Raw genomic sequence first — 119,824 nt, 5'->3', positions numbered from 1 at the left:
ATCGCTACCCCAGCCCCTATCACTACCCCTATCACTACCTCTATCGCTACCCCAGCCCCTATCACTACCTCTATCGCTACCCCAGCCCCTATCACTACCCCTATCACTACCTCTATCAATACCCCAACCCCTATCACTACCCCTATCACTACCTATATCACTACCCCAGCCCCTATCACTACCCCTATCACTACCTCTATCACTACCCCAGCCCCTATCACTACCCCTATCACTACCTCTATCACTACCCCAGCCCCTATCACTACCCCTACCCCAGTCACTACCCCACCCCTCTCACTACCCCAACCCCTATCACTAACCCCGACTTCTACTCCCTGTCCTGGCCCCCCAGCTATAACCAGGCCTACCCTAAACCCGATCACTTCCCCTATCACTACCCCTACCTCTAATGCTAACCCCTACTGCTGCTCCCTGTCCTAGCCCCCCTGCTATGACCAGGCCAACCCCAGCCCCTCCTTCACCACTCCCACCTGCTTCTCCTGCCAGCAACAACGACACCGCCAGCACCAGCAACACACTTTAACTCGACCGCCCTCGTCGTCTCACGCACAATAATTAGCACAATTGTCGGAAAAGGGCGCCGTGGGGTGAGGCTGCTCTGCGAACCGACGTGAGATAAGGACGCGGAATGGGCACCACTGGGACACCCCCCCCCACCCCCCCCCACCCCCCCCCTCTCCGCGATTCTCATTTCGAGCAGCAGATCGATCTTGGGCACCTTTTGTGCTCCCGCCGATCGAGTCGTCGAGAAACGGCGCAGCTTCGAGACAACGTTGCCATGGCCTCAGGGGCCGTCCATAAATGACGTCACACGGCGTCACAAAGAGTCAGACCCCCCCCCTCAAATATGACGTCACAAAGGTCTGCCCCTCCCCCCCCCCCCAAAAAAAACCTGCTTCAAATCGCTTTAAACTATTGTCATTGTAGTGCGTATTTAATGTGGCGCTGCACTCTGATGTTGTAGGAGAAAACATTTATTAAAAAGTCTATTTAATTAAGTAGAACGTGTTGTCTATATTTATTTAAAGTTGCGCATTTTGATGTGACGTCACATTTCTCAACCCCCCCCCCTCGTCACACATCGTCACAAATGTCTGACCCCCCCCCCCCCTCCAGGTGCGTGACGTCATTTATGGACGGCCCCTCACCGAATTTACGTGAATGAGTGCGGAGTTGACCCTGGGGGAGTGGGATGTAATAATAGTGATAATAATGGAACTATTTCCAAGGACGGACTGTTTCTCCTATAACACCGCATGTTTTCGCGACGCGAATTGGACGCAACGCCATGGAGTGAACGGAGGTGGGTCGCGCGAGTAGGAATAGGCGGTCGCGCGGCTCCCTCAGCGTAGCAACATTCTCATACAGGCCGTTGGGATGCTGCTGGATGCTTCCGTACCTGTCAACCCCTTATCAGTGCTGCCTACCTCATTACAGACCAATTCAGACCTTATTGGTCACCCCGTGCCCCTTATACATCTCAACGTTCATCCTACAAAGTATTCATCAGGACCAGCTATGATCGATCCACTGCTGGATGAAGGCCTGCATGTAAAAAAAAATCAAGGGAGTCACTCCACAATACTCCATCCACTGCAGTCGTTTTATTATTGTCTCGGTTCTATTAGCCTTGGCAAAACATACATATACCCATAAACTTGCAACAAGTTATCGATTATTACCAGTAGGATGCAATCGTGATCGGAATCGTCGATGTTTGTTCATGGCCACTCAGAGTACACACGCGTTCTTCACTAAAAGCAAGGGCTTGGAACCCAAGGCCCTGTGTACCCGTAACGTCGCGTTAACCTTAATTATTACCCTGCTCAATTTTAAGGATGGTAACAAACACGCACGCCTGTCAACCCCTTATCAGTGCCTACCTTACTGCAGACCAATTAAGACCTTATTGGTCACCCCGTGCCCCTTATAAATATCAACGTTCATCCCTACAAAGTCCCATCACAAACAAAATAGACAAACACAAAAAATGTTTGCCCGTATTGAAACGGCTGTGCACCGTATGGACCTGAAAACTCAATTTCCCTGTACAAGAATACGGGTTTAAACCGTATGGGTTGACATTGTGTATGCTTCTAGATGCTACCCACGCGCCTCAGTCTTCACTCGGCCTGCGTACGCATGCATCTTTGCGCGCTATCGCGGACTCTGCCTTTTCCCGCTATCATTTATTGCCACGCAATTTTCCCATAACGGCGGTGATCTTCGATGAACGCGACCACTGCGCAATGGGAGAGCAGACTGGACTTGTGTCGCTAGTGTTGAGCCAATGTGGCTCAATCTTGGCCGCCACAGCTCTCCCTGGATCCTGTTGTTGTTGTTGTCGTTGTTGTTGTTGATGGGCCCTGGTAGTCTGGTCCCAGGGCTGTTTCGTGGCGTCTCTCTCTCGGCTCTACTACGTCTCCCTGACTGACCACCCTCCCCTCTGCTCCCCACCCTTCTACCCTCACGTAATGGGTTTTATGTTTGTAAAGCGTCTTGAGATGTGATTGCATTTAGAGGTTGTGTGTGTGTATATATATGTAATGACGACTTGGACGCACTTGTCTTGAGATGGGTTTCTTTATTTAAGGAGCCGCGTGCTCACTCTCGGACAGGCGGAGACCCGCAACTGCAACAGCCCCGAGTCTCCCGCGCATCTCCCTTATATACGGTCCGAGGCCACGCCCCCATTCCCGAAACGTCTCGCTGGTTCTAGACCGCTCGATCTACTGGCAGACTCCACCGTCCTCTTACAACACCTGGCCACGCTCCTATTCTCGATCATTCCCGTAGCCACCAGTCCCTAGGTACTGCAGGATGACTACCCTGTCATTACCTCCCGTGGCCACCAGTCCACTCGCACTGCAGGCTGACTCCCCTGTCATTACCTCCCGTGCCACCAATCCACTCGCACTGCAGGCTGACTCCCCTGTCATTACCTCCCGTAGCCACGAGTCCATTCGCATTGCAAGCTGACTCCTCTGTCATTACCTCCCGTAGCCACCAGTCTACTCGCACTGCAAGCTGACTCCCTTGTCATTACCTCCCGTGGCCACCAGTCGACTCGCACTGCAAGCTGACTCCGCTGTCATTACCTCCCATGGCCACCAGTCCACTCGCACTGCAGGCTGACTGCCCTGTCATTACCTCCCGTAGCCACCAGTCCACTCGCACTGCAGGCTGACTCCCCTGTCATTACCTCCCGTGGCCACCAGTCCACTCGCACTGCAGGCTGACTCCCCTGTCATTACCTCCCGTGACCACCAGTCCACTCACACTGCAGGCTGATTCCCCTGTCATTACCTCCCGTAGCCACCAGTCCACCCACACTGCAAGCTGACTCCCCTGTCATTAACTCCCGTAGCCACCAGTCCACTCACACTCCAGGATGACTACCCTGTCATTACCTCCCGTAGCCACCAGTCCACCCACACTGCAAGCTGACTCCCCTGTCATTAACTCCCGTATCCACCAGTCCACTCGCACTCCAGGCTGACTCCCCTGTCACTACCTCCCGTGGCCACCAGTCCACTCACACTGTAGGCTGACTCCCGCTGTCATTACCTCCCGTGGCCACCAGTCCACTCGCACTGCAGGCTGACTCCCCTATCATTACCTCCCGTAGCCACCAGTCCACTCCCACTGCAGGCTGACTCCCCTGTCATTACCTCCCGTGGCCACCAGTCCACTCGCACTGCAGGCTGACTCCCCTGTCATTACCTCCCATAGCCACCAGTCCACTCCCACTGCAGGCTGACTCCCCTGCCATTACCTCCCGTAGCCACGAGTCCACTCGCACTGCAAGCTGACTGCCCTGTCATTACCTCCCGTAGCCACCAGTCCACTCACACTGCAGGCTGACTCCCCTGTCATTACTTCCCGTAGCCACCAGTCCACCCACACTGCAAGCTGACTCCCCTGTCATTACCTCCCGTAGCCACCAGTCCACTCGCACTGCAGGATGACTCCCCTGTCATTACCTCCCGTGGCCACCAGTCCACTTGCACTGCAGGCTGACTCCCCTGTCATTACCTCCCGTGGCCACCAGTCCACTCGCACTGCAGGCTGACTCCCCTGTCATTACCTCCCGTAGCCACCAGTCCACTCGCACTGCAAGATAACTTCTCTGTCATTACCTCCCGTGGCCACCAGTCCACTCGCACTGCAAGCTGACTGCCCTGTCATTACCTCCCGTGGCCACCAGTCCACTAACACTGCAGGCTGACTCCCCTGTCATTACCTCCCGTGGCCACCAGTCCACTCGCACTGCAGGCTGACTCCCCTGTCATTACCTCCCGTAGCCACCAGTCCACTCGCACTGCAAGCTAACTCCTCTGTCATTACCTCCCGTGGCCACCAGTCCACTCGCACTGCAGGCTGACTCCCCTGTCATTACCTCCCGTAGCCACCAGTCCACTCACACTGCAGGCTGACTCCCCTGTCATTACTTCCCGTAGCCACCAGTCCACCCACACTGCAGGATGACTCCCCTGTCATTACCTCCCGTGGCCACCAGTCCACTTGCACTGCAGGCTGACTCCCCTGTCATTACCTCCCGTGGCCACCAGTCCACTCGCACTGCAGGCTGACTCCCCTGTCATTACCTCCCGTAGCCACCAGTCCACTCGCACTGCAAGCTAACTCCTCTGTCATTACCTCCCGTGGCCACCAGTCCACTCGCACTGCAAGCTGACTGCCCTGTCATTACCTCCCGTGGCCACCAGTCCACTCACACTGCAAGCTGACTCCCCTGTCATTACCTCTCGTAGCCACCAGTCCACTCACACTGCAGGCTGACTCCCCTGTCATTACCTCCCGTAGCCACCAGTCCACTCACACTGCAGGCTGACTCCCCTGTCATAACCTCCCGTAGCCACCAGTCCACTCACACTGCAGGCTGACTCCCCTGTCATAACCTCCCGTGACCACCAGTCCTTGCGCACTGTAGGCTGACTCCCCTGTCATTACCTCCCGTAGCCACCAGTCCACTTGCACTGCAAGCTGACTCTCCTGTCATTACCTCCCGTGGCCACCAGTCCACTCGCACTGCAGGCTGACTCCCCTGTCATTACCTCCCATAGCCTCCAGTCCACTCACACTGCAGGCTGACTCCCCTGTCATTACCTCCTGTGGCCACCAGTCCACTCACACTGCAGGCTGACTCTACTGTCATTACATATACATTCAACCCGTTGTTGTTGTTGTGTATTATGTTTCACAAGAAATCACAGTACCTGGAGAATGTTCTGCACCGGTAAGCCAATCAGAACCCATTTGTTGTACTGCTCCCCTATGTGTCACCCACTTGTTGTACTGCTGCTCTATGTCACCCACTTGTTGTACTGCTCCCCTATGTGTCACCCACTTGTTGTACTGCTCCTCTATGTCACCCACTTGTTGTACTGCTGCTCTATGTGTCACCCACTTGTTGTACTGCTGCTCTATGTCACCCACTTGTTGTACTGCTGCTCTATGTCACCCACGTGTTGTACTGCTGCTCTATGTCACCCACTTGTTGTACTGCTGCTCTATGTCACCCACTTGTTGTACTGCTGCTCTATGTCACCCACTTGTTGTACTGCTCCCCTATGTGTCACCCACTTGTTGTACTGCTGCTCTATGTCACCCACTTGTTGTACTGCTGCTCTATGTCACCCACTTGTTGTAGTGCTCCTCTATGTCACCCACTTGTTGTACTGCTCCTCTATGTCACCCACTTGTTGTACTGCTCCCCTATGTGTCACCCACTTGTTGTACTGCTGCTCTATGTGTCACCCACTTGTTGTACTGCTGCTCTATGTCACCCACTTGTTGTACTGCTCCCCTATGTGTCACCCACTTGTTGTACTGCTGCTCTATGTGACCCACTTGTTGTACTGCTCCTCTATGTCACCCACTTGTTGTACTGCTCCTCTATGTGCCACCCACTTGTTGTACTGCTGCTCTATGTCACCCACTTGTTGTACTGCTGCTCTATGTCACCCACTTGTTGTACTGCTCCTCTATGTGTCACCCACTTGTTGTACTGCTCCCCTATGTGCCACCCACTTGTTGTACTGCTGCTCTATGCCACCCACTTGTTGTACTGCTGCTCTATGTGCCACCTCATTTCCTCGAATGCGGATGCCTCAATAAAGCCTCGACAACTCCAAGTCTCCACGATGCACCAACCCAATCGCCTCCATCTTTGCGCGATCCACCAACCCCACCACCTCCATCTTCATATGATCTAACAATTCCACTACAGCACCTCCCATCTCTTTGTAATCCACATTACCCCGCCACCTCAATCTCCCCGTGATCCACCGACCCCACCACCTCCAAGTCCCTGCATGATGGGATAAGAGAGCATGAATGGTGTGTTACATTCACAGGGTTTCCCGTAAAAAGCAGGATCGTTAACCGGACTTGTTTTGAATATTTCAAACCCTTTGCCAGTCCGCTGCCGGGCCATGCTGGCTTCCACACACCGTGTCTGGGGATCGGCGGTCGTGTTGTCTGAACCGACCTCGCCACGCATGGTTATTGTTGGGTCAGGGTTCCGGAGTTCACCCAGTACCCGTTTAGATTTTAACTCACCGCTGGCGTTAAGCCGTTGACCTGTAACTTGAACTCGGGGTCACGGAGTTCGTGGGCACAGCGCGTGCTAACCGCCGCGCCACTACTCCTCCCCCCCCCCCCCCCCCCCCCGGTTCAGCTTACTCGGATGACAATCTGCGTCAGTTGAATCTTTGTTTTTTTCCAACGCGGACTTCTCTTCTGCCGGTGGTCACGTGCTGTGATGGAGGCAATGATTTTGTTGTTGCTGCAGCAGCAGCAGCATGGGGCGCCACGGTGCCTGGGAGATGTTAACTGCCTCACCTTGTATTCTTGGTCCTTTCGGTAAAGTCACGTTGAAGGGAAACAGGTCGACAGGAGGGCCTGGGTTCGATCCCGACCCTGACGCCTGCGGGCAGAGGCAGAGCCAGGATTTTCAGGTAGGGGGGGGCGGGCAACCCCTCCAGCAATAAAAAATGATAGAGGAGTTGTTAGTAAGTAAGAAGTTGTTAGTAAGTAAGGACTTGTTAGTAAGGAGTTGTTAGTAAGTAAGGACTTGTCCCTTGCTTTTTATTCGACGCGTGTGCGGCGATGGCGCAGCCATCGATCGAGGGTCGAATTCGAACCGCGTTGTGTGACGGGCATCGCGTTCGCTGAAGGTATTTGCCTTCAGGGAAATCGTGGCCTGTATACGCAACTGCGCATAATTCCGTGAGTCATTTAGAACTGCTTTGCCCTTACTTATTGCCGATTATGGACTCAGACTATTGTCCTATTATCTCATGGAGTCCCTGGCACGTAATAATATGCTACACAGTAGCAGTGGGGGTCGCAAAATGCCGATTTATTACTAATAAACCCCATGATCCGATCGAAATTAGGGATTTCGACCGGATCATTGGGGGGGCACGTGCCACCCCCCACTGGCTCCGCCAGTGCCTGCAGGACATTTGGAGTTTGCGCGGTCTCTCTCTCTCTCCTCGTGATCGCGTGGATTTTTCTCCGGGTCCTCCGATTTCCCCCTCCACATTTAGGCTGTTATACATTTCCACGTCATAAGCCACTTCGTTGAGCTATCATTTGTGACCATTTCGCTTTTGCAAAAAAGAGCTATACCGTAAAGCCCAGTGGGCCTTACCTGGTAAAATCAAAATCGTAGTAGTCGTAGTGAAAACTATTGTCTTGAATGTAACTGTGAGTGAATGGAATCAGTCAGGCATAGTTTTGTTTTTTGAGCAAACACAAATTCACTGCACCCAAAATACATTTATTTGACAAAGCTATAAAGGGCCGGACTGTTTTTTTTTAACCCGTCGCTTCTCCTTTCGTATGGGAAGGTGAAATGTGCAACATTATATTCGTGTGCATCGCAGTTACGAAGCCATCAAATATCATCTGCAGAGGTTGAGTGGATGCCGGCGATGTTATCCTGTTTGCCCGTAGGATAGATGTTCGGGAGGGCATAAGGCCACACAGTACACGTTGTGGTCAGCAGAGGGGAGTTCAGAAAAGAAAACTCTGTTGTACTCTACTATGCTTCAACTCCCTGTCTTTACCAATCCACACTACCCAGCTTGGTGAATTATGGTCAAATAACCCTCGCGGTGGCATTGGATGGCCCCTCATACATCATCGGGATGAACAAACGGCACCTAAACACACATTCGTTGGCATTCATCCTCTCGAAATCTCCGAGGTAACTCGTTCTAAACGAACGAAAATGCGGCACTTATTCGACCAACAAACGAGCTGCGCGTGACCACAGCGTATCGGCGAGTGAGCCTCTCACCTGCGCCGTGGCATCAAATGTCCAATGTCTCTTCTAGCCAAAGTCCCCTCCCCAAACGGACAACTTGATCACCAGTGAGCCATAAAGCGAATCGGAGGGCAACATCCTCCTGAACACAATCCAAGCGAACGTGGCCCCCTCGTCGCCGCCGCTGACGCAAATGGACCGATGCTTTGAGATTCTGTGGCGTTTAAGCAACCGCTCCCCTGCCCGCCCGCACTCCAATGAAGCAAATCCTTATCTGCAGCACAATATAAAGGTCACGTCCACTGTGCAGCAAGCTCGTGTACAGTCGCTCTGTGTAGGAGGTAGGAGGATGAGGAGGGCTTCTGAGCTCACGACACCCGGAGGGCGAAAACGCGTAAGTGATTTCCCACGCCACTAATGCGTGGGAACGAACCTGCTCTGAGCCGCGAGGTCTGGCAATTCCACATTCCTATGGCAGTCTAAACTCTGCGAGACGCCAGTAGTCGTGTATGGAGACGGAGTCGTAGTAGGAAGCAACACGTTTTATTTATATCTTGAACAACACTCACTTGGACTTAACATGAAGGGGTAATGGGCCCCTTCCACCCACAACCTGTGGAGGTACAGCCTCCGGGCTATCTATCCTAGCCACTGACCTACTCCTATAGCCCTCCGGCTGGCTGGAGCTAAGGAGGCTGACCCACCGCTGGCACTGGTGGGTCTCTGACCACTGGCCCGTCCAGACCCGGCCCTCAGAAGGACGTCGGGCTGAGGGAACCTCAGGGTCCTAGCCTCTCGACCTCTTGCACCGCACTGAGCCCCGGCCCTTAGAAGGACGTCGGGGCTTGGGGTCCAGGGTCTCGTCTCCAGGTGGCTCCTCGACTTCGGCTTGAGGCGAACTGAGCTCTGCTCTCAATAGCCCGCCTTTCATACGATTCCCCACCGAGGGGCGGGGTTCTGAGGGATCACAGATCCCCCACAGCCCCCTCCCCTCAGGAGGGGTTCTGGCCACAGGAAGCCCAATCGATCTGTGTTTGTTTATCCCGCTTTCTGCCTAGGGGCAGGGTTCTGGGGGATCACCCACACACACTCCACAGCCTCTACCCCTCAGGCGGGGTCTTGGTCGGGGTTATCAATGACCCCGCTTTGGTAGGTACTGTGTAGCGTGTGTGTGTTTACAGAGTGACCACCACACAGGTAAGGCCCACTGAACTATATACAGTGAGGGAAAAAAGTATTTGATCCCGTGCTGATTTTGTACGTTTGCCCACTGACAAAGAAATGATCCGTCTATAATTTTAATGGTAGGTTTATTTGAACAGTAAGAGACAGAACAACAACAAGAAAATCCAGAAAAACGCATGTCAAACATGTTATAAATTGATTTGCATTTTAACGAGGGAAATAAGTATTTGCCCCCCTCTCAATCAGAAAGATTTCTGGCTCCCAGGTGTGTTTTATACAGGTAACGAGCTGAGATTAGGAGCACACTCTTAAAGGGAGTGCTCCTAATCTCAGCTTGTTACCTGTATAAAATACACCTGTCCACAGAAGCAATCAATCAGATTCCAAACTCTCCACCATGGCCAAGACCAAAGAGCTCTCCACGGATATCAGGGACAAGATTGTAGACCTACACAAGGCTGGAATGGGCTACAAGACCATTGCCAAGCAGCTTGGTGAGAAGGTGACAACATTTGGTGCGATTATTCGCAAATGGAAGAAACACAAAAGAACTGTCAATCTGGGACTCCATGCAAGATCTCACCTCGTGGAGTTGCAGTGATCATGAGATCGGTGAGGAATCAGCCCAGAACTACACGGGAGGATCTTGTCAATGATCTCAAGGCAGCTGGGACCATAGTCACCAAGAAAACAATTGGTAACACACTACGCCGTGAAGGACTGAAATCCTGCAGCGCCCGCAAGGTCCCCCTGCTCAAGAAAGCACATATACATGCCTGTCTGAAGTTTGCCAATGAACATCTGAATGATTCAGAGGACAACTGGGTGAAAGTGTTGTGGTCAAATGAGACCAAAACGGAGCTCTTTGGCATCAATTCAACTCGCCGTGTTTGAAGGAGGAGGAGGAATGCTGCCTATGACACCAAGAACACCATCCCCACCGTCAAACATGGAGGTGGAAACATTATGCTTTGGAGGTGTGTTTCTGCTAAGGGGACAGGACAACTTCACCGCATCAAAGGGACGATGGACGGGGCCATGTACCGTCAAATCTTGGGTGAGAACCCCCTTCCCTCAGCCAGGGCATTGAAAACGGGTCGTGGATGGGTATTCCAGCATGACAATGACCCAAAATACACGGCCAAGGCAACACAGGAGTGGCTCAAGAAGAAGCACATTAAGGTCCTGGAGTGGCCTCGCCAGTCTCCAAACCTTAATCCCATAGCAAATCTGTGGAGGGAGCTGAAGGTTCGAGTTGCCAAACGTCAGCCTCGAAACCTTAATGACTTGGAGAAGATCTGCACAGAGGAGTGGGACAAAATCCCTCCTGAGATGCATGCAAACCTGGTGGCCAACTACAAGAAACGTCTGACCTCTGTGATTGCCAACAAGGGTTTTGCCACCAAGTACTAAGTCATCTTTTGCAGAGGGGTCAAATACTTATTTCCCTCATTAAAATGCAAATCAATTTAAAACATTTTTGACATGCGTTTTTCTGGATTTTCTTGTTGTTATTCTGTCTCTCACTGCTCAAATAAACCTACCATTAAAATTATAGACTAATCATTTATTTGTCAGTGGGCAAACGTACAAAATCACCAGGGGATCAAATGCTTTTTTCCCTCACTGTATAGCTCTTTTTCAGAAGCGACCTGGCCACAAATGATAGCTCGACAAATTAAACCCATCACGTGGAATTTATAGCAGCCAAACACTCTGAACGCGCTTTTTCTAAATATGGAGGGAAAAACCAAATGGACCCGGAGAAAAATCTACGCTAACCTTGAGGAGAACGTTCAACCTCCAAATAAACATCAGGCGTTAGTGTCGGAGTCGAACCCATAGCCTCCTGCATACCAAGTAAGATAGTTAACATCTGGCCACCGTGGCGCATATTCACCATCTCTTATCGCCATCTCTTTCCATCTAAGACAAGAGGACCCCAATGCACTTCTTGAGGAAATTATGATGGGGGGGGTTACAAAAGGCACAAACGGCATTTTTTTTACATATTGCTGTCTGCTGGTTGAAACTCATGGGTCACCCAATCAAGGATTCACTTCTAACTCGATACTTTCCAGACTGCTGCTAGGTTGGCTTGCAGTAGAGATGATCGGAGTAAGGCACTACCACTAGAGTACAAAGTACAGCCATACTAATAATTAATCCAGCACAGTGGAGGCAATGGTTGGTGGATCATCACACATTTTGTGAAACTTCCAGCCCGTGTTCATCGAGGAGATGCAGTACCCTGGATCGCCAGGCGAAGGCAGTACAGCAAGTGGACTAACCGCCCATATGTTTCCATCTGAACAGGGATAGAGCGTTGTCCCCTCGCACAAGGCGTTGGCTTTCTCCCGGCGCTCCAGTTTCCTCCCACACGCATATAATATTAATAATAAACAAAAATCATCATTAATTGGCTGAAAACATCTTAAAATAAAAAAACACAATTGTAGCCGCAGGGCCCTCCTGCACAAAGAGCCATACGACTCAGTGTTGACTCTCCTGGATCAATAAGTAAAATATTATTATGATCTGATGGTACCACAGTATCATGAGGACAATGTAGAGCGACATGCTTGCTGCGTTCATCCCACAACAGCTCTCCGAACCGCACAGCTGGAACCAAGCCACTGCAGTGCAACGCACGCCAGGCATTTGAAACACATAGGTGACGTCGGAGCGGTGATTTGTGACCGTGACATGTATAAGTGGATTGCAAGTGCACGGGCACGTTCGCCCTGTGGGGCTTGGACGCGGAGTACGAGAGAGAGAGAGAGAGCGAGGGGGAAATATTTTCCAGGTCATCAACGTGACCTTTAGCTTGTTACTGCTCAGTAGCCCCGTGTGACCTCATTGGCAGCCAGCGACGCCACGCAGGGGCACAGCTGCCAGATGGGCGGTCAGCGGTGGCCACAGAGCGGCGTGCGATTGACCGGTGGCGTGAGACCCGAGCGGAAGGGGGGAAAGGGCGTCTTGATTAACCATACAACTCGAGGCTGCCACCCGTGAGGCACAACCGGGTCACGTGCCATGTGACGCATGAGAATATCTGACAACGGCCGCAAGAGAGGACGACTGCCCTGCAACTGTGTCGTTGTCTTCGGGTCGCGAATTGTTTCGCAGCGGACAAAAGCCACGGGAACTTTTAAGTGTCCCGGGAAGACTTTAACGATAGCCCTGGGCACCAGCCATCTCGACGAGATAACGATCCTTGGTGGCAACTAGAGCAAGTGGCAACTCGAGTTACAACGTGGCGATTTTTCACTTGAGTGGAAAGTTGAGTTGGTGTCGAGTTGGTTGGCGGCAATAAGTCCGTGGTGGCGTTGGGGTTTCTGGACAGTTTTAGATTTTATGCACCGCGTTATTGGTTCGGATTAAAGTTGACCACCAAGCAGATGGTACGAAAGGGTAAAAAATATATCCTGTAATCTGCTGAAAGCAAACTGAGCAACGGTTTCACGAATATGGTTGGAAAGTGCAATTTCAGTCAAGGGTTTAGTTGAAAATACAGGGATATAGAATTACATGCAGAGGAAGGTTACCTTGTTACCCAAAAAACCCCCATGAGGGCGTTCGAATGTCCAGAAGGGGTGGGGGGGGGGGGACCGATATTCCTAAATATTGGTTCTGAGTTGTGCCGGGTGCATGATCGCATCGCAGACCCATGACGGTTGGCGACGACTTGGTGAGGCTTTCCCCCCAGGAGTGGATTGAGCATGGCTGCTGCTGCTGCTGCTAATACAATACAAATCACAACACGAAATATAAATATATCTCGCCTTGGTTGTTTTACTTTGACGAAGAATTACATTTTTCTGAACGAGGCAGCCCAGACAGGCATGGCGCCTTCACGAAAGTTATCTCTCGTCGATTAGGAGATGGAGGGGGCGGCGAGTGGTGACTTTGAAGTTGAAAACAATTCGGCCTGGCACACATCAAAAAGAGAACCGACCCCGGGCGAATCCGGAATGGCAACACCAGAGGATTTATTTTTTGCTCAGACAAAGCCAAATGCACATTGGCTCACCACCGCTGCACCGCATACCATCTCGGCCAGACTGCCCCCCCCCCCCCCCCGTAGGCTGCCGTGGGCTACGTCGTGGGCAGCAGAGGGAGGGCATCGCGGCAATCCCATCGCTGCGCGCGTGCGCGATGCTCGCCGTCTTTACGCTGCCCGGTTGCACGAAGCCCGCGCTGACCAGAGTGCTGAAGTGTGGCCAAACGAGGCGCCCGACGGCCTGCACGGGTGTGGGGAGGCCCTCATCGTCGCGCAAGTGGATTGATAAAAAAAGAAAACAGAGCTGCACAGGACGTGTCCTGCCCATATTGGGGGTGGCCAACCTGTAACGGACCAAGAGCCAAACACTATCCCAGAGTTTTTGCAAAGAGCCAAGTGTATGCACATATAAATGGGTGTGTGTGTATATATATATTGGCAGTTGTTGGCACAGCACGGGAGACATTCATTATCTCTTTGCTACGACCGCGAGTGTACGATCTACGTTATGCCCCTTCGATAGAGCCGCGCGCGGTGAATTAAAGAGCCGCGCGTGCTGCTCGGGAGACGTCGGTTGGCCACCGTTGGGCTCCCGTCTCCTCGGCAATCCCTCAAAAGTCGAGGACGATCATGTTCAGCCCGCGTCTTGCCCGAAGCCGATGAGGCCGACGATCCGGGATCGACAGACGTCGCAGCAGCTCGGGCGCCGCGTGGTTGTTTGTTGTTGTTGCGAGCGGGACGGCTGGCCCCGCGGGTCGCTCGTTCGGCCCCGCGACCACGCTGCCGTCTCTGCCACTCTCGCACTGCCCTCCGTAGGTATCGCCATCGTCAGGATAGAACAATAAGTGTCCCCGTAGCGATGGAGAGCTTCGTCCGAGGGAGACGGCGGCGGGCGTCGCCGGGTCCCGACGCGCAAACTCCCGGTGGCGACGTTCAAAGCGGGGACCGCGACCCTCAATGGAATGGCGTCACCCACGTGGTCGCCCCCCCCACCTCCCACGATCAAACAAATCGCTCGAGACGCCCGGTGTACGGCAGCAAGAGCGGTTTACGCGAAACGCCGCCGCCGCGAGAGGTCACACGTTGGGCGCAACGGTCCTTCGCTGGTTATGCCTGTGACGAATTCATGAATTGTCATCATCGCAGCAGCAGGCCGAGGGGCGAGTCTCCCACCAGTCGGTGTCGGCGTCCTTGCAGCGCTTCCTGTGCACTCCCGTTGAGCGCGCGGACGCCTTGACCGAGCTGCCAGAATGAAACTTTGCTTCGAGAGTCTATTGGAGTCGGACGTCCGGGCGACGTGGCCGGTTCGAGTCGACGCTGATGTCGGAATGGAGCATCGTCCCTCGATGCTCGTGGCTTTTGCCTCGACCCAAAAACCCCGAGGGGACGCGCTCACGTCGGTGCGTTCATCTCCTTCCGACCGACGGGATTCGAACGATCTGACGCAGGCCGCCGTCGAAGGCGCTTTCCTTCTCCAGCGCGCCCGCGGTGTCTCCTGCGCCGGAGTCAACGTCGCAGCCCTGTGCGCTAAGGGGGGGGAGGGGGGGTTGGAGGTCACGAACCGCTCGGCAAAAAAAACGCGAGTGCGGTTTTCTAATCCGAGGTCGCGATCTTCGAACACGCTTGTTCCCCAGGCGCCCCTGGGGCTGCGCTTGCAAGTTTAAAGAAGGAGATGTTTTGGATTTTTTCGTCGATGTCAGCATTCCGTGCGAGGTGACCTCCGAGGTTCAGTCTCGCCATAAATCTTAAACAATACAACGGTGGGGTTTTTTGTTGTTGTTGTTGGTGTTGTTGTTGTATTACTTCGCTAGTACGATTAGTGGAGTCATGGTGATTTATTTTCATATTTTTATGATGCCTGTTACAGGATTTGGCCAATTCCTAGAGGAGAGGTATTTGAGCTTCGTACACGAGGAAAATCCCGGAACGCCAGGAGAAACCCGACGTGCACAAGGGGGTAACACCACCGCACGGGTAGCCGGTTGGAAACCCACTTGCCACACTGCCTATCTACGTGATACTTATTTTCCTATGGCCGTTATGCCATCTCAGGCTGCATATCGTGGCCACTATGACCACTCCACGCACAACGGGGCTTTCCATAATACATGTCAACGTTGGCATGTAGTTGGCATGTGGTTGGCATGAGGTTGGACCAACGTCGACCCAACCAAAGTTCCATGTTTACCAGATTATTATGATTATGAATAACCAGCAAAAGCTTGTGAAATGTCACGATTTACATGCACGCCGAAGACTGCATTTGCTTCTAACATGTCGCCTGGATGTTTCATCATGTAACAAATCTATTCTTAAAACCACAACTTAGAGAGAGGAATGGGAAGATAGTCCAGCCACTTTAGCACCTCCGATTAACACGGTTGGCTACGTACGGTGCGAAAGAAGTTAAACATACATACACGAGTACGGCTGGCTACGTATGGTGCAAAAGAAGTTCAACATACATACGCTGGCGCCCGTCTGGGTGACCTGTGAACCAAGCGATCGCGACCCCGGGAGGGGGGGGGGAGGGGGGGGGAGACAGCGCCTCTCGAGCACGCAAGGTGACAGTCGTTGTTGTTGTCCGCACACGGAAGGGGGGCCCACTCCCCACAACGGTTCCCTCGACCCAATAAAGAAACATCGATCCGGACGCGCCGGGGCTCACGAACTCGAGTGACCGTGAGCTCAACAAAGGGCCGGGCGGCGGTCGACGCCTCTCCACCTTGATTTTGCCCAGAAGCGTCCTCGTTTCGAGGTCGCGGCAAGACGTCGCAGGACGTTTCGACGCCCCCTTTTTTACTTTTTTGCACTTTAGTTCTGCAGTCAAAGGTGCAAAGCGGGACAATGCAATTTCACACTTAATTCCCAAAACAACGTGGGATCACTGGGAGGTGGGGTTCACTGCGTGCCGTTGCTTTGCTCAATAAGAGGTGGCAATCCCAGCCATGGCGCCGGGCTACGGAGAGGGGGAGAGAATTGTCCAGGGGGCCCTATTTCATTCTTGCCCCCTAGGTCTCCGTGCCGGCAACGCTACAACATTGCGTTTGCATATCAGCGGGTGGGTGATGAAGGTCGCATTGGGCTCAAAGGAAAGTCCACTACATCCTCCAGCGTCTCTGGGTTTGCCATCACTCTGCCCCCCCCCCCCCCAACATAACCCATAACCATAACCCCATAGGTATTTATTATCCCATTGTGGGTGACAGCCAATCAGGCACAGATACTCCCTTGGGTCTCGATTGCAAGCCTGGAGCCTAAACCACAACAGGACGAGCGATTGGGAAGGGTTGAGGCTGGAAGGTTTTAGTTGTGGGATCACTGGGAGGTGGGGTTTAGGATTTATGATTAAACTGGCCTTTTGCCTGTCCAAGGACGGGTGTATTGCAGTAAATATGAAACTTGCAAGCGAAAATCAGACCGCGACGTGATATATTCATTGCCTAAATGCGTGTGCAATTTGTAAGGGCGCGGTGACACAGACCTATTACATTTTAAGGTTATAATCCCTTGTTCATCACGACGTCCATTTTACTTTGATGTCTCAACAACAGCGTCACGGAGATCACGTGATGACGTGAGGGTTCTGCCTTTGTAGTGAGATCACGTGATGACGTGGGGGTTCTGCCTTTGTAGTGAGGGTTGTGAGTTGACGCCGAGGAGGGGGGAGGAGGCGCCTCCCCCCCCCCCCCCATGTGGGGTGACGTCAGCCGCTAATTATTATTAATGGACGAGGGGTGTCCATTTGGAGGACGTCACCTTATAATGATTATGTATGAGGGGCCTGTTCGATATTGAGTGACGTCACCTGCTCATGATTATTTATGAGGGGGGAGGGTGCTCTATGTGGAGTGACGTCACCTTTTCATGATTATTCATGAGGGGGGAGGGTCCATGTGGAGGACGTAACCTGTTCATGATTATTAATGAGGGGGGCTGGTCGATGTGGAGTGATGTCACGAGCGTTAAGCACAGACATTCCTGGGTGATTATAGTAGGTATATATGTGTGTTACAGGTACACCGCACCAGGTACTCAAATTATCAACCTATTTATTAATAATCTGATAGCCATGTGGGCCCTCTGCAGCAATGTTTTCCAACAAAATTCATTTCCAGCACTTTATTTGTTCAGATTAAACAACCGTGGCGTTTAAAGCATTAGTCCATCAGCACAGGCTGCTGTTATTTCATGGAATTATTATGCAGACACATGTCTGGATGATGGGCGAGGCACTTGTCTGGACGATGAGCCAGGCACTTGTCTAGATGATGGGCCAGGCACTTGTCTGGACTATGGGCCAGGCACTTGATTGAACGATGGGCCAGGCACTTGTCTGGACGATGGGCCAGGCACGTGTCTGGACGATGGGCCAGGCACTTGTCTGGACGATGGGCCAGGCACTTGTCTAAATGATGGGCCAGGCACTTGTCTGGACGATGGGCCAGGCACGTGTCTGGACGATGGGCCAGGCACTTGTCTGGACGATGGGCCAGGCACTTGTCTGGATGATGGGCCAGGCACTTGTCTGGACGATGGGCCAGGCACTTGTCTGGACGATGGGCCAGGCACTTGATTGAACGATGGGCCAGGCACTTGTCTGAATGATGGGCCAGGCACTTGTCTAGATGATGGGCCAGGCACTTGTCTGGACGATGGCCAGGCACGTGTCTGGATGATGGGCCAGGCACTTGTCTGGACGATGGACCATGCACTTGTCTGGACGATGGGCCAGGCACTTGGTTGGACGATGGGCCAGGCACTTGTCTAGATGATGGGCCAGGCACTTGTCTAGATGATGGGCCAGGCACTTGTCTAGATGATGGGCCAGGCACTTGTCTAGATGATGGGCCAGGCACTTGTCTAGATGATGGGCCAGGCACTTGTCTGGATGATGGGCCAGGCACTTTTCTGGACGATGGGCGAGGCACTTGTCTGGACGATGGGCCAGGCACTTGATTGAACGATGGGCCAGGCACTTGTCTGAATGATGGGCCAGGCACTTGTCTGGACGATGGGCCAGGCACTTATCTGGACGATGGGCCAGGCACTTGTCTGGATGATGGGCCAGGCACTTGTTTGGACGATGGGCCAGGCACTTGATTGAACGATGGGCCAGGCACTTGTCTGAATGGTGGGCCAGGCACTTGTCTGAATGATGGGCCAGGCACTTGTCTGGACGATGGGCCAAGCACTTTATTGAACGATGGGCCAGGCACTTGTCTGAATGATGGGCCAGGCACTTGTCTGGACGATGGGCCAGGCACTTATCTGGATGATGGGCCAGGCACTTGTCTAGATGATGAGCCAGGCGCTTGTCTGGACGATGGGCCAGGCGCTTGTCTGGACGATGGGCCAGGCGCTTGTCTGGACGATAGGCCAGGCACTTGTCTGGACGATAGGCCAGGCGCTTGTCTGGACGATGGGCCAGGCACTTGTCTGGATGATGGGCCAGGCACTTGTCTGGACGATGAGCCAGGCGCTTGTCTGGACGATGGCCCAGGCACTTGTCTGGACGATGGGCCAGGCACGTGTCTAGATGATGGGCCAGGCACTTGTCGCCAGGCCACTGCAATTAAAATAAAAAATGGACCAATGACAATGGCCACAAATTCACGATTTGTTGTTGCTGTTACTGCTGGTCGCGATAAGGCCGAGAGTTATGGCACACGCAGTGCACATCTCTTGTGTGCACTTAAATCTAGACACTCCCCTGTTTACCTGTGAATTCATTATCATCAATGTCATCGCAGTATCATCCCCTTCACCTGCTCTAACCCTAAATAAACACTATCACGATGAATGCCGCTGTACTGTGCATACCCATAGCACTCAAGCCGTGTGTACGTACACACAACCCTTTGTCAATCCACTGCTGGATGAGGGCCTCTCCACGCCACTGCTGATTGCCCACTGTTACTTTGACCATACTTCACCGCGCTGGTTGGTGAAGGTGCATGGGGGAGCAAAAAACGGGGAGCATAGAACGGAACACAACCATGGATTTCACTTCACCGCCCTCCGCTGTCCAACACATCGGCCCCGCCGCCTTTAGCAGCCCCACTGTGCATTTCCGGTGGCCCATCTGGGAAGCCCTGTTCAGACTTTAACCCTCCCTTAGCTTCCAATATCGGCCGGGGTCGCGCGCATTCTCGTGATCGGCCAATAAACTACAGCGAGCAATTGCCACCCTTTTGCTTGCTCAAGTTGTTCACTCCTTGTGTGTGTGTGTGGGGGGGGGGGGTCAGGGCAGCTTGTCGAGCTGGGGGTCAGAGTCTTGCAGACACGAAAGTCTAAATGGTTGGTGGTGGTGGGCGCTGTGTGGGCGGTGGGTGGTGTCGATGTGACAGCGTGCCGACTTTCCCGTCAATGACGTCGATTCCCGCACCTGGCTTACCTGAAGCCAATGGCAGTGGGCGTGCCGATGATGGAAGGGTGGCGTGGGGTGGGGAGGGAGGGTGGGTGGGGGGCTAGAGGGGCTGGAGGGAGGCAGGGGGGGAGATAGGGGGTGGGGAGGCGGAACTCACCTGTACGGCGGTGACATCGCTATGCAAATTATCGAGTTGGGCCACGGCAGCCCACACATTTGGCGAGCGTGACGGCGGACCAATCCCATTGACCCGCCGGGCAGAGAAGGGATTTTCCCCTCCTCTGTGTTTGTGAGCGAAGCAGCCACCAAAGCGTACCGGTGGGTGGCGGCGTGGGGGGGAGGGCATGTATTGCTTGGGGCGGGGCGAAGGCCCCTATATTACAACCGGCACACGCGCGCGCCAAGACACATAAGACTAATATCTCTCGTAGTTCACGGGCAGCCGAGCAAGCGACAGATCAATATTGACGAGTGAAGCGTCAGTCAGCGAGTAGGTAACACGCTAAGGTCACCTGTCCGGGAAAAAAAAAACAAAAAACCCCAAGGGAGGCGATTGTCTTGTGGTCCGCTCCCCACCCACCCCGACTGCCACCTCTGCTACTACCATCTGATGTTTGGTGCTGAGCACACCTGGACATCACCTGTGTTGGGCACCACTTGTGCTGAGCGAGGAGTCAACCCAAGCAGGTACGTGCCGGGGCTGGGAGCGAGCGCATTGCACACAGCGGCAATGATACGGCAGCAATAATACAATGTTAACAATAATACAATGTTAACAATAATGCAATCTTAACAATAATATAATCTTGACAATAATGCAATCTTAACAATAATGCAATCTTAACAATAATAATGATTTTCAGCCCATGGTCAATCCACCGCCGAGTGAAGTTCTCCCCCACCTGTTGTCCCTCGTGGGAATTGTTTGACCATACTTCACCTCGCTGGTCGGTGATAGTAATCGGGTCACTATATCCTTTCACCCTCTGATCGGCCATAGGGAGGGAATAGAACTCAGGGTAGCCAGCTTTTCGGGCACTGCGCTCACCACTGCAGTATTGTTAACAGTCTTGGTCAAATGTAGATCACTACACGTGAATTGTAAGTGTTGTGATGATCGTCGTCGTTATGATTATGTTGGACAATTCACAATACACACGTGCCAGAAATGCATCTGTAGGTATAGACAGTGTCTGTTGTACATTTGAGACATGGATGTGTATGCGTAATACAAACAATAATTATGGTATTTATTTTACCATAGTTTGTAAATATTGTGTATCTGCTCTCCAACACACCGGTGTGCTGTACTATTAACGAATTGGCCACGTTCTGTTTACGACAAATCTTACTAATTGGCTGTGTACCTCCCCAAAGCAACCTCTATTGTGGTTGTATCTTACAATGCCGTCGTGATTACCACAGCGCTGTTGTAATGTATTATTATAATCGTCGTTCAGCGTTGCACTCAATACTTTGTGAACTTTATTCAATTTCACGACGTGCAACTTGGCAAGTTGCCGCCACGCTTTTTGGACAATCATCCTACATCACATGCAGAGGATAAAGTATGTAACAGACTGTCGAGGCAAGTGCTGTTAGCGAGCACCTATGAAGGGCGGGCACGGAACACGAGGGGGTGGGTGACCAGCACAACGCCCGGCCGCCTTTGTCTCCCCAGTGGCAATGTTTACACATCGCACCAGGTACTCATTTGAGGCTGAGTCGACCTAGGGTAGGCCGATGACCGGTTCAGATAATCGTCACCGGCGTTGGCCGTGAGCGGGAATCGAACCCGGGTCGTCAGGTTCATAGCCAAGCATGCTAACCTCTGAACTACCGTTCTGCACACACACACATTGATACAGATTCCCCGTATAGCCTTCACAGACTGTTGGGGCAAGTGCTGTTAGCGAGCGCACGTGAACACACGCACGCACGCATCCACCGCCACAGAAACGTGAGAATTCCACACCAACTCAGGGCCGCCGACAGAGAGCAACAAGCCCCCGTGCTCGTGTGAGTTGTAAGGAATGCAAACGATCTTGTCAGATCTCAAAAAGCTAAGCGGGGGGGGGGGGGGGGGGGTGAGCCCGGACAGTGCTCGGATCGTCGAATCGGACCACCACCACTACCAACCAGGCATTGAACAAGTGCTATAGGTTGCGGCAGGTGACTGCGTCGTGGGGAGCAGAGGGCGGTTGTGGCCACACACAAAAACACTTTGTTGGACTGCACTTGGCACCTTCTGTTTACGTGACAATCCTGACAAATTGGCTGTTGTCGGGTGGTGGCGGGTTGAACGACACATTTATATATTTACGCGATCTAACCCCCCCCCCCCCCCCCCCCGTATCATGGATGATATTAGTCGCGAACGCCTACTGCGTTGTTAAATTGTTGAACTACACTCCCGTGTTCCAAACCCGCACTGACCAGGCGCGGTGAAGGACGGTCATATAACCCCCACGACGCGCACGGCATGGGGAGAGCCCCTCGGCCAGCAGTGGATTGGCAAAAGGGTTGCACATGCACACAGTCACACAAAGATACAAAAACAATATCCCCCGTATAGCCTCAACAGACTCTTGGGGCAAGTGCTGTTAGCGAGCACCTATGAAGGCCGGCACGGCACACATAGGGATGGGTGGCCAACACCACGCCCGGCCGCCTTTGTCTCCCTAGTGGCGATGTTTACACATAGCACCAGATACTCATTTGAGGCTGAGTCGACCTAGGGGAGGCCGAGGACCGGTTCAGATAATCGTCGCTGGTGTTGGCCGTGCGCGGGAATCGAACCCGGGTAGCCAGGTCCGTAGCGCAGCGTAGCGCTAACCACTGCACTGGCACACACACACGGACACACACACACAGAGTCTCACACACACGCACGGACACACACACACACACACCGTTCTGAAACGAATGTGCGCCCGCCGATTTGCTAAATGGAAGTGCGTGTGTCTCGGCGTGTGCAGCATGGACCAGTGCATCAAGATGTGGAATCAGTGGACCAAAGACATATACCCCGAAGTGCCGCAGACTCTCCTGGATAGCGGGGAAAGCATATACCAGCATCTGACGCCCGCAGCTTACGTAGAGCAAATGGGTAAGCGGAAGCTCATGGCACACCGCTGCCTTCAGCCTCAACTACCGTCACACCGCCACTACTGCCACACCACCACCAACACTACCATCGTCACACCACCACTGCTAAACCACTACCACCAACACCACACCACCATCACACCACCGCCACTACCGCCACCACCGCTACCACCGCCACCACTACTACCGCCAAACCACCATCACTACTACCGCCACACACCACTACCACCACCGCCACACCACCACCATCACACCGCCGCCACCACTACTACCGCCACACCACCACCGCCACCACTACTACTGCCACACCACCACCATCACACCACCACTATTACTGCCACACCACCACCATCACACCACTACTACTGCCACACCACCATCACACCACCACTACTACCGCTACACCACCACCACCGCCACCACTACAACTGCCACACCACCACCATCACACCACCACCACCACTACTGCCACACTGTCGCCACTATCTGCCATATGCCACCACTGCTACTGCCACACCACCATCATCACACCACCACTACCGCCACACTGTCGCCACTACCTGCCATATGCCACCACTGCTACACCAACAAGACCACGCAACCACTTTGGCACATCCTTACCTCTCAGCCTCAACCATAACCCGGCCACACCACTCCAGCGCACCCTTTACGGGCACATAATCTCGGCTGCCTGTCAGCGTCAGTCACCACAACCACACCACCACCACCAACCCCAGCATTGGTCATCAATGCTGGTCCACTGCCACCTTCACTGCCACCACAGTGAGCATCGCGGCACCCACTGGCATATATCGCCATGGTTATCACATCACATCATCATTGGTCGTTGCTGAGCGTGTGGCGGTCAGTCTGGTGACCGTGTCTCTCAACTCCAGCCCTCACAAACGTCCACCTTTAAGCTTGACCCACCCCGTGGTTACAGCCTTCCACGATCAAAACTATTGAGGTGTGTGCAGTGTGTTCGTGGGCTTGGTGGGAGTTGTGAGGAGTGGAGTTGAGAAACACTGGCATGGTGGAGCACGTGGTGGAGTGGATATTGACCTGGAATGGCAGCGGTAGGCCTAACTTTGATTATTCCGCTGGTTCAGTGCCTGTATTGTACAATCAGAATATGTATTTACACTGAAGGAATCCCATGAGCTATGAAGATCTTTTTCACAGTTGTCCAGTAGGGGCAGGTCAGAACGTTACAACAACAGACAGTAACAAAAACACGATAGGAGTGCAAAGTATAGGGAAGGTAAACAAGTCACTTCAAAATTTGCAAATAAAACTAAACTATTTCTACCAGGTAAAGCCCACTGAGCTATCAGCTTAATTTTCACAAGTGACCTGGCCACAAATGATAGCTCAACGAAGTGGCTTATCGTGTGGAAATTTGTAGCGGCCAAATACGCTGAATCATCTAAACGTGTACAATGAAAACTTGAACGTGCATTTTTTCATACAGTACTTTTTTTATGCCATTATTTAAGACAATTCACATTCTTACACACCAGAGTATGGCAACCTCAATATCTCAGTGGCCACGCAAAGTACAGTCCATTTTCTCTTCTCAGCCAACAAACAGAAACAAGCCGGGCCCCGATCCAGCAACTTTTAATGAGGAACTTCAAGTTTTCGAAGTAGATTATGATTTTATTTTTGTCAAACGAGGCGACCAGCGACACACGCAGTCTCATTGGCAAGAGCGAGCGAGCGAGCAAGTGACTGGGAAGTTACCGTTGAAAGGTTTTTTTTTTCTTTACAAACCGGAGCAGGCTCACGATTATGAAACCGAGACGGTGACTATTTGTAAGCGATAACCATAAACGGCGATGATTTAGAAGGGGGCGAAGATAATGACAATCCCAAGAGCGCACATTTGCCGAAAACCTCGCCAAATTGCACAAGCGCACGACCTACATTTGTTAAACCAATGGAATAATAATAAACGAAAGGGCAGTAAATTTGAGGTTACCCCCCCCCACAAACCCGCCCGCCTTTCCACCTCCCACATCCCACCCCCTATACGGGCGTTGGTGGTGGTGCAGCAGCAGCAGCAGTCGTAGCAGCGACTCAGCCGCCTGTCGCTCGCGATAACGCCGTGCGCACGCCTCCTGCGGCCGTTGTGGCTTCCCACCGACTCTGGGTTCACACGCACGGGAGAGCCACTCATCCTGCACCCCCCTCCCCTCCACCCACGCAGCCACCCGCCCCACTACACCAACTTGGCCCCAACTCCCCCCTTAACCATCCTCCTCGGGTGGCGGTGGCGGGTGCAAACGCTCAAAACGAAGAGGAACTTAACTCGTTTCCAGAAGAAAGAAAAAAAGTCTAAACCGGAGGGGACATTTTGCATAACCAGTTTTGGGGGTCCTGCTGCGTACTTGAACGTTTCGGCTCGCGCACGGCTCTCTTTGATCGACGGCTTGGGAAAACGCGAAGGTGTGCCGTGGGAATATTTATACCACATTCACTTCAGCATTTTGTCCTCGTCCTCGCCGCTGCGAGTGGAATTGATATCTCAGAAAGTCCAAAAGATGTTTGATTGACATCAAAATGTCACACTGCCAGCCACTCGCGTGTCCTGGGAGATATTTTACACCGCTTGCAGTTAAGTGTGTTGCTAATTCGCTCACTTGCTCCCCATGAACGCGCCACAACGCTGAGCTCGATATCCCCGGCCAGGGGCTCACGCATCGGTGGCGAGTGATATCTGAACCGGCCACACACCACATCCCGCTCCCCCGCCCCCTGTCCTCCCCTCCCACGCCCTTCGCCAACCCGAGCACACGAGCCAGCGTGGTGAAGTATGGTCGAACGAACCTCCATGACCACCGTTGCACGGGGAAGGGCCCCGTCAACCGGCAGTGAATTAACAAAAAGGTTTTAAAGGAGCGCGTGGTTCCAATGTCGCTGTGAGCTGTACGCCCGGTTGAAAACCTACAACGTGGAAATGTTTAACGCTTCAAAGACCGGAACATGCTGCGGCTGACACGCTTACTCTCGCCAGGGCCAGTTCTGGCGTCAGACGACCTGCTTGAACCCTTGCCGTCGACGAGCGACACCGACAGTAAGTGTTCCTCCCTGACGCACCCCCCCCCCATCCCCACCCCACGGTTCACGTCTCTCGAATCACCGAATCGCGCGCTGACGGTGTCGCGAGCGACGCGGGGATCTCGGCTCGACGGGCGATTATGGATTCCTCGATCGGCGCGTCGCGACCCCACCCCCCCTTGATCATGGTGACTCATCGATTCGCGATGTCAACCAAATTGTGACGTGCTTCGCGGTCACTTGAAATGTTCATTTTTAAAATAGCTAACAACAACAACCACCACCACCACTAACAACAACAACCACTTCTGCACCAGAAACAGTAACTACACGAAGTCACCCCGGGCAACACGACGCCCTCGCCCCGTCACGGTCTCGCACCATCAGCGGGAGTCCATCCCTCCCCGCTGTTTGGTTCCAGCGCATCGGCGGTTGTCTTACGTTCGCCATTTCCTGGGACTCACGTGAAGGCCCCCCTCATCCAGCAGTGGATTGACAAACGGGCTGTGGACGAAGGCCTTGCCGTGCCCTTCTCTCCGCCGCCGTGCGCCACGCGTGGCCCAACCAGCCCAGGTGGCGTCCCATGACAACCGTCGTGATTGACGGGCAATTGGTCCATCGACGCGACCCAACGCACATAACCGCGTCCGCCCACGACGCGCATGCAATTGCTCACTTCAACCATCGATGGTGGGCAGCATCTAACCTTTTGGCCTTATTCCATAAGCAATGCCCCACCAGGTCCCAGCTCCATCAAGTAGCGGCGGGTACCCAGTAAACACGGAACATCGGGCCAACGTTGGGGAATATTGGGCCAAAGTTCGGCTCACGTTGTTGACCCGGCGTTCCACGCTCTCCGCGCGTCACGATAGGCCCAGTGTTAACGCGGCGTTCGACCGTCGGCAACTCCCGTACACCGACGAGTCGGGAGAGGCGGCAAGCATTTTGGACGGCGACTTTAAACGTGCTCTCTTCGTCAATTCCGTCAGGCTGGCACCTGCTCATTGGGGACATGGCGGAGATGGCGGACATCGGGTACGTGTCGGAGTCTCCGAGCCCCACCCCGGGCTCAGAGGACAACGTTGACCCGGGATACAGCATGCACAGCCCAGGTACCAGAGGCACTGCCCAAGCCACTTGAATTCACACTTTTCTTCTTCTTCTCATTCAATCACACGCTCTGTTTAGATGTCTACAGGCAGTGCGAACACTGTCCGGGATTCAGAGGACGCCGCCGCCGTTGTCCGTCCGTTTGTCCGCGCTCGATTTTGCAGCCCAGAGCTCGATAGCTCCCGGCACGGCGGTTGAAACGGCGGCGCAAGCCTCTTAAAAAAAAAACCCCCACGCTACCGCCCCCGCCTCCGCTCAGCCAGCGGCGTAGACGGCGACTCCCACCGCTTCCAAAACGTCTGGCCGGCGTGGAAGAGTAGGCCAAATACCCTCCACAGGGGGGCCTTCCTGAGCCGCCTCGAGTGGAGGCCCTTCCGCCCGCAGCGGGGTGGGCGAGCAATCGCAGGGCTGCGCATTTTTACCTCCTCCAAATCCCCCGGTCTGCGACGACGTCAAGCTGCACGCGGCGTCGGCGTCGCCTAAGCAAGGCGACCGAGGATGGCGGTAGAGCCGTCTCCGCTGTGCCGCGCGTGTGAAAGGAGCTCCTCCGGCTCAATCCCCGAGTAAGCTCTCGGCACGCGGAGAAAAACGCCGGAGCAAAGCGCGCGGTAGCAACCCGAGAGCACATCGGAGGGGCCGCGCGGCGGCGGCAGCACGACCCCAGCGAGGGAGAGATCCGTGCACGTCGAGGCGGCGTGACGACCCACGGACGAGAAGGGAGGGAGGGGGGGATGGGGGCGAGCAGGCGAGGTGCGTTGAAGCGCTTTGCTCTCTCCGCGATCTGACCACTAACCACGGCGGTGCTCTCTCTGCGTTGCCGCCGCAGTCACCGTGGACCGGGGCCTCTTCCCCGTGATGACGCCTTACACGGACAGCGACTCGGACTACGACCACCTGGAGCTTCACAGCAGCACGCCGTCGCCCCCGCAGACAGGTGCGTCGAGGGCGGTCTCCAACCGCCGCTCATCGTAACCCCCAAGCCCACCCCCGAGGCCAGCTGCTCGCCGCTTGCGGCGTGTCGCTGCGCCCTGGGCGAAGGGAATAAAATGGTTGCTACCCTCTCCCTCCGCAACCCCCCCCCCACCCCCCCCCCCGCCGCCTGCCTTCCTCTGGCTCTCCGTGTTCCGTCGCCTGCAGCCCGTGGGGCCCCCGGTGCGGTTGCACCGCCTGCACACTCGATAGCTACGGCACTGCCTCGCGCAACGCCCCCCAAGCAATCTCCTGTAGGCGCAGATGTTTTCTGCTTTCTATTCGTTTCTTTTGGTACTAATTTGTATTTCGCTTCATGGCCGTACTTTTACTTGATTGTTTTTTGTTGCTTTGGTGAACCGGGTCACTCTTGCACAATGAGTTCTCGCCTGGTTCAACAACATTAATTTGAACCTAATGCTGGGGACATTAAAACGTTTTCATTGGACCCCGAACTCCGAAACACCAAGCACGTCAAACACAAACAGAGAATCCTCGTGATGGAGCTCACCTTGGTGCCGCTCAGACACACACCAATTCAACAATGATCAGCTCACACATTCAACATTCATTCTCAAGCACAGCCATTGACGATCTCAGCAAGGTGCTTAAACCATCACACGAACTCCGGCCAAAAGCCGCTGAGCGAATGACCGCATTGCGCTTGCAGGTGCGCTTCTGCGGCCGTTTGGAGCGCTCTTCCTTCCAATATTAGGACGCCACTGGAGCTACGCACTTTTAAATATCGATTGGAAAAAAAATAATTTCTTTAGAACTTATTTTTGAACTTATTTTTGTGTTGAGTTTGTTGCCCTTCCCCCCGCACCTCCAATCAGCACGGTTGGCTACGTACGGTGTGAAAGAAGTTCAACATAACATACGTATTAATATTTTTTTCCGAGGATCGTAAGTAAAGACTTTCCGTTGCGGGTCAATTGAATGAAAAAGACTAACGGTAGAAACAGAACACACGAGAGAGATGACACAAACGAGACAACCACAACAATAACAACAAGAATAATATCCGCGTGAGTGGAATCCTCACCCCGCATCGTGACACGTTGTTAGATCACTCGGGCAGATGGCAAATCATCACGCGACGACCAATCACCGCCCAACCATTCCCACACCACTCAGTGCGACACCCAAATGGCTCGGTGGAAGAGCAAACGGCTCGCAATCTGAAGTTTGTGAGTTTAAATCCTGATTTGGGGGGGGGGGGGGGTTCCTCAGCCAACCATCCCTCCAGGGTGGCATAAAACTAGCACCGCTTTGTGTAGGATGCAAACAATCCTTGTCTTATGGATATCCTCGCCCCGTCATAGGAATGTGCAATTTCCATCAATATCTCAGGGCTGTAAATAGGAGGTGAGCACCGCATTGATTGCTCAATTGAGCGGCAATCACTTTGACACAAACAGTCACTTTAGTATTAACAGTTATTTTGACTTGAAAAGTCACTTTTGGCTTGAACGGTCACTGACTTAAATAGTCACTTTGGCTTGAACAGTCACTTCGGCTTGAACAGTCACTTTGGCTTTAACGTTCACTTTGGCTTTAACGTTCACTTTGGCTTGAACAGTTACTTTTGGCTTGAACGGTCACTTTGGCTTGAACAGTCATTTTTGGCTTTAATGGTCACTTGGGCTTGAACAGTTACTTTGGCTTTAACGTTCACTCTGGCTTTAACGTTCACTTTGGCTTGAACAGTCACTTTGAATGAAACAGTCACTTTGGTCTGAACGGTCACTTTGGCCAGGAACGGCCGTCACTTTGGCCATTCCGATTAGAGCGCCATCCGCGTCGATTCTGATCCGCGTCACCCGCCCCAAAGCTGTGGCGACCAAGCGAATCCCGCGCCTTGTCGTCAAGTAGTCGCACACGAACACCAACGCGCATCTCAGCCCCCGTGCCGCCAGAAACAAAACAAAAGGCGCACGGGCCCGTGTTTGACGACCGCTCACAATCGCAGCGGCCACAACAATCGCAGCGGCGGTTTATCTTCGCGCAGGCTCTGCGAACACGTGGCCTATTTTCTCGTGAGATTTGTCCACAGAGAGGGTCCGTGCGTGACCCAGGTGGCACGGCCGCCCCGGGTTTCATTTATGTTCTCAACAATTGGGGCTTAAAAAAAATAACTATGCAGGAGCATGGGAAGTGGAGATGCTCTTTCTTAGCGGTCTGCGCGAGAGTGCCGATGTGCCGCTCTATTGTGCGGCGATGTTGACTCCCAACTGCCTGCTTTGTTGCCCCGCAGACACCGACGACGGTTTCGCGGCTGCCAGGAGGAAGGCCGGGCGGCCTGGCCGTCCGCGCAGCGCCAACAGCCTGCAGTCAACGAAAAAGCACGGTGAGGATTCGACGACTCCAGAAAAATATATGTGACAATATACAAAGCGAAAGAGCACAAGGAGAACTGAATGGGTATCTTATTCCGCTGATTGTTCAGTTTTTCTTATCTGTGCATCGGCATTTCGCCTCGCAGTACAGTGTTTTAGCCAGCAAGCACAATTATACGAGGAAGTAATTTTTTTTTTTGAAACCAAAGTTAAATACAAATGTTAGCATTAAGCCCCACATGGAGCTGGTAAACAGGGTCTATGGAAAAAGTGTCCAGTGGTAATACCAGAAAAATAATTCAGTTCACTTTATTCAACCCGGAATGTTAAATGCAAATGGAGGTGTTGGCCGTGGCGCGTCACAGTGGCGCGTTCGTTATTGAAATCGTCACGAAAACGTCGGCTGGCCTTCTGCTCAATTCAGTCGGTCAAGTCGGTTTACTGCGGGTAAAGGCCCCTCAGAGCCAAGAAGCCCTTTACCAACGGCGACCCGGTCAGCATGGGGCAGCACTCGTACCTGGGTCAGTGCTTGAGGTCTCCGTATTCCCCCTGGTCGAAGGGAGTTCCATCCACTGAGCAAATGTTGACTTCCCCACGAAGTGGAACTTATTTTATCGACCCCCAAAGGGATTAAGGACCGAGTCAACCACCAACCACGATCAGCGCTCACATCCTTCTGATTACGAGCCGCTCACTCCGTTGCCGGATTTAACTTTGGGTAATAAAAACAAAAGTTTTTATCTTATGTCCCATAAAACGCAATAGACTGCTCCTCGGAATAACTCAGCAGGATCTTGAGCGTTAAATCACGCTGCCATGTTTATTTCGTCGAAGCGCCATGGTGGTGAGATGTCAACGACCTTGCCTGGTATACAAGAGGTCGTGGGTTCCATTCCGACCCTTCACGCCTGTTGTATATTTGTCGTTTGCTTGTTTCCCCCGTGGTTGCGTGGATTTTTCTCCGGGTCCTCCGGTTTTTCCCACCACATTTAGGAGCATGCATTTCAGAATATTTGGCAGCTATGAATTTCCCCATGATAAGCCACTTCATTGAGCTATTATTTGTGGCCAGGTCGCTTCTGAAAAAGAGCTACATAGCTCAGTGAACCTTACCCGGTAAAATAAAATAGTAAATAGACAAAGACCCCCCCCCCCCCGTCCTCCCCGTATAGCCTTAAGAGAATGTTGGGGCAAGTGCTGTTAGAGAGCACCTATGAAGGCCGGCACGGCACACGAGGGGGTGGGTGTCCAGCACCACGCCCGACCGCTTTTGTCTCCCCCAGTGGCGATCTTTACACACGGCACCAGGCACTCACTCACACACACGCACACACAGACAAATACAGTGCACGCCAGAACTCGCCACCGCGATCCGAGACGCGACGCGAATGGCTCCGTGACGTCGCCGTGACGACGCCGACCCGTGTCCCCGCAGGCTCCAGGGGGAACCACCTCTGGGAGTTCATCCGCGACCTCCTCCTGCAGCCCGAGCAGAACCCGGGCCTCCTCAAGTGGGAGGACAGGCGGCAGGGCGTCTTCCGCTTCGTCAAGTCCGACGCGGTCGCCCGCCTCTGGGGCAAGAAGAAGAACAACTCGTCGATGACGTACGAGAAACTCAGCCGCGCCATGAGGTGAGGAGCGTTTGCCCTGTCGCGGCGTTTCCGCGATCGTCCTCGTTTTCTTCTTGACGCCGTTGTTCTTTAAAGGAGGCCCTCCTGGGAACTCAGTCTCACCAGGGGGCATTCCAAGTCAGCGGAACAATAGTACGCCACTCAATAGAATGCGTCTCCAAGTGGTTCACTCCCTCTTCCATCGCTGCGACACATTGCTCTGCGTCCCGTGGCACGACCCCGGTTCTTTGTATCTCGAGGTTCCGTCATTCTCCCCACGTGAGCGTAAAGTTCTCTCCGAGTCCTCTCTCTGCACATCCTCCGACCCGTCGCCGCACCCCCAGAGGAGCGCGAATGCTCCCGCACGTCGCCGGTCACAACTTCACGGGCACGTCTCCTTCGGTCTGTCCCTCTCTTCGTGTTCCGAACTTTCTTTGCTTCATCTTCTAGCCACCTGTGAATGAACCGTTTCGGTCTCCATTGCCAAAGTCTCATCCTGTGACTCCGCTGCTTGTTCGCTGGATTCTTGGCGTTTTGCGCAATGGAGGTTCCTGTGCTCAGCCACCGTGATTCAGCTTCATCATCACCATTATTATTGTAATTTATCAACTCCGGCATCTCTTTCAGGACTGCCCTTTCACCTATTGTGCCATTATCGCCGTTGTTCCGCCCAAGCGTCACTCGGCCCACAATATTTGTGGCTCGCCTTCCGTGACAGCGAAAATGAATTTTTTGTCTGTGTTTGTCCCCCTTTCATACCGTTGGCCTTTTACAACACGGAGTGACACGACACGCGACCTCGAGAGGCTTCAAAAGCGCGAGGGCGTTTACCAAACGCTGCTAAAGGCCGGGCGGAGGAAGCGGGGGCGCGGTGGCCACGTAACTCATCTTTATAGTCCCCCTCGTGAATGGTTTCATGGGCCTGAGTGTGAACAAAGAGGAGAGAGGCTGCGCTCGGGAGGCTTCAAAGCCGCCTTTACTGCACAGCTGTTAAATTTTACTTTAGAAGCGAGTATTATTTGTGGGGCGTTTGCTTTTATTTTTATTAAGCTGCAGTGGCACGCAGTGAATCCGCTGACCCGAGTTCCATTTCCGGTCACGGATAGCAATCAGCGGCGAGCGATAATCGAAACGATCCAGGGCCGCTCCCCCTTCGCCCACCTCAACTTCACCAACCCACACTGACCAGTTTGGGGGGGGGGGTTGGTGAAGTATGGTCAAACAACCGCCATGACAGGCTCAGCAGCGTAGGAAGGCTTTCAACCAACAGGGGACTTTAACTCGTAAAACTCGAGGTGTAAATGAAGTTAAACGAAGCGTAACCAAGTGAAATAAAGTGTCACAGAAACTCAAGTCAGCCACGCACAAACGGAGATTTTAAGAAGTGATCATGTTCGCCATTCGCACCACGTTATAACAGACGGACACATAAATGAGCGCGACGTTTCAGGCAATGGCCCTTTATCAGATCCAAGAAGGCACGATTCACTGACTGTGTAGTTGGAGATCACACTCTTACAATGCGTGGCTCTTGGAAAAAAGAACATTTCGGGAAACTTCACAGGCGAAAGATTGTTTCGACTTAAAATATGACAACTTTATGCAAGTGGATGCTGAGCATCGCACCGACCAAAAGTTCACAATTTCTCCCACTCGTAACTTTGCCATCGGGACGTGCGTGAAACCTTGCAGTGTAAAGTTTGAGGTGACAGCGAAACCAACAATAATAATTTAAATCGATAAAGCGCCCGTAAACAACTGCACTGGTCGAGGAGTGTGAACGCGTGGGTGGCCACGTCGCGCACTCAGCGAAGCCTACCCTGCTTGACAGTGGGGGGAAGGAAAAAAAACACCCCCTAAACTTAAAATTGCTTGAGCCACGGTGTAGTGGGGGGGGGGGCGGTCGTTGTGCGGGTGTTGCTGGGTTGGTTGTGGTGGGAGAGGGCAGGGCTCGAGCGAGTCCTGCAGGCAGAGATACGCATGCCATCTCTCTCGCGCGCACACGCGCGCACCAACACGCGCACACACGCGCACCAACACGCGCACACACGCACACACGCGCGCACCAACAGCCACACACACACACGCGCGCACCAACACGCGCACACACGCACACACACACACACACGCGCACACCAACACGCGCGCACCAACACGCGCACACACGCACACACACACGCGCGCACCAACACGCACACACACACACGCGCACCAACACGCACACACACACACGCGCACCAACACGCACACACACACACGCGCACCAACACGCACACACACACACGCGCGCGCTCGCAGGAACCCCCCAAATGTCGGTGGCATTGGCAGCGCCGTCGAGATAAGGCCGCGGAGTAAACCGCAGGCGTTGAGCGACGCACGCCTCCTGCACTTTGCACGCGGCACACGAAGCCGCCTTCCACTCTTACTCATCATGCTCGACAATAAAAGTGCGCGCTTATTCGCGTCTACGCCAGGGTATATGCACAGAGCAGATATTCAACGCATTCCTCGATAGGAAGGGGGCGGAGGCGAGTGGGGGGCGGGTGGACAATAGAGGTGACATTTCCGGCAATCGTCCGTTCTTCGCGGCAGAGACACGAACGGCGTTTTTCGATAAAGGCAACTTTATTAATAATAGGGGGTTTTCCCCTTTTTTTCTGGCGACAAAACTGAAACGTTTTACAAGGAATAATGTTTACATTAACCATAATACTTGCAGTCAACACTGATAATGTATGCATTGTCCTTGAAACTAATTGGTACACACCAGAGTCAGCTTTCCTTAGGGCTTAGGTCTCATACGGTGTTCGACCAGATGACTATTGTTATTATATTTTGGTACTGGCAAAGGAGGCCTCATGATGTAGATGCTTACCCGGGGTCTCATTACTCTGATTGTGCGTTGTCATTGAACTGTGCGCCTTTTGGCGTCATCTGGTCGAACACCGTATGAGACTCGGCTCAAAAGAAAGCTGTTTCTGGTGTGGACCAATCAGTTTCAAGGACCATACATAAATTATCAGTGTTGTTTTTTGTTTGCATTTTGACTGCAAGTATTGTGGTTAATGTAAACATGATTCCTTGCAAAAGGTTTCAGTCTTATCGCCAGATTTCAAGGGGAAAAAACCCTATTATTATATTTTGGTACTGGCAAAGGAGGCCTCGTGGTTGCATCTTTCTTGCTGAATTCACGTTTTAATCGTTTGCAATTGGTCGAATCCCGCACTTGCCGTCCTGCGGTTACCGCGGGACAGCGTGAATTTGTATCCACGAGTCCCATCACCAGAATAAACATCATGACGATGTTGACAACTGTAACGGTAGGCCAGCATCGCTTGAACGCGGGGTATTCCTACCTCGCCACGGTTTCCGAGCGGCGTCGCACTTCCGTTCAGCGCCTCCCTCCGCTGTCCGAAGAGATTCGGATTAGCGTCAATCGATAGCGCCCCCTCCGCCTCCCCCCGCCCTCTCTGAGATCACAAGAACTTGCTGTCTGGTGGTGGGTGCTGGAGGAGACTCTGACCGCTCCGTGTGGCCTCTTGCGCAGGTACTACTACAAGAAGGAGATTCTCGACCGGGTGGATGGGCGCCGTCTCGTCTACAAATTCGGGCGCAACTCGAGCGGCTGGCAGGAGGAGCGCGCGTGAGGGGTCGTCCTCCTCCACAACCCGTGCCACGCACGGCACGCTGGCATCAAGAGGGGGGGGGGGGGTCGGAGAAGTGGGGGTCGGGGGGGGGCAGCATTACGGTTAAAAGGGGTTTTGAATTTTGAGCCGGGGTCAATCGAGATCTGTGGGATCTGGGGTCCGGGATGGAATTCGTGGCAAGACGTTGCGCCCTGTGAACGTTCCGAGTCTTGCAACAACAACAGCAACAACAAAGAGACAGAGCTCCTCGAAGGGAAAAAGGAAAAACCCATCTCTGGTTATAAATGTGACGACGCACCAGCCATGCACTCACTCAGGAATCCTCAAACCCCATGCGGGTGACTGTTAGTTTTTTTTTCGTATCGATAATGTATTTTACGTTTTTTAATCGGCCCTGAACTGCTTTGAGTTATTCAAGCTAGTCGGGATGAACGTTCCAATCATCTCTGCAAGACAGAATCAATGTAGTTAACACAATCAGGGGCATTTAAAAGCGATGAGATTTTATTTTTAAAACGAAGAAACGAGAATATATTGCTTGACATTTTTTTTGTATATATATAAGCCTTTAATGTTAACTCAATAAGGAAATGTGCTCCCGTGTCAATATTGGCGACAGTGCCTTTTGTGAATAAGTTGACAGTTTGCACTGTGTAGAAACGTGGGATCGGGGAGGGAGGGGGGTTGAGGTGGTGGGATTGCTGTGTTCTGGATAAGTTTAAGCCATAGGTTGGTGACAAAAGCAGTAGTCAGTCTATTTTATACATTTATTACTTTGCATCTATTGTATGTTGCCTTTTCGCAGGTTGGGTATAAAAAGAAAATTATTTTAAATGTGCAAACTGAAAGTGGAAACGGCGTTGTTTTCCATAACAAATGTTTCTTTGTGCTAGATCGCGTAAATCTCGATGTGCCGTTAAACCCGCCACCACCCCGGTGTGTTGGGGAGTAACGAATGGGCACGTTTTGTTTACGTGACAAACCTTACTAATTGGGTGCGTTTCGGTGGTGGCGGGTTTAACGCAACATTTATATTGACACTTTGTTATGAATAATATCGATCGCGAAAGCCTACGTGTATTACTCGCTTTCTTTCCGTGGCCTCGGAGCCAGCCAATCTCAAGTACTTAATTATAATTTTTTATATTTGTTCCACGGTGAGTTTTATAAAGCCGAGCCGAGCTGAGCGCCTCTCCCCATCACTCCGGCAAAGCGCCGCTTCGAGTGGAGCCACGATGCTGATGCAGACTTTCTGGCGCTCTGTACACACGCGGTGCTAAACGATGCCAACAGAGTTAACGTACAGCTTAGCTGAGTTTGTTCATGAAGCGAGAGGCAAACGCCACTGGGGATGCGGTTGGCCTGGAGAGAGTCCACTGACCGACGAAATGGAATGCCGTTTAACGTCCGTGACGAAACGACCCCCCCCCCCCCCTGCTTTCCCATGAGCCCCTATGTGTCCTCTTTTTTTGTTATCATGTAATGTACAGCACTTAGCCTATCCGCTGTTGGATAAAGGCCTTCCTCCATAGCGATGTGGGTCGCGTCACGTCGTTTTGCCATGCTTCGCCATGCTCGTTCGTACGTACGGGTTGAGCGACGTGCGAAAAGCCCAGTGGCCGGTTCCGATAGAACTCGTCACGAATGTTAGCCGTGGCCGGCTATCGAACCCAGGTCGCAGAGCTGGAAGCGCGGTGCGCTAACCGCCGTGCCACCGCTCCATCCGTAAGCCACCGAAGGCAGCCTGTGTAATTTAAATTGAATCTTGCAACGAGCACCTTAGCGAGAGTGCCTTTCGCTTAACCTGTGCAGTCTTACGTATTTGTTTCGGCCGCAACTTTTGGTAACGTCCCATGGTGGCGAGATGTTTACTACCTCGCCTGGTATGCAGGAGGTCGTGGGTTCAATCCAGATCCTGGCACCTGCTGTATATATGGAGTTTGCATGTTCTCCCTATGGTCGCATGGATTTTCCTCTGGGCCCTCCAGTTTTTCCCAACACATTTAGAATCAACATGCGTTTAGAGTATTTGGCAGCTATAAATTTCCACATAAGCCACTTCATTGAGCCTTTCATTTGTGGCCAGCTCGCCTCTGATAACAAGCGACACAGCTCATTGAGCCTTACCTGGTAAAATGAAAACAAAATAGTTGAAAGTTTTAAGCTTTCAAAGCGACGCCACAAACACAAAGCACTCACGATCCCTCGTGGCGATCGCCCGCCGGAGGGATGGCGGAGAGGCAACGTGTACATACGAGCATTCGAGACCCTCCAATGATGTGTAAATGCTGGCGTGCGTGTGCATCCCGTAAACGTTGACAGGGGTCAGGGAACCCAGCGCCAAACGAGAGCACATTAAACCGGTGTATGAAAGAGTAAGCATTTGTGCTACTTATAATGCAGTGTTCGCTGCTAACCTTTGTATATATTTTTGTTATTTCCCCCCTCCTCCACTCCCGCCTACCGGGCTGTATTATAATGGAATTTTTTTTTTGTATCGATGCCTAAACCTGTACGAAATAAAGAAGAAATTTGTAACGGTCTTGGCGTGGCACGCGTTGTCCCTCCCGTTTGCGACGTTGTGTTTTGTGCCACCACTAAGTGGTGAGCATCGCGCTGGGCTTGACCCTTCCAGAGGGGTCGTCGGTTCAATTCCACATTGAGGGGCCGTTGAAACGATGGAGCAATACTCTTTGGTTCTTTCGGTAAAGTCACGTAGGTATGAAATAAAATACATCGCGACGTTTCGAACGCAACACAAGCGTTCGCCTTCAGGTGAAAATCGCGATAGCCGCGGTGTCTGCTGCAAGCAGCAACGATGTCTGGCTGCCTTGTGAAGAGAAGCTGTTACCAGCGAGAGTTTGTATACGTTTTTGAGAACAAAGGTAGCCGAAGTAGTGTTAATGGGGTATTATAGTGTAAAGGTAATAAATAGCGTGGCATGTTAAAGGGAATGAATGAACTTAGACTAGCATCTTGATTTGAAGCTTTCGTGACTGTAGGAATGCATACTCTTTGGTTCTTTCGGTTAAAGTCACGTGGTAGGTATAAAATAAAATAAAAACGACGGAGCAAGTTTCTCAACCGCTCCCCCCCCCCCACACACACACACACAACCGCCCAGCAATAAATAATATGGGTCCACCACAGGTCAGTCGCAGGCCACGTGTGGTGGCGTAAAGTGTGGGCACTGACACATCTTCCGAGACATGTGACCAGCTTGAGCGGGTGCCCATTCGCCAGCAGTGGCGAGATGGAAGAAGACGCAGGCCCTGCACCTTCACTATGACTGCCCACAACTTCAGTGTCCACCTGCCATTGGCCAACGCTGTCATTTCCACGCTTGCGAGAGTAAAACTGGGTAACAGAAGAGAAGACAGAGAGTTTGGTACGTTATGCCCTTTCTCAGTCACGGAAAGAAGTGCGGAGCTTTTTGCATACTGCGCAAATACCCCCCCCCCCCCCCCCCGACACACACACACAACGCTTTCACGAAGCCACACTGACACAGCATGGTGAAGAATGGACAAACCAACCTCCACGTCCAACACAGCATTCGGAGGAACTTCATCCTACGGGCTTTATATTATTATTATTTATATCCCTCTTATTAATTACTAAAAGCAAACGCTTTTTTTTGGAATGGGAGGGTTAATATTAGTCGAAGGAACTACAACCAAATGTTTGATGTTTTTTTTTAAAATAGAATTTCGCACGGGTCGTACATCTCAACTAAAACTATGAACTTTTAATTTTACCAGGTAGGGCCCACTGAGCTATGTAGCTCTTTTTCCAAAGCGACCTGGCCACAAATGATAGCTCGACGAATTGGCTTATCACGTGGACATTTAGAACAGCCAAATACTCTGAAACGCATTTTCTTAAACGTGGTGGGAAAAACGGGAGGACCCGGAGAACAATCCACGCGACCACGGTTAGAACACGCGAACTCCAAGTATACAGCAGCAGCAGGCGTCAGGGTCGCGATTGAACCCACGACCTCCTGTATACCAGGCGAGGTGGTTAACATCTCGCCAGCGTGGCGCCTCACTCCCAGCAGTCGACTGCAGTTGACACGGTGCACGTGAGCATTTCCTCTGTATCGCCTCCAACACAACACAGTTTGAAAGTCACGCAGGTGACAGCATTGCGAGCGCTTCGCTACATCATTAACAGCACCCTCAGCGCATTCATTCATCTCGCCGGCTGGGGTCCGACGATTATGGAGGCTGGGTGTTAAAAACAAATTTAGACGTTTCCATTGCTTGCCGTGAGTTTAGGCCGATGAGTTGGAGTATAGAAATATATTGCTCTCTGACAAAAGTCGTTTTCCCTTCGATGGAAATGTCTCCATTATTGCCAAAACAGTTGCAATCACTCTCTAAGCCTGAAAGCGATAACCATGAGACAAATGAAGAACAAAAACAAACGCTGAAAAGTGCACAAAGCACCACTGAGAAAATGCGTGCTCGGATATACATTGAGAATTGAGAGGTCCTCATCCAGCAGTTGACCGATCATGGCTGATGACAATTGCAGTTTGTTTCCCTCCCTTTATGGAGCATCTACATTACCCACAACATTCACCTTCAATAACACGTAGGCCTGTGACTTCACCCATCACGTGTCCCTCTCACTGATAAGGGGTCGTATTTAGACGAATTCACCTTGACTGCTGTTTTTGGGGTAAAAGTCGAAAGACAGCATGACTCACTTTAAATATTTTGTTATATCATTCAACATCACCATCAGCCATGGTCAATCCAATGTCAGTGCCATGGAGACACACGCAGCACTGGGCGCAGTTTACAGATGATCACAGTTCGTATCCAGCGGCCGTCCTCAAACAATACTTCGGGGGTAATAAGCGTGACGAGGAGTATTTATACTTACTAACATCGTGCCTGTGGCGCCGATATCCTTGAATTAATCGCGACTTATGTTAAACAGGTCCCTGCAGGGTGGGCTGGTAGGACAAGTCTCTGCGCTGTCTATTGCTGATTTTACACCCAACAGCACGAGATTTCACTTCGTTAAAGTATTGAAAGGGGACGGACGGACGCACACATTAATCTATTGCAGGCTGGTACACTCAGTTTATAACTTCGTTCCTACCAGTATAATTCTTACTACTACACGTACACATCTGCTTCACAGCGGATATTAACGACCTACTGACGTCATTCGCAAGAGTAGGCCATCGTGTGTCGGTGTCCAAATTTGCCTAAAAAATGACACTGCTAAGTAACTCAACTGGGATTGTACATTGGGATTATATTGGCAGACTAATGCCCCAGGTCACTTGCAACTGAGAATATCCTGGTGTCTTGAATTATCACCCGGTTAAAGAAGATAAAACTTGAAACTAGAATGAAGGCCTCCCACACCTGCCTGCATCATCTCTCAAAATCCTACGAACAATTCACCCAGCACATGCAGCCACAAGCTGATTTCATGGGCCGACTTTACTTCGGTTGATGTCTTCTTTCCATTCCTTGGCTATCACACTACGATTATAATTGGCCATTGACCATCATTCCTTCTAGCCGTGTCCTGCCCAAGCCGCTTAATTTTATTACGTTTGCATCTTTAACCTGTGTATGTTTAAAATCACTGCGAAGTTAATTTTCCTTCATTGTCAAAAGTGTTTGACCTCTTGTCGATTTATCAAATATTTTCACAATTGCTTAAACAAAAAGCGTTACATTTAATGTACAATACAAGTTGTGTTCATGTGCAAAATGCATCACGCCTGCTAAGAATATCCACAATGACCGACATCACAAGTCTGGACTTCCAAATTCAAAGGAAGATCATTAAAATTCACTCTTATTTCCAGCAATCAGCGAAACACAAAGCAAAAAAAAACAGCTGAACCATGCAGTGGTGATTTGATCAGTTTTTATTAACAGAGACACCGATGAAAGGGGGGCATTTGGCAATGTGAACATCGGACCATACACATCTCAAAATCATATGTACGACAGCAAGGCGCGTATGAATAACCGAGAACTATTGCCACTTAAGCCTTCCTCGATCTACAGAGCCACATGCTAAGATTCGTAAGAAGTGCAGAAGCTAGAGGTGCAGCCGAGTGATTACTCGCACCACTGCTGGCAAGAAGGCGTCCGCAAACACACCCACGACGGAGCCCCTCTAGAGGGTATTTAGCCTACTCTTCCACGCTGGCATGGACATTTTGGAAGGGGTGGCAGTCTTCACAATTTACCCCACCACACGCGACCTACCGAACGATTAATTACATCATTGGAAAATAAAACTAAGCAGAAATTTTAACCACCCATATTTAATAGCGCAACCTCTTTTACAGCTCAAGAAAACATGCGGTGTGCAATTGCATTTTAGATTGAAGGGTCAAAATAATGCCCCACTGAGTGGCCTCATTACAGCACCTGGGCTATGTGTCACCAAAACACAGTGCCTTTCTTTACTCTCCATGTACACCCCCACTGGGCCACATTCACTAACTCGATCCCCATCACTATGTACAATAACGTCTGTAGGCAGGGCCGGTCTCAAGTTGAGCCACGGGCCATTTAGTCTGCCCGGGGACATTCATTCAATGGGCATGTTTGTACATGTTCGTCTCGTTTGGACGCTCCACTTTCCATCAGGAGCTTTGTACGTAATTAAAATATAGCATTCGATCATTTACATCGCTTTGTCAACCAATCATTGGGATGAAGGTTTCCCCAACGCCACAATGGTGAATGAGATTGTTTGACCCTACTTCACCACGCCGGTTGGTAAAGGTGGTGGTGGCGGGGGGCAGGGGGGGGGGGCAGGGAGCGTGGAGGTAGGTTTCAGATATCACTTGCCACCGATGCTAGCTGTGCCCAGGAATAGAGTCGAGGTGGTCGACTTCACGGCGCAGTATGTGAGCCACCGCACAGGTTACATTGGTTGTCTGCACACTGTCTGTACACGGTAGTGCGTCTGCGTGTACATATGGGGGTGGTGAAAGGGTCTTGCGAGTCTAATATAACTCCCAGCAACATTGCACTCGTACGATGTTATTAGTGCCCACAGATGGGGCGTCTAAGTAGGCCTACAATTAAGTTGTGCAGGGGGCTTTTTTTTTTACAGGTGTCTTTCTCAAAATGCTGTGGCTGCTACTTGAATGAGTAATATAAAAACAAATTATAGGTCTGCTTTCACAAATGTTCTGCAGACAATGTATGCACAAAAAGACAAAGATCCCCTGAAGAGCCTCCGCAAGACTGTTGGTGCAAAGTGCCGTTTACGATCACCGGTAAAGGCTGGCACGGTACATGGGGGGGGGGGGGGGGAGAGGGTTAGGTGGTTAGCACCACGCCCTACCGCCTTTGTCTCCCTAGTGGCGATGTTTACACACACCAGGTATTCACTTGAGGCTGAGTCGACCTAGGGGAGACCCATTACCAGTTTAGATGTTCGTAACCTGTCTTGGTGGGGGAATCGAACTTGCGTCACCGGGTTCATCGCGCAGCGAGCTAACCGCTGCACTACCACTCCCCACTGTACACAAACACATATGTAAGAGCATGCATATGCATGCAAATAGGATGGAATTACCGTCAATGGGTGCAAAGGGACGTTGAAAGTTATTCGTGTTAATTCCTTCACCGGAGGACGCATTCAATTCAAGACGCAATTCGACAGAGCTCTTGTATTCAAGGTTCTTTCGGTAAAGTCACGTAGAAGGGAAACAAAATAAAATAAAAATCATCATTTGATTGTTTCCATTCTACGTGACTTTACCGAAAGAACCAAGGATATGAATCCCTGCAGTCACGAAAGCTTTAAACCAAAATTGAGAGCTCTTGTAGTTTATGCGAAGGGCACTGGGTCGCAGTAAGTAGAGTGACCAATAATAATCGAGTTTGTTGATAATAAAAAAACAAGTACTATGTACGACGCTCGCAAAGCATGAGTCCATGGAGACGCGAGGTGGACACCTTCGCCCTGGGTCGGCGTGACCAGGAGGAATTGGATGTCACAAATAAAACGCGCAATTTCGCAATCGCTCAAAACCCTTAAAAAAAACACCTTTTAAAAGCAACTCGACCCTACACCTTCATGCTTGCAAGAGTACACACACAGACACACCAAACACCACCGCACGCAGGCAAACTGCAAAATAGCTTGTTTCTGACGACATATTTTTGGTTAAAAGACCCCACCGGGACTGGTTTCATGCTTGTTATGCAGAGCTTCTATTAGGTTTTAATGCGCAGTGTTTGGCGTTTTTTTTCCAATGTCAACAATGCTCAACCCGACACCGTGTCAACTTTCACCGCGCCGTTTTCTGTAACGCCACCAAACTGTGATGCAGATGGCTCCCCCGAGACACACTGAATACTGGTGCTGCTGCATTGGTTTTCTCACGGTTGTGCTGTATAGCTTTCCGATGTGTTTTCAGGTTTGTTTTATTTACTCGTTTGCTGCAGAAGCTTCCAGGAAGAGGAACGAAACGTCGGACGTCATGCCGACCAACATTTGATATGAATTAAACAAAAACACAATGGACAGTCACTTAATGTCCCTGCTGTAAGAGGCCAATAATTATTAGTCGTGTAGCGATGAATCAATTCATCAACAGATTATCAAGCTAACAATACATGGATATAATTTTATATGCAAGAATCACTGTTGGTGTATACATTGCACGTAGTTGATTGATGACTCCTCCAGCCACTAGAGGCCACTACATTCAGCACACTTAAAAATTAAAGAATTGATCATTGAATCTAATCGCAAACGTGAATCGCAAGAATTACTTGTATCGGATTCAGGGGTTAGCATTATTATATGTGGGATATAGAATAATTCATCTTACCTTAAAGGGATGTATAGTGTCTTTAGCAAGGCGTTTTACAGCATTTAAAAAATTGTACATAGTATGCTAACAATTTGAAATAAAGAATTGGGTTATTGTAAGCGGCGGTGTAGTTTCGATGCAGTAAAACAAAAGCGATTGATAAGGAGGTATTGGGAAAGGCCTGGTCGTAGTTAGGGGGGGGGGGCGACAGAAAACTGGGCCGCTGAAAAGTAATCAGGCATCATTGCAATAATTAACTTTAACAGAACGAGTGAGAACTCAGAACCTGGGACAGCCAAAACATTTCAAAAACAAAAGCGTGCAATCTGCATGCCGCTCATTACGCACCCGTTGGATGTTTGTGCACGGATGAGGAGCGGAGCGGCAGATAATTGTGACGCTCATTAGTTGAACTCTCGGCAGCATAAAATACAAAGAAACAACCCAGGTGTGCCTTTAAATCGAAAACTTGTTTATTGAAGAGTAACGCAAAACGTTGCAGTGGACAGCTAGCTATAGACACCAGGCTTACAAAAGCAAAGACATGAACACAAACCTCAGGATTTTTTTTGTTAAATGGCCAAGAATAAGTAGTAGAAGAAGAAAAGTGTTCCCCGGTCAAGTTTTAGTTTTCGGTGATGTCAGTTTGGACGTTAAATATATATCCTCAACACTAATGGTGTTAGCGATAACTCCAGAGAATATCATCACATCTCCAGTTGCAAATAAAGAAGCATTAAAGGAGGCTCACATCTACGCATGCATCAATGCCACATCATGACACATCAACCGCATTTATACAGCTGAAAACGAGGGACCGATAGGCAAAAACAGAAACCCAAAGTCATTCTTTAAGGACACGGAATGTGACCTTCCAGTGAGGTTTAAACAGCAACAATGTATTCTCTGCACCTTAACCCTGTACACACGTGGGATTGGGGCACCCGGCTGGCCACCGCCAGATAGGAAGGATACTTTACATAATCGTGGACTTGGTGGAATCAAAGGATTTATTCACTCCGGTGGTATTCACTGCCTCGTCTTTAGAGCCTCCACCAGCCTGTCGAAGCGCACACACGCACGAACACAAGGCAACAGAACACCGCGTATTAGGAGGCAAAGTACACAACCTACATTTACCTTGAGCTCACTTGCACAAAGGAGCATCGCTGTTTGCTTCATTCAAGCTGCACCTGTCCCCCGTTGACAAGTGCATGAGTAACAGAGGTGATCGTGACAGCAACAGCTATTGTGGCATAGTCAGCAACTGCCCTATTCTAGATTTATGGGTGGCTGCGGCGGTGGAAAGAGGTCATGCTCCCAGGATGTGAAGATGTGCATGCAGAACCTTGGGAAAGGAAAGGTGCCAGATTTCATATTTGTGAGTTGCTCGCAAAAGGGCCTACCACTCCATGGCCTCATCGAGCCCGGTCCCCTTGGTGGCGGACGTCTTGAAGATCTGCCACTTGCGGTCCTTGAGGGCAGACAAACCCAACGAGTTGGCCACCTCGGTGGGTGTCATTGCCTGCTCCATGTCCTGCTTGTTGGCGAACACCACGAGGATGGCCTTCTTCAGCTCTTCTTCCTGCAGGGGTTGGCACACACAGCAACAGCCGCCATTCGCGCCGTTACGTGACAGTGACGTCGCCATAACAATTGTGCTAGGCTAGGTGCACTGAGGCTCTGTGAAGTGTGGAAGGCTCGCTTCCGGCAGGAGGTCATGGGAGAGACCCATATGTTACAGGTTAACCGACTGAAATGAGTGGAAAATGCACCATCGGGGCTCCGCAATGTGTGTACTTGCGATGTTTTACTCAGCCAATGCCCTGCTCATTGTGAGAATCAGTTTCCTGCCCTCCGTTATTATTGGGAAGGGCGATCTTGACAGTGCTTGCACCAGCCATCGGAAGCCCCAATCAGCTCCGCATCCTTCTGTACCGCATCGGCCCATCTCTTCTCCAGCCTGTGCCGCACCCATTTAACCCCCTCTATCTGGCCAAACGGAAGCTGCTTTAAGGCTTGTGGTGGTTGGGCATATGGGCAACATGACTCGGCCAATGCAACCCACCTGTCAGAAGAACTTACTGATGGGACTTTGTCCATCCAGATCCCAATGGCACGCACACACGCACGTGCATGCAAGCATGCATACACGCACACACAGTGACTTATTATTTACTTATATAGCCCTTCTGTCAATTAAGTGCTGGAAGAGAGCCTTCCTGCACCTTGTGGGTCATGGGGGGATATTTGACCACACTGCACTGTGCTGGTCAGTGCAGGTTGGTGAAGGTGAGGAACAGACGTTGCAGCATAGTGCAGTACAACAATGTATTTGGCTGTCAACCTTGCCCGAGAGCAATATAAAACAATCCTGCTTAGCAACCGCGATCTGATGTTTGATGAAATCTGCATTTGCATATTTAAAAATGCAAATGCAGACAATAAAATGTACTTTTACCAGAGGCAAAGAAAGCTAAACATTTCCATTATGTGTAAAAGAAACAATTTCACGCACAAACGTTCTCAAAAATGAACAGCGTTTGTTTAATTTTGTTTTCATCAGCCCAAAATCAGCCATGTTTGCTGTCAAGCTATCAGCGCATACACACCGCAAATATGGTTCACCAGAAGTAGTCAGTGATGTTTTTTCAGGAGGGGCCTACGCCTTTCTTTCACATCACACGCTCTCACTGTCTACGGGGCAGGTGCCTTCAACCTCTAGTTAATACGTATTTGTCCGTCTCAATTCTCTTACATTTACTTCTGGGAATAGAGCGAGGGAACGACATCAAGGCAACCCACGTCAGCATTTCAAGTGCATCAATGCTATCAGATCCAAGTAAAACCGATCTCGTAGCACGCATTCCTATACCTCAAGCACCCGATTACCATCTCGCGATCGTAACTGTAGAAGCTCGCATGATGCTATTCCGCAGAAGAATCCTCTCCTTAGAAATTGTAATTTCGGCACCAGTAAAACTTTTAAAGGCCTCGTTAAAACATTTTCATAAGCGTGTCCCAATTTTTTGGCAGTGACGACATCGCACAGAGTGAAATGTGGACACTTTTAATAGCCTACTTCTACCATTCTTTGTCAAGCATCCACGTTAACCCATTCCTAGCCAAAGCGTAAAATAAAGCACTCGCTCTGTACGTCTCAAAGGCACACTCAAACTCCTGGGATGTGCAATTGCGAAGACGCACGAGACACATTCGCAGTTTGTCCGCCGAAGCTTATTCCACGTCCAGCGAATGACCAACCACACGCAGAGAAAATAAAAAAAACTAATTTGGCATCGACAAAATGCGATTGCAATTTGGGGAGATTTAGAGTTGAACAAGAGCTCGACGTTCTGCAAGCACAATTTCACTTCCCTAAACTGTCCGTGCCCGCACGGTTATCACCGCCTCGCATGCCTCGTCCGGCCATGTCAAACCAAAACCACGACCAGCTGAAGCACAGAAACTCCACGAATTACTTTCACAACACAGCGCGCACGCTACAGTTACAAGAACGCATGCCTATCCAGGTTTGTGCAAATCCCACTCGCAATTTCTGACGCCTCTTTTTTAAGTGTTAACGTAAAAAAAACCACGCCGGCTTGTATTCTGCGCACCAGGACCAGTAATCGGTTTATTTATCTATCTATCACACACGTGTAAAACTGTTACCGCTGCCACGAGTTCGATAACGGGGAATACGGCCGTAATTGTGGGTTAATCTAGTTTAAAATATTAAAATACTCATCAACGATGCATGGGAATTTTATATTTGTTAATCTCGATCCACACCCTGAAAAAGTATCCAAAAAACAGTACGTGCTGTGAATCAGAATGTCGAAGCCCAATTCAAAATGAAAGTCTTAACAATACTAAAAACTAAAGGCACTTTGGCAGCGAGATGTGCGGCAATAAGGGCTATGATGAGAGTCATTATTTTGAACAGGTGAGCAAAGTCACGGCAATGCAACGATGAAGCATTCGTTTTTACATTAACAGTCGGAAGAAATGACGGTAGTTTGCATAAGGGGAGCAGTACATAAGCTGTGACTCCATTTTATCATGTCATCATCCACATTATCTTCACAAAGTGCAAGATTTGCATCTACCTGGCCAAAAAACTTGACCATCATGTTTTACTACCTATAGGTTTAGAAATGCCTTGTTATTGCATGACTAAAATATTTTTGACAAATAAAGTGTTTGAGTGGTACTGGCCGGCAAATTCCACGCGAATGGGTTAGGGTTTCGCGCTGGGATGAGACGGGTTCCCTTTAAAAGTTCCGACCATTTCGACAGATGCTGGACAGCAAGGATGTGAAGTACGCAATTTCTCACAGGGCCTCGTTCATATTTCGCAAGATATTGGGAAAGGGCATGTGAAACTCGCTGTGCCTCAGGCTGGTTGTGGAAGTATACGGTCCCACGGATCTATTGCCAATAAAACCACAGTTGGCACAGCCGGCACACTGGAAAAAAACTTACCGCAACGGCTAACGTTTATCTCAATGCAGCATAATCTTACCTGGTCAGCACTTACGATAGTTCGATTAACATTCAACCAGACCCCAATCAAATCGCCAGAAACGGTAAAGCACTGTACGATTGTAGATGGGCAAATATCTCAAAGTAAAACACACACACTTCACCTGTGTGTATTTCATTTTCTGCACAATTGTGACATATGAATGTTCAAAAACGCTAGTACACAGACGTGGGCGCACACGTGCAAACTGTGGTGAACAGAGGCATCATGGAATGTCAAGAAACATTATGAACAATAATAATAAGTCGGAAACAAACCCGCAAACATAACTGCAAACTGAAAGCGCACGCAGCCTCACCTCCAGCATGGCCACGAGCTCAGACTTTGAGATGCCCATGCGGTCACGATCGCAGCTGTCGACCACGTAAATGATGGCGTCCGTGTTCGAGTAGTAGCAGCGCCAGTAAGGCCTGCGTGAGATGGACATTAACATCAGAGAGGAATAAGAGTCAAAATAATAATAAACGTCACGAGTTCATTCAGGTAAGCCTTGGCGAGCCTCGAGACTTTTTCAGAAGGATCCTGCACTGGGAAATGTAGCCGATTTTTTTTTTAAATATATGCACAGATCTTGTCACTCCAGTGCTGGATGAAGGCCTCCCCACGCCGTGCCAGTTATGGGGACTGTTTGGCCCTATGTCACTATGCTCGTGGATTGGCGAAGGGGGTTGGGATGCAAACGACCAGTTCAGATACCACTCGCCACTGATGTTAGCCAAGGCCAGGAACCCAACTCGGGTAAGCTGGGTGTTTATCATTTTCTATAAAAGCAGAGGACCTAGAAATCCAACATAGAAGGGGATAACTCTGAAAGGTCCACACAGGTGGGTTTAAGATCACATTGCCTAAGTGAAATCTCCCGTCCACTTGGCAACCCAAAGCTACAACACCTGGTATTCCTCAGCAGTTTCCCATTCAGGTGCTAACCAGGCTGAACCTGCTTAGGTCCCAACATCTGATGAGATTGGGTGCATTCAATGTGATTTATTCTTTGATATGGATTTGGCCAACATTACAATGCAGGACCCTCCTGAAAAATAGTTTTGAGAGTCAATAAAGCTGTCTTCAATAAATGAATGACAATGCACTATTAAATGTGCATTCCAATGATCATGAAATATATAAGCTACAATTATATGAACAGAGGACTGAAGGAGACACAAAATAAAGTTATATTATAAAGCATGAGCCAGCAATGTGAAATATACATCATATGCTGGTTGCCAAAATGTTTGTTTCCATATAGTTGTACGATGTTTGCATTTTACATTATTACTTTTTAAGTGTTGTACCTCATTTAATAGATTGTGGCATTTTTTTTTTACATCTACAAGCACTTTGTACACATTCACCACAATCGATTTCTTTAACATGGCTTGCATAGGACATTACAAGAGCCAAACAAATGTCTTATTGGCCGGGCAGCAGTGAGGTCTATTTGGTTTACAGCCAAGAGGACCCAGCTGTTTCCGATGACCTCACCTGATGCTGGTCTGTCCTCCGAGATCCCACACTTGGAACCTCAGATTTTTGTAGGTCACAGTTTCAACATTGAATCCAATGGCTGGGGAGAATAAAACAGAGGGAGTGGAGAACACAGAGAGACGCACAATGAAACGGCTTTAAAGCCATTGACATATTTCATCATCACCAGTCATGAGCCAAGGTAGTTTAACATTAATAATCTAGAGGAGAAAGCGGCCGGCTGATTTTAGACCAACTCGAGTAACAGATTAAAATGCCTGTACACGCGCATTGATGAGATAGATGTCACCTCTTTTAAACAATGTATTAAGTACAACAATAATGGATAGTGGGTGGGGGGGGTTAAAACAGGGGTCAGCAACCTGCGGCTCTGGAGCTGCATGCAGCTCTTTAAGGACTGCTTCGAGATGTTACTTATTCAGCACCAGTCTCGTACTCGCATGCACTGCGGCTCTTGAAATAGTTTTTTTTACCGAATTTGAAAAAAAGGCTCTTCTTGCTATTTTGGTTGCCGACCCCTGGGTTAGAAAGTAGATAACAAATTGTCCAACATATTCATGTCAGGGGTAAATCAAACCGAGCCCATGAACAGTCTTGGGGCAATCGTTGGCTCACTGCCAGCTGGTTGCTGCTGCCGTCTATCGGAGTTGCCTCTGAGTTGCTCTACTACTGTACGCTGCGTTGCGAGTCAAAATTATGAATTATTATTAGAAAGAATACAATTGTGCACACGTATATGCGGAGCCCTTTCGTCAATCCACGGCTGGATGAGGGCCTTCCCTACGTCGTGCGGGCAGTGGGAGTTATTTGATGACGCCACTGCACGGTGTGGGTTGGCGAACGTGTGTTACAAAGTCTCGTTAACAATAAGCAATGTCGTCAGGACTTGCGGAATGTAGAGATTTTTTAAACAAAAACATATTCTCCTCGACCGAGTTTGTCAACAGGTTCAGAGATAAATTTCGATTTAAAGCTTTCGTGACTGCAGGGATTCATATTCTTGGTTCTTTCGGTAAAGTCACGTAGAAGGGAAACAATAAAATAATAAAAATATAAAAACAATAATAACGTTTAATTTTATTGTTTTATATTTTTATTATTTTATTGTTTCCCTTCTACGTCACTTTACCTAAAGAACCAAGAATATAGGTTCAAAGATTTGAATGTGTGATAGATAGACATCAACAATGATTCCATCTCACTGGTTATTTTATACAAGCTGCAGTTTGAGATGATGTTGTGCAGTTAGTACTGTACATGTTTGCTCATTAATAAAAGATTATTCATTTGACAATTTTAAAACTTCCTTTTTTAATGTGAAAAAATCTAATCAATTATACCAAATATATATATAAAAAAAGAAAAATCAGAGATGTTTATATGATAGAACTTATTTCATCTGGTCATCCCTTCAGATGGAACATCTCATTTGCAAAGGTGTCACGGGTGTTAAGTGACACACGTACAGCAAACATGTAAATTACACGTGTACCTACATTTTAAATTTATTACTTGTACAAATGAACTTGACAGCCATACACATGCATCAATAAATAAGCGGTGTTCACCGCCAGTGGCTGTGGCACGAGCTCTCGCTGTAACAGTTGTAGACGTTGTGCAAATTTTTTAAGTCAAATATTTAAGTAAGTCGAGGCTGGCGGCATATATAACGTGCCCAATGAAGCAGCTCTGTGTCCGAGAGAGTGTGCCGTCTGTGCGTTTATACTCGAGTCATGTTAAAAGCATTGCGATTTTTAGGACAGAAGAGCAGCGTTATTGTTGGGAGTAAAATGACAGCTGCTCAGCTAAGTAAGAAGCACCATTTAAATGCGTACACTTGCCCAGTGGACTACCTTCTATTTTGGGGGACAGCCATGTCAAGGCTGTTGTACATATACCACAGTTGCATTGTCAGCTATATTTGCAAATAGAGTTGTAGACAGTGTCTACCTTTTTAAAGGGAACTTCACGAGGCAGCAGAACAAACGTCAGCAGAACACAGTCAAGTAATATTATATTTAGTGTGTTTTGTACATTAATTTCATGCGACAGTGACACTCGAAGCACAAATGACAACACCATGTCTTCTAGGCCTGTGTGTATGCAATATTGACCTCAGACAGGGGTCATTTGGTCTAAACGGTGAATGGAAAAAAACGTTCAGTTGCAGCACAAAACCAAAGCTGCATGGGTGGGATGGTGGGGAAGGGTGGTCCTATGTATGCCCAATTAATATACTGCGTGAAAACTGGGTACAAATTGCACTATTGGGAGTTTCTGACGAGATTACTTACATCAAATCACACACAAACGCACAAGCAAACGGCGCTGGTGTGGTCACATCATTGAAGAATTGCTGTTCGTGAGCAACTATTGATGTTGGGGTGGCACATGGGTGAACAGACAGGGCAGCACCACAGCCACAGCTTTGTCTGCCAAAGCCACTGTTGACACACCTGCAATGGGCACGCACAGTTTAAGCCGAGTCAAATTAAAGGAGTGAGCCAGGTGTGAACGCCAGTTGTCAGTGGCGTGCCAACTTGGATATCCAACCATGAACACAAGTACTCAGGGACGGTGTAGAAACGGCAAGCACAAAAATGTATTTACGTGTACACACATAAAAAAAAAATATCGAACTTTAATCTTTTATTGTAAAGTCCCTTTGTCAATGCATGGCTGGATGAAGGTTTACCCCATGCCGTGTGAGTCACGAGGGTTGTTTGACCATACTTCACCACACTGGTCAATGCAGGTTGGCGAAGGGAGGGTAGGGCCAGTTAAGATATAACTTGCCATTTATGTAACGCATGACCGGGAATCAACCTTCATTAAGTAGATTCAAAGTGCAGGTCGCCAACCTCTGCACCCAGCGCGTTACACACTTAGTAAAATTTCTAATTTCTGAATCTTGGCGGCAATGGACTACACCGTGGATCACGTCGCCAGCAGAGCAGTAAGTAATGCATAACTCGGGACAAATATTGAAAGATTGCCAAAAAAACGCTGCCGTACGACATAATCATGACAGAAATGGAGGGCCACTCAAATGGGCCGTACCGATCCGATAGGAACCAATCCCCATGCAAACATAGAATAGCACGCATGCCTGCCATGCGTGCATGTCTGCCATGCGAGCATGTCACACACAACACCCAAAAATCTAGGCACTGAAATGCTTAAATGACAATGCACTTTCTGCTTCGTCCAAGCCAAAATGTTTACACCACCTGCTACGGCACGCACTTCCTTTTTGGCAGGCAGCATTACCCTGACTTGCTTATGCAAATTTTTTTTAAATGAATGCAAACAGTGAGACAATTAGAGGTGGGGGGACCATTCACCACCAGCAGTGATCAAACTTTCTACACTCAGCTTCCCAGTATTTTGGCCTGAACTGTAAGAGGCAATAAAACATACCCTCCACTGCTGATCAAACAGCAAGCAACACAGAAATGATGAGGGATTAACGTGACAAGGGGACGCTGACTGTGTTTGTGGTCAAAGCAAAGGCACTGGGGCCTCTTGTGTGTTTGTACTTGCACGGGGCAGTTAGAGTCTGGCTTAAAGGCTGTCTGTTCTGGACTCATTGCTTTTGTTATAGAATCCACAGTATTTATTAATAATGGTAAAGACGCAGCCCTGCAACTGCTTGTTCAGGCCACTGCTGGTGGAAGGGCCTCCACGACAGGGAGTTCTGGTGGGCCCTTTCGGGAATATTTTGGCCTACTCTTCCATGCTGGCCAAATGTCTTGGCAGTGCGTGGGAGTACCCACACTCATTCGTCCACCATGCCAGACCTACGGCGACTGATTTATACTGCTCGATGGAGAGGTGGGGTGGAGAGGTGGGGTAGAGAGGGGAAGGGATTTAAGAAACGTGCCCACTGTTGCTTATAACGACAGCATCCGCATCGGCAGATCAAACCGGTGACCTATGGACTGCAAGTCCAACGTGCTAATGATGATACCATTACAGCATATTCCATGTATTCGCTGTAATACGTTTTAGTTTTCTATCATGTTGGAAAAACGAACGCGTCGTGGCAATGATGAGCCGTAGATTGCGCGATAACTATTGTCGGTGCATACACACGGTGCGCGCACACCTCACGTACGCCACACGGTGCTGTTTGTTTTTACAATCGGGCGCAAGCGTGCATGCCTGGGTAAACGCAAATCGTGTGAACGCACACTCATGAATAGAGTTGACGAGCTCGGGCAAAGACACGCTTGAGACACGACAGCAGCAACGTGGCCCTTAAACCAGTGACCTGGCCTCCACACCGCCACAGCTGTCGAAATAAGACAAACAAGCTCTGTGCAAACTAGCAAACCCAACGTCCAGAAACTGAATGTCTGCTTGGCACTTGAATGTTCCATTCGGATATGGGCCGTTGCCCCAACACATGGCCTATTATGTTTTTTTTCTTTTTAGCTCAGTCTTATGGACAACCACGTTTGGTGTTCATCATTTGTAAATTCGTACTGAAGCTCTGCAAATGACCACCATCATCGTTTATTATTCACACAGTGCCTCCCATGCGGTACATTGCGAGGTGCCAGAACAATGAGACATTTTAGATGAATTACTCAGAGCAAGGAAGTGATGAGAGATCAAATCGAAAGTTCAGAAATAATACATTATGGGCAAAATATACAACAAATGAGAATAAACAGCATTCAAAAGCTGAACTGGGGACAAGACCACTTAAGTTTCGATCCACTTAATTATATTTTGTCCACAAATGCTGTGGACAGAAGAACCCCGCGAAAAGCCCCACTTTCTTATTGCAGTGCATCGACTAAAAACATTCCCCTTGAGACGGAAAGGCAAATCAGAACTCACAGCAAAGAAAGATTAATTTAAAGGTAAAACATGAACCAAAACAAACTGCTCTGACATTGTAGCTATAGCACCTAGAGTAGGTATCCGTAGTTGTCCGGTGGAGTTTTAAAAGTTTTTGATGAGATGAAAAGGGAAGAAGAAAGGCCATTAAAGGCGACTTTGAGATTCACTCTTGTGACAGCACTGTGACGAGACTGCCATACCCTTCAGTGACATCATTAGAGTGCACATGAAAATACATTAAGTCTTTTTTTCACGTAAAAGGCGTTTCAAACTTGTTTCAAACAGCCAAGGACATACATAATAGGTACAGAAGAATGAATGTGATAACGCAAAGATTAATTCATATAAATTAATTCTTACCCAAACGACACTCCGATTCAATCAGGGGCGTGACAATCAATTAGGCACGTATGATCCGTGCAAATAATATAAGGCATTACGTTTAGGCGAAGGCGACAAACAAGCACTTTATTGAGAAACAATACAAAAAGTATTCGGGAATTTTTTTTTACGATTTATGAACTGAATTAGGATCCTGGCTTGGGACAGTTCACTGAACCACTGTGGGAGCGTCGATAGTCGCATACCGACTCTAACAAAAAACAATGCAAATCAGATCGCAAAAACGGTACTACAATAATACATGCGAAACGTTACCCCGACTCGTGAAAATTCATCAAATCGCTGCGGGGGAAGGGCGGGATAAATAGGTGTCAACAACAACAGAGTTTTTTGTTGTTGTTGTTGTTTTCAGCACGTTCATATAAACAGCTTTGCAGAGATTGCTTTCACTTCCAAACGTCGACCTCATCTCACGGTCACAGTGATGGCATGCAACCGAGTGGGCGTTTGGCTTGCATTGCGCAATGAAGGCCGCCCGACAGGCTGCCAAGATAACCGGCGTGAGCCGGGAGACAGAGGGGACCCACGAGCAGCAGGGCTACGCTCAGATGCACCCCCCCCCCCCTAACGCCGTGCCCCCGGAAAGCTCTGCCCACAGCACCTCAGCCCCATCAACGATCTTGCTAAAGCGATAGCTGCTGGTTGCCATGGCGCAGAGTATACTATCGGGCTGTCACAACGGAGTGCGTTAAGGGTAAATATTAATCACCAACATCCGCCCCCTCACCCCACCACTGCTCCTTCCTTCGCCCAGCCAAGATTCCATCAAATAAATAACGAGTTTAACATTGCAACGAATGTCGCATCTCCAGTGGCCGTTTTGAGCTGGATAAATTTCCCCCTTGAGGGTCAAATGGAAGATTGACAAGAGGGAACACGTCTTACACCACCCTCCTGTTTTTCGCCGCGTCATCTGCCAGGCATCACTTCGTGACAGTTCTACCGCATTACTCAATGGTTCTTCAATGGCTGCCGATTCAGAAACGTATCGCGTACACAGTGGCATCCGTCACTCATCAGACTCTGACAGGGCAGTCACCCATCTAATTGCCTGAACGGCTCACAATTCACAATCCGATCAGGCATCGGTGATCGGACAGCAAATCCCTGCTTGCGATTCCACTGACCAGAACCGTAATGGCTGGCAGAGCATTTCCAGCTCCCTCTCCATCGGCCTGGAACGCTCTTGCCCCATGACCTTCGATCACATTCTATCCCATGAAAGGTTTAACAAAAATATTTTGAAACACCGTTGTTTTTACGTAGCCTTTGGGACTTACACCAAAAGTCACCGGCACCTCCACATTCAATCATCGGCCACAGGCCTCGGCATTGTGACATTGCATATGAATTACGGCGCTGGCTAAATAAATGTGCTTATTATTGTTATTTTTTCTTAGCGGCTCAAATAGGATGGTCCATTGCTGCTTTGTGAGCTGCGCGAGATATCCGACCAGACTTCACCACACCAGTCAACGTCGATTGGTAAATGAGGAGGGAGTGCAGAACAACAATGGATTTTGCCGAAGTGCCCTCACTGATGCCGATTACACCAGTCTTTTTGCGCATGGTGGTCACCCATACAAGCACTACACCAGGCTCAAATTCTGCTTGGCCTCTCAGATCTGTTCCAATCAGGTGCATTCTGGACGCGACGGTCACAGGCTCTTCTTCGGGGTTAGAAGACCCAAATTCACGGGCACAAGACCCCAGGATGAGGCATATACAGCGTGTGGCACTATGGTGGATAAAAGGCGATTGAAAGGACATCTGGGATGCCGTCTTTAGGGGCTGTTCTCTGGCACAAGGTGATGTGCTGCTCACTGTGGAAGGTATGAATGGAAATCTCTCTCGTCACAGTACACAGCTGAAAGCACCGTTGGAACATTATTGGGAGAAAAAAATGCCTACAAATATATACTTTTGAAATCGCAACCCATTATCCATCCACCTTTATGTTCTATTTTCAATGCTTGTAAAACCTAAAATACTCCAAAGATTAACAAACATTGTTCATGGCACACTCCAAAATAGATGTGGACAAACACTTCCTTGCAAACAAAAGGCAAAGAATGTTAAGAAATAACTTATTTAAATAAATTACTCATGTTTTTGGTTCCTATAGTCCAGTAGCGCTAGGGAATGTAGAAGAGCAGCACTACGATTGTATCTGTAAATTCCTTTTTCAGACCAGTCTTTGAGAGATTATGGGAATCGCATGTCCAAAAAGTTATCTAGAAAAATACCTGCGCTCGGAACAAAATTCTGAGCGGCGATAATGATCAAAACAATAACCATATATATAAAAACTTATGATTGTCAACCTACAAACAGGAATGCACGCTTGGATACAGTTTAAGTATTCTGTATTTAACCAAATGAAAGCTCTAAAAAGAGAGTTATTGCTTTTGTAATGGCAGACCCGGTTTTAACGATCTATGAAAATTTCCTGCAAATTATTGTTGGTGACATTCTTGAGTAAGCTGGGCAAAGAAACGACAGAAAACAATGACGATGGGGCGATAAAACGATATAATAAATCATTGATTCTGGAATCAAATTATTGGCTTGAAATACTACGCCTTATCGAATGGCTGGTGAAGGGGAGCTGATGGAGATGGGAAGGTGAATCGATAGATACATGTCAACTTTTCTCATTATCTGCAAACTTACATTTTGGGGCAGTAATCGAACACCGGACCCACAGTTTTGGCCAACATGTAGAGAACCCTCATCTCCACTTAGTCCCATCGGACTGGTAGTACTCTTAGTGCAGTGTGGATTCCATCATAGCTTATGTTTTTGAAACAATGAACCAGCTGTTTCACAATGAAAGTACAATTGCGTTACAATGGTTTTGTTGATGGCATGGCTGGCACATATACAGGAAGAGATAAGGACAGTGAATTTGTTTTCGATGAGGGTAAGATAAGAGAATAATCAAATTTCATTTACGAGAGCACATTTTGAATTGTTCAATGAATCACACTATTTGTTTATTTAAATGCTGAAGCTGTCCTCAAACTTTTCAAGTCCCGCTGTTCATTAAACAGGAAATAATAACGTTCATCAAGAAAAACTAATGATAATTTCACAGTGCAAACATTGCTCACAAACACCGTGCTATAAACCCAAACACCAGTTTTATTCCTGGCCATGGCTAATGGTGGTGACTGACATTTGAAATGGTTCTGAGTCACCCTTACTTGATCAACCTGCACTGCCCAGTGTAGTCAGGTATTGTCAAACAACCTCTATGATCAATTGAAATCACGTGGGCTGGGGGCATTCATCCAGCAGTGGATTGACAATGGGCCTGCAACTTTAATCTGTGGCTCACGCATATATTTCTAACAGATACATTTTTTTTAAACCATCATCAGCAATCCAATGCGTGGGCTAAAAAAAAAATGGGGATCCGCACCCTATTCTTTCAACTTGCCCAATGAACTTGACACGTGTGCAGTCAGGCCACCTCCATGTCAAATCCGTGGAAGTGACTGCCAAAAGCGGGCAGGAATGCAGGCAACCAATAAACAACCGCACGGTGTAACCGGTCCTTCAAGTCCTCCCTAGCCTTGAGAGCTGTGCCATTCGTCGCAAATTTATATATTCCTGTCACCCGAGGACAATGCCAGCAAAGTATGCGGTGTAGTGATACGACATGCGCTTTTAAAACTTGGCTACGGGTGGAAATATGTCCATTTTGGTTTCTTATTCTGTGTTCGTTTGTGGACAATGCCTAATTTTAACGCATATTAAGAGTAGTTATATTGCTCTACCCTAGTCAAGAATTGGTTTGTATACTTCTCGAAAACAGCCCATCACTGATAACACTTTACGATTATTGGTAACAAAAGGGTGTAATGTTGTAGCAGTGAAAGTATTGTCACATTTATCACTACTTTATTGATGTACATTTTCTTATCCTTAATTAAATGGGATTAAATTTTGATTTTAATTTTGATTTTGTTTCCCTTCAACGTGACTTTACCGAAAGAACTAAGAATATAAATGGGATTACATAATCTTAACATCATTTTCTATCACTTAATCCTTTATTGTACGAACTATTAACCACGACATGATCCTGTGTGGTTGTGAAGCCTGCCAATCAGCATTTTGCGTGCTCGTGCGTGTTTATCAGAAATTGTAAACTTCTTTGCATGAAATGTTTACCAATCCTCAACTTTCTTGTCCAACTGTGGCAAACCAATTCATCAGGAGCTCGCGATATGTTACAGGGAAAAAAGCACATACCCACACATGTCATTTTTTTAAGGAACTGAAAAAAATTCAAGGGCCCTTCTCAGTATTCAATCCAGTCAGCACGTCTTGTTTTTAAAACATCTACACACGTGCATTCGTGGCGTAATGTGGAGAGGACAACTAATCCGTCTTTACGAACCTTTGACCGAAATCGTCTTCGAAATCTATATAGCCATGCAAACTACCAGAGCACCTTTTTCCACTATCTGCATGTAGATCTCACATGAAGGCGGACAAGTCAGCAGGCACTGATGCGTCTCAGTCGAGGCATGCATTAAAACCTGCCCTTTAAAAGCAGCCACGTAATGTAGTGAAGCCCCCTCACTTTAAGCAACTTGTTACGGAATGCAATGGAAACTTTTGTTTACCTTGCAGTTCCTAGTACTACAGTACTGAATTAATACCAATTTAATATAAAGCCGTTGTTAATCCACTGCTAGATTAAACCCCCCCCCCCCTACGCCGTGCAGGTTGTCAGGGTTGTGTGACCGTACCTCACCACGCTAGTCGGTGCCAGTTCGTGAAGGCAGATGTGGGATTATAGAAGTACAGTACAACATTGGATTTTGCTGCTCTGCCCACCGCGTAGCTCCTTAGCCCGCAACACCTGATGTGCGTGGCCATCGCACAGGCAAGCGAGATGCACCATCCCGCTTCCAACATCTGAGGACGTCGTGTGCATCCCTCGTGCTGCGGTCATAGGCTTTTTTTTCTTCCTATGACAGTGGTTTTTAATATTTCCTGTACTTTTGGAAAACAAAAATAAATGGGCTTTGCAGCTGTTCACTTCTGTTTTCTCTTACAACACAACCGTGCAATTTGAACTGGGGATGGAGCTTGGTTGAAAATAACACTGGCGGGGTATACAATTCAATGTACCGGAACATTTTTCTTGTGTGTGTGTGAGTGAAGAGCAGTGGTGATTGCAGCTCATAGGGGCGTACAGATAGTACAAACACGCTTATGCAAAGACACGCACACACATACCACTCCTCAACACACGTGCACAGTTGTAAATGTTGTAACATAGGCTTCATGGGTCTAAAGATGGATCCATTCGTTGATTTAGAAAAAATCTTAGGCTTACAAATTCCTAACATCTCATGGGTTCCAACGACTCCTGCAGCCAGTCGTGGCGTCCTTGATCTTCACTGCAATGTAACAAAAAATGATTTATTTAATTGAATCGCAACCCTGATTTGCGGAAATGTATCGATTAATTACCTTTAGTTTTTTCTTCAACATTTAAATCATACAATTGAGGCCTCTGTGGATGCTTGGCCGAGTGAGACCCCCTTGCTGTATTATATTAGGCATTGGAACATTCAGCGTCCTGGGTCAACCACGCCTGCTCATTTCTGCGACGATTGAATAAACTATTCCGTCGCCGGCAAGTCGGATGTTAAAGACCCAGCAGGCGGCTCAGGGGACAAAGCGGTGAGCCGGCACTCCTGAGTCCACCTGGATTCAAATCTGGGTTTCAGGCGGCTGCGATTAAACTGGGTTTACAAATGCAACAAGCTGATGGTCTAAACTTGATCAACAATGGATGAAAAATCCGTCACGTTAAATTCGATTTTGCACTTAATTCGTCTAATTTTAGCTCTCAAGACTCGAACAATCTTTGGAGGCCATTAAAACGTGTGCACATCGGCGTGGATAAAGATGCCTTAACGCAGTTAGTTTTATGAGAGTGCAATACAAGGCTGGTTGCAGCGTTTCAAATAGAAATGTCTTCATCTCATGAAAAACATTTCTAAAGCACAATTGCAATGTTATTTGGGTGGGGTGGGGGTAAACATAGAAAATGACCCAGTATCATCATGTATATAATGTACATAATTCCATATCATGGAAGTACAGTAGACACTAATACTCGTAAAAATAAATTATACACGCACCTTTGGATACCCATTTTGCTGACTTTTTCAATCGTGAAAACCACTGGCGTGCATCAGCAAAGAGCGGCAACAGATAAAATGACAATTTCAATAGCGGCTGCGGGGACACGCATTCATCCAGAAAGTCAACAAATATCGTACGACAATGGGTAACACGTTCGGTACATGAACTGCATAGGGATGTAATTAATGCGACGTAAGGCCATGTCTGCGATTGTTTAGTCACCAATTACAAAATATAGTCTCACGCACACGGGTAGAATTTCCCAAGGAGAACAATTTCCATGCAATTCATCCAAATTATAGGCAAACGTTACATTTTGGGGTGGAGTGGTGGAAGTGTCGTGTGCGCACCGCATGCTGAACCAGGAAACCTGACTTCGAATGCCAGCCACGGTTTACACAAGTCGCGAGTGATAACCGAGAACAAACTTGGGACACCTACGTTTCACCAATGCGCACCGACAGCGCGATGAAGTATAGCCAAACAACCCCCCATGGCCTGCACTACCACACGGTGTGGGGAGCCTTCATCCAGCAGTGAACTGATGCCGAGGGCTGTAAAAACATCGTACGCTATTACATTCATTGAGCCATAACGTAAATTTCAGTGGATGTTACAGTGAGGTAAAAAAATTTGTATCCCCTGCTGATTTTGTACGTTTGCCCACTTGCAAAGAAATGATCAGTCTATAATTTTAATGGTAGGTTTATTTGAACAGTGAGAGACAATTACCACAACAAAATCCAGAAAAACGCATGTCAAAAATGTTTTAAATTGATTTGCATTTTAATGAGGGAAATAAGTATTTGACCCCCTCTCAATCAGAAAGATATCTGGCTCCCAGGTGTCTTTTATACAGGTAACGAGCTGAGATTAGGAGCACACTCTTAAAGGGAGTGCTCCTAATCTCAGCTTGTTTACCTGTATAAAAGACACCTGTCCACAGAAGCAATCAATCCAGCAGATTCCAAACTCTCCACCATGGCCAAGAGCAAAAAGCTCTCCAAGGATGTCAGGGACACGATTGTAGACCTACACAAGGCTGGAATGGGCTACAAGACCATTGCCAAGCAGCTTGGTGAGAAGGTGACAAAAGTTGGTACGATTATTCGCAAATGGAAGAAGCACAAGTATTTGAGCCCTCTGCAAAACATGACTTAGTACTTGGTGGCAAAACCCTTGTTGGCAATCACAGAGGTCAGACGTTTCTTGTAGTTGGCCACCAGGTTTGCACACATCTCAGGAGGGATTTTGTCCCACTCCTCTTTGCAGATCTTCTCCAAGTCATTAAGGTTTCGAGGCTGACGTTTGGCAACTCGAACCTTCAGCTCCCTCCACAGATTTTCTATGCGATTAAGGTCTGGAGACTGGCTAAGCCACTCCAGGACCTTAATGTGCTTCTTCTTGAGCCACTCCTTTGTTGCCTTGGCCGTGTGTTTTGGGTCATTGTCATGCTGGAATATCCATCCACGACCCATTTTCAATGCCCTGGCTGAGGGAAGGAGGTTCTCACCCAAGATTTGACGGTACATGGCCCCGTCCATCGTCCCTTTGATGCGGTGAAATTGTCCTGTCCCCTTAGCAGAAAAACACCCCCAAAGCATGTTTCTACCTCGATGTTTGACGGTGGGGATGGTGTTCTTGGGGTCATAGGAAGCATTCTTCCTCCTCCTCCAAAAACGGCGAGTTGAGTTGATGCCAAAGAGCTCCATTTTGGTCTCATCTGACCACAACACTTTCACCCAGTTGTCCTCTGAATCATTCAGATGTTCATTGGCAAACTTCAGACGGGCATGTATATGTGCTTTCTTGAGCAGGGGGACCTTGCGGGCGCTGCAGGATTTCAGTCCTTCACGGCGTAATGTGTTACCAATTGTTTTCTTGGTGACTATGGTCCCAGCTGCCTTGAGATCATTGACAAGATCCTCCCGTGTAATTCTGGGCTGATTCCTCACCGTTCTCATGGTCATTGCAACTCCACGAGGTGAGATCTTGCATGGAGCCTCAGGCCGAGGGAGATTGACAGTTCTTTTGTGTTTCTTCCATTTGCGAATAATCGTACCAACAGTTGTCACCTTCTCACCAAGCTGCTTGGCAATGGTCTTGTAGCCCATTCCAGCCTTGTGTAGGTCTACAATCGTGTCCCTGACATCCTTGGAGAGCTCTTTGGTCTTGGCCATGGTGGAGAGTTTGGAATCTGATTGATTGATTGCTTCTGTGGACAGGTGTCTTTTATACAGGTAAACAAGCTGAGATTAGGAGCACTCCCTTTAAGAGTGTGCTCCTAATCTCAGCTCGTTACCTGTATAAAAGACACCTGGGAGCCAGAAATCTTTCTGATTGAGAGGGGGTCAAATACTTATTTCCCTCATTAAAATGCAAATCAATTTATAACATTTTTGACATGCGTTTTTCTGGATTTTCTTGTTGTTTTTCTCTCTCTCACTGTTCAAATAAACCTACCATTAAAATTATAGACTGATCATTTCTTTGTCAGTGGGCAAACGTACAAAATCAGCAGGGGATCAAATACTTTTTTTCCCTCACTGTATGTGGTTGTGGGGTGGGGATGAGTTGGTGAGTTTGTAAACCGATTGCGAATTTGGGTGACATGCTGTTTACCGGGGCCAGTGCACTCACACGACCCGTCAACCACAACGCAAACCCATCCCGCGCCCACCCTCCTGCCTCTCCTCCACTCTACTCAGTAATTCTTTGGAGATCGTGATCTGCAAATCCCTTCCCTTTAAACCTTTGCAAGATCCTACACCCCCCCACTCCCCCGCCTCCCGCCCCATCACTGTCACGGACCAAAACTCAACGCGCAACGCGTGCAGCTTGCCTGCCCACCAGTGCTTCTTCAGACATGGGTCAGGTGCGTGCGTTTTGCAGGGTCATGTGACTGGTGCATACAGGCACACACGTACACAGCAGCACGTAAGATGCTTTACCAGCCACAGGTGTTTTTATCAGAAACGCGACCAATCGTTGCGAACGCTACGCACGCACGTGTACACGTACGCACCGCCTACGCATACGGGCCACCCTGAATGAAAGTGGGATTAGAGACGGACAATGCCTGCAGTTCTGTTGTACTTGCTGTAAAGATAGACGACAGCGGACGTTTGAACTCATTTAGTAAGATCGCTTTTGATACCTGACTACAAAAGGCATACTCTTGTGGCAAAGTGTGAATATTTTTTTCTGTCTTCAAAAAAAATCAGTCAGCATTATTGAGTAATTGCAGGCTGTACACGGTGTTTATTTTTTTGTGGGAATAAAAGCTATGCAAGGGTGCAGCTCTCTGGAATGTTAAAGATCAGGCTTGAAAAAAGCAGTATTTTTTGGCACGTAGAATCTAACAAAGGAACTTTAATTTAAATGGTTTACATCATTGATGCTCATTAAACTAAAACTACCTTCATGCTAACTTAATATTGGCCTTTACCAAATAAATGGAGGGTTGGCTATGCAGGGTGTGAAAGAAGTTCAACATGCATATAAAAGCAAAATACACATCATATGATTTGGCATTAAGTTTCAGGGCATGCCTTGGCAGGAATAGTTTGGAAGTTTATGCTTCTTATTGCAAAAATTCTGAACAAATACTGTCTTGCAAATGGTACTGGACACACTTCATAAATGGGCTAGAGCCTCAATTACTTATGTTGCTTCAATTCTGACATGTACAGTATGTAATGATACATTGCATGTGGTACACACATTAGGCATGCGTATGTTGATAAGTAATTATACATCTGTGGGGCGTGGCAGCACACCCCGCGACACGAGCTTGATTCCTGCTCATGGCCAATACCAGTGACGATCATTTGAACCAGTCCTGGCTTCCCAACCCCTCGTGTCGTGCCGGCCTTCATAGGTGCTCGCTAACAGGACTTGCCCCAAAAATGTGTGAAAGCTATTGAGGAGGGATCTTTGTCTGTTGTACATCTCTGCATATATGAGTGGAGAGTTGTGACTCAGTAGTGCATGATGAGCCAGATGATTTTAGATTCCCAGCCATAGCTAGAATCGGTGTCCAGTAGTATCAACATTTCTCCCGGTCCATCCCTTTAAATTAGTTATTGCTGCGGTGTGAAAACATCAGCACTGGAGAGACAAAGGTGGCCAGGCATGTTTCTGGCCACACCACCACCCTGTGCACCATTCTAGCTTTAATAATCATACTTATCCAAAAAGCATGGATAAAGTCACAATTTCCTGCCCAGCTTTATTAAATCCTTCCTAAAATACTGGCAGTGAAGTCAGTCTGACCATATTTCATTACACCGATCGGTGCAGGTTAGTGGAGGGGCACAAGACTGGCTGAAATACAACTCACCACTGATGTTAACTGTGACTTGGAATCAAACTCAGGTTATGAGATGCATAGCACATCGCACTCACCACTACTCCCATCACCGAAATGGCTAGACAAGAAATCTGGCACTGTGTGCGCCATTTCGAACAGAACAAGTTCGTAAGAATAGGTTTTCCCCTTTTTTCTGGCAACAGGTGTTACAATGTTAAAACACCAAACTGGAACCTTTAACAAGGAATCATGTCTGCATTAACCACAACACTTTGTGGTCAGGATGCAAACAAAAAACTAATAATATATGCATTGTCTTTGAAACTGATTGGTCTACACCAGAGAGAACAGGTTTGTGCAACAATTATCATGAAGTCCAATTTTGCATTGCATAAGCAATGCTTAAATTACTATTACCATTTTACATGATTATAAAAAAGCTAAATACGTATTATGTATAAACATGAAGGCTGCACATGTGCAATATAAGAGGCCATGAAGTTGTACTGCTCATTAACTCAAGGACAGTGATGCGCCTTTTAAACAGTTCGTAAACTAAGTTTACTAGGCATTTATGACATGAGCAAATTAGTATCAGCCTTTAATGTGCCGCCAACCTTTGCAAAACGGGTAAACCTTGCATTTTACACCACTATACAGTCGAGCAGATTGGATCCCATTCCTGCAAAACCTGCATTTAAGACTTGCGCCACGTTGTATGTGTTGCCGACTACGGCGCAGAGATATTTTAAGGGCGACAAATGGGTACATGAACCAGGACAATTTGAGCGCCCATTGTAAAAAAGAACGCATCCAAGCACAACGGTGGCAGTGAATCTACCCACCTCCACTGCTCTCGTGAACGGGGGGGGGGGGGGGGAGAGATTATTAACACAAGTGCTCATTCCAGGAGAACACATCACAGTCTACCGCCACCCTGTGTTTTATTGGACATGCAATGCCGTAAACCTTAACGATCTTCTTTGGTGAGCATTTAAGATTTTCCCCCCCTCCCTCCACCCCCTGGCACGTGCTTCAGCTGCTGGCGCCGATGGTGGTCAAAGAGCCACCCTCGTACAGACCTCCACTTCTGATGGTTGGCAAGCGTTCTGCGCGGCAAATGAAAACGCCAAGCCTCAGGGTAAATTCCCCATCTCATCCTCACCTTGCAGTTACTTTCCAAAAATAGACTCATGTTTTAAACAAAAAAAACCTGAGATGCATGATGTAAGCCCAAAGTTCTCCCGCTCCGGCACGCACAGCAAGGGCGGAGCTGTTGCTCAACAGCTTGGCCTCGTGCCACAGCGTCTGCCGTAAATCGGGCGATAAAGCATAGGCCGCGCCAACACGCAGGCAATTCTTAATAACCCAGAGCTGGTGCACGTTGTCACGGTCCCACAGACTTGTTATTTGCTCCAACTTTAGTCTGCCTTGAATTCCACGGCGATCGTTGTGCGCCCGAGCAAGCCACAGGGGCACGAAATATGTCACTCAACACGCTTTCTCGATGTTGGACACGGCTGATTATCCACCACACCTGTTTACGTGCCTACAATGAAAGTGTTGAGCTAGGGTATGATTTAAATGGGCCAAATCGGCCCCTGAGAAGCTGGTTGAACTTCTTTTGCTTGCACTTTGGCAACCGTGCTAATCGGAGATGCGGGGGAAGAACAACAACAATTTATCACAACAACAAGCAGTTCTAAAGAAATTAGTTTTAAGCTTACAGCCTTTAAGCGAGTGCACTTGAGGGCATATGGCACGAGATTGTCCTTAAGGGCGCACGTGGTGAAGTCATTCATATAACCATTGAACTGCTACGTTTTATTTATGTGAGAGACATCCGAGTGCAGTCCGATGGTGGCAATTCCAAGCACAACCATCACGTGGCAGTCAGGTTCGGTTTGACCATAACCCTGTGAAACATCCGCTGTGAACGTTTAACTATTGAATCAGGTGAACAATTAACTTAAGACTCGGTTGACGGTAAACAAGTTCGATATGCCAGAAGTCAATGTTATTATCATAAAAAGAGAAATAAAAAAAAGTATCAATTGAAATACCAACTATGTCTCGAAGGTCTATCAGTCATGTCATGGACAAATAATAATTCATATCAACTTGAAAATGGCAATAGAAAAAGGTAGCGCAAGAACAGCTTTTGGTAGATCTTTAACAGATGGTTCTTAAACAGGACCAGACATTTGTCCTCTGTGCTTCATACATAAGTTTATTGCACATCATTCATCCGCTTTAATCACAAATTATATCCAGCAATGCTGGGGGACAGGCTCACTTAGGAGAACAACCAATATAACATTTTACGATTATGTTGTTGTACAGTTATTGACATTACACTTGAAAACCAGGAGGAATATTCAAACATTATGCCTGAGAGGATATCAACATGGAGGTGGAGAGATTAAATCAGCGTGTGTGCAGATTCTCTCGATGGAATGTTGCATTTCAAGACCATGAGAGATTGGATGGCTTGGGGAGGGCTTCATTTGGAAGTAGACAGATGAAGGATAATGATAATGGTTGGTGCCGGGGCGGCAGCGGTGCACGCCTGTAATCCAGCACTGTAGAGAGGCAGCGAGGGTTGATGGATCACACAAATGTTGTGAAACTCCCTTCCCATGGACGTCGAGGTGCCATATCTGGGTTCTGGAGAATTCGGTACAGCAAATGTGGACTCCACCTGTTCCGTCTACACGGGACGGTGTTTTCCCCCTCGCACACGTGGGTTTTTCTCTGGGTGCTCTGGTCCCCCCCCCAATACATTTACACTCATTAATTGGCCAAAAACATCTTCATGTAGAGGACCACAGAGCTCCGGAGACATTTGCCGCTGGCTCACGGCCTGGCTGCCTACCCCGCTTTGTCTGTGATTCTTCGTGCCTCCCATCCGTTTGCTCTCTTCCACAGTGAGCAAACACTGTGCAGCGTGTTGCAAATTAAAATTATTATTACCATGATGATGAATATTTTGCAGCTCTTTGTTAATCTGTCGCTGGCTGACCAGCATATTTTCAAACATTCAGCATAACTGACACGAAGTGGGGATGTCATCATCCACCAGTAGATTAACTATTGGCTGTACATTATTGTTTAAATGTTGTGATCAGCCATGATCTATCCAGTATGTCACAATGTCCATCTCACGACGGAAACATGATCGAGTGTATTGGAATGAAAATGTAGGATATTTTATTGACAGCCATAGAGCGGTGGGGACTGTGTGGTGAGCTGCTCATTGTGTTTGATACAGGACACTGATAGGGAACTAAATCGGAATGCAAACAACAACAGAGTTGTTTATGCTTTGGGGTTTCTTTGCACATTTATTTCAGGTGAAGAGCAAGGCATGAAAACCCCATGCATCGGTTGTGTGTTCTGCATCCTTAAGTTACGTGGAAGGTTTGCGTAATTTTTTATGGTAATGTAATAATCCTTGAGATTATTGTCTGGGAAAACTAAACGTTACACGACACCAACAGATTAAACAATTAATCCATGACGATATAACAAATAACAAAAACTACCACATCTATTGATTGTTGGGTGTAAAACATTAAATAAAACGAGAAACATCACACCCAGGCATAGATTCTGTAACATTTTCCAATATGAATTTGTTCTCGTAAGTATTTAATTAGCGATCACAACATTATGTTCCAAACCGCACAACAAGACAAAGTCACATGGCTAATTACATGCGATGCTGCGAGATGACACGTAATAACGTTATCTCGCTATTTCATGACGTAATTGCTTTGGCTGGCAAGAAGAAAAGTGTTATGGCTGTTTTTTTTTATCATGAGCTTTGCATACCATTGAATTAACTTGGCCAGTTTTCTCAAGGTTAAGTCCCTTATAGCAGCACATTCATTCAATAATCACGCAGTCAGTGAAGGATCGATGCGCCAAATGTGTGGCCTTGCGACAGCATTCACATTTTCTTTGGTGCTTTCGGTAAAGTCACGTAGAATGAGAATAAAATAATAAATTGATAAAAGTCACGAAAGCTTTAAATCGAAAGCATTCACATTACTATAAAGCAATTTTATAGTAATTTTGTTTTCACATTGGATCATCTTTCTGAGATATATTATATACCAACTCTTTCAGATAGACAGACAGTCCAATGGAGAGAGCTATTTGAGAATATTTTAAAGCTCAGTTGGAAAGCGATAAAACATAAACCAAATGTGTTCTCTACACTACTGCAGAGGGAGAACATTTTCACCTTGGTACACAGTACTACGTTTACGTACTGTGGGCGGTCAATTTGGCTATGAGACCGCCATGAACTCGCTTACACCGAGCACTTTTGTAAGCACTCCCCAAGCAAACAGATCACAATGTGACACGGCGCCTGTGACACTATCAGGCGGACCGAGGTGGGGTTCATCACTGTCGGACTTTGGTCCCGGCAGTAAAAACAGAGCACATTGAGACGATGCCTGTCGCGACCATTTCAGCCATGGCCACCACTACCACTTTTGGTCCCTTCACCTACTGCTACACCTCCGAATAGCATCCTCGCACCTCCGATTAGCACGGTTGCCGATGTACAGTGTGAAAGAAGTTCAACACATAGCTGCACGCGGCAAGCCTCTCCTAAACCTTTAATCACATCGTAAGTTTCATCGCAAAAGCCCCCCACCGCTTATATGACCTAGAATGCACCGGATCTCACCAAATCTCGCAAATTAAGCAGGGTTGGGTCCTGGATACTATTTGAATGGGTGCTCATCATCATGCATAAAACAGGTGCGATAGGGCTACCTTGCAGGCAGCGCATAAAAATCCAATGCTGTACCGTACCATACTCCCATATGTCTATGTTCCCCGCCTTCAGTGACCCACACTGACCAGCATGGTGAAGTATTGGCAACTAAACCCTCCACGACCCAAACAGCTTGGAAAAGCCCTCATCTAGCATCAGATAACCAAAATGGCTGCACATGTACTTAGACCTAATTCATGAAAGAAGTAATGTGGATATTAATAGTTCGTGTATTTGGAAAAAACTAAATGTTTTTTTTTTAGCCCTTTGGTAGTAAAGTGAAGGCATGTGAGCGTAAGGTGAGATGTGTATGCGAGTGTGGGCGTGCTTATGCGTGCAGATCTTTGACTATAAAAGCCTGAATTATGTGGGCTGAGTGCGATGGCACACAAATGTCACCGAGCGTGGATCTGTGCTACGGTGTGTGAACCCACGTGACAAATTACTGAAGTGTGTGCAAACACTGGACGAGGGCGTGAGCTCACAGAGAGCGTGGGCACGAGCTCGAGAAGACGTGACGTTTACAAACAACCTGTAAACAACCTACTGAGAGTTGGCTTATGCGTACAATGGGTGAGCTGATGGCTGGTTGGCAGTTAAGCCACTGCTTTCCAAGCATAATATTGTACAGTGCATTTCCGTGTCGAACAAAGGTCATGGGAATACATTTTATTCCACTATGATTTCTTCATTGGGCTTAGCGGTCCATCTACAAGATATAATTATTATCGTACAAAGTAAAATGACAGCAGTATCACTTTTATTAACTGTCATTGCTATGAAAATATTGTGGTAATCATTGGCAATATATGTATTCAATCTAATACATAGGCAACTGAGAGTCACCTGATATTCATTTACGTTACTATATTGCTTATGTAGCAATTTGTGAAATCATTACATGAACTGTATGTGCAAGCATATGTCGCCCGGATGAGTGCAAGAAAATCTCTTAAATTTCTTTCCACTTAAATTTCGATTTAAAGCTTTCGTGACTGCAAGGATTCATCTTCTTTGGTTCTTTCGGTAAAGTCACGTAGAACGAGAATAAAATAATAAGTTAATAAAATAACACAATACAATTCTCTGTTGTGGCCGAAACGTCGTGAGAATTTTATTGTGTTATTTTATTTTATTATTTTATTCTCATTCTACGTGACTTTACCGAAAGAACCAAAGAAGATTCTTTCCACTTTTTATATTTTTGTTTCTTTCCCCCAATTTTATAGCAGGTTGTGGCATCAGCATAACATCAGGAGAGAGAAACACCAATTCTGACTTCTTGCAGAGTAGTGCATCGCAGAGAACTGCATGCGCAAGATGTCATGGAGTTACTTCTGAGATCCCTTCAAGTGACTTGTTTCATCCGTAAACGGAGAGGCTCTGCACTTCTATATGCATCCTGCTATGGGAAAATGTTCATGATGATGCTTTTTATTTACAGAGCTAAAATTAATCAAATTAATTGAAAGATCATTTCATGTAAAGGATCTTTGGCATGCAGTTTTTAGTGATGACCAGGCTGAGACGATCAACTCACTAGTAATTCAAATCAAGGTGATTCGTCCTCCCTCCTCCCCCTGCTTCTTCAGTGAATGGTAAGGGTCCTGAAACTATCAACTCACTACATTTGAGAACCTGGCTAAATCATAATGGGCTGAAGCCCAATTTCAAACTCTTACAGCTGGAGAGACCGAAATGTTCATCTTTGTAGCAGGGGACTGATACAATTCTGTAACCATAATTGCAGTATGTATGTTGACCTTCTTTCGCACTGTACGTAGCCAACCGTGCTAATAGGAGGTTCGGGGGAAGAACAGCAAACTAAACACAAAATGCAGTTCTAAATAAATTAGTTTTCAGTCCAGATTTAAAAGTGCATAGCTCCTAATATTGGAAGCAAGGGCATCCCAGATGGCCACATCAGCGCATCTGAAAGCACGCGATGCAGTGACCATCTTCGTTCAATGCCTAGCCAAAAGCCTCTGTGAGGATGACTGGAGTTCGCGTGATGGTTTATGCTCCTTGACGAGATCAGCAATGTATTGTGGTTCAATTGCGGCAAGCACTTTGTGTGTAATAAGTGCGACCTTATTGAGCTCAGAGTAGAGTCTCCACTCACTGGGGATGGTGGTGACGACCTCTCCAACCTGCAGCCGGTACAGGATGGTGGTCTTGCCAGCACCATCCAGTCCTAGGATGAGGATCCTCATCTCCCGGCTGCCGAACAGCTTGGCGAGCAGGCCTGAGAATATCCCACCTGTGCGACAACACGGAGAGGCCAGGATGTTAATTCGTGGAAACCGTGTGGGTGTGTGTACGTGTGTGGAAAGGTGACAGTGACCTGCATTTGATTTACGGCCATGGCTAACATCTGTTGATGCAGCCTTATATTAGTACTTTGTGCGGTGTATAAACATCTGCAATGGGGAGATTAAGACGGTGAAGCAAGATGCTGACTCATTCATTCTTAGGTCATAATACAAGCATTGCAATTGTGCATGTAACAATTGATTATTTTATGTTGTACGTAATAGGTTCACATCACCTCTGCAGCTACTAGAGACGCCACCATACACCACAATATTGAATAAAGAATCGATTAAAATAAACAAAAAGTCACGACAAAATTTTCCATGTAACTGAATATCACAACAATTAATCACATCTCTGGGGAAAGGATCAATTATTCAAAAGTACTGCTTTCATAAATACATTTATTCTGTCTGGACTGGGATGGTGGATCACATTGTCAGAGCTATGCCTACCAAACCGGATCATGCTGCCGCTCATACAACTGCAGGCACAAGTAAAATTATATCAATTAATTTCAAAACGTATTTCTGCGTAAATGGGCTCGTCATTGATGGCAGACTGGGTGGGGGTGGATAGGGCAGTTTGGGTCTCAAGAGGGAGCTTCAGAAAGGTTGAGGAGGCTGGAGAGAGGGTTTTATTTGAAATAGGCCCCGGGCTGCATAAAACCTTTTAGCGGGCCTAGGGCTGGTGAACTAAAAACGTCACCCCTTCTAGACAATGCTTGTTAATCTATGAAATCGTCACGGAGTCTCACGACTCTCTTTCACTATGGTCCAGCCAAGTTTCCACAGTAGGGGACGATGCTTGATATGTATGTTGGAATTGAGCAATTTGCAGATATATATTTCAAATGTGTAAAATTTGTATCACGATGCCGGCACATAATGGGCGCCGTTGTCGAATGACGTCTTAGGGGATCTTTGCCGTCCACTGGAAAGCAGACGACGCATATTGTTGGCCGCTGGATTTCGAAACAAGAACCTCCGTAGCAAATGATGAACGGGCTATTACTAGGCAGTGTCACCAACCAATTCACGGTTTGGGCTAAACTCAGAATCAGGTAAAAAGGGAGGGTATAAAAATAGGGGTGGGGGAGGGATTCGCTGTGGTAATCATGTTGCGCTATGAACAAGGTGACCCCGAGTTCGATTCCTGGTAATCACTGATTTGAAAGCGAGTGATATCTGAATCGGTCCTGGGGACCCAACCGCCACCACCTTCGGTAACCGAGCGCGGTAAAAAGAAAGCATCGCTAACATGCCACGTGGGGCGGGCCTTCATCCTGCAATGGAACTAACGAAACTTTGTAAATTACTAAATTGTTATTCAAACAGACGTCTTAATATATAACCAAGCGAGAGCACATGGAGACTGAAGTATATTTACAGGGTTAGAAAGAAGGTACACAAAAATAGTGCAACAATTTAACCTTATGGCGGGACCCCGGGGTCCCATAAGCCCCCGGCTCTCACATAAACTGCGTTGCAACGTCATTTTGTGTCTGTTGAAGGCGAACGATACAGCAATCTATTCCTCTCGTCGAGCTCTACATGATGCGCTAATCAAAGTTTTGTTTCTTCTGCACATTCGTCCTCGCTGCGCTTGGACGACATGACAACAGAATTATCCGCTCCAGGTGGGGCGCGGCGTTTATGTGCGCGGTGCGACGGAGTCACCAAAAATAAATACATGATTTACGTTTTTGACTTCTGTTTATTCGAGACCCCGGGGTCCCGCCATAAGGTTCAATTGAAAATAGAAATCCCAAATGCAATTACAGGAGATGCAGTATCAAAAAATACATTTTAAAAGGGTAAAATGTAGCATGAATCAATAAAAGATAATAAAGGTAAGTGATATTGATCAAAGCATTTACATTCAAAATATAATTTATTAATAATTACTTAAGTCTCTTATACAGTCCTCCTGCTCTGGCATTGTTGGTCATTTCCATGAACGTTTGATGCTGGCATATATGAGAGAATAATGCTCAAAGGTCAGCAGAGCTGGATTTAAGCCTCAATTTACGTTTTGCCAGCTCATGGCCACTTCACATCCTGGTGGATATATTAGTTGTTAAAATCTGTATGTGATCTTCCAATCCTTGGTTCAAAAGTGCTGGATTAAAAAAATGTGCAGCATCATGACCAGCAAGGTCCGTGAAACAATATATTTTCCAAACGTTAGTTATTGTAGTAAATGTAGTCAGCAAAGCTCTGGTTTGCATTACACACTGTAATCAGAGGGGTGAAAAAAACTAAAACTTTAAAGAACACCTATTTTCCGCGTTATAATTTGCGATAACAGACATAAATAGCATCTAGGTGTTTTTGTTCGTGGGAAAATCCGCGGCAGCAATACTACCTTCATGTAATAAAAACATGACATCGGCACTCCAGAGTCTATACCGAGGAAAAAACTTAATGGGGAAGTCCCAATCTCAACAATGAGGCCGAGCTGAAAATGACACAAGGCAGGCAATGCAGCTTCATTCTTAAATCAATGTTCGTAGTTTCCCCACTGACAAGCTCATATCATGTTTCATCTTTAGGTTTGTCCTGTTCATTAATTCCTCTTCTAAACAATTTATATTTTAATACGCATCTGAATATTCCTACATTATGTGTTAATAAGTAGTCGATAATATTTTACACCTTTCCTTTTGAGAAAACTATTCCTACATGGTTCGGACTTTAATGGGAATACGGACTTGTTGCTTGGTAAATATGAATGCCAGTGATTGAGCGATAAAGTTTTCCTCACTTAAAATGTACCCAAAATATATGCCAATGTTTAAATGTGATTAATAGTTCATGTTCTCATTAAGCTTTTAAACAATTTTGGTAGTGACCTTTAAAACTGAACACTGCTTTTCATGATCCGCAGTGGTTAGGCACTGCACCGTGAACCTACGGACCCGAGTTCAATCACCGGTCATGGTTAGCATCATCAGCAAGTAACATCAAAATCTAAAATGGTTTCAGGCACTGCCCTCTTCACCAACCGGCAATGACCAGCATGGCGAAGTATGGTAAAACCACTATGACTGACATGACATGGCGAGGCCCTCATCATGCAGTGTGTAGACAAAACGCCGTAAGTTTATTTATTATCAAAGTTTGTAACGCCCATGTATCCCTTTAAAGAGACATGGTTAGGATCAATGGACAATGACCTCGGTTAAAAAAAAAAACTGCCCTGAACATGTTTTCACAGCCCGAAGCCAGTCATTGAACGTCTATGTTCCTACGGCAGGCGAGTTTTCCTATTGGGAACACCAACGTTACCTCTCCACCAAGTAGTAGTTCATACGTTGACCCAAGAAGGAATGAAGGACAAAGTTGATCCCATAACCAGCATTTGAACTCGTAACCTTCCGATTGTCAGTCGCACACTAACTGCTGTGCGCCACCCCGCTGGAATAGTGCACTACATCGCAATTACATTCGACGACTTGACAAAGTACAGCACTGTAATAGTTCAATAAAATAACGGGCTTGTTTTTTGTTAAAAAACAATTGCCTGAGGCGCAAGTTACTAAGTCTTCATTGCCCATCTGTGACAGACTATGACTGACCACAAAAAAAACAGGACTTCGACTCATTGCAAGAACTGACGAACATGGATACCGAGTTTAATTTAGATGTATGGGTGTGCAAATGAAATAATAGTATTGGCCTCAATCAAATGTGTATAATCATGACTATTTAAGTTAAATGCTGTGTTGTGTTTTATGGTGTTATATTGTTCTTAAAATATATTTGAAAAGAAATAAAGGAGCTTAAAGTGTATCAGTGGTCGTCAACCAAATATGTAAAGTGTATAACTTTAGCGTGCTGGCAAGCGATTTATTGCACATCCTTTAAACTGAAAACCATAGGAATGCATTTATGCCATTCGCGAGCTCGCAGTCACTAATATCAAACAGCAGAATCAAGCTAAATTATTATTACAGTTATGTTTGCTTTACCCAGGAAAGCCTCACCGAGTCTCAAGATGAGACTCCTTTTTCAGGAGGTTCCTGCTAGTAGCAAAGTTGCTGCTGTTTAATCCCAATCGAGTGATTTTTTTAGCATTGGGATGTTTGGCCAATACCAGTTACATTGTATGTAGCCAATGCAGAAATGGGAGAGAAAAAAAATCCACACAAAGTTGCCCGAGTCGAGAGTCGAACCCAGGGTTCTCTTGCTGCGAGGCATGAGTATAACCACTGTGCAACCCTTCCGCCTGTCAATCAAATGAGTATTCAATAAAAATGGTTTGAATGAAATGCTATACATTCTAATGCAATGATTTGCCACAAGGCCAAGATAAATCCATAACTGCTCATCATTGTCATGATCATTCATACTGACAAGGTAAAACCCAGCATCTTAAAATATGTATTTAACAAGTGTGACTCACGTAAGCATTTTTACTTATATAAATCCACGAGTTCATACAACACACACAGTGCTTAGTAGCACCCTACAAAAAGAATGAGAAACATTTGGCAGTTGCGATGGTTGTAGAGACGTACTAGCGAATTACGTTTCAGAGGAAAAAAAACCCTAGAAGTTCATCTTCCCCTATGCCTAATTGTGCTATTTCTACTGACAGGTATGTGCACAGCTATTTTTGGACAATAACAGCATTCTTGTGCCATGGAAGCAACTCATTAGTTGGGTCAATGTAACCCAATTAATTCCTATGCCTCACTATGCTTGTTTGGCAACATTTTAGCTGTTCAATTGTCTGTCAATGTCCAGGTTTCTAATCCATGTTAAAGTAATCAATACACAGCACAATGACAGAAACCTCTTTTGTGAGCCACATCGATGTGCTGCTTTACACCAACAGACAGGAGAGGAACACGTAGATTTGACAACCTAAACAATATAAAGGAGTTATATCGACTGTTCTAGAAAAGAAAGTGGACTTGGGGGCAGGACATATCCGCAAGAAGGAATGATGGGCACTGGTGGATATTAACGACAGCAGCAGCCAAAGGCGGGAATTTGCCCGAGGTCAACCACTGTAGAGATGAAGCATTGGTATCAGCTCTTGTGCAGGTGCTAGATAGATTTCACATCGCGAGACTAACATAGGGCGAGGGATTGAGGAAGCCTTTATCCAGCAGTGGGCAGATCATGGTTGAGGATGAACTCTCAAAAAATGCATATCATAATGCAGGGATGCGACTGTAATATTACATCTGTGTACACGCTACATCTTAAAAACCCACACATGCAATTATTGTTTCACAGTGAAGACTAAAATATACCCTTTTGCAAAGAGCAAAGAAAATTTGTAATCTATTATAAGTGTATTTTTATATATATTAATTTTTGCCCTCCTGCCATGTTTTTATAAAAGTAGGCTAACTGGGCTGGGCACTAGATGTATTACTCATTTGCAAAAAATAAAACAAAGTATAATGTTCCCTTCACATTGCCCAGAGCCACACATTACAGGGCGTACTCATTCGTAGCAAACGTGTGGGCTTCTCTGAATCGGAGCACAATGCGGTACTCAGAAAAAAAGTGTTTTTAACCCAGTTGACATCGAACAGTAATGTAGCTCTTGTGCCACAACAGATGTTGAGCTGCACAGCTACGTAAATAAAATTTACAGTATCACCAGCAATTTATTTTACCAAAAGAAACCACGAGCCTCAGTCGACAAACATTTATGATTGGATTGAAAAACAATAAAAAGTTAACAACCTCAACACTAAAAGTATCATCTACAAATATTGTATGAACTATTTTCTGCACTTATGACCAGTAAAACAATACGACACAGTCGAAAGCAAAAACTCTTCTAAATAAATTCTAGCCTTAACTTAAGGCAACTTGATAAAAAAAACATCTAAACTTAACTTTTATTTATATGCTGTAAATCGTACCGGGTTTGGCAGGCCGTTATAGCACAAGCTGATATTTTCTAGACATCAATAACAGCACTGACACAATGCACTTAATAAAAAAAGACTTGAGCTTGTTTGAGGCAGAACACCCACGGGAAAAAACAGTCAAGTTCACAACTGCTTATAGCGTCAGAAACGAAACACTTTTGCAAGGAAAGCCATACTGCACTCAAATGGAATTCAAATTCAGTTTAATGATTACTGGAAAGAGTTGTTTTGTATGTCTCGGGACTGATTTGTTATTAATAAATGCGCCTTTATGTTAAAGCCAGTACTCACTAAACATGGGGACATTAAAACACTCGAAATGTGCTGCAGTACTTGTATACAAAGATTGATCAGGATTTTATAGTACATAGGCATTTTTTTACTTTACAACAGTGACCCCTACTGTTGGCTTAACGCCATAAAATCAATGTAAGCAAAATGACACGCCTGCACAGATCAAAGTTCATGAAAAGACGATCGGACACAAAACTTCAAACAAAATGTTTTTGTCTGTGTTGGGGAAATTCAAGTTAAGATTATGACATTCAGGATCTTGTCCTGATGGTGTTTGATGTAGTTTCAAAGGAAAAGTCAAATCTATTTTGGTTGTGAGAATTGTTCTTCAAATTAATGGGGAGTTGAAACAATATTGTTCCACCCGTTATATTTATTATCGTTTAATAATTGACCAGTTAAACACTTGTACACGTGACAAATGAATTTGTTGGGCTGCGTGGGATAGTGGAGGGACTTACCAACACAACTTTGGCCAAATCATTAAGTGGCCCAATCGAAACATCATTAATGAATCAAGGTAGTACTGAAATGCCACATTGATATACAGAAAGAGAAACAACTTAGAGAACGTACACAGGTTAAAGAAATATAGTAATTTACAGGTAGTCCTTGTGAACGAGGTGATGTTTCATGTCTCAATTGGTTCATTTAATACCCTTGTTAAATAAAAGATGTATACAAACGGTAAAAAATGTTTTAAGTGGGCTTGGGCAGGTTGCTATAAGGAATTATGGCCAATCATCAACATAAGGACGGAGTGGCAGCCAAGGAATGAAACGCTTCAGAGACAGCACCTGCACACAAACTGAATTCATCACTAAGTAGATATATACATTTCAGATGTGTGAAAGATGGCGGTGGCTTTCGAAGGCCATCCAGCAGTGAAATGATCATGGCCGATGATGGTTTGGTCCCACAAAGCTTGCTTTTAGGGAGTTGTGATTCCATAAAAAAAATCTATCTAATTTGACTTGCTTAGTTTATCCTCTTTCTTTTCTGGTTCATCGTTTGGGTATATTTTTGTTTGCTGTATTAGCCTTAAATGTTAGAATACCACTTGAAACCAACATGCATGAATCTTAAATTACGTATTATCCCATGTGTAATTTGACTTAAATAATTATTGCAAATGAAACATTTGGATTCAATAAATACATGCATTGTTACATGTCAAATTTTAATCACTCAGCAATGTTAAGGTACAATCTTAATAGCTAGTTAGTGTTCACAAGCGTATTTATATTCTCATTATATCCCCATTGGGCAATAAATGCTGATTTTCGATTGGGACCTGGTTATATCATAGATACCTGGTAGTAATATTTAAAACTTTCCACAACTTTCAGTAAATGGAAAAATGGTCAGTGCACTTGCAATAAATCCAGTGACCTGAGTTTGATTATCAACCATGTCTAACATAAAAAAATATATTTATGAAGCAAAAACATAATTCACAAGTCATATCAGAATCAGTCGTAGGATTGCCCGTTTCCAAACCCACTACCCAAAAAACCCAAACCCACTTAATTAAGCATGTAACTGCAGTCAGTATGGTCACATATCTGTCACGACACGCACAACATGGAGATACCCCCATGGAGCAGTGGAATGACAAGGGCTGTACATGCTCAATACGCATTATTCGCTTCAATAACCACTGCTGTGTGACCAAGTCTGAAGCTGTGAATAAGCATAAATACAACCGAACTATATAACTGATCCTATATATATAAAAAATATTTGCATCAAATTTGATATTTTTTGCACTCTATAGAGCAGGGCTTTGCAACCGGCGGCTCCAGGGTCGCGTGTGACCCAAGGACTGCATTGCGGCTCTTGAAATAGATGTTTTTTATAGAATTTGAAAAAAGCGGCTCTTCTTGTCATTTTGGTTGCCGACCCCTGCTATAGAGTATGACATTCTTTAGCTTGTAGATAAGAATCTCTGTTTCAGGTAACGATGGCATCATGTTAATATCTTTTGACACGCACAAAGAACGCCCACATAATTTGTTCCATCAACACCGCCAGCGAATCCACCAGCCTCCAGCTACCCTCATCCCGAGACAATGGAGTTTTGCACCCCTGCAAATAACCCTTTACTTTTTTAATGACGTACTAGCATTTTACGATCACACGTCACAAAGCACACTTCCTGAATTATAAAGATCACTAAGAATTGTTTTCATTTTTAGAAATGAACACCCCAGTGAAAACCAAGATAATCATCTGCTTTCTTTCTACACCTTCACAAGTAATTCAATACGATCCGCCCACCATCATTTGGTGAAACTTCCTTAACTGTGGGGAAAAAAACCCCTAATTTAATCTTTACATGAAAATAATTCTGCATTGAAACGCCTCCAAAATCACAGCTCAAGTAAAGTTATAAAATAACTACTGTATTGCAACGCACTTATAAACAATAATTCAGCATTTAAGCCACTGGGAAAACCCCACCTCCCACCCCCCATATGCAAATAAAATGTGACGGCATCATCATCGCGTGTGACCCCAGTTGTAGGTGCAGAAAAAAATTCGCCCACACAATGGCGACTGAGCAAACACGTGAGGTGACATCAGCCTCCGTGGGCTGCGGTAAACAGCGGGAGACGAGGGAGAGACGACGCTGGCAAGTCAGTCGCTGCTACCACACAGTCGCGTTACTCCAGGCAACAAGTGGAGTTGGCCAGGTCACGAAAGATGCTGAGTTACACTGAATGATACCAGTAAGACATCAAGGTGTGTGATCAACACACGGCAATGTTACGATGACTTTAAATGTTAATTTGAATTGAACAAACCCTCTGGATAGACTGTAATTCACAGCCCTTTTGTCAATTCACTGCTGGTTGAAAGTCACCTTTCATCCAACCATAACGTCACCAGGCTCCTGAGTACGGGTTGGTGAAGATGGGGGGGGGGGCAGTATCAGTTGAGATATCACTTGCCACCGATGTCCGCTACAGTCGGGAATCAACCACTATGCCACTGGTCCACCTACACACTCCACATTTTACGAATACTAAGTAGTGTACAGCTTAAGCAAACGGAACGATGAGCGCCAACATATTAAATAAAGGTCAAGTGATGTGGCAATCTTGTACTAGAAAATAAAGTTCAACATTACCCACTTAATGCAATGGGTGGTGATCTTTCCCTTGCATTTGAAAGTAAAGTTCTAGATATTGAATTGGGCAGTTGAAGTGCTTTTTTTAAATTCAGCAGAAACTCAATACGCGATTGCACAATAATCCAAACAAGCAATGCAACCACACCAGTTTTAAAGCAAAATACTGGTTGGACATGTTTCTGTCCTCCCCATCATCCCTCCATGACTGACCCCACACCCCATCTATCTGAACTCAATCGTAAACTACAATAATAGCTGGAATGTGCTCTCAGCACGACTGTGTAAAAAAACAGGGGTCCGCATTTCTAAGGTTCTTTTTTAAAGGGAAGACATTTAAAAGTCACAAGGCACAAAGTGAAAAAACCTTTGGAAACCATGTGCGGGCAGGGCAGTGAAATTCAGGCTTCGATGTTGCTATGTCGCTTTTCACATAATCAACTCCCATTCACCTGCATTGACAATGCAGCAATTAGCACCAGAGGGACACAAGGCAACATAACTTATTGTTGAAGCGCCAAGTCATACCGTTTATTGTACACACATTTGTTATTGTATTACTCATACAGGGGAAAAACAGAAGGAATATGTGATGGCAAGTGCTTGTGACAAGAGGGTGAATCAACTGCATTATAAAAAAAATTACCATTGCCCTTGGGCAAACACTCAAGCATTCAGCACACCAGTGTTTGACACTAGTTGCATTGCATTGACTGGGCAAGGTGTGTGACAGTGATTCTCCACGCCAGCATTTTTCAAACCACATACAGGCCAGCTCTCCATGTCTAAAAATGTAGTGTACTGCTTAAATACTCAGGAGCACATTCCCCGCTTGTTGCAGAGTCACATGGTTTAAATCCGGCAGGCCGCCCTGGTTATAACTGTGCCGTAAAAGTACCTGTTTCAAAGGCGTTATACATGCCCTGTCATTGAAACGAGTAGGCCATTTACTCAATTTGTAAATACTGTACAGCAATCATCGCCCCCGTACTAGCAAACTAATTCCCGCTTACTGGCCAGGTACTGAGTCACCTTGTGCCGCACACATATCTACCACTGGGCGTGCCCTTTGAATTGTTTGAAATGAGATGCGATTGAAGTCGGTTATCACGTGTAAAGCGCTCTCAAGACGCCCCAGCGAAAACAGCGCTCTATCAAAAATCAATGATTAACTATGTACAGGTGCCTCACTGAGAGAACACCATTATCCAGCCACTAGATGGCACTCACTTACGTGTGGGTGGGTCCACGACACTGCCTCCGTCCTAACACGTGGCGAAATACATGTGGCAATTGACTCGTCCATTTTTTTACCACCAAAAACACATGACTGGTGTTGAAAACAACCATTGTCAATATGTGCTCATAAAATACTTTACAAAAGGACTTCTTAAATCAAACAGTTCATTCTTCGTTTCTAGGAACAGAGATAAGCAGACAATACGTCTCGTTCATAAAATAACTATTTCACTCAACCTTCGGCCCACTGTCTTCTGGAAGCGCATAATTTCAACAGCACCGATTAAAAGCAAGAAAACGCTGAACCGGTTTCGACATGTATTCTCATCAGCAGTTAGGCTTGCTTGAATCAACGCTGGAGAACTGCCATGTTACAGGAAAGGTCCTCGCTCTTTCAGTTATGTCGTGGACTACAAGTCTGATGTACTAACCATCACACCACTGCACCATCTCCTAGATATTCGATGAGTCCTTTACATAATCTGATCGATAGTACCGTATGTATGTAGTTGATAGTAGATACACCTTGGCTTATATCTGCTTGTTCATGCGATTTGTTCACCTCTCAATATGCCATTATAATCTTCAAATAGAGGTATGTCGTCCATCTTCTTGTCTAAATGCCACTGAATTGTCGGGCTTAAATTAAACAACTTTTTATTTCGTTACCACATTTCACAACTATAGTCACGACTGTAGGCATAAACTAAATTAATTATTAGCTAAGCATCCAGCAAATACGCCTCACTCATTAATAGAGTATAATAAAAGTAATACATTCTGGATAGCCTCACAGTCTCTCATGACTTTCAGTGGGGGTCAGGCATTGGTAAATTTGGCCAGTTACTTTTTATGCAGTCGCAAACCGATGTACCTGGATAAAACTCACCACCGTACAAGAGGTCACAAAAACTTGTAAAAGGTACGCACAAAGAGTTTTTATTCATCCACTTTCTCTAATTAATGTTATGGTCACCACACAGCCCGGCGCATTCTCTCAATGATTCACCAACCCTTGCGCCTCCATAGAAACACTGTAGAGTGATAATTAATCATCTACGACCATCAATCCAATCACGAAGGCCTTCCCACTCCGCCGCGGTCACGGGAAGATATTTGAACCCACTGAAATTCACAAACGTTACTCAGTGTGGAGTGATAAATGTAGCGTCCACAACTCGCCACCTATGTTAGCAGGTATACAGGTAAATAAAGCAGTGCGCTGACCACCGCGTAGCCGCTCCAAATCTATTCCATAACAGAGTCCGCTTAATTAAGCATGTAACTTTGTCCCGATAGTTATCAGAAGCTTAACTTTTATCTTTCAAGTTAACATTAACTACTGGGGTAACGTATGGATAACATCCCGACAGTATCCCACCAAATTAAGTGTATGTTATCACCATGGCAAGAAATCAGTTCCACAAGCAAATTTACAATACGATAGATTCATAACAATGACACAAGCTTAAAGAATCAACAATTGTGCAACCATTTTAATGCAAATCAGTGCACGAAGACGCGAAAATTTTAATGGACTAATGCAGTTCGGGAGAGGCAGGATATGCCTAAAAATATACACAATTGATTCAAAATAAAACTCGCATGCGCCCATAACCATAACGTTCGACTTACTCTGTTACACACATCGTACAGTTTAAGTACAATCTAAAGCTCATAGTTTTAAACACTTTTTTAATGTATAAATCTCTTCGCCTCATGCAAGCGGATGTTTAGGCCTCGGCCCAACCGCACCGCCGAACTCCTACAAACAACATCCCGCTTTACGGCGAACGAACGCCTCAACAACCAACCAACCAACAAACAAACAAAAAAAATACACGGCTTACCCATTGCTGCACGTTAATCGGAGTGGCGGGAAAGAATCAGAGCGAACAAAAATTGACGATAATAAATAAGCAAGCTGGCAGCCCCGGCCGACTAGCGCTGGGACTTGCAAGGCCCGCGGTTATTTACGTGTCAAGCCGCGGCAGGCGGCGGCGGCGGCGGGGAGCCAATGTCGGGCGAGGTGCGCCAGAGACGGCCGCCGCCGCTATCCGGCGGCCATGTTGGTGAGGGAGACTCCTCAACGCGTTGCTATAGGGGCAAGCGTTGGTTCAGTAAGGTCGGGACCCCCCCGCCGCCCTTTAACCCCCCACGAAAGACGTAAACAGACTGCGTGGGGAAACGTTCGCGAGCAACTATGAAGGCCGGGACTGTGCCACAACGAAGGGGGGGGGGCGTTGGGGGAGGTGGGGTCATCACCACGCCCGGCCGCCTTTGTCTCCCCAGTGGCTGTGTTTACACACCGCACTCTGCTACTCATTTATGTGACCGGTACGACCTAGGGGGAGGGAGGGGAGGAGGGGGGTAAAGCCCAGCACCGTCGCCGGTGTTGGCGGCCGTGAGCGGGAGTCGAACCCGTGCGGCTGGGGTTGGTGGCGCAGCGCCCAACACCACCGCTCAACCCCCCCCCCTACGTAAGATGGCGACCGGCGGGGGGGTGTCGATGCTCAATCCCAACGTCACTGACTCACGCGGCTTTACAGGCGCCGCATCGTCTGTGCATTCACTGCACCCGCATCGCGATAAACCGACAATGCGAAACGCGTAGAGGCAATGAAAGTTAATCGTTGGAAACTCCTGCGTTGAGCCGCGCGAGGTCAGGTGATTATTAACTTTCGTTATCGAGGCGGTGGTGTTCGCGAGTTGTCGTTTCTGTGGACAACCCTTGGCGGTGTTGCAGGCGGTGAAGTGCGCCCACGTTTGTTGTTTTTGTGTTGAGGCGTCCAGTGTTGTGACTGGCTTCTGCGCGAATAGCGCACGGGCTGACGTCCGTGTCTTAATTCGCGATAACATCGGCGCCCTTTGCGAACACAGCAGTAGACGGAAGGAAGCTTTAATGTGTGCTCAAGAGTGTATCGCTTATTGATGAGCGCCGCGAAATGCATTCGTGTGCACGCGTCGCAAAAAAAAATAAACCACGCCAATGTCTCTACATTTCCAAATGATACGCCATCCGCATTTACTGAAGAAGTGTATCGTGGTGCACTCGTATCGGATTAACTGTGCCGTTGTCAAAATAGATTGTAGAAAATGTGACCGACAGCAGCGGTGATAGACAAACCGTGAACCGGTTTCGTGTTCATTCAGTTCGTTTATATCACATCAGTGTGTTGCTCTTAACGTAACAAGAGGTCTCGAGGTTAGGCCGTTGGTAAGTTTAATTTCTTTATAACCATCTCTGTCAAAACGTCTCTTTTGCCTTTTACAGCAAGTGGCGCATCACACGGTAAATGTTTTATATTTTTTATCGTGCATTGCAATGTTGCTCTCGACACCGTGAACTTCGGAGAGCCAAGCTTATTTGGTGAAGGGGTTACATCTCACGTATCGAATATAGGATCGAGGTCCAAAGGAAATCAAACAGGACGTGTTAACGTAACGAAGGGAGTAACCGACAAACAAACGGTGCTTTGAATATTTCATGTTCTGGGAAGACCCTGCATGATTCACAGAACAGGCTACGGCCCACAAATGGACAATCCCCCGGGAAAACCACGACTGGTGGGCGGATCCTTTAAGGCGAAATAAGTGCTCAAACGTGCAATATAATTTGTCTCTGAGGAGGTTATGAACATTGGCAGCTGTGCTTAGTGGAGGAGAGAGCGCCCCAAGAGGCTTCTTTGCTTGCTTGCCTGCCTTCACCGTCTGCAGCAGAGCAAATCTCCCGCCATCCCGCGCTTTCCCGCCAAAATTCAGCACCCGGGGCCCTCCCCCCCGAGCACCGCACGCTGCAAGCCAGTTAGTTACTTGATCGCAGTCTTGTTCTTTCTATTTGTTTGCTTCGCAAGTAAGTGCGCACGAGTAGGCATGCATTGATTGACACTTTCCCTCGGGCCTTGCGTCGTCGGTGCTACGTTATTTGGAAGTGTCTGCGCTGTTGTAAATACTGTACGGTATGGTTACTTTAGCGTACGCATTGACATTGTAGTTGAGCGAGAGAGTGTGTATATATTGTCCAGTGATTTCCTACCGCAAGTTAGGATTGGGGTGGTGCTCTTCGTCAGTTTACAGACCTGCGCCTGTGGTGGCAATTCCACCTTCCTATGGCAGGGCACGAGTCTATCCATACCGTTGACTACCGCACAAAGTGGAAATGTTTTACCGGCCACGGATGGGTAATGGGCTGAGTCAACCTCCAACCAGGATTTGAACTTGCAACGTTCGAATTGTGTTTATTGTAGTACTGTATTGCATAGTCTGGAGGGTTGTATGTGCTGCAATGTGTATACTATAGTTTCCATATACCAAAGTGTTTTTAACGGTGTGTCTACATTATAGTGTTGTGTATGGGCATGCGGTCGTATGTATTAATGTTGTATATACTGTATGTGTGTAATGCAGTGTTGTGCGTACACAACCGTGTTGTGTACAGGGCTGTGCATATTGCAGTGTGATATACGTTTTAAAATACAGTAGTATGCTCTATAGGCAGCAGACGCATCTGGTTACCTGGCAATCGGGGGGAATTGCCTGGGATTCTCATCTTGCAGATGTGAAACGGAAGTGAATGTGACATTGTCTGGCCTTGCATTATCATTGCATAGGCAGATACATGATCATTATCTCTTTTATATTCCTTATTCATTAATCGTAGTCCAAATAACCGATCCAGCGTAATCGTCCTGAAGATTCATAATGAATTTTGGGTCAGATTGCATAAGTTAAATGTGTCATGTACACTCCCCCACCCGACAGACAATTTATAGAGTTGTTACGTGAATAGGCGTACAAATGTATTACTGCTTCAGCAAACAGGTGTGTGGAGAGCAATACCTGTGTGCTGCTGCAGCAGCAGCAGCAATACATTATGAACACGTTTACGTGACAACTCCAATCATTGGCTGTGTCAGGTGGAGGCGGGTGTACGACACATCTTAACACGATCTGATCCAAAAATCTATTATGTCATAGGCTTGGTTGCGAAAGCCTACGTGTTACAGTGAATCCTCATTAAATTACAAGGTGGTCAGTCGATTCTATTGAATGGAATCTGAGTCGGGGTTGAATTAGAAGTCACGTTCACCCGTGCGCTTTAATGTGGATGGTGCATGCAGGCAAAAACTCGACGTGGCATCATTGACTCGAGCATGGATTTCAAGCGTAAGACGGGGGGTGGGCGGCCGCTGCCATCCTCCCAGGGCGCCATGGGGGGCAAGCGCGCCCGCTCAGATTGGGACGATGACTGCCCCACGAACTTCGAGGAGGAGCTCGCCTTCATGGACGACCTGGAGGCGGAGATGGCGCTGGAGGAGCGCGAGGAGGAGACAGCGTCGGCGGCGGCCACAGCCGCTGTGCCCGTCGGTGCGCACGTAGCGCGAAGCGTTTTGTGCTGCTCTCCGGCCTTGTGCACATTGTCTTCATCGTCCTCATTGTTATCGTAATTGTCTCGATAATTGTTGCCATCATGGCGATCATCATGTTCATCGTCGTCTTTGTAAATCATAATTGTCATCATGATAATGACATGACAATTTTTTTTATTTTATCATGGTTATCGTCGTGATCACTTTCATCTTCAGCATGTTATTGTTGTAATCATCTTTGCCATCATCTTTATCGTTGTAACTCATCATTACGCGCAATTTACAGCTCAGGTCTCAATGTATGTTATTCCCTGTTATATAATGGTTTATTTTTTGAACTTTGGATTTCCACAATATTAAGATAATGTTCATGAAATACTTTGCCAAACATTCCAGTGCAGGATTTTTCTGACAAAGAGTCTTTAGACTCTACGGAGGCTTCCCCAGGTAGGTAGCTGACATACATAATTGGCTATTTTAATGTGGTTTCAACTAACCAAATCTAATTTTCAATACACATTTGAAACCTGTCAAATTAATGAAAGAAAATATATCAAAATAGTAAAATATTAGAACCTATACTCTTGCCCTGTTTTATCTTAAATTTGTCCCTCCACTCTCCTTTCACCGTGGTGGCGAAATGGTAACTACCTCGCTTGGTATATAGGAGGTTGTGGGTTTGACCCCGACCCTGACTCTCTATATTTGACGTTTTCAAATCAATACTTAATTTTCCTTGAATGCTGTTGGCCAAATGTGTTACTCTGAGCTGCGAACGCGATATGCTAGCTGCTGCGGAGCTCTGTTTAAATTACTGCCCAGACAAGGGACAGATATGGTGTAAAGGACAAATGTATTTTTGTACCTGACAGTAAGTGTTGTGTTAGGATAAGACCGTTGTGTCTAATTGTATCCGTTTGTGCATCGTGTGTGTGTTTGTGTAATTCAGGAAAGCTGCTGTCATCGTCTGTTTCTAACAGCAAGTGGCTGCGTCCATCGTTACCCAAAATTGATCAGAAAACAGAGTCGCTTGTGTTCCAGCAAATCGAGCTCGATCACTACATTGGTAAGGCTATATAGTAAACATTATTTTATTCCACATTTAGCTACGGTTTTCTTTATAAGTACAGTAGTTTCTTAGCTTCATGCTGTTGAATACATTTTCACAAATGTCCTGTGAATGCAGACATAACCACGCAAACTCTGGTCATCGTCCCAGTAGCTTTTGACTAACCATCAAACAAAAAAACGGTCTCTGGATCGCACGCTTTCAGGTGCGCTTCTGCGGCCGCCTGTAACCCTCTTCCTTTCCGATATTAGCAAACCACTGGAACAATGCACTTTTTAATATCAATTGAAACTATTTTTTTTAGAACTGCGTCTTGTGCTTCGTTTGTTGTCCTTATCTGACACCTCCGATGAGTACGGTCGGCTACGTATGGTGCAGTGTTTTTTTTTGCATACATACACATACCTACATATGTGTTGGGTTCCATTAGTCAACATTAAATTAAGAAAAATCATTGACAGTACAATGCTTTGTACCTTATTGCACATCCACACTTCTAAACACCAAGTCACATATTACAGAATGTACTCGTCAAAAGTCTATTATGGAAAATCCACCACAAAATGATTGACTTTACGTCCTAAAAAGCTCATGCTTCTTTGTACGACGGTTTTTCTGGCGATGTTGAAACTCAATGGGCACAAGACCCATGATCTTCTTCCACAGCTTGCATGCAGTGGCCTAATGTAGCTCTCATTGGCTCTGGTGCGACAAATTAAATGGAGTCGCCCGTCCCCCCCCCCTTTCCAACTTCCCCCCCATCTTCATAACCAAGAACTTGGGCTCTTGCAGTTGCACGGCCTGCACAGTTCATTAGATACGCCACTGCGTGTGTGCTATTGTGTGTGTGTGTGTGTGCAGGCTTCCATGTGTCGGGGATGCCAGGAGCCACCCAGAGCCAAGTGCCAGTGGTTCGCATGTTTGGCATCACTAACAAGGGCAACAGCTTGTGCTGCCACGTTCACGGCTTTGCGCCCTACTTCTATGTGGCTGCCCAGACCGGTGACTACCTCATTTTCTTTCACGAGTTCATTTTTTCTCAGTTGTATTTCCATTGTGCTATTGTCATTATTTCACAAGACGAAGTATCCATGCTGAGCTATTTCAGAGCAGAGAATAAATCCTTGTGTTGGATAATGACCCATGGAAGAAATAACAGAACAGTTTTTGAGATCCCTTCAAGTGACCTGTCGATCCTAGAGGCTACATATTTGTTGCATGATCGTCAATATATATTTTTTGCAGCCACTTGTGAACATGTTTGAACCTTCAAGAAATTATACTTGACAACCAGATTTAATCATTGGTGGCTGAAAGCTGGATTTAAATCCAGGTTCTAAGTTGCACCAGCTTTATGGTCTGACTTGAGCTTCCTGGCCACGTGAAGAAATTTCGATCATTGACCCTCGGCCACTAACAAAGATGATCGCTGCCCAGCACTCGTGTGCACATGGGAGTAACGTACTCTGAAAACCTTTTTGGAATTACAGACAACATTAAAATCAGAGCATTGATCATACGAACCGTAACACTTTTTGTGCTTTGCAGGGTTTAAATCGGAACACTTGGTCAGCTTTAAGAGGGAGCTTAACAACGCGGTGATTAAGGATATGCGGTCTAACAAGGACAACTTGAGCCAAGCGGTGCTGGCTGTTGACATTTGCGTCAAGGAGAGTACGTCCCAATTCCTTGCTTCATCCACAACCTCTGGCACTGCCTTTTTGCATTCACTGCAGACTTTTAGCAATGACAAATCTGACCTTCACGACTCATCTGAGTGTATAGTAACTGTTTTTTTTTTATGAAGCTAGAGCACTTAATACATGTAGTAAATCATTTTGTGTGTTTAACCTCATTGGGAAAATTAGAATTGTATAAATGTTGATTGGCGAGGAACTAATAGTAGACTGAATCTCAAGACTCAATTTCAGGAGGTTGTTGAGCCAATTTAAGTTTATTTTTATGTTTGGGGGTATACCAGAGCATTGTAACAAACCCCACACAAATAAGGGGATAACACTAAAGCTCCACAATGATTTAACGGCAACCAAATATCTGTACTTCTTACGGTCACTTTCACCAGACTTGTTTCTCTGTAAGTGGTTGACATGTTTGGCTTGTTATTGGCAGGTACATGGTGATTACATGGTAAACTTGATGCTCGGTAAGGATAAACATGGAAATTTGTATTAATCAGAATGGTGAAAATTAAACAAGTGCAGCAATATCCATTGCTGAGTTAGACTATGTTCCAACATCTTCACACCCCACCTTCACCAACCCAATGACCAGCATGTTGAAGTTTGGTCAAAAATCCTTACAACTTGCACGATATCAGGAGCCCGTGATAAAGCAGCGCATTGTCAAAAGGGATGTTCACGTGCACATACTCATCAATTAATTGATGGATTTCTACTTCACCATGGGTGCTGCTTGCACCTCTCTGTGTGCCCTCCATTCAGGTATATATGGCTTCCACGGGAATCAGAAGAGCAACTTCCTGAAGGTGACGGTGGCTCTGCCTCGTCTCGTTGCGGCTGCCAAGCGGCTGCTCACGCAGGGCTTTCGCTTCGACTCGATGCCCGAGCACAGCTACCTGTCCTTTGAGGCCAACATTGACTTCGAGATTAGGTTTGTAGATGCACGTGGTTCAGTTAGCCTTGGCGTTAGCCTAATGTATTCAGCGCCGACGTAGATTTGTTTGTTTTTGTCTTTTTAAAATAATTATATTTAAATTAAACGTGTAGTTTCATGGCAGCCATTGATTCATAATTGTTTTTTGTATTAGGTTCACGTAATGATCTGGGCGAATTTCTGAAGTAAGACCCTCCTGCACCTGACATAGCCAAACAATTTAATAATAATTGGAGTGGTAAATGTGAAATTTTTTGGCTTTGTCGGGTGGTGGGGAAGGCCTAATGACAGATCATTACGTGGCCTCACCCAAAAATCAATTATGAATCAATTATTGAAGCTGTGCTGATCAGCAAATTAGCTTGATATTGATAAATGGCCATTCTCCACAAATCCGATTAGCACGGTGGGCGAAGTACGGTGCAAAAGAAGTTCAACATACATACATTGGGAATGCTCAATTGCCAGTGCATCAATGCATATTAGAAAACGGCCCCCTCTGATAGTTGTTTTCACACAATTATTTCTGAGGTCCCTTCAATTGCCCCTTACCCACACTTGGGACTCTTCACGTTCTCTAGTGTGCTATCAGAGACTTTTTCTGTGTGGCAGTGAAACAATATTATTTGTGCTCGGAGCTGGAAAAAATGTTTAAATAAGTAAAAACCAAAGTCAATGCGATGGATTTTCTGTCGGTCCTTGTTCAATATTTCTCTACAAATGTGTTTCAATTGTGCTATCAGCATCATCGTGAGATGAAGGATCCAGAGCAGTGCATCACCCTGTTTTGGAGAATAGTCCATGGAAGTAAATATTACAGGATTGTTTTTTAAATCTATGCAAGTGACCTCTTATCTATACTATGAGCAACACTTGTTCACGTGCCCTGTCACTTCATAATTCATTATCATTGATGGAATTTGGCAATATCAAATTTGCAGGGTTTTGTTGATGCTCACAGTAATTGTTGAAGAAGATTCATAATAACCTTGTGCATTTACAATTTTTGCGTGGAAATCATTAACGGATTACGGCCCTAACGTTTAAACTGTGAGTGGACTGACGTGTGTGTGTGAAATTTCATTGAGGCAGGTTCATGGTGGACCATAAAGTAGTGGGGTGTAACTGGATCGAGATTCCAGCTGGGAAGTACCAGCTGCGTGAGGAGTCAGCTTCTGGGAAACTGCCTGGCAAGGTGCGTCACCTCCACTCTCCGCTTTAGGTCCCATCAGCCACTACGGCCCTCTCCTTTACCCCGTTCACCGTTGCCATGTTGAGCCGTCTTGCTGCGGCATGTTCAGAATAAATAAAAACTTCCCTGTGCTATATTTGTACTTCGCAGATGTCCCTTGTTCAGCTGGAGGTGGACGTAGCGGTGACGGATTTTGTGAGCCACCCGACCGAGGGGGAGTGGCAGGCGATCGCGCCGCTGCGTGTGCTCAGCTTTGACATCGAGTGCGCGGGGAGGAAAGGTGCAGCTCATCACAATGAGTGGTTGAGTCATTTGGTTGTAGAAAGGCATTTTCTACTACGGGAACTCCTCGATTTACCAATGCCCGAGTTACGAATGTACCCGCACTTACGAACTGAAATAAAAACTAAAATAAAATTACTTTATCGGTACCAATCCTCCCATAAGGCCACGACGGTCAGGCGTATGGCACAGTTTGGCGCCAGCTATCATAGAGTGCGGTCGTGGCACTACAGCTCTCAGTGGTGAGTACAATGTCATTCAAAATAACGGCGTATTGCCTCGAAATAAAATTTACACTGAGCCGCTTGCATGTTCCGAGATTCAAAGGTGAACGGGATCCAGACGTCTCGGAACAGGGAAAGGTTAATTTGCTTTGCGCAAGGGCAGGTCCCATGGCTTAACGCTATTTATCCCATCTGATCCCCTCTTGCTCTTCACCTCACAACACCAAAGTCCATAATTGTGTTTTTGAGCCATAACTATGGGAAAAAGAGTTGAGGGGTTTTTCTTTGTCTCCCTCAAGTGTGTTTTTATAGGTGACGCCATCACCCGAATGAAGATTCATGCCATATCCAGGGCAATCTTTGTCATGAAAATGTCTAGTTTTTACACTTTGCTTGTTTGTATGTATGCCAAACCTTTGGAGAAAATACGCAGCTTTTTCATCAAAATGGGCGTTAAGCACCTGCCAGTCCACACTTTTTTCTTCCACAACTCACTCATGACCTTTTTCTTACATTTAATGTTTACTCATTCCATTCCATCTTCCACCTCCCTGGTCCGCCCGCCCACTCGCTCGCATGTGTGCAGGCATCTTCCCGGAGCCGGAGAAGGACCCGGTGATTCAGATTTCCAACATGGTCTTACGTCAGGGGGAGCGCGATCCCTTTGTGCGGAACGTGTTCACGCTCAACACGTGTGCCCCCATCGTGGGGTGCGAGGTGCACAGCTTCCAACACGAGGGCGAGATGCTGAAGGTGCGAACGACCGACCTCGCAAAGGCAACATTAATCGGGTCGCAACAGAAAAAATTTGAAACGATATGCATGTGGCCGTTTTGCAAAACCACTGCTTGATGAGGGCCTCCCCTATGCTTTGTTGGTAATCAGTGAGGGTTGGTGAAGGTGGTGGTACACGTAAACTGAGAAGTACAATAGATCTCAATTTGCTGCACAGAACTTTGCTACCCACAACTATGTTGTGAATTAATGCAAATGAGATGGGAATACAGTTTACATATGTCGTTTTGTAAGATCATGTTAAAATTATTTTTTATTTCATATATTGATACATTTTACAATTGCCGCAGTGTTTGTCTGATGGGCGAGTCACCCTTGAAAAAGAGCTGTGTCGCTCAATGGGATATTTCCTTGGGTAATAAACTTCTGATTCTGAATGGGTGATTGAATCGAATCATGATATTGCATCAAATCACTGGATGTGTTTATCGTTATTTATAATACTTGATGATTCATTGTAGATGGACCATAACCAAAAGTGTGCTCATTAGTTATCCATGCTTTCTACGATTCATGTATAACTTCATTAAATTAGTAAATTGAAAGCTTATGATGTTACATTACGAAGAACACCAAATACCATTTGAAAAAATAATCATGAGTTTAGATTATACGTGTTTTAATTTAAGATAATTGTATAGAAAATAACAGTAAAAACGCTTGCTCTTTTAACTGCAGGTACTTCATCCCCTTTTGCAAAAGACCTTAAGAATCTCAGCAGCCTCTCACCAGTTAGGAGAACTAGTTTCATCAACAATGAAATGTGTTTTTTTAACACCTATCATTAGGCATGGGCCGAGTTCATCCGCATCGTTGACCCGGACATCATCACCGGCTACAACATCCAGAACTTTGATTTACCATACCTGCTCAACAGGGCCAGCACGCTGCGGGTGAGAAGGTCATGACACGGCACCATCACACGCGCATTTTTCTCCGCGCACACAGCTGTTACCGTGGAGAAAAACGCTTGATGGTTTAAATTCCGATTTTTTTACGTCTTTGAAATGGTCTTTACCCAGGTGTCGACGTTCTCTTTCCTGGGCCGAATTACTTCGATGCGCTCCGTCATCAAGGAGTCGTCCTTCCAGTCGAAGCAGATGGGGCGGAGGGACAACAAGGTCATCAACTTGGAGGGCCGTGTAACCTTTGACCTCCTACAGGTCAGCAGCCGCCATCTTCCCCCTCAATTGTTTTTATTTTAGGTTTGCTTTCTTTATTTTTTGTGCTGTGAGTTTTTAACGCAATTTTCTTTTCATTTGTATTTAACTGGTTGACTTTTGACACACGTGTAATGCAGCGCTTATGAATGCATGGTTGACATGTGCCTTGCAAACTTAAATATCATGCGTGAGACTGCTGCCCTGGGTGGTCTATGAGGCAAGCAGTGCTACCCTGTGGGGCTACGAGACAGGCCATCGGCACGAGCAAGTAGGTGGCCAATATATCTGTCCGGGTTTTTGAGCGCTGTCTCGATGGTGTGGCAAGGTGCTGCTGCGAGACTACAAGCTGCGCTCGTACACTCTCAACGCGGTCAGCTTCCACTTCCTGCAGGAGCAGAAGGAGGACGTGCAGCACTCCATCATCACCGATCTGCAGGTGCGTTCATTTACGCACCACTCTGCTGGTCCGCAGTACTGAGAACTCCTTGTAATGAGAATAATATGCTTGGTTTATCGAATAGTGGGCCAGTGATGCTTTAATTTCAGCACTTCTTCCTTAAAACATAATGGGACTTTCTCATAATAGGCAATATTTTATATTTAGGAATATTACTGGTAGGAACCTCCTGGTTACACCAGCCCACAGGGGATCATTGTGTCCGTCCGTCGTGCATCCAAAAATGGGAGGGGTGGGGCTGGGTGGAGAGGGGAGGGGAGGGAGGGGCTGGGTAGGGAGGGGAGGGTGGGGAGGGGCTGGGTGGGGAGGGGAGGGGCTGAGTGGGGAGGGGCTGGGTGGGAAGGGACTGGGTGGGGAGGGTGGGGAGAGACTGGGTGGGGAGGGTGGGGCTGGGTGGGGGGTTGGAGGGGTGGGGCTGGGTGGGGAGAGGCTGGTCACCCCGTGGTGCCCTTATAAAACTCAACGTGTAACCTACTCACGCCGGCTTGTGCCTGCCCTCAGTCGGGCATATTTGCGGAATACACCACGTGGTGCCGCCGTTGACCCTGGCCATTGACCGAGCAGCCCAACGTTCCTACCAGCTCCCTCCGCAGGAATGTGTTTTAAACTTGTAATTTATATTGGGGGGAGTGGTGGTGCAGTGTTTGGTGCACTGAGTTATGAAGATGGTGGCATACGTGAGTTTAGTTCCCTGTCATGGCCAACATCAGTCTTGAAAGACATCTGAATCGGTGATGACCACTGTCCCAACGTGCATTGTGAAGTATGATAAAGCAGCTCTCAATGACTGCCACGATATGGAGATACCTTCATCCAGCAGTGGATTGACATTTGGCTGCAAATTATTATACTAATAATAATTAGAGTTACGGATGGTCAAGTGGAGTAACAGAATGGCAGCCAAGGAATGGAACACGCCCAATAGGTTTGATTGATGGTGTGAAGCAGTAAAATCAGCTCGTGTGCAGGTGCGTGGTGCATTCTTACATCGTGACGGCTTTGGAAGGCCTTTGTCCAGTGGTGGATTGACTGTGGCTGACGATGTTAATGTTGAGTAAAAGAACAACGGGATTTTTACCGTGGCAGAATGGCAACGAGCAGACGCGTCGCCGGCTGGCCGTGTACTGCCTGAAGGATGCGATGCTGCCGCTGCGGCTTCTAGAGAAGCTCATGTGCGTCATCAACTACATGGAAATGGCGCGCGTGACGGGCGTACCGCTCAGCTACCTGCTGACCCGAGGGCAGCAGATCAAGGTCGTGTCACAGCTGCTCAGACAGGTGAGCGGTCATCCACCTCCGGCTGCGTTTGCTGGTCGGATTGTTCGCTCGCACACACGCACGCAATACACTCAGCGACCAGTGTCCCTGGTCTGTGTGTTGTTTTATCTCTCAATTATATTTTTGCTTGTGGTAACCACTGCACGTTGAAAGAGTGGTAGTGCAATGGTTAGGACTCTTTGTTATGTACCCAGTGAACTGAGTGCGATTGCCGGCCATTGCTAACATTACTGGTGAGTGATATCTGAACCGGTCCTGGATCTCCATCCCCGCTCCCCTTAGCCATTTCCATTTCCACACCATTTTCACCAATCCACACTGATTGATCCTTACCTTCGTGGTACATGCATTGAGTCATGCACCTGATAATCGGTTGATCACAATTGATAATTATCTTATGCGTATGGTGTTTGCCACACCATCCTGTTAATTTACAATACCAGCTTTAATAGGTGCTCAATAACACCACTTTCCCCTTGTGTGTGTGTGCCTGTGTGCCTCTGTGTGTGTTTATCAGGCAATGAAGCAGGACCTGTTGTTACCCGTCGTGAAACCGGAGGGGAACGAAGATTATGCAGGAGCCACAGTCATTGAACCGATCAAAGGGTAACACACTCACTTGGAAAACACTTCGACACTGGCACGTGTAGATTTTCATGTATGTATATGCATGTTGGGGAGCGGTAGTGTAGCGGTTTGCACCTTGCGTTACGAACTTTGAAACCCGAGTTTGATTCCCACTCACAGTCAATACCAGTGACGATTATGTGAAACGACTCGGCCTCAAATGAGTACCTAGTGTGGTGTGTAAACATTCTCTCTAGGGAGACAAAGGTGGCCAGGCGTGGTGTTGGCCAAGCACCCCCTCGTGTGCTGTGCCAGCCTTCATAGGTGCCCGTTAATAGCATGTCCCTCAACAGTCTAAGGCTATACGGTGGATATTTGGCTTTGTATGTTGAACTTCTTTTGCGCCATATGTAGCCGACCGTGTTGAACGCAGAGCGTCGGCCGACGTTCTTCGTTACTAGCTGCATTAGTTTGTGACACTGATGCCGGTTCCGTGCAGATACTACACGGTGCCCATCGCCACGCTGGACTTCTCGTCGCTGTACCCATCCATCATGATGGCTCACAACCTGTGCTACACCACGCTGCTGCAGAAAGGCGTTGTCGAGAATCTGGGGTGAGCTCACGGAAGGCAACTCGAACGATCATTCGCAGAATTGTCACGGTACAGGGTCACGACTTGATTCTCTAGAATGCATTATTTTTATACGCCTGCATAGAGGGCACGGAGGTGCAAGCAGCACCACAATAAAGCAGTATAATCGAATTGTCGACTTAACATGTAGGGTTTTGCATACAATATTCGTTCGTTCGTTTCTCAGTCCGCTTATCCTGGTGAGGGTCACGGCGGCAGCATGTTGGGTAGGGCGGTCCAGACCTTCCTTTCCCTAAATACACGTAACTATATGTCCATATTTGCGTCGTTGAGACGCCTAATTTTTGACTTCCTGGATTGTTATTCTGACTTGTTGGATCTCGTCCTGATGATGATCGACGTAGATTAAAACAAAAAGTCTTATCTCATCGCTAAATTTGGTTCTGAGAATTGTTCTTCAACTTGCCGGTGAGCTGACACAGCAATAATTTGCGCTTTAAGCGCTTGTACACGTGACAGTTTAACTTGTTTGGCTGTGTCGGAGGGTCATAAGGACTTCAATTTGATCAGATCATTACGTAGCCTATCCCAAAAATCTATTATGAATCATTGTATTCATTGCTGAGTCGTGAAGGTGTAACGATTGATCTGCCCAGGATGTCCCAGATTTGTTGAAATTCAGGGATGTGATTCCATGAGAATCGAATTATTTGTTTACAGTTTGGTGAATGTAGTAGTTTCTCGTCACTGCAGAAGTCATGCACAGAGGTTAGGTACAGTCTAAATAAAGATACTGATATCTGAAAGAGAAGAACTTTATTTATTTTTTCCTTCAACTCCAGTTGTCAGAATCTCAAATGCAGATTAAGTTTTGCCCTTCGCACACATTTTACGATTGGTAAACACTAATACTTGCATTGTGGTGGAATATTTGGGCTATAAGGAATGGAGTTTGAAAAGCCCTGACCTTCATTTAAATGTAATATAGTGTTGTTGGCATCCATCACGGAGCGCTCGGCTGACAATTGCAAATCTATGATGATTTTGAATCCTGGTCATGGACACGAGCACTACCCTGCCGTTCATTTTATTATGAACACACTGACTTACGTATTTTTAAGCTTTTCTTTTCTCGTTTAAATCAGGCTGTCGGCCGAGGACTTCATCAAGACCCCGTCTGGAGACCACTTTGTGAAGAGCTCTGTGCGCAAGGGGCTCCTGCCAGAAATCCTGGAGAATCTTCTGTCTGCTCGAAAGAAGTACGCCTTCGCACCCTGTACCAGCCACATAGCATTTGGAGGGGCTGTAGGTGGCTAAGCCCCCCCGAACTCCACCTCTACTGAAGGCTTAGCCTCCTTCCAAGTTATTTCTAAGGCCTCTCCCCACCCCTACTTAAGGCTTCACCCCCCTTTCAGGTTCCTATCTCACCCCGCCCCTACTGAAGACTTAGCCCTCCTTTCAAGTTCCTATCTCTGCCTTCCCCCAGCCCCTACTAAAGGCTTAGCCACTCTTCCAAATTCTTACGACCAAGTAAAACACTTTGTTTACAGGCTCTCCTCACGTACGTAGGGAGTGATATCTATAGGAGATAGGCAAAGTCAGATCATATCATTACTCGTTTTGTTTAACGTTGAGCATTTGGTTAACATATGTTAGACAAAAACCTTTATATTCATAAAAACCTTTATTATGAATATGTATGTATGTTGAACTTCTTTTGCACCGTACGTAGCCAACTATGCTAATCGTGCCTTCCCCCCCCCCCCCGCCCATGGAGTTCGTGTATCCCCCCTTTAAATAAAGTTATACTAAAGGGTTTCTCTCGACTACTTTGCTAAAAGGAATGAACGCCGATGGTTGCGAATTGCAATGGAGTGGCAGCCAAAGGACGGCACTCGTCCTAGAGCAGGTCCTAGGTGGATTGTGACATCTTGGGACTGTGAGAGGTGGTGCTGGCCGGAGGAGGCCATCACTCAGCAGTGGATTGTGGTTGCTGAAGTTAATGACGTCCATACCTCCCTAGCCCTCTCATGGAGTCCCAACTGTGGTACTAGCAGCATTGCGCACAGCTTTACAGAGTGTTGGCTGCATCATATTTAACCAACCCCAAGCACACTTGGGGTGAAGTCTGTGCTGCAGTCCTGGCACAGGCTGTGCGGAGGCTGTGCTTTCAAGTTTAAGTTTTTTTGTATGTTGTTTAACCAAGTGAGAACTCAAGAGACCAGGATATTTCAAGAGTGATATGGATCACCAAAATGACAAAAGCAAAACAAAATAAAGTACAACATTGACACAAATAAAAATCAGAGGAAAATAACTCTGTAACGTGAGACATTTAAAATATTCCGTAAACATATATCATCGTTAAATAAGAAATTCCCATATTCATCAAACACTCCAGCGAAAATAGCTCTGAGTGTTTGATGTGTTTAAAGGTCTCAATGCAGTCCTTGATCATTGATCAAAAACCCTCATTCCAAATTGGTCTCGGAAAGATAAGCAGGGGACTGGATACTAAGCAAGATGAAGATTTGCTTCTGCAGGCAAGGTAGTAAATCTGGCTGGATGGTTTTGTAGTTAGTGTGTGACTCGAATTCGAAAGGTTATCGGTTAAAATAATTGTCAGGGATTGACTTGGGCGTTTGTCTTCCAAGGGTTAAGTGGTTTTTCCATGGCAAGGCTGGCCCCTTGCCATGAACATGTGGTTTTCAGCCATTGTCTGAAGGCTATAAACATAAATGAAACACCCCAGCAAGCTAATTTTGATAGACTTTGAGGAGAGGAAATGTGTATGTGTGTTTGAGAGTGTATAAGAGTGTGTGTTCATGTGAGTGAGTGCAGGTGTGAGTGAATGTGCAGATGTACAAAATTCCTTAATTTAATGGCACACTGAGAAGTAATATTGAGCCTCATTCTGGTATTATTACGTGATCTAAACTGTCAGTGGTTTATCACGTTGGATGAGGGCCGCACACAATTTCATAGCCAACCACGTATTAATTAAATGAACGATTAACACTGTATGGAAGAAGAAGAGCACAGTTAAAACTAACAACCCCATCGGGTCTGCGTGTGTGTGCTCCGGGCGAAGGGCCAAGGAGGAGCTGAAGAACGAGACAGATCCATTCAAGCAGAAGGTTCTGGACGGCCGACAACTGGCGCTGAAAATCAGTGCCAACTCGGTGTACGGCTTCACCGGTGCCCAAGTGGGCAAGCTGCCCTGTCTGGAGATCTCACAGGTATGCTCGCCAGTTGGCACTATGACCACACAGAGTTTTACAAACAGCTGCTGTCCAACACCCAATAGGGTTCTGTTACAGGTTTGCTATCTCCTACCAATAGGGTGTTGGACAGCAGTTGATAATGATTACCTATCTTCGCTGACGTAGCACATGAGGGATGGTGGAGTTGTCAGCACACCTTTGTATTCATGGAACTGATGTTTAGCAGTGAACATTGGGCAGTTCAGGCGAAGGTCAGTGTACCACTGAATGAAACAAGTTTTTTTTTTGTGGAATGCTGCAGAGTATTGTTCTGTGTTTGCTTTGTGTGTATGTGCCTCTGCTTTTTTGTGTGTATGTATGCACTTGTGCATGTCTTTGTGCGTGTACACGTGTTCGTACGGGGTGTTGCATCAGAGTTGCTAGCACACTGCTCTATGCATTCCGATTTTTGAGTTTGGTTCCTAATGCAATACATTAGTGATCGGTGTTATCCAACAAGCCCTGAACCTCACCTAGGTTGACTCAGCCTTAAAATAAATACCTATTGTGTATAAAATCCGGGTGTGGTGATAACCACACCACCATTCACATGCCAGGCCAGCTTTTAAAGATGTTCACTACCAATGTTTGCCCATATTGTCTGTATAACAATATGAGGGGTCTTTGCAAGAATAATAATACATTAAAAAGACAAATTCTAGACGGCAAAGGATGCTGTTGTGACAATAACAGCCTCCCATTGTGTGTTGTGTGTCATGTGACATCACCATCTTTCATGGATAATGCACACAGTTTTGTTTTAGACCACCAACTCAACAAGTACATTTTATTGCCATCTATTTGTGGTTTTCTGAAGAGTTTCTAATCATTTAGTGTGTGTGTGTGTGCCTTGGTGTGTGTATGTTATTATTATCGCGCTTGTTTACCCAGGAAAGTCCGTGTCACCGTTCCTATGTACGTGGTTGCTCACAGCACTTCCCCCAACAGTATTATTAAAGGCTATATACGTGGATCTTGGTCTTTGTACTCTGCAGAGTGTTACAGGTTTCGGTCGTCAGATGATCGAGACGACCAAGAACTTGGTGGAATCGCGCTACACGACCGAAAATGGACAAAAGGCCGACGCTAAGGCAGGACATCGCTCTTCTCCTTATGGAGCAGCCGCACTCCAAAGACTCACGGCTTACACTCTTGCATTCATTGGAAACTGACTTGCTGTCAGGTTGATGTTTACATGCGTACATTTCTAGGTACATTTTCAAAGAGTGAAAGTTTAATAATTAGGTCTTTATGGATGTGCATTAATTCAGTCCTTGGTCACCGGGTTAAATAATGTACTCTTTTAAATAATATACATTAAATGTACACATGCATGCAGTAATTGTATCGAATAATAGGCTTTGAATCATGCTAAGGCTTCCCTAGACCAGGTCGGTCATGAGGATCCTTTTACGATACTTCACTATGCTGATCAGTGGTGGTTGATGAATAGGGAACCCAATAATAGGAAAAGGTTCATATGTCGCTCACCACTGATGTTAGCCATGACCTAGAATCTAACTAGCATTGCTGGAGTCAAAGAGCAGTGTGCTAACTGCACCCTCCCCCGCCCCCCAAAAATTGTATCGAGCAACACATGGAAGGGGAATGTTTTTGGATGAAATCCTACATGAGTATTCTTGGTTCTTTCGGTAAAGTCACGTAGAAGGGAAATAATAAAAATAAAACAATAAATTTCTCACGACGTTTCAATTGCAACACAAGCAATCATCATCAGGTGTGAAAACCACAGCAAGGAAATTTTGCGACGGTATAATACACCAGCAGTGGCCATGCCATTGAGATTTGCGTCGTCACGGTCACAGGTGATATACGGCGACACGGACTCGGTGATGGTGAAGTTCAGCGTGAAGACGGTGGCCGAGGGCATGGAAATGGGCCGTGAGGCGGCCGCCTGGGTCTCCAGCCACTTCATTCCACCCATCAAGCTGGAGTTCGAGAAGGTTGGTCCGCCACATCTCCCCTCGCTATCTCCTCGTCCCACTTATTCACACCATTTTGTAACTTGCAGCCGCCCCGTCAGAATGTGTCTAATAGTAATAATGTCTTTATAAACACAAACGAAAATAAACTATTATGATTTTACCAGGTTAGGCCCACTGAGCTATATAGCTTATAAAATGGAAATTTATAGCAATTAAATACACTGAAAAAAGCATGTTGATTCTAAACTTAAAAGCGTCAGGGTCAGGATCGAACCCACAACCTCCGGTATATCACGCGAGGTAGTTAACATCTCGCCACCATGGCACCCATGAAATCTTGATTAAGGCCCAGTTTATTTTTCAGGAGGATCCTTAGCTTATTTTGAATTATTTCATGACAGTGGAAGCAAAAATTTGATTTCAGGATGCGTTCTTTTTGGTCTATTTTTTTTCTTTTGTTTATATTGTTTCAACTTGTTCTCTCTTGTTTGCACAGTTTTGTGTTTTTATCCAATTAATAATAGCTTATTATTAGCATGTCATTTCGATATAATTTGCTTAAATCTTAAGACAATTATTCTCAGGCGCCCACCGTAGTTTTGTGAATATTAGAAACAAATTTAATCGATGCATCATTACTTCTTCAAAATGCTCAATGCATAACTATCATCCATTACCTAGCAATGCAACTCCTGACTAGTAATATCCATTACAACACTTAATTATTAATAACGATGGCTGTACAGGTGTACTTCCATTAATTCCTAATTATTTGTACTGCTGGCTTTACAGGTGTACTACCCGTACCTGCTGATCAACAAGAAGCGCTACGCAGGCCTCTACTTCTCCTCCAGCTCAGAGACGCACGACAAGATGGACTGCAAGGGCATCGAGACGGTGCGCAGAGACAACTCCCCGCTCGTCGCAAACCTCATCAACACTTGCTTGCAGAAGATCCTCATCGACAGGTGAGGGCTGGACCCTGCATCACACGATGAGGCACTCTGGATCTCCAAATTAGAATCGTAGGGCTGCTGTGTGCATGGGGGCTGACGCACGTGGCTTTGCTAGAGGTCTCAGAATCAGAATCTTTATGTAGACTGGAGGAATCCGATGAGCAATGAAGCTTTTTTTCACAAATGTCCAGTCGGGGCGGGTCAGCAAGTTACCGTGGCCGCCGTGGCAAGGGAAAAGATAACGATGGGGTAGGAAGGCAGAGACGAGGCGGGGCGGGGGGGGTATAGGGTTCGGGAGTGGAGTGTGAAGCCGTGGGGGTCTCGTTATAATTCTTGCGTTGTTTGTTTAGCCAGGAAAGTTTCACTGCGTCTCGTGGCTTTCCTATTTTAGGAGGGTCGTGCAAGGTTTTTCGAAGTAGGGGGGTGATGATTTCTACGTATATTCCAGTTGAGTATTGCGGGGTAATATGTCAAATTTGGCAAATTTGAATCTTGAGTTAGGGTGAGGATACAAACGAGCGATTTTATAAAATAAAAAAGCGATTCGAGGAAATGGCGCCTTGGATGGGGTGGGGTTTGGAGCGTGAGAGCACGTTACATTGTCGCTCCGTCCACCTGAGCCCTTGCCGCGTTGCGCCGGGTTTCAACTCTCGCCCTTACTAACATGTGGTGGTGCCGCGGCCGGCGTTGCGACGCAGGGACCCGGACGGTGCGGTGGATCACGCCAAGGACACCATCTCGGACCTGCTATGCAACCGCATCGACATCTCGCAGCTCGTGATCACCAAGGAGCTGACGCGCACGGCGGACGAGTACGCGGGGAAGCAAGCGCACGTGGAGCTCGCAGAGAGGTCGGTGTTGTGAGTGGGGCGGCGCTGCGTGGCGAGCTCGCCCGTCAGGCATTTTGCACTTGAGCGCGCGAGCGCGTGTCTCGGTGAGCGGTTGACCCGAGTTCAATTCCCGATCACGTCCGATTACAGTGATGGTTATATGAACCAGTCCTTGGCCTCCCCGAAGTGTGTACATGTGTGTGTGTACGTGTGTACACGTAATGGAGAGCAGTAGTGTAATGGTTAGCGCGCTGCGATCCAAACCCAGTGACCCGAGTTCGATTCCCGCTAAACCGCCAACAGCAGTGACGGTTATCTGAATCGTTCCTGGGCCTCCTCTAGGTCGACTCAGCCTCAAATGAGTACCTGGTTTGCTGTGTAAACATCGCCACTGTGGAGACAAAGATGGCCAGGCGTGGTGTTGGCCACCCACCCCCTCGTGTACCGTGGCAGCCTTCATAGGTGCTTGTTCACAGCACTTGCCCCAACAAGTCTGTTCACACTATATGGAGGATTTTTTATTTAAAGCTTTCGTGGCTGCAGGGATTCATATTCTTGTTTCTTTCGGTAAAGTCACGTAGAAGGGAAACAATAAAATAATACATGGAGGATCTTTGTTCTTTGTGTGTACAAATATAATTTGACACTTATGTGTAACTTATGTGTAAAATTATATCTCTGTCCTGCGTATTTTTTTGTTAATCCATGTGTCTCAATGTAATCCCCAGCATGCGTATTTCCATTCTTCTTTGCACACTTTTCAGTTTATTATTCTGTTCGTTCCATGTTTTCATCGCATCATGTGACTTCAACGTGCACCTAGCTTGTTGGAACAAGTGTTATCTTGATGTCGCTACCGTTACGTGACAAATGGCGGTTGCTCTGTCACCTCATTCTAATTTTCCCCGAATTGATTAGAGTTCGAGTGCACCTCGACCGGCATGGGTGTCGTGGCGTGTGTAAAAGTTTTAGTTTTCCAAATGTCAAATTATTGTAAGGCGTCTTGGCATGATGTTGGTTTTATATGCTATGAAATTTTAATGTATGTGCACTGCTGTTTTTGGTTTGACCAAGAAGTTTAATAATGCTTGTGATGACATGCAAACAGGTCAAATATTGGGACCGTATATAGCTATTATTCTGAAAATAATACATGACAGATACATGCATGTTTATGAATATGTGTGTGCATTTAAAGGCTGTGTATCAACGTTTGCAGACTAAATCAGAAATGCAGTGTATTGAATTGCATGGAAAAGAGTTCTCATTCATGAAGTCGAATGTTGTTCGTGCGTTTAATGTTTTGATTGTGAACGCATCCGTCGTGCAGAATGAGGAAGCGCGATCCAGGCAGTGCCCCCAACCTGGGAGACCGCGTTCCTTATGTTATTGTCAAGGCGACCAAAGGGGTGGCGGCGTATATGAAGTCAGAGGTGAGATCAGAATCAGAATATTTTTGTATACCAGATGAATCCGATGAGCTATAAAGCTCTTTTTCACAGATGTCCAGTAGGGGCGGCTAAGAACATTACAACAACAAACAGTACAACATCCCTACCACGCAGGGGTGTCCTTGAAAAACTCAGTAACCCGCATGTGTATATCATAAGGTAATAAGAATTTAACAATTGTAATAATAATTTAGATATATAAGGTGCCTTTGTACAATGGATCTCAGAGCACCAAGATAACCCCATACGGCCTTCGACTAGAGTGGTGGCTCAGTGGTTGACACGCTCTGCTGTCAACCAGACGACCTGAGTTTCATTCCTACCCATGGCTGATCTTATTGGCGAGTGATAACTGGCACCACCCCATCCCTCCCCTCCACCAATCCGCACCGAACAGCATGCCAAAGATCCACACGGCACGGAGAGGCCTTCGTCCAGCAGTTGGTTGACAAAAGGCTGTAGTGAGCATGATAATTTCTGTCATTGATGAATCATTTAATATTTTATCGCTAATAAACAATACAGTATTTATATCTGTATTTCACAAGGTGAAAGCCTATGAGGTTACCTAGTTCGATGTGTTGAATAACATGTATTACTATAAAAAAGCTGCATTGATTCACACAGTTTGTAGCAACATGTCACTTGCAAATGAGACAATTCGACACATTTATAAATAACGCGATCTAACCCAAAAACCTTTATTATGGAGACAATTCTGGTCTGTTTGAGTTCTTACCTGGCTACACAAATGAACTTGATTTGACTTGACTTATCATAGCCATCTCAACAACCTCCACAAATGATAAATACTGGATCTTGCCCACCCGGTGTGCCGGTTTGAGCGGCCATGCCGGTTTGAGCGGTTTGTGTGATTTGTAAAGGAGACCGCTTCACCCCAACACTCCACTAGCTCAAAATTCGGTTCTGGATGAATTCCAAGATAGCACTCGCTATCTTCAAGATCCTCCACAGACTTGCCCCCTTCTGTCAAAGCCCAAGTCTACAGTTTTCTCAGTGTGATGTCACTCATTCTCTGCCCCTTTTCAAATCCAGGCTCCGCAACCTTTATTTTTCTTTTCCCCTGCCTAAGACTTACTGGATCGCTACAAAAGCAATACTGGCCCATTATTTTCTCCACAGCATCTTTGGACACAGTCGCATTTAGATGCTATGTCAACCCGCATTGCAAGGTTATTGTGTGTGTGTGATCCTCGACAGGACCCGATCTACGTGCTGGAGAACAACATCCCCATCGACACGCAGTACTACCTGGAGCAGCAGCTCGCCAAGCCCCTGCTGCGAATATTCGAGCCCATCCTCGGGGAGAACAAGGCGGAGAGCATCCTGCTGAGTAAGGTCCCCTCCGACCGAGCACGCACACGCGGGGAGGGGGACCCACGGTAACCACGTGTTGGTTCACGTTTTGTTTACGTCAATATTTTGTCAGAACTCCTCAAATCGCCCTGTGGTCATTGACCAAGGCACCCGCAATGCGCCCTGAACTTGTCAGACCTTTTCAAATCTCATCATATCTCGGAAGCCAGGCCGAGTCAGTTTTTGGAAGTCAAGTGATGTTGGAGCCTGGAAAGTGCTTGGATGGGCGACCATCATGCATAAAACTAGTTGTTATAAGCTGCTGTGGGGCTACATTGCGCTCAGCAGAGGGCAATGTAGCAACAACTATTGTTGGGACTGTGCTATACCATAATATATTCTCAGATCTGTGTTCCCCGTCGTGAAGTATGGTCATATAACCCCCACGACCCACACAATTTGAGGAGGTATTCTTTGGGTCTTTCGGTAAAGTCACGTGGATAGGTTCATGAAATTTTTACAAAAAACTACGACGTTTCGATCGCAACACAAGCGGTCGTCATCAGGAAAAGGGGGTTAGCCTCTAAAGGCAAACTGTTTATAAAGGTTTGAAATGGACCTAGCCCAAGTGTAATCAGCATGGGCGGGACAGCGGATGTTAACGTGAGTGATGTTAACGTGAGTGATGTTAACGTGAGTGATGTTAACGTGAGTGATGTTAACGTGAGTGATGTTAACGTAAGTGATGTTAACGTAAGTGATATTAATGTGAGTGATGTTAACGTGAGTGATAGCACTCGTGGAGGGCCACGACGGCACTGGTGGTGGGCTTCCACCAATAAAGGGCTACGGCTAGTGGTGATGGTTGTAGTGGGTAGTGATGGTCCCGGTGGTGGGCTTCCACCAATTAAAGGGCTGCCAGGTCTAAAATGGAAACATTACAGCCAGTTATGACTTAAACTGGTTGATAACGTCCTTCCAGTGTGTTTGTACCCTTCTTCTCGGTTGAAATTGTGTCTGTATATATGGACGGCTTCGTGAACGAATCTTTGTTGATAGCCAGTGGGTTTGCAAAGTACCTTCGTCTTAGGGAAATCAATTTCGTTTGAGCCCACCGCATTAAAACAATGATCAGCCACGGCCGAGGTATTGGTCCTACCGTGTTTCAGATCTTCCTTATGTTGAGGACGCCTTCATCCTGGAGTGAAATGGCAAAAGGGCTGTGCATTGGACATTTGTGAGGATTTAAGTGAAGTACACGGAGTAAACCCTTCAATATGAGGAGACAACAACAATAGCCGCTATTCACCACTAAGTGGTGGTGATGTCATCATAGTGCTTGTGCCAAATTAGGTGCACTTTCAGAAGATTACAACCGTCATTCGCCACTCAGTGGCGGTGACATCACCATGGCGGTTGTGCCAGGCTATGTGCACAAATTTAAGGCCACGTGAAGTGTCGAACGTCCGCTGGCAGGAGGTCACGGGACAGACCCAGGTGCCATGGATTGACTGATTGTAATGACTGGCCGATGCACCACCTGTTCCCCCTACTGTGCCAACTTGTGTTTTAGCCGCCTTGCGCTCCGCTAGTTGTTTTGAGCGTCACTCATCTGCCCTCCATTGTTGTTGGAGGGCGACTGCCTTCAACTGCCCAGTAGCATCCTACATGAGTCTGTACTTTCAGTCTGTGTGGTCCCCCTTCATAAAGAGAGGGACCACCAGGTCATCCTTCCAATCCTGCAGAACCCGTCCAGTGGTCCAGACTGTTATAATGATGTCATATAGAGCAGTCTCAACACAAACGTCACCCTCAGCAGTTCATTTGGGAGATTGTCTCTGCCTGGCGCTTTTCCTTATCTCAGACTCTGGATTGCCTTCTATACTTCCTCAACAGATGGTACTTCAGCCAGCTGCTCACAGGGGGTGACTACTTCCAATATTTGAGGCACGGCAGCCTCAGCAGAGTCATCCCCACTTTACCCCATGATGTTTTCTGAGCCGAGGGGTTTTCCTTCACAGAAATGCTCAGCAAACCTGCAAACCTGTTCCTGGGGGTCAGAGATCAGATAACCTTTCCCCAAAGGATGGTGAGCGTTCGAACATTCCATGTGACCACTCGCAGTGGCTTTTTGCTGTTTCTGGAAGAACCCCAAGGGTGTGGGATTGGTCTCCTAGCTCTGCCAAATGGGGTTTGGCCAGGAGACATCATAGGGGTTACAAGCGCCTCGCATCCGTCCAGAGCCCCCGTTGGCCGCTGTGGTGGCTACGAGTGCATTGAGGAGATCAGCCGATTGAATCGGATTTCCCTCCATGGCATTGCTCACATCCACCACAGCGTTACCGTCCGGCACCATCGAAGAGGTAGGGGTTTGTTTTTACCGGACTAACACTCAGGTTTCCATAGACACGTTCAAAAATAATGTTGCTGTGCTGCCATCTCCTGGCCACCTTATAACCTAGCAGCTAGCTTTGGGAGTTTCACTAATCCACATTTAAGGAATTGTATCACAGACGTGCTCAACCGCGCCTGCATATGTCTACACATACATTAAAACGAAATGAAAACGTTTGCATGCGCGTGACGATTCTTCGCCCCGCTCGTGCCCCCCTCACTCAGAGGGCGAGCACACGCGCTGCAAGACGGTGCTCACGTCCAAGGTGGGCGGCCTCATGGCGTTCGCCAAGAAACGCTCCACCTGCATCGGCTGCAAGGCTGTGCTGAAGAACGACGGTATGAAGCCGATCGTCATCGACGGGCGCGTACGCGCGCGTATGGTCCGCGGCGCGTGCACACTGACGAAAAAACGAGAGGGACTGACTGAGTTAGATTGTGGAGTCCTTGATTTTGGGAATCGGTCATCCCTTCAGAAAACTAATCTAGAAATGTTTTTTTATGGTTGATTGACAATCCCAATATAGTTGCAATACAGTGTGGGTCTATACTGCGACCGCATCTCAAGACGCTGGGCAGACACGGTGCGCATAATTGGAGAGGAGGATAAATGCGCTGATTAGGCATGTAACTGCACGTATACTGATGGATTATAAAAAAAAATATGCTAATATGTTAATGTAACATTTGCGCTCATTTCTTGAATAAAAAATATACAAGCAAGATTGAAACATTCGAAACAATATTAACGTGAAGGCAGACACGAGACAACAATTAATCGATTCTTGAATTGTGACCCTGATTGTGACAAATCATCAAATCTCCATTGGGTGCCGGGTGAGATGAATGATCGTAACCTTAATAACTGCATTTTGATGGTAATAAATTACCAACCTGAGACTTTGGCAGTTAGCTTGTACTACCGAGTGGTAAATTTGGTTATTGATTTTGTGAAGACTAGTTGGTTTGGGAATAGATGAGGTTTACCTGTACAGGTGGTCCCTGCTTTTGCGATGTTACAATGTGTTCCTGGAAACCCTGTGGTCATGAATCGGATCGTCGTAAATCGGACCCTATTTTCCCAGAAGAAACAGTCGAAGCATCAGCCATATTTAACGGGGCTTAATAGGTAAAAATCCACAAAAACACTTTTGAATAACAAAAACTCCCTGCCGAATCACATCGGAAATCAGACTGACTGTTCCAATGCATTCAGAGTCATGTAGGAAGATATGTCGTTTTTTTACTTGCACATGAGATCCGTCTTGTTAATTGAGTGTTTGCAATCATGGTGATGATGATCGTTATGTGGAGTCTACAAACGAGAACCACGTTGTAATACACTCATTGGATTTTCAAACAAAACACAAATGTCTAAAAGCACTCAGCCTGTACACAGAAACCACCAGCAGTTCCATTTTGGTTCTCTTGTCTTAGGTCACCATCAAAATAAATCTTCTGAGTAAATGTTACCGACTAACAGGGAGCAGTGATAGAGAGATAGAAAACTGTAGACCAGGTTCAGTATTATTAGGATTCATCAGTGCACCATAGTCACCATTGCTTCAATTGGAGCAGGCACAATGACGTTTTGTTTTCTTGTACCTGCAGGGGCTGTGTGTGACTACTGCAAGAAACAGGAATCCGAACTCTACCAGAAGGAGGTGAAGTGTGCACGCGGCGTTGAACAACACTCACGCTTGCATGACAATGCCGCTGCTGGTCTCCCAACGGTCTAATCCACCATATCTCTTTGCCCCTCCATTTTAAACTAAGGGTTGTGCCAGAGCGTGTATCTTCGATGAAGGAGGCACTGAAAGGAGGTTGCGCCGATCCTTATGTACACCCAGCGTCGAATAAACTGTCCACGCCGGCTTAAGACCCTAGGGTCTATCTTTGAACCAGAAAAGGGAAAACCCTGCATGAGACCATGGGCTCACTGACTTCTCCTGCTACCACCGTTTTCCGATCCCTCCCTTCGCAGGGTCAAACCAGCGCTTCATGCTCCGGAAGGCGACTGCTTTGTGGTGGTATTTAAGTAGATCCGGGAGAGCCAATACTCCTTTCACAGAGAGAGTAAAGGAGTGATAGTCTATCCGTGCGAGTTTATAATTCCAGATAAAGGATGAGAAATTAGATTGTAGTACTTTTAAGAAGGGCTTTGGAATCCAGGAGGGAATCATTCTTAAAGTGATGTAGTAGTTTGGGGGAGGACCGTCATCGTGATCAGATGTGCTCTGTTGTGGAGGGATAGGGGGACAAACATCTGACTGTGCCACTAGTAAAATTATAATTTCCTGGAGCAGGAGGAGAAAGTTCTTCCGTAGAAGTATTGTTAGGGAAGAAGGGACCTTCACACTCAGGTATTTTATATGGGTTAGGCACCACTTAAAGGGTAACAATCCCTCCTGAAGGTTTAGGGGGATAGGGGCCATCAACATGCTGGGATTTCTTTAACAAGTTGATGTACAAACAGTCGTTTTTTCTATCAATATTTCTGCGTGTACGCCCACTACCAATGCAACCTCCAATATCTTCTTTAATCATAATCCTCACTTTAGTGAAATATTGATAAAATAATGTTGCAATAGACTCTACACTATGTGATTTGTTGCCGTTTTTTCTTCATTATGTATTTCTTTGTATTTATTTTTGTATTGCCACCTGTTATGTATGTTATGTTTGCCAGGGATGATGAAACCCGATTCAAGAGCTTCTTACCTCAAAGGGTAGTCCAAAATAAACTGAAATCCTCTATTATATTATTTTAACTTTCCTGTATTTGTTTGGTTTAGGTTTTACACTTGAATGCCATGGAGGAGAAGTTTTCTCGGTTGTGGACGCAGTGCCAGCGGTGTCAGGGCAGCCTGCATGAGGATGTTCTGTGTACAAGGTATCTAATCACACTCAAGCACCCAATCACACGCACACACACCAAGATCTCCTGTGCAGCCTTATTTAGACCACTAGGGAAAGTGCTGTTCGTTAATCAATATAGGATAGGCCCAGGATCAGTCCATGTATCACCCACCACTGATATTTGATTTGGCTAGCTTCATAGCGCATTGCACAATGCACTGCACTTCCACTCCCCTGCAAAAAAATACAAAAACAGAGCCCCCCCCCCCCGTATATTGCCTTGTAGATAAGGGTTCCATATATCACTCATCACTGATGTTTGCTATTGCTGCGAATTAAACTCGGGTGGCTCGAGCATTATTCACAGTCCACTGCACTACCACTCCCAACAACAAACACAAAGAACCCCCGTATAGCTGTTTAGGCTGTTGGCGCAAACGCTGTTATCAAGCTCCTGTTTAGGCTGTCACGGCACAGAAGCGGGTGGTCTGACCATCACCTCGCCCGGTTGCCTTTGTCTCCCTATTGATGGTGTTTGCACAATGCACCAGGTACTCGTTTTAAGGCCGAGAACCTATTCTGATATCACCCACCACCAATGTTTGCCATGTCTGGGAATTGAACTCTGGATGCTAGGTTCATAGTGCATTGTGTTGTCCACTGGGAAACCGCTCCCATAGCACACACACACGACCCACACGCCCTACACACACATTGTGCACAAGCATCTGGCGTGAAGTCGGGCCTACGTGGGTTTCCCACTCAAAACAAGTATTACAGCTCTTGAGCCAGTGTTGTAAAACTCCACCGTATTATAACAGGGTCAATTACATGCACAGGACAGCCACTGTTGACTTCCCATGAAGTAGTAACGAATGTTATCAACCCCAATGGGAAAAGGTTGCCGAGTCGATCCCTAGCCAGAATTTCAACTCGTAACTTTCCAGTAGCGAAGCATGCACTTTAACCAAAGTGATGGCCAGTGAAACTAAACATAGCCATACCATCACCTTGTGTGGCTCCAGTTAAGCTCCGTCTCTATGCTAATTATAGAATGTTCATTAGAAATCCATTGCCGACACGCTCAAACACATTGGGTGGTGCTCATCGCCTCTCTGTTTGCAGTTATGAGTCAGTGCTGTAAATTCCACAATTGTCTGTTGGGAGTCAGTCTGTCCCTAGCCAAACATTTTATCAGTGAAAGTTGACACACACCGACATAATGGGCTCACCGTGTGAAGAATCATTTCATAAGTGTCAGCACTTTTAACTACCTCATGAGCAAAATAATTGTAATCGGTTCTCGGACTACAAATGACTGCCACAAAAAATACTTGGCATAGAACAATGTGTCGATAGATTTAGCAACCCGCAAAGGCATTTATTGTGTTAATCCTATTTTATTTTGGCATGTGTTCATTTTTATGTTGCGATGGATTTTATCGTCATTTAGCAGGTTTGAATTGATGTATCGATACGTAGATTAAAATCGGTTATTGACTCTCGCAACATGCATCTAATCGTGTCTTGCATGAGAATCGATGATTTATCGCTTAAGCAACTTATGAATAAAACTGCAAGCAAGGCAAAAAATGCTGCATTCTTGCCAGAAGGGGTAAAGCCTATTCTTTTAAAAATCCGCCTAATGCCTTGTTTACATTGCGCATATGACGTGACAGTAGTGTTGTAAACACAATACAATGTGTATTTATATTGCGTCTTAATATGACTCAAACAGCGAACATTTTGTAGAGATCTGCGGTCGACTTAAAGTTTATTTTGTTTTACCAGGTAACAACTCAAGTTACCAGGGTAGCCTCATTCGCAAGAGTGATCTGAGTCACCGAAATGACAAAAGCAAAACTGAAATCAGACCAAAAAACAACCCCAATCACTTGAGGAATGGAAAATATTGCAGACATAATTCCCTGCAGTGCAAATCGACTCGCCTGCAGAAAAAAATGGATAAACCTTGAGCCTGGACTTGGAACAAGGGGCAGGGAGTCGACTGCATGGACGACTGGGGGGAATGGAGTTCCGCCCAATGGGAGCAGTAGTGGAGAATGAGCGACCTCCTACTGATCGAACGCGATAGAGCGATGGCGATGATCTCGCCCAGTGGTTCTCAACCGGGGGTACGCTGACCCCTGGCGGTACGTGGCAGTGTTTCAGGGGGCACACGTGAGGTGATTATAAACGTGTGAAATTGTATCGTACATCCCAGTCATTGGTGAATAATAATCACGTACGAATCTGGCAATATAAAATAACTACGACAATTTAAATCCATATGGTAACCTATAACGATATGAAATATATTTCTAAACTCATTGATCGTCACGCATGCGGAGCGTCCGTTGAATTTGTTTTTATTCGCTTGCAGTTACTAGCTCGTTAGGATACCTCACAAAATGGACAATGGGTTACAATATCGATGTTCATTGTTCATACATTAATTTCTCAGAACCATGTTCGGTCAGGCAAGGCGGGGAGGCGGGGGGGGGCAGGGGTTATTCCTCTGTTGAAGCAAAATTCAACAAGGGGGTTAGGTAGGTGGTACAGCAGCCACAACAAAAAAAAAGGTTGAGAACCACTGCTGTGTCTAGCGTGAGTGTGGGAAAACTCGGCAGACCCGCGTGTGGCACATCTTTATGACACGTGAGGGGTGTTGACGTTTTTTTTTTACTTATAGCAGCATCACAAAAGTCCCTTTGCGCAATTGTGTGTGTGAAAATACGTCCCGCCCGTTAGTTAAACACACCGCGATTATAGAACGGGGACATTTTGAACACCGCTAGTGTGTCTTTGGTGGGACGTATTGACTTTTCACAAACGGGCGCACATTGTGTTAAAGGGTAACAGACACCTGTACTCTCTCGGGCCAAATCTAAGTGCAACAAATACGCAAGCTGCACCAAGGACGCTATTTACAAGCTGTCCGTAATTGATTTTTCATTTCACCAATAATAAAATAATTATTAACAGTAACGTGGATGTAATAATTCACTCTATTCATAAAAGTCTTAGTTGGGCTGCAACACTTCCTAAAGGTGTGTCGCGCTAGGAATTTATTTGATCAATCTTTTGTTTACTTTATTGCTGTGGGAGGAAACAAGGCTGCCCGGAAAAGATCGTGGCCGGAACGATGCATCGATGCATCTATTCTTAACCAAATCGACACACATCCAATTCGTTGCCCAAGAAGTAATGTTATAATGATGCAAGCTATACACATTTAATGCAGGGATGCAGGTAAATCTAGTAGATAAAAAAACGAGGACCAAAAGCGGAGGAGACATTAAGTGAAGCCGAACGAAAGTTCAATAAAAAAAACAACAGTAAAAACTAAAGTGTACGAAAGAGAAGTGCAAAGTACAAAAGGCACGACAGTGCACAAGAGACAAAATCCACTCACATTCATTATCATGGGAAAAAATATTCACTTCCCGAATTGAATTGGCACCCATGATCGATGCATTGAATTCCCAGGGAGTCAGTAAGTTGTGGCTCTACAGACAACCCATACACGCTGCACAGATGGGCCATCAGAGGCCCACCTGCCCCAATCGGCGTAATCCTCCGATCTCACCTCCCAAGTCGCTGAATTGCAGGCGTGTGGACACGCCATAGCAGTGAGCACTTAAACAACACAGTGACTCACCCACCTCACGACATTTATATCGACTGAGTCAACTTAACTTTACTGGACTCCATCCCCCCCTCCTCCCTGTACTCGCAGCCGAGACTGCCCTATCTTCTACATGCGCAAGAAAGTTCAGAAGGACCTGGACGACCAGCACAAAGTGGTGACCAGGTTTGGGGAATGCACGTGGTGAGACTTCACGACGTCTTCAAAACCCTCGGCGCGTCGTTCTCCAGAAAACCGCTGCCGGGACACATTGTTGCTTTCCTTCAGTAACGAATGATGTCGGGACTCGTGAAGAGGCAAGTGAATGTTCCCCGTTTGAGGACAGAGACAGTGCCACGCCTGTTGTGTGTTGTACGCACGACCCGTTCGGCATTGAGGTTATTCAATTCATCAAATGACACTGAATACGTTGTTTTTTTCTACATTTTCATGGTCTCTTCCGAGATGTCTGTGCCCAGCATGGGTAGGGTGTGGGCAAACAGTACTCCTTCTAGTTGGGCGTCTCGCTAAGATCTCTCTCTCTGGAGATCTCGTTAGTTGCAGTCTCTTCTGCCCCCAGTGGCATAAGGATGCAAACGCTGCAGGGCTCACCTTTTATCCTCTTGGGTTTTTTTTACTACCTTTTATCATGGGCCATGAAACGGTAAGACAATATTGTTTCGCCACACTAAATGGGCACCTTACCAGTAGAAATCTACCATTGAAAGCTCATAGAGTGTTTTAGATGACATATTGCCCTCAACTGGAGGCTGTACTATACTTGTGTGTGTGGGTTTGTATTTGTTTATACTTTATAGCAGCGTTGTTTTGTAAAGTTGAAAAGTGCCAGTGTGAACCTAAAGCAAAGTGTTCCCCTCCTGTGTGTGTGCATTGTGTGGTGCTTCAGGAACACGTGGTGAGCATTTGCATGTGCTTTTTTACACCGGTTCTTTTGAGCATTTGAGGTTTTTTTGTTGAATAAAGATGACATTTGTATATTTGTTTCATTGTCATTGGCTTGCAATCGATCTCTTGAGGTTTTTCTAGAGATGTGTAAGATTTTTACCAATGTTTCCTGATGTAAACTAGGTGTTCCACCATGAATTTGCTCTAAACCCATTTAAAAACTACACTTTAGCATTATACACTGTTCAAGGGAAACAGAGCCCTCTAATGGCGATTATGCTGTCTTCGTGGAAGAGCACACTGGGCTTGCAGTCCAGCGGTCGCCGGTTCGGTAGCTTGGCGCGGCAATTGAAACAATGGAACCTCTGTCCATTCACAAGTTAAACACCGCAGTCTTATCAGTAAGTCACGTGTGACAGGGTAAAGTGTGGGTACTCTCACCTCTTGCAATATGTCTGACCAGCATGGGAGAGTAGGCTAAAATAATGTCCTAGAGGGACTCGAGTGCCCTCTCGTTGTGATCATTCCACCAGCAGTGGCCTGAGCAAACTATTGCAGGGCTATGTATATATTTTGTAATTTGCATTAACATTTTTCAAATATAAAGCGTTAGCATGATGTAAATTGATTTGAACCTACGTTTTTCAACTTTCCAGCTCACACGCTC

At 46.9% G+C, this 119,824-nt stretch overlaps 3 protein-coding genes across 7 annotated transcripts; 2 read left to right on the top strand and 1 right to left on the bottom strand.

The window, feature by feature from the left end:
* The first annotated feature begins 20,264 nt into the window (after positions 1 to 20,264).
* LOC116940002 (DNA-binding protein D-ETS-4-like) lies at positions 20,265 to 35,792 on the top strand. The gene is made up of 8 exons (XM_032949191.2): positions 20,265 to 20,562; positions 22,854 to 22,984; positions 26,000 to 26,059; positions 27,033 to 27,155; positions 27,980 to 28,087; positions 30,380 to 30,472; positions 31,897 to 32,092; positions 35,619 to 35,792. Exons 1-8 carry the CDS (start codon positions 20,486 to 20,488, stop codon positions 35,716 to 35,718), a joined length of 888 nt encoding a protein of 295 aa, XP_032805082.1. The 5' UTR covers positions 20,265 to 20,485; the 3' UTR covers positions 35,719 to 35,792.
* Positions 35,793 to 44,990: 9,198 nt separating this feature from the next.
* Positions 44,991 to 85,986, bottom strand: ARL1 (ARF like GTPase 1). The gene is made up of 6 exons (XM_032949192.2): positions 85,833 to 85,986; positions 73,227 to 73,364; positions 50,571 to 50,652; positions 49,387 to 49,498; positions 45,946 to 46,124; positions 44,991 to 45,599 (listed from the first exon to the last, which is right to left on the bottom strand). The coding sequence occupies exons 1-6, from the start codon at positions 85,834 to 85,836 to the stop codon at positions 45,569 to 45,571; spliced, it is 546 nt and encodes a 181-aa protein (XP_032805083.1). The 5' UTR covers positions 85,837 to 85,986; the 3' UTR covers positions 44,991 to 45,568.
* Positions 85,987 to 86,492: 506 nt separating this feature from the next.
* POLD1 (DNA polymerase delta 1, catalytic subunit) lies at positions 86,493 to 119,247 on the top strand. Of its 5 annotated transcripts, none has more exons than XM_032949184.2 (27): positions 86,493 to 86,644; positions 89,103 to 89,349; positions 90,301 to 90,417; positions 91,282 to 91,422; positions 91,969 to 92,094; positions 92,883 to 93,051; positions 94,147 to 94,249; positions 94,397 to 94,526; positions 95,339 to 95,505; positions 96,336 to 96,440; positions 96,570 to 96,710; positions 97,036 to 97,146; positions 98,254 to 98,445; positions 98,963 to 99,051; positions 99,512 to 99,628; positions 100,753 to 100,866; positions 102,699 to 102,846; positions 103,866 to 103,961; positions 104,697 to 104,834; positions 105,609 to 105,784; positions 106,471 to 106,623; positions 107,933 to 108,035; positions 109,275 to 109,407; positions 111,990 to 112,103; positions 113,376 to 113,428; positions 114,560 to 114,657; positions 118,363 to 119,247. In XM_032949184.2, the coding sequence occupies exons 2-27, from the start codon at positions 89,136 to 89,138 to the stop codon at positions 118,457 to 118,459; spliced, it is 3,345 nt and encodes a 1,114-aa protein (XP_032805075.2). In that variant the 5' UTR covers positions 86,493 to 86,644; positions 89,103 to 89,135; the 3' UTR covers positions 118,460 to 119,247. The 5 variants fall into 5 exon arrangements, with proteins under 5 accessions (XP_032805075.2, XP_032805076.2, XP_032805079.2 ...); XM_032949185.2 differs by having other exon boundaries at positions 86,495 to 86,649; XM_032949188.2 differs by lacking the exon at positions 86,493 to 86,644 and adding an exon at positions 86,656 to 87,199.
* The last annotated feature ends 577 nt before the right edge of the window (positions 119,248 to 119,824 follow it).

This window comes from Petromyzon marinus, chromosome 7 (genome assembly GCF_048934315.1).
Source record: "Petromyzon marinus isolate PM22_M1 ecotype Great Lakes invasive population chromosome 7, UKy_Petmar_22M1.pri1.0, whole genome shotgun sequence".
NCBI classification, from domain to species: domain Eukaryota; kingdom Metazoa; phylum Chordata; class Hyperoartia; order Petromyzontiformes; family Petromyzontidae; genus Petromyzon; species Petromyzon marinus.
Note: the sequence above shows the minus strand (reverse complement) of the source record. Positions and strands in the feature narration are given on the sequence as shown.

What these genes read in the sequence shown, in the direction of transcription:
- LOC116940002 (XM_032949191.2), top strand. Translation starts at nt 20,486, where the DNA reads ATGTTTGGTGCTGAGCACACCTGGACATCACCTGTGTTGGGCACCACT. An exon ending in GCCGTCGCCCCCGCAGACAG is followed by an intron (nt 28,088 to 30,379) that starts GTGCGTCGAGGG and finishes GTTGCCCCGCAG; the next exon opens with ACACCGACGACGGTTTCGCG. An exon ending in AAACTCAGCCGCGCCATGAG is followed by an intron (nt 32,093 to 35,618) that starts GTGAGGAGCGTT and finishes CCTCTTGCGCAG; the next exon opens with GTACTACTACAAGAAGGAGA.
- ARL1 (XM_032949192.2), bottom strand. An exon ending in GGTCGTCACCACCATCCCCA is followed by an intron (nt 50,653 to 73,226) that starts GTGAGTGGAGAC and finishes TATTCTCCCCAG; the next exon opens with CCATTGGATTCAATGTTGAA. An exon ending in GGAGGACAGACCAGCATCAG is followed by an intron (nt 49,499 to 50,570) that starts GTGAGGTCATCG and finishes CATCTCACGCAG; the next exon opens with GCCTTACTGGCGCTGCTACT.
- POLD1 (XM_032949184.2), top strand. Translation starts at nt 89,136, where the DNA reads ATGGATTTCAAGCGTAAGACGGGGGGTGGGCGGCCGCTGCCATCCTCC. An exon ending in AACATTGACTTCGAGATTAG is followed by an intron (nt 93,052 to 94,146) that starts GTTTGTAGATGC and finishes TCATTGAGGCAG; the next exon opens with GTTCATGGTGGACCATAAAG. An exon ending in CCGAACTCTACCAGAAGGAG is followed by an intron (nt 113,429 to 114,559) that starts GTGAAGTGTGCA and finishes TGTTTGGTTTAG; the next exon opens with GTTTTACACTTGAATGCCAT.